We start from the raw sequence: 121,896 nt of genomic DNA on the forward strand, positions 1-121,896 counted from the left end.
TACCTTTTGGAAGATAAAGTTGTCAGCGAGAGGATAAGACTTTACTTGACCTGTTAGTTTTGCCTGAGATTCCCAACAAATGTCTGGATAGTTGAAATCTCCCATGACAACTGTCATATTTTTTGGAGAACTTGGCCATTTGATGCAAAAAGAGTTCATCCATATCTTCAGCTTGCACAGGCGGCCTGTAGTAAATGCCTACAATGGTGTCCTAGCCTTTGCTCTTCACATGGATCAATAGGCTTTGACACCCATGATCCTGTTTTACCAGTTTATTTCCTTGGACCATATTTCTAGTTTCTGCATATTGTTTAAGAACTGTCTGCTTGTGTTGCCAAATATATTCAACGGCTTGACAAAAGTCATTGTTATGAATTAATCAATGCAGCACTGACTGATCTGAGTGAACAGCAATCATGCTGCTTGCTTGCAGGTATTTAGAAATACATCACAAATGCAAAAGACAAATAGTGGAGAATTTTTAATGCACACCAACTGCAAAAAAAAAAAGGATTTTGAGAACTTACTGTAAAATCTCCCTCTTAGCCTTCATTGAGACACAGAGACCATGAATGTTGGCTGCTGGCAACAACAAAGTAACACAAAAGTTGGCTTTACCCACTTATTGTCACCAATTAAATCCAGGTAGTGTAAAAACTTTAGAAGTCAACAATACAAAACTGAGAATCGGAGAACTGAAGAAATTCAAGCTACAACATACTTGCTGTCAGGGTATCCAAGTGGGGAGATGCCTCTTAATAAAGAAAAGCAAATTATACGGCAAGTACAAAAAAAATTTCTTTTCTTGGGCACTTCATTGGAAGACACAGGAACATTGGGACTTCCTAAAGCAGTCCCCTCATGTGGGGGAAGAAACGAACGGCAAACCCTCAGATTGTACCATGAGCAAATTCCGACTTCAGCACCTTTGACAAGACTCATATCCTCAGACGTAAAGTTATGCTACCTGTAGTAATTTTGAATAGAAGCCTATGTAGTACTGATGCCTGGTAGAGTGTCACCCAGAAAGCTCCCAGTGATGAGGTCACAGCAGATCACCGTGCAAATTCCTCACTTTAATCTGCAGTGAAGTCACCGAGTTTGAACTGCGGTGACCTCATCACTGACTTTTTCCCACGTTGCTGAGGTCATCTCAGTTCAGCCTGGCTGCTAATGCAGCCTCACTGACTGGCGGTAACCTCTATGACGTCACAGCTATTCACTGAAGCTGCGCTCACAGCAGCTCATTCACCAGTGGTTTTCATCTTGGCACAGTCCAAGTTGAAAACTATTCATCCCCCAGATATGGATTACGGCGTGGGACAGAACAACCAACAGATGAGGGATATTGTTGTTTTTTTATTTTCTTACAGAAGACGGGGGATTCAGTGGAATTAGGTGTCAGGCGAGTATAACGGTTTGTTATTTTTAAATAGAAATGGAAAACCTTAGTTTTATTTCTAATAAAAGACTACATTCCTGCTGTGTCTTTATTTACCACTAGATTATGGCCCGATGCCATCGCATCGGGAGGATGCGATAGCATCACACCTCTTGCCATATTAACCCTCAACACACACACTCCTCTCACCTTTCACCATCTCCACTTGCATCCACTCACTCTTTCACTCCACATACCACCCTTTCTCTCTCACTCCATCTCTCATACTCACACCGTCATCGTCGCTGCCCCGACATCTTACTCCGCCGCCGCGATCCTGGATCCAGACGTTCTCCCGGCCGCCGACATGTTCTTGCGGTGACGCCATCTTGGATTTCGTGAAATCCCGCGATATTCAAGATGGCGTCGCCGCAAGAACATGTCGCTGGCGTGGACATCGGGATCCAAAATGGCGTCATCTCGCGAGATTTCGCCGACGCCATCTTTTTGGATCCCGATGTCGTCCACGCCAGCGACATGTTGTTGCGGCGACACCATCTTTAATATCGCGGGATTTCACGAAATCCAAGATGGCGTCCCGCAAGAACATGTCGGCGGCCTGGAGAACGTCTGGATCCTGGATCGCGGCGGCGGAGGAAGATGTCGGGGCAGCGACGATGACGGTGTGAGTATGAGAAACGGAGTGAGAGAAAGGAACGTATGTGGAATGAAAGAGTGAGTGGACATGAGTGGAGGTGAAAGGTGAGAGGAGTGTGTGTTGAGGCGGTGTGGTGTGTTGAGGGTTAACATGTGCGTGTGTGTGTGGTGACGTCACCGGTTACAACTGGACGGAAGTTGTTACAACCGGAAGCTGGTTAGGACATTTATTATTATAGATATACTAACTATAGGATTAGTATTGGATAGGGGTCTTATAGATGCCCCTCCATTACTAACCCGTGGGCTTGATGTCACCAGACAATACAAAGGTGACAAAAAACACCAAAAATATGGCAAGTGGGAAGACCTGGGCAAAGCACCAGAATTGGTGCATATAATAGATGCACCTTTTCTGGGAGGCGGCGGGCTGCTATTTTTAGGCTGGGAGGGGGTCAATATCCATGGCCCCTTACCAGCCTGAGAATACCAGCCCCCAGCTGTCTGCTTTAGCAAGGTTGGTCGTCAAAAATGGGGGTGACCCCACACCACTTTAAAATTATTTAAATTGTTAAAAAATACAGCGTGGGGACCCCTCTATTCTTGCTGAAGCTGAGGGTTGCATCCCCCAGCTGTGAGTTTTGCCTGGCTGATTATAGAAAATACAGGGGAACACACCCGATATTTCATCTATTTATAGCACAGGCGGCGGGTGAGGAATACTGCCAACAGCAGCTCCTGCTGTCACTGTTATTAGCAGCAGCAGGTGTCAGATGATGGGAATAATAGTCCCAAAAGTCGCCACCTGGTCATTGTTCTCACTTGAATACAACTCTCTATCATTCTCCTCTGCACACGCTGATCGCCTGCAGAGCAGGGGAGAATGAGGAGTCATCTTCAGCACCCAGAAAAGCGCTTACTGTACCGCTGTTTCACTGGCACCCGTCGTGTGGTACTGATGCGGCACATGGGTGGCACACGGTTGCCACACACACTGACATTTCCAGGACTTGACATTAGCGTGAGCGACATGAGAAAATTTCCCACGGCACTCGAGCTAACGTCAGGTAGGTGAAGTGAGTTCATTGGCTTTGAACTTCCAGAACTTTCTCACACTCGCGGTGACGTCAGACAGGTCCTACCAGTTCATCGCGATACACTGTGCAGCGGTAGCAGACGCTGCGCAGTGTCTCTGCTGGATGACAGGCTGTATGTTCGCATCATGCAACCATGAAGCCTGCCATCTAGATGTAGCAGAGCTAGACCCGTCACGGGACAAATGGATTATCATCTTCTCTGCGTAAAGGTGAGAAATATGGTTGTTTTTTACTTTAACTCTTTTGCAGAAGATGATGGCGTTGGTAGAGTGGGCGAGGTCATAAGTATGGCTTAATTCAGAGTTATTAAAGGAGTATGTGTCACTCTTTCAATTAAAGGTCTTTTTTTCTGTTTTTATATATTACTATGGGGTTAGTAGGGGGCATCTTATTGATGCCTCTCCATTACTAACATCGGGGCTTGATGTCACCGGATAATACAAAGGTGACATCAACCCCCCCCCCCCCCCAACTATCACCCCACTTGCCACCACTACATGTGGGAAGAGCAAGGCTAAGTGACAGAATATATCTTATAGATGCGCCTTTTCTGGGACAGCTGAGCTGATATTTTTAGCCTGGGGGGGGCAGTATCCATGGCCCCTTCCTAGGTTATTAATATCAGCCCACAGCTCTTTGCTGGTTATTAATTATAGGGGGGACCAAATGTCTTTTTTTTTTTTAGGGTCCCCCACTGTAATAGCCAGTAAAGGCTAAGTATACAGCTGTAAGCTGACAGGGATTGCCTGGGAAGCACAATGGGTATTACCCTCTTCCCAGGCCATAAACATCGGCCCCAGCCGTTGGCTTTCCCTCAGCTGGTTAAGAAAATTAGGCGGGAGGCCACACCATTTTTTTTTTTACATGTACATTTTAATACATGTACAGTAAGCTACACACTGTACTAATTGTATATATCACTGCCATATACACTCACTGGCCACTTTATTAGGTACACCTGTCCAACTGTGTGTTAAGACTTAATTTCTAATCAGCCAATCACATGGCGGCAACTCAGTGCATTTAGGCATGTAGACATGGTCAAGACAATCTCCTGCAGTTCAAACCGAGCATCAGTATGGGGAAGAAAGGTGATTTGAGTGCCTTTGAACGTGGCATGATTGTTGGTGCCAGAAGGGCTGGTCTGAGAATTTCAGAAACTGCTGATCTACTGGGATTTTCACGCACAACCATCTCTAGGGTTTACAGAGAATGGTCCGAAAAAGAAAAAAAATCCAGTGAGCGGCAGTTCTGTGGCCGGAAATGCCATGTTGATGCCAGAGGTCAGAGGAGAATGGGCAGACTGGTTCGAGCTGATAGAAAGGCAACAGTGACTCAAATTGCCACCCGTTACAACCAAGGTAGGCAGAAGAGCATCTCTGAACGCACAGTGCGTCGAACTTTGAGGCAGATGGGCTACAGCAGCAGAAGACCACACTGGGTACCACTCCTCTCAGCTAAGAACAGGAAACTGAGGCTACAATTTGCACAAGCTCATCGAAATTGGACAGTAGAAGATTGGAAAAACGTTGCCTGGTCTGATGAGTCTCGATTTCTGCTGCGACATTCGGATGGTAGGGTCAGAATTTGGCGTAAACAACATGAAAGCATGGATCCATCCTGCCTTGTATCAACGGTTCAGGCTGGTGGTGGTGGTGTCATGGTGTGGGGAATTTTTTCTGGGCACTCTTTGGGCCCCTTGGTACCAATTGAGCATCGTTGCAACGCCACAGCCTACCTGAGTATTGTTGCTGACCATGTCCATCCCTTTATGACCACAATGTACCCAACATCTGATGGCTACTTTCAGCAGGATAATGCGCCATGTCATAAAGCTCAAATCATCTCAGATTGGTTTCTTGAACATGACAATGAGTTTACTGTACTCAAATGGCCTCCTCAGTCACCAGATCTCAATCCAATAGAGCATCTTTGGGATGTGGTGGAACGGGAGATTCGCATCAGGGATGTGCAGCCGACAAATCTGCGCCAACTGTGTGATTCCATCATGTCAATATGGTCCAAAATCTCTGAGGAATGCTTCCAGCACCTTGTTGAATCTCTGCCACGAAGAATTGAGGCAGTTCTGAAGGCAAAAGGGGGTCCAACCCCTTACTAGCATGGTGTACATAATAAAGTGGCCAGTGAGTGTATATCTATTCTATGTGTATTTACTGTATGTAATCCATCTATTCTATCCTATTGGCTCCTGCTGTGATTTTACAGTACATGGTTGCAGAATTGCTGGTGGGTGTATTATATTATATATAAAACTGACATCAAAATATGTACCTACTCTATGCGTATTTACTGCATATAATCTGTCTATTCTATCCTGCCGGGTCCTGCGCACGGTGAATGAATTGCCGGCTTTTCATCTATCTCGTGGTGAGCATCAGAAAGGCAGGCAGGCATCTTCTCCATGCTTTTCTTTTTTAGTTTTAGCTCTTTCCCATCCAGTTCAGTGTTTTTCCCATGCCCCCAGACCTGTTTGTTGGGTCCAGCAGAAAAATATTCAGCTCTTGCATTGGATCCGGTACGAATACACGGATATTAGAAAGTACGAATCCGAATATTTCACTATTCGCTCATCACTATTAACCACATTCAACTTGTGGAAAGATTTCTCTATGGGATGGACCAAAGGCCAAAAAAAAAAAAAAAAAAGATGGTTGGACTACATCCTTGTTGAGGTGAAAGATCATATTCAAAAGGAAAAAAGTACTGGCCACAAGACCACTTGTTTGTGGAGAAAAAGGAAGGACTGGTAAGTGGTTTGAAACACCCACAAGCTTTGAGACCCATCTGTATGAGACAGCAACAAGGAAGGCCACTTTCCATAGCATCAGCTGCAGGGACACTTCTATATAAGGAAGTGGATCCCACAGGTCACAAGGGGTTGGTAGGGAGAAACCAACTGAGTAATGCCCTGAAATATGGTCTTGACCTGAGATTTTGAGCCAGGGTTTTTTTTTTTTTTGTAAAGCATAGACAAGACAGATACATAGGCCTTTCAGTAAATGGAATGCAACAAAAGAGGACATAGGAGCGATCTGCTTGGATTTACAGCTGATTTAAAAAGCTGAGTACAGTGGTATATATTTGACAAAAAGGACTCGTGTTTTAAACAAAGTCTGTGCTACCTGATCACAGAGATTTGAGGTTTTCAGGATGGTAGCCTCAAGAGCCATGCCTTTAAATTCACCAACTGTGGAAAAAGGACCTAGGTAAAGTAGGTTTGGCCAATTTGGGAGGTGCCAGGGAACGTCTGTGATAAATTAACAACCACTGCACACCAGGACCTTCTGGGCCAATCCAAAGCCACCAGGATGACTAGAGTCCCTTTCTGCCTTGATCTTCTTGAAAAGCCTGGGTAGCATTGGAAAGAAAGGATATATGTAAGGAAGGGTAAAGTTCCAAGAGGCCAGAGCATCGGAAAACATCGCTATATGGTCATAGGTTCTTTACACGACTCAAACCTCGTGATTCATTCTGGACATCATCAAGTTCCCCTTTCATGAAGAGGATGTCTGGGCTGCTCGATTAATGACAAATCTAGAGGAACATGGGTTGAAGGCATCACTCTACTGCAGACAGTTGCACCTGACTGAGGTAATCTGTGGCCTAATTGTCTTTACATTACTGCATAATCTTGGAGTCCCATTGATCAGCAAGACCTATCAGATGGATAAAGCAAATGGCAAATTGTGAATTACCCTTAAATGCCAACAAATTCATATTTTCCCTAATACAAGGAAACATTTCCAATAATTTGCTTGCATTGTCCTGACTAAGTCAAGTTGCAATATCAAAAAATAGAAGTGTCTGTCCTGGCATTGCAAGTAAGCTCCACTGGAAGTAATAGAACTGGATTGCAATGCTCATCATCACAACCTCCTGACAAGTGTGACATTTCTGGGGGAAGAAGCCATGTGTTACTAATAATTGACAAAGGCTAGTTCAGAAGCATAGAGGGCCATAGAGCAGGTATATTAACACAATTTGAAAACAGATCACTTGAATGCTTTATGTTGCTGAAAGTCACAGCCCTTTGCTTATTCTTGTGGCAAAATAAAAAAGATGAATACAAACAAGCAATAAAATATTTTAATAGAAAAAAACCAATATCTACATATACAAATAGCCATTAATCTTCAGCCTCATTCATATCTTCTAGCTTTTCAGTGTAGGGCTCATTCTGAGATGTAGAAATTTGTTCTCCAATTACAGGGCTACTTGAAGGCTCTTGTGACTGGGACCTGATCTCGACCGCTTTATCTACCTCCTCCAACAAATCTGCATCGAAATCCTCAGTAATATCATCTGGATCTGTGCATTGTGACCGAAATATATCTTGAGAAGAAGCCATAGCTAAAAGAAATAGAGAAAAAGGATAAAACAAGTTTCTTATCATGCACATTTACTACAGAATTCCAAAGCAAATAATTTGCGGGTAAAATCTGATTGCTTACGGTGAAGCTTTTGTGAAGACCACTGAAGGGGATGCAGTAAAAAAAAAAAAAAATTTGTCCATGGTGGTATTAACCAATCTTTTAAAAACAAATTCCCAATATTGCAAGTTATAACATTAATATGGGTGATCACTTGCTGGAAAAAGGTCACAAAGTTGGGACTTCCATTAATACCAAAAATGGAGCTTAGAAAGCCCTGATGGAATGCAGTGGTGACCAGAAAAGCCAAGTTTATACAGTTACTGTAACCTTTTAAGATTCCTTCTTCCATGGCCCAGGCCCCTCTCGAGGCTGACAGCAATACAAGACCATACAGTTATCAACCAACAAATTTATCATGAAGTAGTCTACGTGCACCAATCGTACCTTGACTGTCTGCTTGGGCTTGAATTTTCTGCATTCTCTTCTCCATAGCCAAGCGCCTGTTCCTTTCTATCCTCTGAAGAGTCTCTTCACTCAGTTCAACTACACTGGATTGAGAAAGTGATGGTGGAGACGACTGTGGGACGGCAGAAAATACTTCAGAGGCAAAGTCTGGGCCATCCTCCTCCTTCTGTATAACAACTAAAGCAAATGGTAATTAGAGATGTCCTTAGCCAGATACTTAGTCAAAACCAAACTACATATCCTCAAAAAACAAAATAGGATGGAGCTATAATGCAGCACCTACAGCAGTCTACACGGCCATATTATACTGTATGTATGAGGCATAAAAGCTGGGTGACACACTTTTCTTAGCAAATCCCGCCAATAACCACAATTCCCAAAAAGTTTGGACAATGTGTAAAATGTAAAGAAAACAAGAATGCAATGGATTTGGAAACCTCTTATGGCCATACTTTATTCATAGCAGAAATTAAAGGTTAGACATTTCATTTGAAAAAATTAAATCCTTAAGGCTATGTGCACACAGTGCGGATCCTCCAGCGCTGATTTTACTAAATCCGTAGGTCAAATGACCTGCATTTTTCCTGCGGATTTCTTCCTGGTTTTTTTTTGCGTTTTACTGCGGTTTTGTGTGGTTTTCCACTGCGGTTTTGTAGAATGGAGCAGGTGGAAAACTGCAGCAAAACCGCACAAAAGAAGTCACATGCTGCTTTTTTCCAGCACAAAATCAGCGCGGAAAAAACCGCAGCATGTGCACAGCGGGGTTTTTTTTTTTTTTTTTTTTTTACATAGGCTTTAATGGTACTGTACATCACCGGCAAATCCGCTGCGGATCCGCAGCAGAATCCGCACCGTGTGCACAGGGCCTTAGAATTTCATGGCAGCAACACATCTCAAAAGAGTAGGGACGTGGTAAACAAAAGGCTGGAAAAGTGTGGAACTAAAGAAAAACAGCAGGAGGGTCAAACTTCAACAAATTACTTGTATTAAAAAGGTAACTTCAAGTCTTAGAGAGGCAGAAGGGTTTGGGAGTATAAACTTATGACAACCTTTGACACTCAGGAATGAATGTGTCTCATGGATCTATGTCTTTCTACATCAACCAAGGAATGTGCTCCTCAGACCATTTGGAGGCATCAGGACCATGGACCAGACCTCAATCACAGGACAATAAAACTTTCTCACTCCTTATCTATGAACTGTTCCATTATTTACGGCCACCACTGTTTATCCCTCTCCCATAGTGATAATTCGAATTCACGTCACTTGTCTTATCTATTGCATTATGCCTGCGCCCTGTTGTGTATAAATGTGATTCTTCAGATACTGTATTAAGGTACTGTCACACTTAAGGGCCCGATACACATAGCGATATCGCTAGCAATATCGCTGTAACGTCACTGGTTTTGTGACGTAGCAACAATATTGCAAGCAATATCGCTATGTGTGATACTTACCTCCGACCGGCTCCCCCGCTGTTTATCGCTGATCGAGCAAGAACATCCTGGACCATTTCTCGTCGGGTGCTTCCTGCTGGGCATCCTGTGGCGCCGACGAGCGACCCGCGGACGCGGGCGGGAGGACGTCAGGATCGCCTCGTCTGACAGGTAAGTAGCGACCCCCGACCGCTGCTATGTTGCTGGTGAGATCTGCCTGTGTGGCAGCTCACTAGCGACCACTTAGCGATGCACCAGCGATCCATATCGTTGTCGGGATCGCTGGTGCATCGCTAAGTGTAACAGTACCCTTAGCGATGCACCAGCGATCCCGACAAGGATATGACCCGGTCAGGATCGCTACTGCATCGCTAAGTGGTCGCTAGTGAGCTGCCAAACAGGCAGATCTCACCAGCGACATAGCAGCAGTCGCTACTTACCTGTCAGACGCGGCGATGAAGACGTCCTCCCGCCCGCGTCCACGCGTTGCTCGTCGCCACAGCAGGAAGCTGACAACGAGAAACGGCCCAGGCCGTTCTCGCGCGATCAGCGATAACCAGCGGGGGAGCCGGTCGGAGGTAAGTAGCACACATAGCGATATCGCTGCTACGTCACAAAAACCAGTGACATTATAGCGATATTGCTAGCGATATCGCTTAGTGTGACAGGCCCTTTAGTCAATGCCTGATGAAGAGACCTGAGTAGTCTGGAAAGCTTACAAATTGTTCCCATCTTTTCAGTTAGTAATTAAAATGTATCAACCACTGAACTCTCAAATCCTAATATTTAACCCAGTCACATGACACTTTCAAAAGAGCATGTTAAAGCGGAGTCTCTTGGAAAACATGGTCAGAGGTTTCTAGAGTCCAAAAATTGTGGAACAACTTCAGAAATCTGTTCAAAGTTTCAAAGACTGAATTTCCATACATAATAGCAAAAAATTCAGAGATTCTTGAGAAATCCATCTGAACAAGGCAAAGGTCAATACTGAATGTTCGTCATGCAGCACTGCATGATGACCATTAGACTTACAATTACTCATTTTGCCTTTCTACCCAGTTAATTTCTTCTCTTCTCCATGCAGAAACAAGAAGTCTTTGTCCTTGCATTTATCATCCCCCTATTCAACTCATGACCCAGCTGCTCCCCCTCTAGGGACTTTTGCAGTGATGACTCATACAGGGAAAATTAACCTCCTGTTTCTACATAGAGTTACATGTTTCTACATACATCTAATGGAAAACAGAAGCATTAACTGGGTAGAAAGGCAAAATGAGCAATTGTAAGTACACAGTGCTGCTATATAATATGATCACTGCAATGTATTAAGAGGATAAAAATGTTGATGGGAGTGTTTAAGTGGTAGTTACCAAGACTGTAAGCTAATGAGAACAAACCCGTAATTAAGAGCTTAATAAATTAAAGTAACCAGAACTGAAGTGTATGGAGCCATCGCACAGGAAGCCTCACATCTTTCCAGGTCCTGTCGGCAGGAACCATTTTATTCTATGTGGCAGCCTGAAGTCACATTAAACTCCTTTTTAATGCAACATTGGGGCATCTGCCACAAACATTTGAACACTACACCAATCATAAAACTTTGCAAACAGAAATGCACACAAAATAGATGCCATGATGGCTATTTGTACACTGAAGTTGGAAAATACCTTCTTCACTAGCAAAATCTTCATGCACAATAGGGAGATCCATGCGTATTCTTTTTAAGCAAGTCTAGAGGGAGGAAAAAAAATTGGAACAAATGTACTGTAAAGATGAACATTACCAGTTTAGATAATTCTTAACGTAGATTCTGCATTCACAATGTACACGAAGAATGGAAAACGAGAATCCCATGACCTGACCCATGTTGGATTTCCAAAACCTCATTTGCAAATTTAAAAAAGGTTCTTTATGGGCACCTGCATCATAATTGCATATTATATTCACTTATTATAACACTCACTCTGGGTCTTATGTTAGTATTTGTGACTTTACTTGGTTCTCTTTATCCACTCTTAGGACTTGTGTGTAAATCTCATGTAGTTTAGGCAAATTTATATGTAACTGTGAACCCTTCAGAATCTCCCCATACATTTTCAAGCACTGCTGAACAAACCACAGGAAAAAAAATAAATCACGCTGTTGCTGAAATTTCCATAACATATTCGCTGCCTGTTATAATATCAGTGAATTATAGCAAGCAGGGATGTGCAGAAGTTCAGGTTCTGGTTCCCGACCGAAATTTTATTCCAAAGTTCGGTTCAGTTACCAGAACTGAAACCAAACCCCATTGGAAACAATGGGAACCTGAGTTTTTGAGCTGGAAAAATGCTCTCTCTTTCTGCAACTGACTTCTCCCGGAACTCTGAACATTGCAATGGACTTCTGGGAAAAGTTTGTGTTCGGTGTTTAGCACTGGACACCAACCGTCCGGTACAAACTCCGAACTTTTAATTTTTGTTTCGCTAATCTCTAATAGCAAGTCATTATCCAGAGAGGACAAAGGTTGGTCAGGAAAACCTCTAAGAATCTGTGCACATGTTGCAGACTTGACACAAAACCCAAAGATCTCCTAGTCCCAGCAAAGTGAATGAGATTCCTGTAGTCTTATGCACATGTTGCTTATTTTTGTCTTGCAGATTCGAATCTGCAGCGCGTCAATCCTTTCAGTGTTTTTTTTGCTGCAGATTTCAACCAAACTAAAGAATGGGAAAAACGCATTAAAGCAAAACTTATATTTTATGCTGTTTCTTGCCAACACATCAGTATTTACTGACTCAATAGGTGAAATGAAAACAATTTATAAGACACTTTGCCGAACACTTACAAAACATTACTTTTTTTTTTTGTATAAAAAAAATTAAGACCCCTAGGCAGCCCGCCCTTTCCTTGTCGGGCAATACTAACCAATCTGTACAAGCACTATTTTTCAGTCTACCAGCAATTGTTCACCATTTTTGGGGACAGCAATCTTCTATTTTTTTTTTTACATAAGTAATGTTTTATGTAGTGACATTTCTGTGACCCAATTTGCTAATGCTATATATACACTGACGGTATACAAAAATAAGCTCCGTCTTCGCTCACCTGCACTTCCTTCTTATTTCCTAGAGTTTCCAGTCGATTGAGAAAGTCCTCAAACTGCAGCTTAGGAAAAAGTCTGTGCGCCCAATTCTCCATCTGCCTGATGAGCACCTTCAAATCCTCTGCCTGCAAAAAGAGTGAAAAACAAACAGCTTTTGAAGTCCTATTCAACTCACATCTCCCTGTGATATTTGGGAGCTATGTTTACAGTATACTCTATGGCACAAATGCAGTGTACACAAACAAAAAAAACATGCATTGATGACATGAAGATTATGGCCTCGGATCAAAATTCCGGCATAAATTTGAAACGTTGCAAAATTTTTGCACAACGTGGAGTTCCACTAAAATTTTGCAGGAGTGCAACTCCACCAAGTCCCTTCAAAGCTGATGTGAAAAACTTCTGGTCTTCATCAGAGCTTGAATGTCAGGGGGAAAAAAAAAAAAAAAAAATCTATTTTGTAAATTACCATAACAGTATTCTGAATGGGGCTCCCCCCTCGGCTGTTAACCTGTTAAATCCTCCTGTCAATCACTGACAGCGACATTTAAACACTCGCAGGAAAAAAGAATGCCACAAATCCCACTTATTGGTGCCCCTGTCACGTGATCACAGCGCGCTGATGGGTTATCATGACAGCAGGGGGTCTGCAGAAGACCCCATGTCTGTCATTGTAAATCTCCTTCAGCACCGCTATGTGTAGCACAGGCGATCGGATGATCGCAGCTTAAAGTCTTTTAAGAGGTTTCTTATATGCTTTAAAGGGAACTTGTCCCCCGCTGGGCGTTTTTAACTAAAAGAGCCACCTTCAGCAGCACTAAGGCTGCATTCTGTGAAGGCGGCTCTTCCGTTTCTGACCCCCAGTAAGTTACGCCGAAATATTAACTTTCATAAATAGGTCCCCATACCTGTAATACGTCCCATAGGTATGGTGTGTCCCCCTGAAGCAGCCGCCTCCCCGCCGTCAATCATGTCTCTGTAGCGTCTGGGCCCCACCTCCCATAGCCGTCCATCATGCCCCTGTGCTGTTGTCTGTGCCCCGCCTCCCATAGCCGTACATCATGTCCCTGCTCTGCCGGCGCCTGCTCTGTGAAAATAGTTCTCAGGCATGTCAGTTCACGGGCGGCGCGCACTGTGCATCAGGCGATCATGCCTGCGTGTTCTGGAGGCCCCAGATCCTGCCCCGCAGTGTGTGTATGATGTATTCACACTGCAGGGCAGGATCTGGGGCCTCCAGAACACGCAGGCGTGATCGCTTGATGTCAGTTCACGGGCAGCGCACACTGCGCATGCCCGAGAACAGTTTTCACAGAGCAGGCGCCAGCACAGGAGACAAAGAGGCGGGGCACAGATGGCAGAGCAGGGGCATGATAGACAGCTAAGGGAGGCGGGGCCCAGATGCTACAGAGACATGAGTGACGGCCGGGAGGCGGCTGCTTCAGGGGGACACACCATACCCATGGGACGCATTACAGGTATGAGGACCTATTTATAAAATTAAATATTTTGGCATTACTGGGGGTCAGAAACAGAAGAGCCACCTTCACAGAATGCAGCCTTAGTGCTGCTGAAGGTGGCTCTTTTAGTTAAAACCATCCGGGGGGGGGGGGCCAGGTTCCCTTTAAAAAAAGTGTGACAAAAAACAGGTGATCAAAAAAATCTTATCTCCCTAAAATGGTATCAAGAAAAACCATCAGCTCAAGCCCCAAATCATAAGCCTTACCCATCCGCAGAAAAATGACAAAGCTATGGATTCTCAGAAAAGGGCAACATAAGCAAAGTTTTTTTTTTTGTTTTTTTTTTTACAAATTACTGAAATTTTATTCACAACTTAAAGAAAACTAGACAACTTTGGCATCTGCGTACTCGCACTGACCTGAGGAATCATATTGCCAGATCAGTTTTAGCATATAATGAACATGGTAAATAAAAAACATACACAATTGTAGCATTGAACTTTTTTTTTCAAAATTTCACCATAATTGGAATTTTTTTCCCTGTTTTTCAGTACACTATAGGTAAAATCAATGGTGTAATTCAAAAGTACAACTTGTCCCGCAAATACAAGCCCTCATACGGCTATGATGGGAAAATAAAAAAAATAAATACGTTATGGCTTTTGGAAGAAAAGGAGGAAAAAAACGAAAGCACAAAATAGAAAATCGAAAGGTCATGATGGAGTTAAAAAGTGTTTTTTGCTGTAAAGAACATTTTTTGCTTATACAGGAGAATACCACGAGTGTAAAAGACCACAAGGGCCACAGTCACCAAACCACCGCTTACCTCATGTCCCTTGCCTTTGAATTTTGTGCCATCAAACAGATGCCTTAAAGCCGGCAGGCCACGCTGTGAAGTGAGCCTAGAGGGAGATACATAGTGTCCACAATATAATAGAAGGCAAGTAGATTGCAGTATTTCTAAAGTAGCTATATTCCAAAAAGTTCACAGTTACACAGAGAAGAGAAGTCATCGGAGGGCACGTAGCTACCTCCTTCCCAGCGTCAGATGCACTCCCTGACTGAATGAGGTGCAGGGAAGCAGAGTGCCACTTATTGGGAGAGTGGGAAGGTGCCATAGAAGGGTCACCAAGTGCAGCAGGCATCAAGCTGCATGTGAAGAGCCCTAAGCCTGCATCAACAGGACCTGAGCTGCAGTACCCTAGAACAGCCACTAGAAAGCATACAGAGCTGCGGTGTTCCGGCTCCACGCACTGCATTCCCGTCTGGTAACAGCTGGTCGATGCAGGTGCCGCATGGCAAACCACCAAACTGACCTCCATGACCCATCCTAAGAGTACAGCATTATAATAACCCTGGACAACTGAAGCTGTAGCACAGACTGACTTTTCAGGAAGGACTCATCTTTTGGACAAAAAACAATTAGGCCTGTTCACGTTTTGAGCCACAGGTCTGCAGGATATATATATTTGGAGGACTCCCAACGTTTACTTCCCACTGTAAAGACATGCAGTGTGATATGTCGCTTGTACCCCTTCCTCACAGCAGAGCAGTTTACTCGGCTTCTATTAAATTTCTGGGCTGTGAGAAAATAAAGAGAAAAAAGCTCATCACAGAGGTAGAGGTCAGCGGTGTGGTTACCCAGAGCCTGCAGGTACTGGGACACTGCACTCTACACTGACATCCAAAACACAGAGTCATACTGATCAAACAACAGCATGAAACCAACCACAGGCCCCAGTCTCCGTAATGCTGCTGCCCCATCACTGAATGACAAAGGACCTTTTTGGGCGCAGTCTCAAAATTCTGTATTCCAAATCTGCCTCGTGTTTATATTAGGCGATACAACATACCGCTGAGCATCCAGCTTAGGCTGGGGTCTCTTTACTGCCCGCCTGACAGGCTTTGGCGCTTCTTCCGGTTGCGTTTGTTCCATGCTTTTAGTCCAGTCATCTAGAAGAACATATACAAAAAAAACATTAATTTCCATGGTGAAAGCAAACAGAAGATGGAACAGGCCTCCAATCTTAAACAGACAGATTTTAAGCCCCTTAAAGTAACACTCCAGTGGATTTTTTATTTCACAATTTGTTGGATATCAGCGATGTATATTGCATGCATTAAATCACCTAGTAATCGCAGTCTTCTGCCACTTCCAGAGCCGCTCTAGTTCTCTCCTGAATCAGTTGTGACCAGTCGGCGGCTCGCACAGTAATTTCTCAAAGCAAGTCTGAGACTCAGAAGACAGCTCTCATGGACTTGCATTAAGAGGAGTTAACAGTTAAAGGTGTGAGTGGGCAAGAAAGCACCGCCGTCACATGATGCAAGGGCAGGGACTGGAATAGCATTGGACTCCGGATAAGTGACTGGCATTTTAATGCATTTATCAGATACAGAATGCATCAAGTTACATGGCCGAGCGCCGATCCCTGCCATTAACCCCTTTAATGCCACTGTCAATCTCTGACCCAACGGCATGTGCAATTCTGGCCCGGTTGCTATGGCAGCTGTTGGCCTACATGACTACTTTGTTAATACCCCTGCAAAGCCCAGTCACATCTGAGACCGTCATTTATCTATCACAACAGACTTGTTTTACAATACATTTAAATAATCAAAACAGATTCAAAACCCCTCCACTATAACCATGCTATTCTGAAAAAAAAAAAAAAAACCACATGGTACCAAGTTCTTTTTTCTCCTGCAGAATAAATGCAACTTGAGGGGTTTTTGTCATTTCATTGCCTTTGGAATTTCCATGGTTTTCAGTATATTATATGGTAACAGCTATGCTTTTGATCAAAAAATATAGATCTTGCAAAAAAAAAAAAAAAACACAAACATGACCCCAACAGACAATACGTTGCTAGTAGTGATGAGCGAGTATGCTCGTTGCTCAATTGATCTCCAAGTATTTGGAAGTGCTCAGAGGTTTAGTTTCTATCTCTGCAGCTGCATGATTTATGGCTACTTGACAGGCTGAATACATGTGGAGATTCCCTAACAAACAGGTATTCCTCACACGTATTCAGCCTGTCTAGCAGTTGCAAATCATGCAGCTGCAGAGATAGAAACTAAACCTCTGAGCACTTCCAAATACTCGGATATCACCCGAGCAACGAGCATACTCGCTCATCACTAGTTGCTAGTGCTACTGTGAGCAACCTCCATGGCCTAAACATGTTACCATGGGCCTGCAGTGTCTCCACAGTTGACATATGGGACATCTCTAGCTGACAATTACAAAGAGCTGCCAGCAGCGGATCTTGACGATTTAGCGAACTACAGTGTGCCAGAACATTCCTCAGCCAACCATTAAAATCAGACAAAGTGCCTAAGTGTGTATATTTGTGCATGTGGTGCTCCTACTCAATACTGAATAAATCTAAATATTTTGAAAATGTTTTCATTTTTCATCATTTGCAGATAAGTAATATGTCTGTTCATCCTGTGATTTCCATAACTCCATGACTTTTCCTTCTTGATGTTGTAATTTCAAAGCTTCATGTGTCAGGTTAAATCATTTCTAACTGTTCCGACAAACCCAGAGAGATTATGTAGCTGGACTGAATGCAGAAAATAGACTTCCCTGCACTAGTACTCAATTGTTCCTTCTAGAAAATCAGATGGCAACCCATTCCTGGAATATAGCATTCAATGGTGTAAACCTGACACTTGCATTAATGTCCATCACAATACAATGTTTCCAGCAGCTACCTTCATTAGCTAGGTCCTCATTGTCTCCTGCCCCAGGAGAATGCGGTGGGGGTAAGGGAGGGAAACTTTCATCTTCTGTGTGTTCATAATCGGGCAGGTCAAAAAGGTCGTTTTCCAATACATCTGTCATTTTTTTAATCAATTTCTACAAAATAAGAAATATATAAATTAACAGTAGTGACAAACAAGACATGATTAATGAAAACAATATGGGAAACATTTCAGAATACATATAACATAAGTGTCATTCCTGACAATCTATACAACATGTCAGAAGTTGTACAAAGTACACCTCTGAAGTGAGTCCCGGGGAGAGAATATTACAATTAATGCTACAGTAAAGTATTCATAGGACCATATTACATATACGGTACTATACAAAAGTATTAGACAGGTTTGGGAAAAAAACGCTGCAAATTAAGAATGCTTTAAAAAAAATAGAAGTGCACGTATCTGCTATACGGACCAAAATAACCAAGCGTGAAACTGGCCTTTGGCTTCATTCACACATGAGAATTAAAGAGGTTATCCGAGTATAAAATACTGGAGATCATTGAGCGGCTGACACCGACACCCTCAGCTGTTACCTCTGGCGGTCAGGTGAAACCGATGACCAGAGCTGAAGGACGCAGCTCGACTCAATTTGTAGCTCCTATTTACTTGAACATTATTCACAACCTACCCTTAGAAGAGGTCACCGACATTTTAGCCCTATTATCAAGCGTTTTATGGCAGTTCTCTGACCCATAAAGATTTTGGCAGAAGTCATGCAATTGCCAAAATTTGCAGCTTTTGAGCAGTATTGAGAAAAGTCTGGGGCTGGATACAAGGCTGCGGACCCACAAGTGGCATGGCAGATTTATTATAATTTATGACAATTTGCAGCATAAATTACATCATGGTTTTAGCACAGCGTCTGGTGCACCGATGCCCAGATCTGGAATATCTGCTGATAGCTCTTTACAGAAGTTTGTACATTATAGTTTGGCTTTTTTTTAAATTAAAAATAAACTGATTTTCATGCATTTATTTCTAACCCATTTTGAAACCTCTTATACTTACAGGTTTTTTTTTTTTTATTTTTTTTAACAAGCATAGATAAACCAACCCAGAAAAAAAATACATACCGTAAGTGAAAACAATAAATAAGGCTGGTTTCACATTAGCGCTTTTGTGCGCAGCGCATCGGGCGCACCAGTGCGCATGCGCACTGCGCACCTATATTTTACATGATGTGCGCATGGTCTTGCGCATATTTGCGCTTTCGTGCGCATGCGTTTTTTTGTCTTTTGCGCCAGGCGCGTCAGACGCAACATGTTGCATTTTTGGTTCCGCCCTGTCTCGTTAAAACAACGCATGCGCACGGAATGCGCAAAAACACCACATTGGAGCCTATGGGAGCGCAATACTTGCGCATGGTCTTGCGTTTTTATGCGCATGCGTTTTTTACATAAACATGACTGAAATTTGGTCTAGACAGTAAAAAAAAAAAATTGAACCAAGGTGATAAAATGGTGTGGGCACTGGGATTCCACAATACTTTAAGGATTGCTCACTAGTGGACACACAGCACAAGCTGCACCAATGTAAGTATGAAAAACCTAATGTCTGGCTGAAATTTCAATACATTTCTATGTACTTATGTCTCTTTTTTTTTTTAATTGCAGCATGTCTTCATCTGGTGAAGAATATGTCCCCGGGACAGGGCAAGAGGCAGAAGAAGTGAGTACTATGCTTCCGTATGGATTTGAAAAAATAAACACATGTGATTAATTTTTTTGGTTTAATTTTCAGAGCTCATCCTCCATCACGCCACCACCACCGGAGGAACGGCAGGAGCAGCAAGGCCAAGTGCGGGCGGGTAGACGTGATGTAAGTACAGACGGACTGTTTTTTTTTTTTTTTTTACTTATTTTCTAGTCTGGTTTTTTTTTGGGTATTTTTTAGTTTTTTTTTTTTAAATTTTCATGGTTGTTTTTTTCGATGTTTGTTGTTTTTTTTCCATTTATTTCCATTTAAAACAAATAATTTTTTCATGGATTGTTTATCAATATCTAGGGCTCAAAGTGTGTATGTGTGTGTGTGTGTGTGTGTGTGTGTGTGTGTGTGTGTGTGTGTGTATATGTTTGTTTGTTTGGGTATATGGGCACGGGACTATGGGATGGAGGATATATATGATGGGTATATGGGCACGGGATAGAGTATATGTATGATGGTATATGGGCACGGGACTATGGGATGGCGAACATGTATCATGTGTATATGGGCACAGGCATATGAGATGGCGAATATGTATGATGGGTATATGGGCACAGGACTATGGGATGGAGGATATGTATGATGGAATATGGGCACGGGACTATGGGATGGAGGATATATATGATGGGTATATGGGCATGGGATGGAGGATATGTATGATGGTATATGGGCACGGGACTATGGGATGGCGAACATGTATCATGTGTATATGGGCACAGGCATATGAGATGGCGAATATGTATGATGGGTATATGGGCACAGGACTATGGGATGGAGGATATGTATGATGGAATATGGGCACGGGACTATGGGATGGAGGATATATATGATGGGTATATGGGCATGGGATGGAGGATATGTATGATGGTATATGGGCACGGGACTATGGGATGGCGAATATGTATGATGGGTATATGGGCACAGGCATATGGGATGGCGAATATGTATGATGGGTATATGGGCACAGGACTATGGGATGGAGGATATGTATGATGGAATATGGGCACGGGACTATGGGATGGAGGATAATTTTAAATTTATATAACTAACCACAGTTAGTTACTATGCCCGGGCAGCGCCGGGCTCTTCAGCTAGTTATCGATATTTTTTTTTTTTTAAATCTTTCAAAGATTAATGTTTGTCTTTCTTTTCTAGGCTCCACAGCGGGAGGAGGACCTCGCCCTGGACAACGACGAGCTCATCCGTCTAGTCCAGGAGCGAGTCCCGTTGTGGGACACCCGTCACCAACTGCACTCGGACAACGTGGTGATCCGGCGGCTCTGGAACGAGGTGGCCGCATCGCTGATGGATGGCTGGGACAACGCCTCTCCCCGGGTCCGCAAGGATTTTCGTAAGTATTTAAATGCTGTGTGATGCAGCAGTGATCTTGGCCGGGATCACCCAACTGTGTGTGATGCTATTAACTCCATGGAGTTTCTATCATCACACACAGTTGGATGATCACAGCCTCCAGTGCATAGTCTTACTTTTTTTCTTTTTTTTTTTTTTTCCATCACAGTGAACAAAGTCAGAACCCGTTGGCGCTCGATGAAGGACCGCTTCAACAGGGATATCCGTCAGGAGAATAAGGTTCGCAGTGGTGCTGCGGCAAGGACCGGCACGAAGTACCGATACCATCGTGCCTTGGCATTTTTAAGACCGGTCCTTGCCTCCCGAACGTAAGTATTTTCTAGTTGTATTGTGTTTTATTCTGTGCTTTTCTATTCCACAGGAGTTGGCGATTGTTAATTTATGGTAGTAATTTCTTTCTTTTCTTTTCACAGCACCTGGAGCAGCACCCTGCAACCTGGTCCCGAAGCGGTCCTTCATCAAGCTGCCCCGGACCCCTCCCAGCCATCCATCAGCGAGGAAGCACCTTGCAGGTCTGCACCACAGTCATCTGGAGACCAGGAAGCTGGTCGCTCAGGTGTTCCCCTGTCCCAGGTCTCTGCCACTGGTTTTGCGGGCACTTCCCGCCAGCAGCGGCAGAGGACCTTGGACAGGCCTCTCATGCCCGAGTTCGTTGAATTGAGCTCGGTCTTTCAGAGTAGCCTCAAGGCACTCTCCGATAGACTTGAGAGTGGTTTCCTCCTTTTGGACCAACGCTACAAGTCTATCGAGGGTCGCCTTGAGCGCCTGGAAGTCGACCTCGCCAGACCAGCGCATCATTTTTATACCCAAATAGCTCGGGACACGGCGGAACACCTTACCCCTGACCTCCAGTTGACTGTCATGCAGGCCTGCAACAATGCTTTTATGCAGGCTATGCAGCAGAGTAGGATTATGCAGCAGTCAGTGGTGGCATTTCCACCGGTGCCACCACTGACTCGTTTTACAGCATTACCTACTTCTGCTGCATATCACTGCACAGCCACCACACTTCCAAGCCTCGCCGGACACCAATATACCGCCCCAAGTCCGAGTGCAGCTGGACACTTACCCGCCAACACCATGCCAAGCGCTGCTCCTGCCTGGCCCACCACTGCTGCCGCCACCACCACTGGATGGCCCGTCGTCACCACCCCTGCCTTGAGCGCCGCAACCACCACCACCAGCGGGAGGACCACCCCGGTATGGACCGCCACAGCCACCACGCCTGCATGGACCGCCACCACCACCACCACCTCGGAGCAGCATCAGCTGGGGGACCCGCATTCAATATTTACGGCCCCTGCCAGGACATCCACCACCTCCAGCATGCCACAGCTGGAACAAGATCCTGGCAGGCGGTCAACAAGTGCCAGGCGGTCCCCCAGCTCCAGCCAGTCCCCAGCCTCCAGGCGTTCCAGAGGCTCAAGGCAGTCCAGAGGCTCAAGGCGGTCCAGAGGCTCAAGGCGGTCCCCGGGGTCTAGCCAGTCCTCAGGCTCAAGCGAGGACAGCAGGAAGACGACGGGCCACCGTCCTAAAAAAACAAAGAGGAGGACTCTTACCCTCCCTCCTCCCTCACCTCCCACTTCACAACTTTCCTTGCCTCAGCTCCCTTCCCCCACTTCTTTGGTTCCTCCTTCCCCTAGAACCCCTTACTCCACCCAAAGCCGTTCCTCATCCCTCCACACCCCCCAGTTTCCAGCAACTAAAAAATAATTTAAATAAATGTTATATTTTTTTTTCAAAATAATGTTTGGTTATTGTGTCTTTCGCCGCCTGCACACACTGCGCCCTACACTATGGTTTGTTTTTCTTTACTTTCTACCGGATGGTCAGCCATCCAACTCTGAAAGGGATACTATATTTCTTTTTTTTTTTATATATATATATATATATATATATATATATATATATATATATATATATATATATATATATATATAAAACAAAAATGAAATATAGTATCCCTTTCAGAGTTGGATGGCTGACCATCCGGTAGAAAGTAAAGAAAGGGAAACCACCAAAAAAAAAAAAAATATATATATATATAAAAATAAAATACATGGTTTTTTATACCTGTACCCAGTGTACTGTGTCTTAATAAACTCCACTACTCATCTGCCCAGGTTAAATTGAAGAAAGGGAAACCACCATAAAAAAAAAAAAAAAAAAATATATATATATAAATATATATATATATATATATATATATATATATATATATATATATATATATATATATATTTTTTTTTTTTTTTTTTTTATGGTGGTTTCCCTTTCTTCAATTTAACCTGGGCAGATGAGTAGTGGAGTTTATTAAGACACAGTACACTGGGTACAGGTATAAAAAACCATGTATTTTATTTTTAACAAACAACAAAACTATTAAACCATTTGATCCTGCCATGCTACACGACCAACATCGGATAAAAAGTAGTCCGCAAATTGGTCCCTCATTTGGGCAACTTCGACTGAGGACCGAAGAGGGTGCTGAGTAAAATCTGGCAAAGGGTTGGCAGCAGGCTCATCCATGTCAAAGTTCGGCCGCTCCTTTGCCATAACAAAATTGTGGAGAACCACGCATGCCTTCACGACCTCATCAACTGTTTCCATTTTGAGATTGATGGCGGTGCTGAGAATTCGCCATCTGGACACTAGAATGCCAAAGGCGCACTCTACAGTCCTGCGAGCCCTCGTAAGCCTGTAGTTGAAAATTTTCTTGCGGTGGTCCAAGTCACGGCTGGAGTACGGCTTCAGCAGGTTTGGGCACATCTGAAATGCCTCATCCCCAACCACTACAAATGGCAGTGGTGGAGTTTGGGTTTGGGGAAGAGGCCGTGCCAGTGGAAAATTGAAATGGTTGCCGTACAACCTCCAGCCCATATCAGAGTTCTTAAAAGTCTGTGAATCGTTGCCCCGTCCGAATGCCCCTATGTCCACCGCCACAAACCGGCAGTCTGCATCCGCAATGGCCATTAGGACTGTGGAAAAGTACTTCTTGTAGTTGTAGTACTCGGAGCCACTTCTTGCGGGTTTTGTGATGCGGATGTGCTTCCCGTCCACCGCTCCTAGGCAGTTCGGGAAATTGCAGACTGCCCAGAATTTCTCCGATATTTGAAGCCACTTTTCGGCAGTGGGCAATGGCAGAAACTCCGGACACAGAACATCCCACAGAGCCCTGCAGGTGTCGGCAACAATCCCAGATAAAGTTGAGATTCCCAGCCGGTACTGGAAATGCAGGGATGAAAGACTCTCTCCAGTTGCCAGGAACCTGCCAAACATAAAAAGAAAAAATAATTATATTTCTGTCTTGGGTATTACTAAAAACACTGAAAATAAAAAAGTACATGGCCTAACTATTTTGCATGTTTTTTTAATACAACATAGCAAAAAAACATTTTATAAAGGCTTGGGATTAGTACATGCCAGAAGAAAAACCATTATGCAAAAAAGCAATTTCACAAAAATAATGTTAAAAATCAATAGCCAAAAAAAACCTAATTTTTTGGACCAAAAAAAAAAAAAATAAAAAGCCAAAAAAATTATGCAAACATAACAACATACATACCGTAAGGTGACAAGGAGCCTTTCTTCGGGAGGAATGGCACGCCGGAGCTGAGTGTCCCTTCTCCGGATGTTTCCTTCAACCATACCCAGCAAGTCAAGGAAGCTTTCCTGGGACATCCGTGTATAGTCAGCAAATTTCTCCGGGTTTTCCTGTAGCTCGCTGTACAGCGTGTGATATGCTCCACGGCTTGGCCGGAGTTCGATGATTGGATGCCTCCAAAACCTACGCCGCTGCCGTCTCTGCTGTCTCTCCCTCTCCCTTTCTTGCTGGCAACAAAAGACATACGCCTGAGACAGCGCAATGTCAAGATCCAGCTTGAAGCGGAAATTATCCAGACGCAAGTCCATCTTGACACCGGAAACAGCAGCAAAATCTGATGAATTCAGCAGTACAGGGTCTATAAAACATTCCAATGAAACACGCCCACTGGTGACCCATTGGTGGTCAAAGATTTTGCTATTGTGAAATGTCACACCTAAAAACGCATGCGCATAAAAAACGCAACCGCATGCAAAAACGCATGTAAAACGCAAGTAACTGCGTTATTTTGACGCATCAGCGTGCGCATGAAGAAAAAAAAACGCACATTTGTTTTGCGTTTTTCTTTGCGTTTTTTATGCGCTGCGCAAAAAAACGCTAATGTGAAACTAGCCTAACCCATCACTGTTGACTGAAGGTCACTGGGAAAATCGTCAACCTACAGCTGGCTGCAAGAAACAGCCACCGCCACCCCAAGCTTATGTGCAAATGACCACTAAGACGAGGTTGTCTCCGGTAAAGCTGCATTAGGAAAAAGCCACCGGGTCTTTTAACAGAATAGGCTTCGCTGGCGGACCTGCTGTCATTCTTGTAAGGGGCTCTGCCGCCGGCATTTTTTATTATTGTAAACTGTAACTAGAGAGTGAAGAATGAATGTACTACTTTCTTTAATTGCCACTTCATAGTTTCTAAACCCTAAAGTGGTTAAAAAGTGATGGAAGACCAAACATATGCAAAGGAATGTCGTGTTAAAATTAGTGCTGTGCATGATGTTCATTTTTTATTCAGATGCAAACCGGAAACCACCTGAGGCTGTGTGCCTACGATGCGATTTTTAAGCGTTTTTGCCGCGATTTTCGGCACGAAAATGTTTAAAAATCTTGTACAGAACACACCCCATGCATTCCTATGGCATTCCGCACATGCTGTGCTAATGCTGCGCTTTTTTCCACGGCGGAATCGCATCGCGGAAAAAATTGCAGCATGCTCATTCTTTTGTGTGGAATCGCAAAGAATTGCCGCGATTCCGCACCCATAGGAATGCATGAGAATCGCTTACTTCCCGCATGTGGCTATGCCCACCATGCGCGAAGTTAAGCGTCTCACGTGCGGTTGGTACCCACGGTGTGGAGGAGAGGAGACTGTCCTCCAGGCTGTAAAAAATAAAAAAAAATGAAAAATCGGGGTATATTTACCTTCCGACATCCCGCGCTGCCATCCCGAGCCTCAGCGTTCCCAGTAATGCCTTGCGGCAAGGTCCTGTAATGACGTAGTCTCGGGAGATCGCTATAGCAACACGAGACCAACGTCATCACAGGTCTCGCAAGGCATTACTGGGAACGCTGAGGCCCGGGAATGCAGCGCGGGACGCCGGAAGGTAAATATACCCCGATTTTTTATTTATTTGTTACATTCTTTTACTATTGATGCCGCATAGGCAGCCTCAATAGTAAAAACCTGGTCACACTTGTCAAACACTATGTTTGACGAGTGTGACCAACCTGCCAATCACTTTCCAAGTGATGCTTCAAATCGCTTGGAAAGTGCTTGAATATCGCACGCGAAAATCGCGTCAAAATCGCGTGGAAAAAAACGTGCGATTTCTGGGAAGGAGTCCGGTTTTCAGTGTCCGGATTTAAACGCTACGTGGGCACATAGCCTGAAAGCGAGATCATGTGCACATACCCTAAGAGTGGTAAGCAAGGACTACACAAGTAACAAAAATCACCGTTTTTTCTCTTTCCCTTCTTAGTTCTTTCCCCCTCCCTGTCTCCTCCCTTGTATTTTTACTTTTTTTCCCTTGTTATAGAATCCTTTATTTCTCATTCTTTATTAGCAGAGATGAGGAGTCAGGAGTCGTAATAAAACGGACAGACTCCTCATAATAAATTGAGTACAATGCTGTATATGCGGAATATTTTTTCACTATTACTGAAAGTTATGAAATGTCCTATAAATGTCAGTTCTGGCCAGTCTGGGGGGGGGGGGGGAAGGGGGGTTGGAGGAGCTGGCAAGTCCGGGGGAACAGCTTACCAGCTCCACAGCCCTGTTTATTAGGTAGATGGGTTGACATTAGTGATGAGTATACTCGTTGCTCGGGTGTCCTCCGAGTGCTTGGTGTGCTCGGAGATTTAGTTTGTGTCGATGCAGCTGCATGATTTGCGGCTGCTGGACAGCCTGAATACATGTGAGGAATGCCTGTTTGTTAGGGAATTCCCACATGTATTCAGCCTAGCAGCCGCAAATCATTCCAGCTGCGTGTCGACACAAACTAAATCTACGAGCACGCCCAAAATACTCAGGAGGACACCCGAGCATGCTCTGGAAAAACGGAGAGTGGTGGTCATGGGGGATTCCCTGTTGAGAGGAACAGAGGCCGCTATCTGCAGACCGGATAAAACTTCAAGAGGAAATGTGCTGTCTTCCAGGTGCAAAAATTAAAGATGTGTCTGACAGGATATCAGGACTCTTCAGACCTACAGATGACTACCCATTCCTGCTACTACACGTGGGGACAAATGACACCGCAAGAAACGACCTGGAAACCATCTGCAGGGACTTTGAAAATTTAGGTAAGAAAGAGAAAGATCTGGGAGCGCAGGTGGTCTTCTCTTCCATCCTCCCAGTGGATGGCCTTGGAACAAGAAGGTGGAATAAGATTCTGCAGGTGAACAACTGGCTACGTCGATGGTGCCGTCAGCAAGGATTTGGATTTCTGGATCACGGAGTGAATTACCTATACGATGGACTACTTGCTAGAGATGGGGTGCACCTTACAAAGACTGGAAAGTATGTATTTGGAAGTCGCCTTGCTACATTCATAAGGAGAGCTTTAAACTAGAACAATGCGGGAAGGGAAGCAAATGGCCAGAAAAAGCCATACACCTGACAAATGCTATTGAGAACTCTGCCATTAGAAGTGGGAGGAAAGAACAAAGACAAAAAAAATCTAAATAATAAAAATATTGGAGAAAGAGTAACCAATCACAAACTAAAATGTTCAGAGACTGGGAGTTCTGTGGAAACTGTCTGGGTAAGAATACAAGGACAGAACAATGGAAAGGACACCATTGTAGGCATTTACTACAGGCTGCCTGTGCAAGCTGAAGATACGGATGAACTCTTTATGCATCAAATGGCCAAGCTCTCCAAAAAAATATGACAGTTGTCATGGGAGATTTCACCTATCCAGACATTCATTGGGATTCTCTCTCAGGCAAAACTAACAGGTCAAGGAAATTCTTATCCTCTCTTGCTGACAACTTTATCTTCCAAAAGGTAGGGGAGAAAACAAGGGGAACTGCTACCTTGGATCTAATCCTTATAAACAGGGAGGAAATGGTTGAGGAGGTAAAAGTGGCTGGGACCCTAGGAGGTAGCGACCATGCTATTTTAGAATTTTGGATAACTAGAGGAGGAAGACCAGTGAAGACTCAGACGTCAAGGTTAGATTTCAGAAAGGCAGATTTTAAGGGATTCAGAAAGAGAATTGGAGGGATCCAATGGCTGGATATCCTTAAAGACAAAAATGTCCAGGAAGGATGGGAAATCTTGAAAAATGAAATTCTCAAAGCACAGTTGTTAACAATTCCTAAAAGAGGGAAGAATAGGAAGCATTTAAGGAAACCAGGATGGATGAACACGGAACTTAAGCACATGCTAAAAAGGAAGAAAGAAATGTTTATAAAATGGAAAGAGGGGGCATATAAGAAATGTTTATAAAATGGAAAGAGGGGGCATATCTAAAGAAGAATATAATGCTGTCTGCAGAACCTGCAGGGCACAAATCAGATTACTAAAGCTGACAATGAATTGAGGCTTGCAAGAGACATCAAAAGCAATAAAAGGATTTTGGGGATATGTCAAAAGTAAAAGAAAAGTCAAAGATGATATAGGATTTCTACAGGATGAAAATGATGAAATGGTTAGACAGGATGTTGAGAAGGCCGAACTTTTAAATTCCTATTTTGCATCTGTTTTCTCTCAGAAAGGAAATGTAACATCAACTATTCTTCACTGTCCTATTAGGGGTATAGAAGAATCCAGGATAAATATAAACAGAAATATAGTGAGGAAACACTTAGCTAACCTAAATGAATTCAAGTCTCCAGGTCCAGATGAATTACACCCCAGAGTACTGAAGGAGATAGCAGAAGAAATTTTTGAACCGCTCTCCATAATCTTTGAAAATTCGTGGAGAACAGGAGAAGTCCCAAAGACTGGAGAAGAGCAAATGTTGTTCCTATCTTCAAAAAGGGGAAGAAGGTGGACCCAGGCAACTATAGGCCGGTGAGTCTGACTTCTATACCAGGAAAGATCTTTGAACAAATTATTAAACAACATGTATGTCAGTACCTGGATAAGAATGAAGTGATTAAACAGAGTCAGCATGGGTGTGTAACTATTAAGTCATGTCAGACTAACTTAATTTCCTTCTATGACAAAATCACTGATTAGGTGGATCAGGGAAATGCTGTTGATATAGTATATCTTGACTTCAGCAAAGCATTTGACAAAGTATCTCACACAATCCTTATTGAAAAAATGACTAAGTATGGAATGGACAAGGCAACTGTTAGGTGGTTTCATAACTGGCTTAGTGATCGGACCCAAAGAGTGGTCGTAAATGGCTGCACATCCAGTTGGAAGAATGTCTCAAGTGGGGTACCACAGGGCTCTGTCCTGGGCCCTGTAATGTTCAACATCTTTATCAACGATTTAGATGAAGGAATTGAGGGTAAACTGATTAAATTTGCTGATGACACAAAGCTAGGAGGGATGGTTAATACTAGAGGAGAAGATTCAAAAAGATATAAATAATCTGGAGCAGTGGGCAACAACTAACAGAATGGTTTTTAACAGGGAAAAATGCAAAGTACTACATCTGGGCAATAAAAATGAAAAAAGCATACACAGAATGGGAGGAATAGGGCTAAGCAACAGCACATGTGAGAAAGACTTGGGTATACTAATAGATCACAGACTGAATATGAGTCAACAGTGTGATGCAGCAGCAAAAAAGGCAAATGCAATTCTAGGATGTATTAACAAAAGCATTCAGTCTAGATCACGTGAAGTCAGCATTGCCCTCTACTCCTCTTTGGTCAGACCTCATCTGGAATATTGTGTCCAGTTTTGGGCGCCACATTTTAAAAAAAGACATCAACAAACTGGAGCAAGTTCAGAAAAGAGCGACCAGAATGGTGACCGGTCTGCAAACCCTGTCTTATGAGGAAAGGTTGCAAGATTTGGGAATGTTTAGCATGCAAAAGAGAAGACTGAGAGGAGACTTAATAGCTGTCTACAAATATCTCAAGAGCTGTCACATTGCAGAAGGATCATCTTTATTCTCATTTGCACAAGGAAAGACTAGAAGCAATGGGATGAAGCTGAATGGGAGGAGACACAGTTTAGATATCAGAAAAAACTTTTTGACAGTTAGAGTGATCAATGAGTGGAACAGGCTGCCACGAGAAGTGGTGAGTTCTCCTTCAATAGAAGTCTTCAAACAGAGGCTGGACAGACATCTGACTGGGATGATTTAGCGAATCCTGCTTTGAGCAGGGGGTTGGACCAGATGGCCCAGGAGGTCCCTTCCAACTCTACCATTCTATGATAACTAATTGACATGCTTTGTTGTTGCTTTTCTGTTAAAGTTTTTGATTCTTTGTTGCTTACAGATCTTTTTAAAATGTGTCTTACCTCTTTTCTTCCCATTTATATAAAAATCCCTTAATAAATATAATTTAAAACAAAAAAGCAACTAACTCTGGCTGTATTATATTTCCCCTCCCAAAAGTTGTGTTTGCATGCCGCCTTGAGTTTTTTTGTTTTTTTTTCCCCCGAAAAATGCAGTAAACTGGTTCCTTTTTGTAAAGTCTCAGGAGAAAAATAAAAAAAAAAAACACATGTGAACGTCTTGTGTAAAGCTCCTTTGCTTTTATTGATAGCTTATTTTTAAAAAGATTGAACTCTATTACAAATGAAGATTCTGTTTCTGCTGCGGCTTTCCTACATGACATGTCACTTACTAAGGCCATGTGCACACGATGCAGATTTGCAGCGTTTCCGCAGCGGATTTTACCGCGCAGAAACGTTGCATATCCGCATTGTGATGTACAGTACCTTTAAAATGAATGAAAAAAAAAACGCTGTGCAGACGCTGCGGATTTTTCCACGGTACAAAATCCGCAGCATGTTACTTCTTTTGTGCGGTTTTCTATCTCCCCTGTCACCAAATCCGCAGGGGGAAGACCGCAATGGAAAACCGCACAAAAACAGCGTGAAAAATGGAAGAAATCCGCAGGAAAAATGCAGGTCATTTGACCTGCGGTTTTCTTCCATTCTGCACGGAAAAATCCGCAGGGCTCAAAACTCCGTCTGCACTCAGCCTAAAAGTGATATTTGCAGCAGGAAGCCAAGCACGGATTACCCCACTGCAGGGGACTATCGCCACTTATACGCTGAAAATTTGAGACAATATGAAGGTCAGATTCACATTCCTGCAGCAGATTCTGTCAAACGTCCGTGTGAACATTGCCTTAAAATGCATTTTAAACATCCGGTAATAAAGCACGGTCAGTGACTATCGGAGTCCTCTTTCATTATAATATCCGGCAGGATCTGAACATCCCAGACCCAGGATCTCATTACCCATATGTCACCTAAGAAATTCAGCAACGAGCCGATGAAAAGCGTTCTGAGCACCGCAGTACATGATGTTACCAAGAACAGTGTAATAGAAGGAGGGTTACACAGCTCTTAGCCAAAACAGGATTATTCATGGCCACTGTACATAAAGTGCACAGAGTAACATGAGACATGTTTCCCTGTTCTTACCGTGTGCTGTGAATTACATGTGAGCTGACACTGCCCCAACCACCGTCATATGTGGACGTAGTCACTACATTACAGCCTGCCCCACCCCGGCGCTGTGCGGCCTCTTACTGCAGGGTGAGCACGCTGCACAGTTTCCATCCGGATTTCTAGGTGGAAAATCTGTACAGTACTACAACGAGGACAAGCTTTCATGAAGTCATTAACATACTTCAAAAAGAAAATAAAAAACCCGCTATACAAGTAGTTGTGGCCTGTATCCACTGTCCCCGATCCAGACAGTTTCTTGCAGAATTCTGGTGTAAAATTGATTGAAATGTGTCAGTTTCGAAACCTATTGTGCGACTTGTCACCTTTTTAGGCCAGAATTGGCCGGCTACACCAACTTTTTAAAATGTGGACACAGCAGGATGATGATGAATGAAAAGTCATCATAATCTACACCACTAAAGTGTCAGAGGGCAATCGTAACACTCAATTCCAATCATTTCCAACTAACACGATCAGCTGATTTTTCATACGGCCCAATATCGACCTATTAAAAAAAGAAATAACAAAATCCCCTTTTCTTAGGCTGCTTTCACACATCCGGCTTTTTGAATCCGGCACAATGCGGCGAAATTTGGAACAACCGGATCCGGCACCGGATCCGGTTTTGTCCCATAGAGTTGTATTGTCGCCACACCGTGCCGGATGGGTATGCGGCGCATCCAATTTTTGCCGGATACGGCAAAAAGTAGCCGTCTGGCATCTGCAAAAAACGTTCGCTGCAATGTTTCTTGACAGCGCCGGACTGGTTTTTCTCAGAGCGCATTCGCGGAGACCGAGTCTCGCGCTGCTCTTTTAAATGTGGGCGCCACCGTATCCGGCCACACAGGCATCCGATGTCTCTGGCACATCCCGGATCCGCCCCTACGGCTTTTCGCCGCACGGCGCCGGAGACACAAAGCCGGATGTGTGAAAGCAGCCTTACCCCTCTGCTGCTCAAGGTCTGCCGACAATCCGGGGAGACCAAGTCATTCACGACCGATCAGGCAGACAGGTGAAAACATTACGTAGGGATCCACGTGGGATTCAAAAGAGCAGAGTCATTTTAGTGAACGGAGTCGTATGATCCTGGTCACCAAAAAGAGCCGGACTGCCCATCATTACAGGATGGGACTGTTACAGCCACTCACCAGGCTCCGCAATGATGCTAAGGTAGATGGCCAGAAAACTGTTGAATACAGTGATTGGCTGCAGCGGTAAAGTGCAGAAGTCTTAGGCTACATTCCCACATTGAGTTTTTGATGCTGCAGATTTTCTGCACCTGTTAGCTTACTTGCATTTTTACCCTGGCTTTAGTCTCTGTGATTTTTTTTTAACCCAGCACCAAAAACTCAGTCTAACTAAGGGTATGTGCACACGGAGTATTTTGGCGGTGCGGATTTTGTAGTAAAATCCACAGATAAATCTGCGGATTTGCCTGTGGTTTTACACATCATAATGGATGAGGTGTGAAACCGCAGCGGTTCTGCACAAAAGAATTGACATGCTGCGGATTGTAAACCGCAGAAAAATCCCCAGCATGTGCACAGCGTTTTCCAGTTTACCATTGAAAACAATGGTACTGTACAACGCACCTAAGTCTGCTGCGGACCCGCAGGGCCAAAACCGCTGCGGATCTGCAGCAGAATCCGCACCGTGTGCACATACCCTAAGGCTTAGGTCACACCAGTGTGGATTCTCTCATCGGAGAGGATCGGGACGATTATGCTAAACATACTCTGATCAGAGTGTGCTCCGATTCTCTTGGATGAGGAAAAGATGGAAGAAAAAATAAAAAAAAAAAATTCTCTGTAGTGCCAATCACCAAAAATGGGACTGCACGCAGATGTCATCCGAGTGCAGCCCGATGTTTTCCACGCATTTAGATGGGAGAAGGTCTTCCCACCTCAAAATGAAATTGCAGTATTTGGTTATTTTATTTCACAGAATAGAAAAAAAAAGTAATCAGCATCGCCCCATTGAATTGACACTGGTCCGAGTGCTACCCTATAAACAAGATTCAAGTATTACTTGTCCGATACAAGCGCTCGTGTGACCCCGGTCTAATGGTCAGACGGCAGCGAGGAACACATTGACACGCAAAAGGCAAAGGAATCCACAAGGGATCCACTGCCAGAGTATGCGCCTCTCGAGCCAATGTTCCATCCCGGTTATCGGTCCAGCCAATCAGAGGCCATATGTGGCGGTCACATGGAGAAGGATGCCGCTGCCCAACAGCACATGCTGGATAATCATCCAATTACACACGGGAGTCTGCAAGATCCACACAAAAAAAAAAGGGGGGAAAGTGTAAGCAGCAAATCCGCACTGTGTGAACTTACCCTAAAGATCCGGCCACACGTGACACATCCACACACAGTCAGCAGCATCAACAAGAGATGTGCTGCTGAAAACACACAAACTGTATAGGGAGCGGACGGCCATAAGAACCATCCCTCATCCACATACAGCCCATGATGCAAGACACACCAGCCAGCTCCAGCACTATAGACGGTGGGCGACTGCTGCATGCTGGGACCTATAGCTCCACACTGCAGGCTGCTAGTGCTGCAGAGCCTGTAACTCACAGTGGTAGCCCGCCATGGTAAGAGCAGACTGCGATAACGCAGCGTCAGCTATGCGCACCCTCCTGCACATGCACGCAGCCCACACCGGGCGCACGACCCGACTCCTATACCTGTAATGGACGCGCCCGGCTCTCCAGCCTCCCGGTCACCTGCAGCACCATACACTAAGCGCGCCTTCCGGGTATGTGACGTCACGGCAAGGGGGAGGAGCCATCGCTGACTGCCTTGTTTCTAGGAAACAGCTTCGTGACCCGCATCCAAAAAAGAGCGGGAGATGTAACAAAATAAAAAAACTTTATTGTTCACACTTCATAGACATTAGACAAATGACTTATCCTTCAACAAGTCAGGCCCGCAGTGTAAAAATAGCGCACTGTATTAACCCCTTCCCAGCAGAGAATTTTCAGTTTTTGTGCTTTCATGTTTTCCTCCTGTTCACACGGGCTGCTGTTTGGGTTTTTCGTATGATGGACAAAAGAAAGGTTAAAAAAATGTTAACGTGGACTAAATGGTGGAAACAACAAAATGGTTTCACAAGGCGGCGGCGGCCATAGATTTGTTATCCGCGCCGCACACGTTTTCTTTACCTGAGACTGGGATTGTAGTGTTCCCTGGTATGTGTGAGGCGACATTTTCATCTCTTTGTGTTTGATTTTTTTTTTCTTTATGGCATTTACCTTATGGGCTTAATAATCTATTTGTAAAGATTTTAAGGAGGTTTCCTATAAAAAAAAAAATGCTTATTTCTTTGTGGATGGAGTATAGGGGACAATTTAAATGTTAGGGGATTTTTTAATACATATTTTTATTATTTCCCCCCTAGAGGACTTGAACCTGCCATTGTTTTGTCACTTGTCCTATATGTCTTATTAATGCAGTGTATGGTACAAGTCACAGTCTCCTATGAAGCCCGACCGCCATGGAAACCCATCCACAGCTGGGGTCTTGATGGCTGCCGGATCAGACACCTACACTAGTGATGAGTGATGGTGGTAGGATAAGGTGTTATCTGAGCATGCTCATGTGCTGAGTGACTGCGGGGTGTTCGAATTATATGTTCGACTCCCCGCTTCAGCACATACAGGAATTGCCGGTTTGTTAGCAGAATCCAGCGTATGTGGTGCTAATTCTTTCATTTCACTTTACATGGCATGTTTGCTCTTTATATTGTCCTTTTCCATATTGTTCACAAAATGGGGCTTGAGAAAAGCCGCACAAATGGGAAGCGTGCGCTCTAACCTGCCCGGTACAGTGGGAGCATAGGAGAGATAAGAAAGCTGGTGGGTGTGTAATCGCACATTGTTACAGAAGAAGGTGGGGTGTCTACACTTCGACGTTAGCCTATATTCCCACTATGCGCTTTTATCATTTTTTTCATGCTGCGTGTTTCTCCTGAGTCAGAAACGCAGCGTCTGGATGGGATTTCTATAATTCTCATTCCCCTCTGTCCTTAACATGCTTATTACAACATCTTTATCAACGATTTAGATGAAGGAATTGAGGGTAAACTGATTAAATTTGCTGATGACACAAAGCTAGGAGGGATAGCTAATACTAGAGAAGAGAGAGAGAGGATTCAAAAAGATTTAAATAAACTGGAGAAGTGGGCAGCAACTAACAGAATGGTTTTTAACAGGGAGAAATGCAAAGTACTACATCTGGGCAATAAAAATGAAAAAAGCATATATAGAATGGGAGGAATAGGGCTAAGTGACAGCACATGTGAAAAGACTTGGGTATACTAATAGATCACAGACTGAATATGAGTCAACAGTGTGATGCAGCAGCAAAAAAGGCAAATGCAATTCTAGGATGTATTAACAGAAGCATATAGTCTAGATCACGTGAAGTCATTATTTCCCTCTACTCCTCTTTGGTCAGACCTCATCTGGAATATTGTGTCCAGTTTTGGGCACCACATTTTAAAAAAGACATCAACAAACTGGAGCAAGTTCAGAAAAGAGCGACCAGAATGGTGACCGGTCTGCAAACCCTGTCTTATGAGGAAAGGTTGCAGGATTTGGGATTCTTTTGTTTGCAAAAGAGAAGACTGAGAGGAGACTTAATAGCTGTCTACAAATATCTAAAGGGCTGTCACATTGTAGAAGGATCAACTTTATTCTCATTTGCACAAGGAAAGACTAGAAGCAATCGGATGAAACTGAATGGGAGGAGACACAGATTAGATATTAGAAAAAACTTTTTGACAGTTAGAGTGATCAATGAGTGGAACAGGCTGCCACGAGAAGTGGTGAGTTCTCCTTCAATGGAAGTCTTCAAACAGAGGCTGGACAGACATCTGACTGGGGTGATTTAGCGAATCCTGCTTTGAGCAGGGGGTTGGACCAGATGGCCCAGGAGGTCCCTTCCAACTCTACGATTCTATGATTTTCACTGCTTAAGCCGACCTGCAGTGCATTTCGAAATCCACAACATGTCGATTTCTCTCGCGGTACGTGGAGTTTTCTGTGCAGATATTCCCCATAAACTTACATTAGATGCAGAAAATCCACAGGTAGAAAAAAAATACACATATGCTTTTAGTGAGTTGCCATGGCAGAAACTCATCAAAAACGCACGTAATCCACCCCGAAGTGTCAAAGTTCTGTGAAATCAAAACGCCAGAATGTTTAAAAAAAAATAAGCCAGCTTTATTTAAAGTACGACAAACCAATTAGAAACAAAAACCGCAGCGTCAAAAACATGTTAAAAAAATAAATAAAAAACGCAGTGAAAAAAACAAAAGTAACCTAATGTAAATAGGTGCAGAAATTCTGCAACATCAAAAACACACCAAAAGCTCATGGTGGGAACATAGTCTAAGACATTCTCACATTTGGAAGTTGTCCTTTACCGTTCCCCATATTTATGCTACCTTAGGCTATGTGCACACGCTGCGGATTCACCTGCGGGATTTTCCGTGCGGATCCACAGATAAAACCGCAGGTAAAGTGACCTGTGGTTTTCCTGCGGTTTGGCCTGCGGTTTCACATCTCTACTATGTTAAAGGTGTGAAACCGCTGCGGAATCCGCACAAAGAATTGACATGCTGCGGTTTGTAAACAGTGGAAAAAAACGCAGCGTGAGCACAGCGGATTTGAAATGCCATACCCTAACATGGTACTGTACCATGTCTGCAGAACTGCTGCGTTTCCACAGGGCCAAAAACGCTGCGGAAACGCAGCAGAATCCGCAAGGTGTGCACATAGCCTTACTCCCCCATGGGGATTCGCTCTGGTAGGTAATGGCAGGGACGCAGAAAAGAAGCATTAGCAGGTTTTCCGTCCAAGATCAGGTAGTTTATTCACACTGGCAGCAGAAGTAAAACAATCTTACATCAGACAAAGCAAAAGTCCAGCTTGTTTCCACAACATAGGTTTGGGCCCCGCCATGTCAGCCTGATGCCGCTAAACACCCACTGAGGATTTCTAAGGGTATGTGCACACGCTGCAGATTCTGCTGCGGATCCGCAGCAGATCCACAAGCAATGTACAGTACCATGTTAGCCAGTGGGATTTCAAAACCGCAGTGCACATGCTGCGGATTTTTCCGCGCGGATTTGCTGCAATTTTAAATCCGCAGCATGTCAATTCTTTCTGCGGATTCCACAGTGGTTTGACACCTGTTCCATTGTCCAGGTGTCAAACCGCAGGGGAAAACTGCTGGCAAATCCGCAGGTCACTTTACCTGCGGTAAAGTGACCTGCGGTTTTCCTGCGGATTTGCCCGTTGAATCCGCACTGTGTGCACTCACCCTTAGGGTGTGTGCACACTCTGCGGAATGCTCTGCGGATTTGTCCGCAAGGATTTAGTAAAATCCGCAGGTAAATCTGCAAGTCAGAAGACCTGCGTTTTATCTGCGGATTAGCCTGCGGTTTTGCCCTGCGGTTTTTCATCTCCACAATGGAGGAGATGGCAAACCGCAGCAGAATCCGCAGAAAGAATTGACATGTCAATTCTTTCTGCGGTTTTGAAACCACAGCAAATCCATGCAGAAAATTCCGCACCGTCTGCACTGCGGTTTCCATTCTCCATTCATTTTAATGGTTCTGTACAACGCAGCTGATTCTGCTGCGGTTCCGCAGGGCCAGATCCGCAGCGTGTGCACACACCCTTAGGCTGTGTGCACACGATGCAGATTTGCAGCGGTTCCGTAGCGGATTTTACAGCGCAGAAACGTTGCATTTCTGCATTGTGATGTACAGTAGCCTTAAAATCAATGTAAAAAAAAAAACGCTGTGCAGACGCTGCGGATTTTTCCGTGGTACAAAATCCGCAGCATGTTACTTCTTTTGTGCGGTTTTCCATCTCCCCTGTCACCAAATCCGCAGGGGGAAAACCGCGATGGAAAACCGCACAAAAACCGCATGAAAAATGGAAGAAATCCGCAGGAAAAATGCAGGTAATTTGACCTGCGGATTTCTTCCATTCTGCACGGAAAAATCCGCAGGGCTCAAAACTCCGTCTGCACTCAGCCTTAGGCTATGTGCACACGCTGCGGTTTGGTCTGCGGATTTGTATCTGCGGAACCGCAGGTAAAATGACCTGCGATTTTCCCTGCAGTTTATCACCTCTACAATGGAGGAGATGGTAAACCGCAGCAGAATCCGCAGAAAAGAAGGGACATGTCATTTCTTTCTGCGGATTCAAAACCGCAGTTTTTCCACAATTAAAAATCCGCAGCATGTGCACAGCAGATTGTAAATCACATAGATTTACATGCTACTGTACACTGCAGAACCGCAGCGTGTGCACATAGCCTTACTGTCTATTTATGCTGTCCTAAGACCTGCAGTTGTGCTATCCGGGTGTTACCACAAAATCCCGGGATAACAGAGAAGGTCCAGGCCAGGTCTTGACCTCCCTTCCCTGCTGTTCACCAGTGGGAGAGGCACTTGCTGGGAGGAATATACCTCCCATCCTGCACCATAAGGCTAAGTGCACACGTACCGGAACTCTCGCGGAAATTACCACGAGAATTCCGGAACTCCATTCCGCTGGAAAATCGCATATTAAATTCCCGCGAAAAAACTAGCATTTTGCAAGCGTAATTAGCTTGCAAAATGCTAGCATTTTCCAAGCGATCTGTAGCATCGCTTGGAGAACTGATTGACAGTTAATTCGCGATGGCGTCGCGCGAATGACCGCGAGACTTCGCGATCCCGCGAGAACGGACGCCATAGCAGGCATTTTCGCAAAGGCTTACTGGGACCGGGAGCGTGGAGAGAGGCGGGAATGCTGCGCGGGACGCCGGAAGGTAAGAATAACAATATTTTTTATTTTAAATTCTATTTTTTACAGGGATATGGTACCCAAAGCCCGGAGGACAGTCTCCTCTCCTCCGGACCGTGGGTACCATCCGCAATTGTTCTGCTTACTTTCCGCATGGTGTGCACAGCCACATGCAGGAAGTAAGCGGAACAATGCATTCCTATGGGTGCGGGATCGCCGCGATTCCGCAAATTAATGAGCATGCTGCGTTTTTTACCGCGAAGCGATTCCGCCGCGGTAAAAGCCGCAGCATTAGCACAGCATTGCGGAATCCCATAGGAATGAATGGGATGCTTATTTTCGCGTTTTCGCTGCAAAATCGCGTGGTTAAAACCGCCGTGGAAACGCGAAAAAAACGCCACGTGTGAACTCAGCCTAACCCTCACTGCGTCACCCCCCTTATTCCCTATTTTCACCATTCTTACCTATTTCTTCCCTATTATATAATGTAAAATCAATAAAAATATTTGAACAAGGAGAGAACTTCCTGATCCTTTGGGAAAAATACAGATGTCACCATCACCTATCCTCAGAAAAGGGGCTTTGTGAGGGGAGCAGCGTAGCGCTACTCTATTCTTACGGGAGTGCCGAAGACCAGCAAACTACAGCACTCAGCTATCTCAGGTGGTCCCGTAAAAATGAATGAACCGGTGGTGCACATGACTATTGCTCGATTTTTGGGATCAGAGAGGGTCGGAGGGTTACGATGTACAGGGGTTGTACAAAATAATGGAAACACCTAACGTTTTGGCATCATAATCTTCGAACATGTTATAAACATGCAAACCGTGACATATGGTAATGTTTTGTAGTTGATTATTTGTGTTATGTGATATGCGTATGTAAATTAACTGTTTGTTTTGCAGAATTGTAAGAACATTGATGAGAACCTGATACCAATGGCAGACCTCTCGGATTTTCAAAGAGGCCAAATTGTTGGTGCTCGTATGGCAGGCGCTAGTGTAACAGAAAGTGCCCGAATGCTTGGCGTGTCAAGAGGTACTGTCTCCAAAGTAATGACTGCGTTTGAAAGAGAAGGTAAAACGTCCGCAGCAAAGCACAGGTCCGGCCGAAAATCGAAGTTGACTGAGAGAGACCGTCGGAACTCTAAAGCGAATTGTGAGAGGATCGCAAGAGCACGTCTCCGAAAATCACTGCTGAGCTCAATGAACACCTACAGAACCCAGTTTCCACGAAAACTGTTCATCGGGAGCTGCACAAATCTGGATTCCATGGATGAGCTATTAGGAAACCGCTGCTCTCAATGACAAATCTGTCCAAGCGTTTAGGCCCTGTGCACACGGTGCAGATTCGCAGCGGATTTGCCGCTGCAGATCTGCAGCAGAACTGCAGGTGATGTACAGTACCATTAAAGCCTATGTAAAAAAAAAAACACTGTGCACATGCTGTGTTTTTTTCCACGCGGTTTTTGTGCGAAAAAAAGCAGCATGTGACTTCTTCTGTGCGTTTTTTCTGCAGTTTTCCACCTGCTCCATTCTACAAATCCGCAGGTGGAAAACCGCACAAAAACTGCAGTAAAACCACAAAAAACAGGAAGAAATCCGCAGGAAAAATGCATGTCATTTGACCTGCGGATTTAGTAAAATCAGCGCGGAAAATTCCGCGGAAGGATCCGCACTGTGTGCACATAGCCTTAGAGTGGTGTAGAAACCTCCAGAATTGGTCCCTCGAGCAGTGGAAACATGTGATATTCTCAGACGAATCATCATTTACCCTATTTCCGACTTCCGGCCGAGTGTACGTTTGGAGACAGCCGAAAGCATTCCATCCAGACTGCCTTCTCTCAACCATAAAACATGGCGGAGGTTCTGTGATGATCTAGGGTGCTATTGTGTGGAGATCCGCCGGGCCAATGATATCCCTTCATGGAAGAATTAACAGCCGAGATTATTTAGGCATTTTGGGCGACCAAGTGCATCCTATGGTTCAAGGACTGTTCCCGGAGGGGAACGCCATCTTTCAGGATGATAATGCACCAATTCATACAGCTAGAATCGTTCAAGCATGGCACGAGGAACATTGTAATGAAGTTGAGCATCTCGTCTGGCCCCCGCAATCCCCAGACCTCAACATTATTGAGCATTTATGGCCGATTTTAGAGAGTCAAGTTAGACGTCGATTTCCGCCGCCATCGTCGCTCAAAGAACTGGAGGGTGTTTTGACTGAAGAATGGGCTACAATTTCTTTGGAAACAATTCACACCTTGTATGACTCCGAGACTGTAATCGCTGCAAAAGGTGGACCTACACCATATTAAACCAACTTTTGTGGATGTTTCCAGGTGTTTCCATTATTTTATCCAACCCCTGTAGGTTAAGTTGAATGTTTATGATGAATGTTTGTGAATGTTTTCGCTGCACAAAAAAAAAGTAGCCTTTTTGGCTGTGTTCCCACGTTGAGGTTTTGGTGCATTTTTGATGTTGCAGCATTTCTGAACCTATTTGGTAAATGAGGTGACCTACATTTCTTATTGCATGTTAGAGTTGTTTTTTTTTTACATGCGTTATTATCACGGTTTTGGCGATACATTTCTTGTCTCTTATCGGTGTGTGATGTTTTGTTTTTGTTCCTTCTTGGTATTGATACTCATTTGTTGATTACATGTATTTCTGATGCGTTTCAGCTGTAAAACACAAACATGGTTTTCAGGCATACTGGCATCTGGGATACAGGTGAACATGTAATGACGAGTGGTCCCCATTGTGGCTGTGCGGCCTTCCGCCATTGGGTTTGATGTATTTGTATAAAAGCTTAAAACCTATAAAACTCTTATTATACTTCATTAACCATAGAAACATCTGACTAAAAAGCACTGGAGAAGTAAACTGTGAAATTTGTGTCAGGCTCAAAATTTTGGCACAGAACTTTGATTTGGACTAGACATTGTGTAATTCTTCATTTCCCCTGCGGAGGCACTGCAGAGAAACTGAACACTTACTGCCAGGTTTCCCCCAATATGGCATGTGATTGGCTGAGAACAGTGTGTGATCAGCTTATTATCAGGGGACCTTATTGCCCCCGTCCCCTCTTCTTCCCTGACCCAGTCTTGGCCTTGGGGAGGGTCTCTGTGGTTGGACCCCGAGGAATAACATAACTAGGTAATAAAGAATAGTAGTGATGAAGCCCAAATGAAATGGCTGCAAAATTCAACCCTGATCCCAATTCCTGAGAGAGATGACAGCCCTATACACGAGAGATTGGCAGCAGTCATGTGTACAGCACTGCAGTCCTACATGTGCTGCTCCCAGCTGCCCTCTATCATCCCTACATGAGTGCCGCGCCGGCCTGCACCACCAGGGGGCGCGCCCGCTCCCCCTCGCATGACGTGTTTCCGCGGTCCCTCTCTGTCTGTGGGCTCCTCCCATTGGCTGCTGCTGATAGCAGGGGCTGAAGGTAACGCGCAGCGCTCCCCGTGTATGCAGTAGGGAGGAGAGTGACAGCACAGCAGCACAGGCCCCGCCGCTCTATCTGACTGCTGGGAGCCCCTCACACCAAGGCGCAACATGCCCAAGAGGAAGCCCGGACCCATCCAGCTGAACCCCACCCCTGATGGCACCACTGTGAACGGGACCCCGTCAGCAGAGTAAGTGGCCGCGGGCAGGAGCATGGCACTGTCCTCTCTGCTGCTTGCTGCTGCCGGGGAGTCATTGTCCTGTTGCATTTCCTGTCATTTCCAGCCCTGACTTTTCCTCTAGTGGAGGAGACACTTGATGCACAGACTAGTGTCTGCAGGGCCGAGCCCCTCCATGCCAGGTCTCTACAGGTGTCTCCACCTACAGGCTGGGGGCAGGTGGTGCAGGTATTGGGGGGGATTGTATGGTATATATAGGGGCAGACATGTTATTGGGTCTGGGGGGGGGTTCTTTAGGGGTCCTAATTGTTCTGTGTCCACCAGTGTGTGTATATGTACATGTAAAGCGCCATGGAATAGGTGGCGCTATAATATTAGTGTGTGCATACACAGACAGTGGTTAGTGCACGTGTTCAGGCTCCAGATATATAAAGCTCAATTGCTAGTAATATATATGATGGCAGGAAAAAGGCTCCACGTATGGGGCAGTAGATGTGCCAGATCTATGGCAGTGGGGCCCCCGGGATATAAGTATACCACCTGGATGTGATTTCTATGGGGGAAGCTTTAGCTGCCGTTATACCAGTAATGGGGAGCTGGATGTTACCGCTCGGATAGCTGTGGATGTAGCTCGCATGTAAGACAGGTTGGCGCTAACCTGCTCTAGAGTGCCAAAGGAAGGGGCAGAGGGAGCCATGGTGCTGCGAGACCACCTACCAGCCCATCACCAGTACTCGGAGGGATCACATGACCCCCCCCCATCGCACTTTTTAGAAATGTCATACCAATGAGTCTGAGGAGCTGAAAAGAAACGCAGCGTCCTGCAGAGAGCGGCATCCGGATATGTGCCGCTGCTGCTTCAGGGCCGATATAGCGGAATTTAAAGTTCAGTTCACACACGGTATTTAGTACAGATTTTACACTACGAGAATTTTACCTTAATCTCATCCATATGCTTTTGCTGCAGAATCTGCTTTTTATTTTTTTTCCTAGAAGTTGCAGCATGTCTAATTTTGCAGCAGGAGCGAACCTTGAAGCCATGTTCACCCGTTCAGTATGTGCTCCACTCCTGGATTTGGCTTACACTCAGAGGAAAAGTATGAATTTGGCCTTGTAGTGTTGCTTTTACCCATCTAGTCATTAATGTGAGTGGGTGCCCTGAATTCTCTGGTTGCACTGCTTGTTTGGCATTGTATGGCACTACCCCCCCCTACATTGAAGGAAGTCAGAATATACTGGAGGACAAGGTTAATGTCTCCTACACAAAACCTAGCTCTTGAGGCAGTGTTGGCTGGGTGTAGGGGTGCTCCCTTCGGTCTGGGTGTGTCTGGCTGGGGATGTGAGGAGTGAGCGAGCCCTGGGACATGACAGGAATGTGCAGGTCTCCTCCTCCTGCTATGAGGAGCGACAGGTCTGTAAGTGTCCAGACATGCTGAGCTGGGACCCTCCATTATCGCAGCAGTCTATATACACATGACACAGGGGGTCAATTCTCCAAATTGCTTTCCTTGTAGAATTAGCAGGCGGTGGATGTTGCTTGTCATGCTAGCGCAGATCTTTCGGCTGAAATGAATCTGTGAGGGGGTTGAGGGTTGGTATGCTGCCCAGCTACGGCAAGAATCCTTGCAATGTGTCTTTCCAGTAGAACAGTCGTCAGATTACACTGGCTCACCTGGCCGGCTGTGCCTGTCCTAACAATAGGTTGGCACATAGGGGCTTGTGTGTAGCGTAAAAAAAAATAATAAAGTGCTCAGAATCAGAAATAACGCATATACTCGAGAAAGATGCATATGACGTTACAAAACTTCAAAAAGGAAAAAAAAACAATCCTGAAATTAACTTATCATTGGCTATTGTGACATCTGTTACATTGTTAAAACTGAAAAACCTCATGACACTCTTAGTATCCAAAAAAAGGTTGTTTTTTTTTAAATTTTTTATACTGGACTTTGCAGGATGACACTATTCTTATTTCTTTGTTTTTGCAGCATACTGCAGCAGCCAGACTGGGGATGATAAGGATACTCTTTTGGCCTCCGTCTGTCTGATGCAGCCATTGCGACACGTCTCTTGTCAATCTATGTGCTTCCTCTTCCGGTCAGACAAGAAGCATCAGCCTGATTTGGAGAACCATTCCCCATGTAAATGTCCAAACAGAACCAACAGATTGGGGGTGCGCAGAAACCACACTAGCACTTCACACATACTGTGAAAGTTAGCCTGTGGTCAAAGAATTGAAAATGTGATGTGGCCCTCCAGTTTCGATTGGCATTAAATGTAATGTAATGTAAAAGCCTTTACAGCTATCGGACAGATTGCAACACATTATTGCCAAGTTAATCAAAGCTCGTTTAAAATCTTTTACATAAACTGTTGCAAATTATTTGGCTCAAACGATCATTAAACAATTTTTCCCTCCCCATACGGATTGTTGGCAGCAGGTTTCCCTAGGGAAATGTGCTGCATACAATGATAGATTTTTATGGATATAAGAGACAAGGTCAGCCAATGAAAGAGCATTTACCTTGTCTGCACGGGACAATTGTTAGGTCTCACCTGGTGATGTGCAGTTGTTGTGCAGCACACAAGGCGTGAGTTCAGCAGGGTCGTCTGATAGGAACCACAGAGACTGGATGGTTACTGATTCAGTTGTAAGCCACTATGAAGGCAGGCACCCCGTGCAGGGAGGTCAGTGAGACAGAGGTACAGTACAATAGGTTGGTGATCTACTAGAGCTGGGTGTCACTGGTGACTATGGAGAGACAATCAGCAGAGTTGTGAAGCAGCAGATCGAAGTACTGCATTAAACACAGTGGTGGAGTAGCAGAGCCCAGTGATGTAGCATAGTTTAATTAGTCGAAACGCACTATGCAGTGTAGCACAGGTGTTGAGGCAGGGCAGAGTTGGTAAGAAAACACACAATGAGAATGTAGTCGAGCCCAGTAAAGTAAAGGTGAGGATCCAACTACCTTAAAGAGAACCTGCCTGCAGGATTTAGGGCTTTAAACGAAATGCATGGCCTTATTGGAACTGTAATGCTGATTTACCTGAGGTAAAGGGATCCGCTCAGTGGCTGATGAATACTCACCTTATGAAGGTTTCATAAAAAGATGTGTTCTGTGTTTTGGGGCAGGACGTGGGGACACGGTTTTCTTCCGGTTCTCCGACCCCCCCCACCAGCCGCTTCTGCTTTTTGTACAGGTCACTGATAATTCAGTGACCTGTCTCCTTTTTAAAATTTGGTGCTGTGGTCGGCGCGTGCACAGTGTGTTGGCATCCTGCGTTCAGGACTTCAATAAAATGACGCTGGAGATGGCGCATGCACAGATAAGATTTCACTCAATATATTTTTCAGAGCCACAATCTCAATCGGCGCATGCGCAGCCTCCGGAGCCATGTTATTGAAGTCCTGCACACAGGATGCAGACTCGCACTGCACATGCGCCGTCCACACAATGATGGCAGCGACTCAGAATTTTAAAAAGGAGGCAGGTCACTGAATAATCTGCACAAGAAGCAGAGGAGGCTGGTGTGAGGGGAGGGGGACGAAGCCCAAGAATACCCTGCCCCCACATTCTGCCCTAAGCGCATAAGACGTCATTTTATGAAAACTTCATAAGGTGAGTATTCAACAGCCACTGAGCGGATCCCTTCACTTCAGGTATCATATTAATCAGCATCACGGTGCCATTATGGCCATGCCTTTCGTTTATATGGCTAAATTCTGATGACTGGTTCTCTTTAAAGGGGTTGTCCTGTCTCTAAGGGAATCTTCAGCAAGTTTTGGCTACCTTATCTGAGAGCAGCCTGATGTGGGAAAAGAGGAGCTGAATCCATTGATGTGTAACTTAGATTACTGATTGCAGCCATTCTGACACAGTCTTTAGATTTAGCAATCCTGCAGAGTCAAGAAAGCTGCCCCTGCCCACACCAGGCTCTCTACGTACAAAGTCCATAGACGGTGAGGTGCCTGTCACAGTAGGGGGCATATGGGACCAAGCCTGACAGCAAACAGCTAGTCACAGCAATGATGAGTTAGTGGTGCTGAAACTATTATTGAAAGCAAACAAAAGCACTGAGCTTCATAAGAGAGGCATCGCTGAAATCTGTGTTTTAACCCCCTACCTCATGCTGTCTTCAGATTACATAACAAACTTGCCGACAGATTCGCTTTTAGCTACAAGTCTGCCGTCACTATATGTGATGGCAGACTTGAAAATCCTAACATCACTGCATACTGGGAGGAATCTCCGGTGCCAGTAACGGGCCGTCATGTGACCGGAAGTATGCGATTTCCATACATGACCACCCTCCAGCCAAAATATAGTAGACCCCAGGGCCATCACAGTATGATTCATCAACTGTAATCCCCACACAGCCCCCCAGACAATAAAATGGATCCCCAATAGTCCTCCATGCAGCATAGCAGGGTCCTGTATTGCCTTCCGTTCAGTATAATGGGCCCTACATAGTGCCCTATACTGTATAATGCGACCACGTAGTCATCCATACAGTATAAAGGGCCCTGCATTGCCTTCCATACAGTGTAATGGCTCCTCATAGTGCTCCATATAGTATAATGGGCCCCGCATAAAAATAAATACTGACCTCTCCTTGTTTCCCGCTGATCTGGTCTCTGCAGTTCATATTCTGATCACCTGCACTGCTTGGCACAGCAGGTGCGATGTAATGACGTCATCACTCCCGCTGAATTCGGACATCTTTGCTTTCAACCGCGTAGCGGGCCAATTATACTCACCATGCAGGCCAGAGCTTGACATGTGTTCTCTGGAGAGGGAGTAGGAGGGATGAGACCTCAGCACAGTGAGAGGAAAATTGTGCTGCAGCTTCTAGCAAATTTATTTAACTTCATACTGGATTCACCGCTCTGTAAGCCCCTCTTCACATATCAGTGTGTCCAATACATGTGGTCACAGTTTTCACATGTACTAGATACACTTGCACAAGTTAATCTATTTAATTATATGGGACTGTACACATGTCAGTGTTTTCAACCGACATGTGTGTCCACATGTAAACATGTCTGTATTTCTTCTGGCAGCATGGAGCGCAATACATCCCACACATGTGCACACTGACACACGGATGACCTCTGTCTCATCTGTTTGACATGCACCAGAATTAAATTCTCCAGCATCTGGGGAAGAGCTTTAGGCCTTGTGCACATGTTGCGGATTCTGCTGCGTTTCCGCAGCGTTTTTGGCCCTGCGGAAACGCAGCAGTTCGGTACAGTACCATGTTAGCCTATGGCATTTAAAATCCGCTGTGCTCATGCTGCGTTTTATTCCGCGCAGTTTACATACTGCAGCATGTCAGTTGTTTGTGCGGATTTCGCAGCGGTTTCACACCTTTAACATACTAGAGGTGTGAAACCGCAGGGCAAAACGTCAGGCAAAACCGCAGGACACTTTACCTGCGGTTTTACCTGCGGCTCCGTGTGGAAAAACCCACAGGTGAATCCGCAGCGTGTGCACATAGCCTTACAGTTAGCGCTGTTCCCAGGTGCCGAGTGCTGACTACAACTGTTCCCCTCCTCGCCTGGTTTCCCTGCTGACAGTTCTGGTCAGCACCTGCCATATGTGAAGGTGCACATTAAATAAATAAATAAATAAATAAATAAACAAACAAACAAACAGGGGGGAAAAAACGGCTTGGATAGGAGATATTTTACAACCAGCACAGATAAAGCAGACAGCTCCAGGCTTTTATTATCAGGCTGGGAAGGTCCATGGTAATTGGCATGAGCAAAAAAAAAAAAAAGCCAGCAGCCACCCCAGAACTGGCACATCACATTAGATGCGCCAATTCTGGTGATTTATCTGGCTCATCCTGATGCCCTGGTGCGGTGGAGGTTGGGGAAATATATGGGTTTGATGACAGCTGTGATTTGTCAGGAATCACAGCTGCCATCAAGACCAAGGAGATAGTAATGTGGGTGTCTGACTGACACCTCTTCATCACTAACCCCATAGTGAATAGAAGTAAAAACACAGAGTATATTCCTTTTAATTGTGAAAATTACACTGTGGCAATTAGTCTCTTACCCAATTAATAGTAAAAATAAAAGGAATCCACAAGGGTCCACAGTAAATCCATAATAAGGAGGTGCCACGACTATCCCCGACTCTGCTACAGCCAGCGACCGTGATGAGCATTGACATCAATAATATGGCCGCGTACCACGGCTGCCAGAACGCAATGAGAAGTAGCACCACTGCAGCCAGGTTCTCAAGCTACTCCCACTGTGTTCAGGCAGCCTTGGTGAGTGGTCACGTTATTGATGTTACTGCTCATCACTGCCTCTGGATGTAGAAGAGTCGGGGATCGTTGTGAGACCTTTATTACGGATTTACGATGGACACTTGTGGACTACTTTTTATTTTTATTAAATGGGTAAATGAGGGTAATTGTCGGGGTGTACTTTTTACAATTAAATGATTTTTTTTCTGTGTGGTGTTTATTTCTTTTCACTGCGGGGTTAGTAATGGGGATGTCTGACACCTCTACATTACTAACCTCTGGACTTGATGTCAGTAGACATCAACCCCAGAATCATAACCTCAATTGCTAATTCACGAGGGCAATTGGTAATAGCTGACACAAATTAGCACATTTAATGGCGGCGTCATTTCTGGGTCGGCTGAGGACTGCTGTTATTAGTCGGGAAGGGGCCAATATTCATGGCCCCTTCCCAGCCTAATATCAGCCCACAGCTGTCTCTTTAGCCTTTGCTGGTTATTAAAAATAGAGGTTACCACACCATTTTTTTCCTCCCTTTTCAGTAACCAGTAAAGGATATGCAGACAGCTGTGAACTGTTAATAGGCTAGGAACCTCCATGGATACTGCCCCCTTCCAGAATAACACCATCTCACAGCTGTCTGCTTCCTCTCAGCTGGTTATTAAAATAAGTGGGACCCCACAACTTTTTTTTTTTTTTTTAATAGCTAAATACAAGTACACAAAGCTACAAATGCAGTTTATCTATCCAAATCTAACACCTTAATATCTGTCACTTGTATTCCTGTACGTGACACACGGATGGTACACACGGACATGGGTTTTTCAAGTACTGGAATTATCAGGACTTGTGAAGGGGATCTAATACTCTATAATTTCCTCCATACTGTGTGCTACAATTAAAGAGCAGGAATATAGCTGTGTGTGCTTTGTATAGGAGACAACACATAAGCTTGGTCAGAGAGAACTGGAAATTAGATAAAGCCTACATAGGGTAAACTGTTGAAAATGGCAAAACACAAGTGATATAATGGCCAAAAGTAGTAGTATTCTTCATGTGCACAAGAGCTTATTCTGAAAAATTAGCTGTAGCGACATATACACTTAAAGATTTTGCAGCAGTCACAATTTAGTCAACCAGTTACTCATTCCCTACATCTTTTAGGCCTCATGAAAAATGTCAACAGGAAAAAAATGGCCTTGATTATTGATCCATACTGGCAGGGCCAGCTACAGATTTTTGTGGGCCCTGGGCGAAAGAGTCTCAGTGGGCACCACAATTCATAATGCACAGATACGGCAGAGAAATATAGGTAGGTCTAGTACAATGCTAAAGATTTCACTTAACTACTTACATTACCTAAGTGATATCAATAGCTCAGAAACCAGACAGTGTAGTCCTCCATGCAGTATTATGGGCACCACCTAGTGCTCCATACAGAATGAGCCCCATATAATGCTCCATACAGAATAATGAGCCCCATATAATTCTCCATACAGAATGAGCCCCATATATTTCTCCAAACAGTATATGATGGGCCTCATATGATGCTCCAGTGTATGATGCTCCATGTGCTGCTCCGCTATGTGGTGGGCCCCATATAATGCTTCAGACATTTAAAAAATCAAAATGTGAAATACTCACCCCTCCTTGCTGGCTGCTGCTCTGCTCCAGACTCCTCAGCGTCAGTCTTCTGGCTCTCTGCACTGACTGTTCAAGCAGACAGCGCACAGATGTGATGTCAGTGCCCTCTGACCTGAAATCAATTTACACACAACATGCAAAAAGGGCCAGACAAAATTGTTGGCATCCTTAACTTAGTATTTGGTTCCATCCCGTTGGATGACTGCCAACAATTGCTTCCTATAACCATCAACAAGCTTCTTACAACTCTCTTCTGGAATTTTGGACCACTCTTCTTTTTAAAACTGCTCCAGGTCTCTCATATTTCATCTTCTCCCAAAAGCAATTTTAAGATCTCTCCACAGGTGTTCAATGGGATTTAGATTCGGACTCATTGCTGGCCACTTCAGAACTCTCCAGCGCTTTGTCTCCATCCATTTCTGGGTTCTTCTTGAAGTATGTTTGGGGTCACTGTCCTGTTGGAAGACTCAAGAGCCAGGACACAAACCCACTGACACTGGGCACAACATTGCAAGACAAAATTATTTGGCAATCCTCAGATCTCAGTTTTTCAGATCTCAGTGATGCTTTTACAAAATCAATGCTCTCAGTGCCAGACGCAGCAGAGCAACCCCAAAATATCTTTGAACCCCCACCATATTTGACTGTGGGTACTGTGTTCTGTTCTTTGTAGGCTTTATTCCTTTTTTGGTAAACAGATTGATGTGCTTTAGTAAAAAAAAAAGCTCTATCTTGGTCTCCTCTATCCACAAGACATTTTAACAGAAGGATCTAGCTTTATGTCTGTGTCAGCAATGTGGTCCTCCTGGATCTCCTTCATAGTGTTTCATTTTATTCGTGTCGACTGATATGATGCACCCTGATCCTATAGGACAGCTGATTTTCTTTGGAAAATGAGGCTTCTTATCCACCATTCAGACTATCCTGTGTTGCAACCTTTCATCAATTTTTCTCTAGTGTCTACATCCAGGGAGAATGGCTACAGTGCCATGGGTTGTAAACTTCTTGATTATGATTTGCACCATGGACAAAAAGCATGAAAATCTCTGGTAGACTTGTAACCTTGAGACTGTTAATGTTTTTCAACAATTTTGATTCTCAAGATCCTCAGGCAGTTCCCATCTTCTCTTTCTGTTCTCCGTGCTTATTGTGGGACACACAATGCAATGATTGAGTCAGCTTCTCTCATTTTTATCTGGTTTCAGGTGTGATATTCCTATTGCCCACAACTGTTATTTGCAACAGGTGAATTTGGCAGCGCATCATTTTGGAAAGATGTCAACAATTTTCAGCCGATTTTTGGGGTTTTATCTGTAATTATGTCCAATTTTTGCCCTTTTCTTTTTTTGTGTGTGTAATTTCAAGTTTTTGGAAAGAAATGCTTCATTATCTGGAACAATTTCAAGGATGCCAACATTTTCTGCCATGATTATAATAAAATACATACCGTATATTTCTCCTACGCCTCATTGGGAGACACACAGTCGGTGTTATGCTGCTGGCCACTAGGAGAACACTAAGTAAACCAGAAAAAAGTTAGCTCTTCCCCTGCAGTATACACCCTCTCGCTGGATGAGATATCCCCGTTTTTATTTTTTAATTTTTCTGTAAATTTTTAATGGAGTGAAGGGGGCGAAGGTTTCTTTCTACGGCCCGCTCTCCCCCGAACCAACAGGGAAGCACGCGGAGCATACCTCCCCGTACACTTTCCTGCGACGTTTGGGGCTGATTCCTCTAGCAATTGGCGATGATCCTTACGACCGGAGTCCGGTAATCCACGGATATGAGGGCAGGCGCACGGAATGGAGAAGACTGGACAGCGCTTACGTAGGCCCTGAATCAGGCCCATAGCTCTCCATCCCCCTATCATAGGGAGGATCAATTGAGCATGGCCCCTTTAAGAACTCCTCCAGCTCTGCTACATCAGCCCAGGAGGATGAGAGCTTGCATGGATGGCCGGACAGCGCTGAGCACTGGAGTGAAGGTATGGGGTCGGGTCCTGGCCCCCGGGAGAAGAGCTGAAATAGCGTCAGCGGCGGTGCACTGGCCCCCCATCGCGCGCCCCCCCCCCCCTGAAAAATGTAGTCCCCGGCTTTCCGGCCTGCTGGGCCGCAATTTCAATAGCACCGCCCACTAGCACTGGCGCCTACCGCAGGTAGTCTCAAAAATTTAGCCCCTGGCTTTTCCGGCTTACTAGGCCGCAATTTGAATAGCACCGCCCGCGATATTATCGCCGCTCCCTCGCCTTGGCGCCTCTCATCCCTGACGAGACGGGGGGGGCTATGTCTTTTTACCTCAGCCTGCTCTGGACACGAGCTGTGAGGCGAGCATTCTGCCGGATGACACCACAGGGCCACCGCTAGTCCTCCCTGGGGACACAGCATAGGGCTGGGTAAGCTGCATCTGCCCTCAGATTAAAGCTTAACCCCTTCCCGGCACGTTCCCTGCAGCTGCAGCAGACTGCTGTTAACCCTTTCAGGAGCGCTATGTCTCAATCTAAGGAGGCTAAACAGGCTGCTAAAAAGCACACTGCGTTTTTTACCATGTGTACCACTTGCAAGTCTGCCTTACCCAGTGCACAGACTAATCCGTTATGTACGGACTGCGACCCGGCCTGCGCTCAATCGCCGCTGCTGACGGGCCTCCTGCGTTTAGTACCCCTCAGTGGGCTGCGTCCCTGTCACAGTTGGAGTCTCTGACCCAGGCTATAGTCTCCCTCCGGGAGGACTCATTAAGCCAGAAGGCGCCCTTACCCCCCTAAGGAAGGCTCTGGCGTCGGCCGGGAACCGTCCACCAGCAGGGGCCGTACTCGTTCAAGGGATGGTCAGGTCTCTAGAAAACGGACCCATGACGCTTCCCCTAGTCCCGTTCGCGCCTCTGCATCTGTGACTCCTGTCTCTCGCTCTCCCTCTCCTGGAGTTCTCAGCAAGCACGACTCTGAATTCAAATCTGACACGTCAGCCCCTCAGAATCCCCCAACTGATCAAGAGTCGCTTGATTCTCTTATAGAATCAGTCAACAGGATTCTGAAGTTGGAAGAGGATAATGTTTCCGCTCCAGCACATCCTATCTCACTTAAGAAAGCCAAGCATGTGCGCAGGTTATTTCCATTAATCCGGACTTTAAGGAAATTGTCCAGAAACATAGGGATCGTCCGCATAAGCGGTTCATAGGGCAAAAGTCTACTCAGGCTAAATACCCTTTTGATCCAGACCTAATGAATTGGTTACAGTCCCCTCCGGTGGACCTGCCTGTATCGCGTCTTGCTTCAAAAAGCGCTTCTGTCCGTTTCTGAGGGTTCCTCAATCAGAAACCCCTCCGATCGTCAGATTGACTACCTGGCCCGTTCAGTTTTTGAAGCTTCAGGCGCAGCGCTTTTTCCATCTTTTGCGGTAATTTGGGTCACTAAGGCAATGGCCGCTTGGGCAGAAGTCTTGATTACTTCCTTCCAGGGCACCAATCTTCCTCCGGAGGCAACCACGGTCGCCAGGCAGATAATTCACGCAGCGGACTTTGTAGTGGATGCCTCTTTTGATATCGCCAATTGCGCTGCTCAAACTGCCGCTAATGCGATCTCCATTAGGAGAACCCTATGGCTCCGCGACTGGCGGGCGGATGCCACATCTAAAAGATCTTTGACTTCTCTCCCCTTTCAAACGGGTTGTCTTTTTTGAGAGAAACTGGATCAGCTCATTTCTGATGCTACGGGGGAAAAAAGTAAATTCCTCACTCAACAAAAGGCTGCTCGGCCGTTTCGCAACCAACAGCCGACGCGCTTTTGATCTTTTCGCAACAACTACGATTGGTCCGACTCTACCTTCTCTTCCGGATCAGGTCCGTCTCTGCGCAGAGACAGAGGCTCCCAGGTCTCATACAGACCTAACCGCTCTTGGAAACTCAGACCTAGGGCTTCTGGATCCAGGGGAGCCAGATGTCATAGATCCACCCAATGAATTGTTGCGGTATCCGGTGGACCCCGACAGAGTAGAGGGTCGCCTACTTTCCTTCAGCCATACCTGGCTCGCGGTCGTCCACGAGAAGTGGGTCAGGGAGCTAGTTTTCCTCTCCCCCTCCAACTCGCTTTTTCCTTTCCTCTCCCTCCAAGGGAAAGACCAGAGCCTTCCTTCGGGCTGTTCAGGCTCTCTTAAGGGACGGAGTCATCATTCCGGTCCCTCATCACGAAAGGTTCAGAGGATTTTATTCAAACCTTTTTGTGGTTCCAAAGAAGGCCCGGACGATGCGACCCATTCTGGATCTCAAACTGTTAAATCAGTTTGTCACGGTCCGATCAGTTGTTGCTTCCATGGAAAAAGGAGAATTCCTAGCATCCATCAACATCAAGGACGCTTACCTTCACATTCCGATCTGCCTGTCTCACCAGCAGTTCCTGCGTTTTGCAATTCACGAGGAACACTTCCAGTTCGTTGCCTTGCCCTTTGGACTCGCAACTGCCCCCAGGGTCTTTACCAAGGTCATGGTGGCTGTCATGGCCATTCTCCACTCTCGGGGAGTAGTGGTGTTACTGTATCTGGACGACCTGCTCATCAAGGGTCCATCCATTCCAGCCTGCGAGGAATCCGTGGAGATAACAGATAACAGAACACTTTCACGCCTGGGGTGGAAGATAAACTTCGCAAAGTCTTCCCCGAAACTGGCTCAGCAGATTTCCTTTTTAGGAATGATCTTGGACACTTCTCGCGGGTTGGTCATTCTCCCTCCAGAAAGGACGCAAGCCTTACAACAGGCAGTGCAGACTCTTTCCCGTCCAGCTTCTCACTCCATTCGTTTCAGCATGAGAGTTCTTGGAAAAATGGTTGCTGCGATGGAAGCAGTTCCATTTCCATTTGCACAGTTCCATCTCCGTCCCTTACAACATGCGTTGCTGTTGGCTTGGGACAAGAACCTGTTCTCCCTGGACCATCGGATCCTTCTGTCCCTGCGGGTCAGGCAAGCCCTCAGGTGGTGAACTCTGAGGTCCTCCCTGAATCAAGAGGTCTTTTTTCCCGGTAAGATGGTTGGTAGTAACCACCGACGCAAGTCTTCTCGGCTGTGGTGCGGTCTTTCGTCACCACACGGCACATGGTCGTTGGTCGACCCGAGAGTCACGTCTCCCCATCAACAGTTTGGAGATACGAGCGATCAGATTTGCTCTACGGAGTTTCCACCATCTCCTCGCAGGTCACCCCATCAGGATCCAATCCGACAATGCCACGGCTGTAGCGTATATCAACCGCCAGGGAGGTACCCGGAGCAGGATGGCTATGCACGAAGTGAGTCACGTCCTCCATTGGGCCGAGACAAACCATTCGCCCATCACAGCAATTCACATCCCGGGCGTAGAAAATTGGGCGGCAGATTTTCTCGGTCACCAAGGCATTGCCTCGGGAGAGTGATCTCTTCATCCGGAAGTCTTTCACCAGATTTGTCTTCGTTGGGGCACTCCGGATGTGGACCTCATGGCCTCCAGAATAAACAAGGTGTCTCGGTTCATCGCGCCATCGGACCGGACGCCCTAGTTCTGCCATGGCACCGGTTCCGGCTCCTGTACATCTTTCCTTCTCTTCCCTTGCTTCCGAGGGTCATCAAGAAGATCAGAGCGGAGGGTGTATCAGTGATCCTAGTCGTGCCAGATTGGCCGCACCGAGCATGGTATGCAGAACTAATACAAATAGTCGCCGACGTCCCCTGGCGATTTCCAGATCGCACGGATCTGCTTTCTCGGGGCCCGATTTACCACCATAACTCCGGGGCCCTGTCTTTGAAGGCATGGCCATTGAATCCTGGATTTTAGCACAGGTTGGGTTCTCTCTCGACGTGATTTCCACCATGATTAGTGCTAGGAAGCCTGTATCCAGGCGTATCCATCACCGCACCTGGAAAATCTTCTTTTCATGGTGCAAGGATCATGGTCGTTCCCCTCTGGTGTTTTCCATTACGGCCATATTGGAGTTCCTTCAATCCGGATTAAAATCAGGCCTCGCTCTTAGATCGCTCAAGGGCCAAATTTCGGCCTTGTCAGTGCTATTCCAATGCAAAATTGCCACCAAACCTCAGGTCAAGACGTTTATTCAAGGAGTTTCCCATGTGACGCCTCCTTATAGAAGCCCATTGGAATCATGGGACCTTAATCTGGTTCTCAGGGCCTTACAGGAGGCTCCTTTCGAACCGCTGCAGGACGTGTCATTGACCGTCCTCTCTTGGAAAGTGGTCTTTCTAGTGGCAATTACGTCAGACGAGTTTCGTAATTGGCAGCCCTGTCCTGCCGTTCTCCGTTCCAGAATTTTCATCAAGACAAGGTAGTTCTCAGGACGTCCCCGTCCTTCCTGCCCAAGGTTGTCTCCTCTTTCCATCTCAATGAGGAAATAGTTTTGCCTGCCTTTTGTCCGGCGCCAGTCCATCGCATTGAGAAGGCCCTCCACACCCTGGATGTGGTTGGGGCGCTGAGACAGTACATCTTGCGGACGACTCCCTTCCACAAGTCAGATCCCCTGTTCATACTTCCAGAGGGGCATAGGAAGGGCCTAGCCGCTTCAAAAGCAACGCTAGCCAGGTGGATTCGCTCAGCGATTCAGGAATCCTACCGTGTCAGGAATGTGCCTGTCCCAGCGGGGATTAAGGCGCACTCTACCCGGTAAGTGGGCGCCTCTTGGGCCATTCTGCACCAGGCCTCAGCAGAACAGGTCTGCAAGGCTGCGACTTGGTCCAGTCTGCATACCTTTTCAAAACATTACCAAATTCATTCCCAGGCCTCTGCAGATGCAGCTCTCGGCAGATGCATCCAGCAATCGGCAGTACCTCAGTGGTGACTCATTGGTACATGGGGTATTAGCAGATGTATGCTCCCCACCCAGGGACTGCTTTAGGACGTCCCACTGTCTGTGTCCCCCCAATGAGGCGTATGAGAAATAGGGATTTTTGTGTACTCACCCTAAAATCCTTTTCTCCGAGCCAATCATTGGGGGACACAGCTGTTTAGCCTACTGGCTCATTTGTAGCATTCTTAGGTTTTGACATAGTTATGGTTATTGTTGACTGTTTAAGCTCCTACTGCTTTTTTCACTGAACTGGAGATATCTCATCCAGCGAGAGGGTGTATACTGCAGGGGTAGAGCTAACTTTTTTTTTGGTTTACTTAGTGTCGTCCTAGTGGCAAGCAGCATAACACCCACTGTCTGTGTCCCCCAATGAATGGCTCGGAGAAAAGGATTTTACGGTGAGTACACAAAAATCCCTATTTTAATTAATGTAATTTTTTTTTTTTTTTAATGTTCCAGGTATGATGAGATGCTCCAATCTTACCCATGCCGTCATACTTGTCAATGAAAGAATTAGGGGCATACTGGCATAATTTGGCATTTTGTGTAAATGGGGGGGGGGGGGTCATAAAACTACTGATGAAGTGCATTTTTTGTGAAATCTGATATATTTGTATTTTACCACATTTTAAAGCAATCTGGCTAATAAGTGAAGTTCTGCAAATTCCATAACTTTTGTAATCCATATCCTAGGAATATGCAGTATGTGACCACTTGCATCAATGTGTTGGGTATGATAAAATGAACCCTTACTCATATCTAATCAGTGAGGATCCCACCGGTAGGACCCATGCCAATTACACGTTGAAGTTTTATCCTAGGCATATCCCCTCAGCCTTTAACTCTGATACTGGACAGATCCTTTTAAAGTGTATTCTTTAAAATGTTTTGTGGTATTTTATAACATTTTTAAAGGGAATCTGTTACCCCTTTGTTTGGCCTTTCAGCTGCCGGCATAGACATCAGGGGCTTATCTACAGCATTCTGTAATGCTGTAGATAAGCCTCCGATGTAACCTGAAAGAGAAGAAAAACACGTTATATTATACTCACTGGGGTTGGGCGGTCCGGTCCGATGGGTGTTGCCGTCCCGTCCAGCGCCTCCCTTCTTCATGCGATGACGTTCTCTTCTCCCATCCTGTAATGGCTGCAGTGTGAATACATCATAACACACACATTGCGGGGCAGGATCTGGGGCCTCCACAACACCCAGGCGTGATCGCCTGATGTCAGTTCACGGGCAGCGCGCACTACGCATGCCTGAGAACTGTTTTCACAGAGCAGGCGCCGGCATAGTAGACAGAAGGAGGCGGGGAACAGAAGCAGAGCAGGGGCATGATGGACGGCTATGGGAGGCGGGGCACAGACAGCAGCACAGGGGCATGATGGACGGCTATGGGAGGCGGGGCACAGATGCTACAGAGACATTGACGGCGGGGAGGCTGCTGCTTCAGGGGGCAGACTCCATATCTATGGGACAGAATGCAGGTATGAGGACCTATTTATAAAAGTTAATATTTCGGCTTTACTGGGGGTCAGAAACGGAAGAGCCACCTTCACAGAATGCAGCCTTTGTGCTGCTGAAGGTTGCTCTTTTAGTTAAAAACACCCAAGGGGGTTACAGGTTCCTTTTAAGAAGGGGTTGTCCTAGTAGTGGACAAGCCCTTTAAGAAATCAGAGGCATTCAGTGTCATACTATGGGTTGATGACATCCTCTGGTTCCATATGACAGTAAATTTTAATTCTGTAAAGAGGTTTGCGATCATTCAGCAAATGTGGTGAAAAAAAAAATTAAAGAATAAAAAGCCAATTACTCCTCTCCCTGACTTTCCAACGCTTCCCCATTTTGGTCAGTTTCCTTGGCTGCTGTGATGTTGTACTGACTATAACATGCTACTGCTTCATCCATATAATAACCAGCTGGGAGTACTGAGACATGGCAGTGGAGTACTTGGTATTAAGATTTTGTTTTTCTGTTTCTTCCATACCTGGCACCTGCGTCTTCACCTTACCCACCTCTTTGTGAATCCCTCTGGATGCTGAGTTTCTGCTATCTAATTATAAGACAATTATTTTCATTACGAATATACCTCTGAGCACCTTTCCAGCCGATTATACAGTAAAGTTATCTGCAAAAATTACCGTACTTAGATTTTATTTCCGCAAGTTCAATGTTCTCATTTGTAACCATTTATTGCTCAAGCACATAAGAACTACAAACTGAAGCAACGTTGTATATAGTCTACAGCTCCTGTGCAGACCTGTGTGTCTCTTTAAGGACGTTTTTTGAAGACCCTCATTTGCCTCCCCTCTCTTACACACGGAGCCATGCGAACCCTTTTATGTTGCATATGTGATGTGTAATGTTCTATATCTGCTGTGTCGGTGTATATTGCCATTGCACTGTATTGTACATGTAAGTGCTCGGGAGAGCAAGAGGTCAACTGGAGGAGGTTCGGTTAACAGCCCCAAAAGGAGCCGGAAGTTCCTTCTCCTCAGTCAATGCCTGGGCAGGCTTTCCCAGGGCAGGTTCTCAGCAGTCTCTGGAGCTGAAAACTCTCCTGGAGGGGAGAGTGTGTTGCCCCGGGCAGTGGAAGTGGGCACCAGGACTGCGTAAGTGCCCCGCCGAGGACTATAAGCACCCAGATACCGGCTTTTGAATTGCTGCTTTTGCTGCCGCTGATGCTGCGGTGGACTTTGTTAGGGAAAGTGCAGGAAGTTATATCTTGTTCATTGCATCTTCACTAAAATGTTTTCCCTGTTGGATTAAAACCATGCCAGAGTGTTTCCCTGGACCCTCTTCACCAGTGATCACAGTGACTGTGACGGAAAGGTAATTTCCTGGGACCGTATCTGTCCTATGTGCAAGGGGCTGGGGTGTTTGTGGACTTACTTTAAATGGACTCAGTCATGGCTACCACCCCGTGCCACCTTGTTACATCTCCATAGTACCAAACCGTACACTGAAATCCTGTAGTCATGGTTTATTCCATTCATCATCTGCTAAAGTTCAGTAAGTGAGCAAGTAGTACAATACTGTTGTAAAGGAGTATGCTCAGGATTATGTACCGACGAGCTCAGAGCCTCGCTTCTCTCCAGATCCTGCTCTGATTTACAAAAGCCATCCATAAAAGTTGAGGGGCAGGGATTAGCATTGGGAGCTTTAATTAAAGGGATTCTGTTGTCTGATTCTGCCTTCATACAAATAGAAGGCAATATGATGGCAAGATCAGACTACACAGTGTAGTAATCGGTTACCGTAGGGACACAAAGAAATGCATGAGATGGGGCAAAAAAAATATTCATTCTGAATATTTGATTGTGAATGTAGAACTTTCTTTTCAGTTCCACATTCACTTATAAATCTTGCAATCTAATAAGAGTCTGATGCTTTCTTTTTTATGGAACATTTTTTTAACCCATATTAAAAAGATTTACAGGACCCTGGTCCAGCAGAAACACTGTAGTCCTTCTCCATTAGACCAGAGTGCTGCAAACCTTCTACTACCGATGGCATCCTTGGCGCTTCTTATGATTTATAGGCCTCCATGGCTCAAAGCGTGTATGGTGCTGTAATGTAATAATGTGCAGGGCGCTGGGGATGCTGCGGTAGTGGGAGTCTTTGTGCTTTGTACATGGCCACTGGACCAGGATCTTACAAATCTATTGGTTCCATCCTAAATGGCGGAGTGTTGTACGACATCTGGTTTCATTGTTGAGAACCTGTAATATAGTGTCAGATCTGAATGTTTATAGAGCAAAAGAAAATATTGATACAACTTGTATTTGATTTATTTTTTTCTCACCCTTGCTCTTTTTTTTTTTTTTTTCTTCGGTGTAGTAAGACATGACTTGTTGCATTGTGCAGTGGCCTTGTATGAGGACCGGCTTACACTGCAGTATGTATCTGTATCCACAAGAGCAAGTAGATGGTGGGGGAGGTGTGTTTGATTAGGGGGCTGTATTGTAAGCATGTACTTGTTATTTGTCGCTTAGCAACAGAGGCATTGGAAACGAGCCAAATCTGTATAAATACAACTTTTGCTACATCTTTCCGCCTACGGAATCTATTAACACTCCGATGTCTGTAGACAGGACTTTACGTGAGGAAATCCAGCGAAGCTTCAATTAAGGCAGAACAATGGTTTTATGTCGCCCCCCCCCCCCCCCCCCCAGAGAACTGGAAATACAACACAAAAGTTTCATTAATTTGGCTGCTGATTTCTTCGAGGTGAATGCACCGCAAGAGTTAATACACCTATGTACATGTAACGAATAAAAAGTTGAAACTACCCACGCTGCACCCACGTTACACACACCATCAAATGTCGGGAACGTGAGGAAATGCATGATCTAATATATTACAGGATGATAGGAGGAGATGCACTGAGGGGTTAACGGTCAGGGTTGCTGCAGAGATCTAGACCCAGGTCAGGGAAATACTGTACAAGTGGTAATCCCCAGGACATTCCTTTGGTGGATTGTCAGCAGCACATGGGGACAGAAGTAGCAGCGTGGTATCGGCACACACTAGGGTCAGTGAACTGGCAGCATACATATACAAACTAATTGTAAAAGTGGAACTCTTTTTTTAGTTCCATGTGTGGTCTGCTGATTACAATGGCATAGTATTGGCTGCCAATGCCCGAGGCAAGTTTAGCACCGCTAACTAGGTGGTAATGCCCAATTAGTTGTCCCATAAAAAGTAATGATGATCCCTCTATATGTAAAAGTCCCCTTTGTGCCACCCTGCGCCTGAGTTCTCTTCTTCCTTGTACCCAGAGGTGGTCAGCACAATGCAGCAACATCTTGTGGGCATTAGGCCTGCAGCAGTCTGCTGCCAACAAGGCGGAGAGTGGTAGGGGCAGGGAGCCAGCCAGTGGCTCTATTTGTATCCGCTCATCCAGGGATCCTGGGGACAGAAGCTGGGGGCTTATGCCCTGCCCTGGATCTTTGGCACTTGCAACTCCAATGCTACTTTTTATTTTATTTAGAAATGTTGCACCCTTTTAAAATGCTGTGCCCTGCCCCCACCCATGCTATGCCACTGAGTGATTGACTGCTGTTATTGGCTGTGCCACTTAATCTACAGTGATTCCCTCAAGGGGGAACAGGACATCAGAAAATTGCCTATTAAGATAATGCTGCAGGCAATTACGTAATAATCAGTCACAAAGCATCGCAACATGACTGGCGTCCTGAGCCCGGATCATGCCAGTGTCTGCGCTGGATATCAAAGACTACGGCGCCGACGTCACCTGGCTGGAGCCATAAATCAGAGAGAGAAGGCGTTTCTCCAAACCATGACTCTGTGACCCAGCAGTATACCGTCCCGATGATTCGGAGTAACTCAAAGTAACTGTTTTCTATATTTGGAAGCAAGTTTTTACTTATAGCAAAGCCACTACACACATACTGTAGCTAAAAGCATCATAGGTGATAATTACACGTTCCCTGTATGAGCCTAGGATTACTTTAATAGATAATTTTCTGATTTCAGTTTGACTGACTGCGACAGCAGCTTGGCCTATGTAATATAGATTAGTCTGGTTGCTATGAAAATGCGGCCTTATATTCTTATTCATAAAATTGTCAGGCAGTTCATCCCTAGCAACCAGTCTGCCGAGCACTGAGACACAAGCTAAGCCCGGTATGAAGCCTTCGCATTTTTTTTTTTTTTTCCTCTTGTTTACATAAGATTTATGTAAAAATACATTTGTGGAGAATATCCAGATTAATTTATGAGCGAATATTATTAGGTTTATTCATTATCTTTCTGTAAATGATTTGCATTACTTCAGGACATGTTACATACCAGAGTGTAAATGCATGCCAGTGGATAAGCTATACAATGCCTCATTGATCATGTGCTATAAAATATATATATACAGCTCTGGCAAAAATAGAGACCATTGCAAAATTTTCAGTTTGTCTGATTTTTCTCTTTATAGGTATATTTTTGAGTAAAATGTAAACTGCTTTTATTCTATAAACTACTGACAACGTCTTTGAATTTCCAAGCACTAAATTTTGTATTTATTTTCAGAAAATGAGAAATGGTCAAAATAACATAAAAATGCAGTGCTTGCAAACCTCAAATAATGCTAAGAAAACAAGTTCATAATCATTTAGAAACAACAATACTAATGTTTTAACTCGGGAAGATTTCAGAAATCAATATTTTGTGGAATAACCATGATTTTTAATCACAGCTTTCATGTGTCTTGGCATGCTTTCCACCAGTCTATCACACTGCTTTTGGGTGACCTTATGCCACGTCTGGTACAAAGTTTTAAGCAGTTCTTCTTTGATGGCTTGTGACTATTCCTCCTCTTGATTACATTCCAGAGGTTTTCAATGGGTTTCAGGTCTGGAGATTGGGCTGGCCATGACAGGGTTTTGATGTGGTGGTCCTTCACACATTGATTGACCTAGCTGTGTGGCATGGCGCATTGTCCTGCTAGAGAAACCAGTCCTCAGAGTTGGGGAACATTGCCTAAGCAGAAGGAATCAACTGTTTTTCCAGGATAACCTTGTATGCAGCTTGATTCATATGTCCTTCGCAAAGATTAACCTCTCCAATTCCAGCCTTGCTGAAGCATCTCCAGATCATCACCGATCCTCCACCAAATTTCACAGTGCGTGCAAGACACTGTGGCTTGTACACCTCTCCAGGTCTCCCTCTAACCACTAGACCATCAGGAGTTGGGCAAAGCTGAAAATTAGACTCATCAGAGTAGATTACGTTACTCCAGTCCTCTATGGTCCCTTCCGTATGGTCTTTGGCAAACTTCAGCCTGGCTCTCCTTTGCTTCTCATTGATGAAATGCTTTTTTTCTAGCTTTATATGACTTGAGCCCTGCCTCTAAGAGCATGTTACAAACTGTTCTTGCCGTGCACTTCACCCCAGCTACCATTTGCCATTCCTTTTGTAGGTCACTTCATGTCATTCTGCGGTTGCTGAGTGACATTCGAATAAGATGATGGTCATCCCGGTCAGTGAAGAGTTGTTTTCGCCCTCTGCCGGTCTGTAGATTTGTTGTCCCCAATGTCTGCTTCTTGACCTTGTTGTAATGGACTGCCGTCTTAGAAATTTTAAGGATGGAGGCAACATGACGCTCACTGTATCCCTCTGCTAGTAAAGCCAGAATTGAGACCTTCTTTTCAACTCCTTTGGCATGGTTAAAAGTTATGGTTTCATTCCTATTACTTTTGGGATATTACTAGCACTTGTTTTTGCATCCTATTGCAAGAGGATTGTAAACACCACCACAGGGTTTTTTTTTTATACTTTCCTTCGTTAAAGGGAATCTGTCACCCCATTTTTGGCCTATGACATGTGGCCACCGCCATCAGGGGCTTATCTACAGCATTCTGTAACGCTGTAGATAAGCCCCCGATGTAACCTGAAAGATAAGAAAAATGAGTTAGATTATACTCACCGGGGGATCCGGTCCGATGGGTGTTGCGGTCCGGTCCGGCGCCTCCCATCTTCTAGCGATGACGTCCTCCTTCTTACTTCTGCTGCAGCTCCTGCGCAGGCGTACTTTCTCTGCCCTGTTGAGGGCAGAGTAAAGTACTGCAGTGCGCAGGCGCCAGACCTCTGACCTTTCCTTGTGCCTGCGAGACCGTACGTAATATCAGAGGTCATTCGCGCAATGCATCTCTGGGAACGGAAGTTGCCGCAAGCACCAATAAGGGCTGGGACGACTCCGAGGTCCGACAAAGGGTGAGTATATCTCTCTCGATTTTTTTTTTTTTTTTTATTTATTTTTTTTATTATTTTTAAACATCCTATCTTTTACTATTGTTCCTGCATAGCCAGCATCAATAGTAAAAAGTTGGTCACACTTGTCAAGCACTATGCTTGACAAGTGTGACCATCCTGTCAGTCGCTTTTCCAAGGGGTGCTCCAAATTTCTTGGAAAAGCGTAAGCATTCTGCAAGATAAAAACTATTGCAAAGCGCTTCCGCATGCGTTTTACCCGCGGCAGGGAGTTGCGGAAATGCTGCGGACAATTCCGCAGCAATTCTGCAATGTGGGCACATAGCCTAACAGGTCAGTGAGAGCCAGAATTCTTGCCGGTTGGTAGGTGATCAAATAATTAAATTGCATTTTATTACATGAAATAAGCATGCGAAAGTCATACAATCTGTCTTTTTTTTTTTGTTTGTTTTTATTTTTAGATTGTCTCTCACAGTTGAAGTGTACCTACGATAAAAAATTAGACCTCTTTTCTTTGTTAGTGGGAAAAGTTAGAAAATCGTCAGTGTATCAATTTATCAAATACTTATTTTCCTGTGTGTGTACGTGTGTGTTTTCTAAAAAAAATTGATTGTTTTTATATTTCCACCACTGGTCCACTGTATTTGGAAGTGCAATCAGTCTGTCAACCTGACACTTTTGGTATCAGTCTGGTAAATGAAGGCCAGACAGATTCATGCATTTGGTGTAGATATAGCACAAACGTGGGACTCTGACACAGCATGGAGCCTTTGTCAGGTGATGACTGGATCAGGTCCAGTTATTGTTGTGGAGAAAGTGTTGAATTTGGCACTGCCCGGGCTCATTAGTGTGGTCAGAAGATGACACATGCCTGAGAAGTTGTTTTCTGCCTGCAGTTACCATATCTGATAGTGATCCAATCATTAATTACTGTGGTACTTTTGGTCATGCACGCTGTTCAGTAATGGTTTTCTATCATGCTGCAATTCCCTTCTTTATTATTGGTGTCTGTACAATATGGCTGTTCTGTCTGTAAATCACTGTATACTCAGTCGCTATAGAGCAATAATTGCATATATCAACCAGCCCCAAATTTATGGGACAAAAACTCTCCCCCCTCCCCTAAATTCTTGTCCCTTGAAAATAAGATGCTTGGCAGAGGACAGTATGCAAACACCTAGTGATTGTAATCTGCGAGGAAACCTGGGAACAACTGTTCAGATGTCTCATTCGCAGGGGACATTTACATACTATCAGTAGGATTGTCCCTCCTAAGCAGTCCTATATGAGCATGTAGGTTGTAGGAAGCTGAATAAAATGATACCTTGATATCTGTGATCCAATGTCTTGAGGTACCATCACATTTAGCGATGCACCAGCGATCCCGACAACGGTACGACCCGGTCAGGATCGCTGGTGCATCGCTAAATGGTCGCTAGTGAGCTGCCACACAGGCAGATTTCACCAGCGACATAGCAGCGGTCGTTACTTACCTGTCAGACGCGGCGATGAAGACGTCCGCCCGCGTGACACTCGTCGGCGCCAGCAGTAAGCGGTCGACGAGAAACGGCCCAGGACATTCTCGCGCGATCAGCGATAACCAGTGGGGGAGCCGGTTGGAGGTAAGTATCACACATGGCGATATCGCTAGCAATATATCTGCTGCGTCACAAAATCGGTGACGCTTTAGCGATATCGCTAGCGATCTCGCTTAGTGTGACGGGGCCTTTATTCCAGGCTATGAGGAGGGCGCTGCCTGGAGATAACTCTGCCTTCAGAGATTACTTTACATGAAGGGGAGTTACCAGTGTGAGACAAGTAACTAACACAGAACATAAGAAAATAAACTTGTCTTCTTGCAAACCTATGCTTTGCTGTATTGCTGCAATATTACAACCGTGTCTGCCTGTGAGATGGAAGCTGAAGCTGAGAAGAACCTGCAGATGTGTCGGGCATAATCACACACAGCTCTGCAGTGAGATCAGGAGAGCAGGGAGCGGCCATTACACATCGCACTGGTAACATAAGCGGCAGGTGACGTCACCTCCCACTCCATCACCCGCATCCCCGTCATTACCTCGCGGTTCCCTACTAGTGTATATGAAATGAACTGTCGGAAATAGAAAAACCTTTGGCATATGATCATGTGGGGTGGATTCTGATGTGAATTTACAGTCCTGGTGTAAAATGTATAGGGTATTACCGTAAATTATCAGTAAGGTCGATGATATTTTACCAAATTTCTTCCTATGGAAAATAATGTGGGCGAAGATTGACTTGAACGTTTTAAATCTGCAATATGTCAAGTTAGGCCTGTTTCACACTTACGTTTTTCCAGTGCGTTGGCAGCCGCTAAAATGGCGGATAACGGATCCGTGGGCGATGAAACACCAATGGGAGCCACCGGACCGTTGGTGCGCCAGGATCCGCCGATTTCGGAATTTTAAAGGAACCGCGTCTGAAAAGAAAAAATGACTACTGGCGATGTAGCGGTGAGTGGAGGCGAGATCTCGGGCGATGAGGCGAGGAGTGGAAGAGAGAGAGATTTTTTTATCCAGCAGCCAGATTGGATTTAGGGTTAAACATGTAGCAAAAGAGGAAAATACGGATCCGGACAACAAAAAAAGTTGCATTGTCCGGTGATCTCAGCGGACTCCAAAATTTGGGCGGATTCGCAGAAATACGGATGCAACAGACTATCCTCATTCAAAATCCGCCAATAATGAAAGTCAATGGGGAAAAAAACGAATCCGCCAAGATAAATGGCGGATCCGTTTTTTTTTTGTTTTGTTTTGTTTTTTTTTTTTTTGCAAATCGGCGGATTTTGACTGGTGACAAACGGATGTGGAAACAGGCCTTATGTTGGAGCTTTCTTGTGGACATTTCTTATTTCAGTGGGGGAGTTGCGCTCTACAAGAAAACCCACTTGTGTATTTAGTTATGAATTAAAGAAGCACAACTGTCTACAAATATTTATCCTCTTTATATTGCAGTCATCATATTATATATCACTGTGTACTCACAATTGCTCATTTTGGCCTTCTTCGTAGTTAATTCTTCTCTTTTTTTTTTTTTCCCCCCATTATTTCTGACATCACGTGATTAATAACCGACTAGCTGAATCCTTCTGAGCTCTATGTAGAAACGAGGTCAATTTGCCCTGCTTGAGTCATCAGTCACTGCAAAACTCCATGGTAGGGTGAGGAGGGAGCAGCTGGGTTAGGAGATAAAGAGGGGAATGATAAATGCAGGGAAAGGAACTTCCTATTCTTACATAGAGCTTAGAAGGATTCAGCTAGTTTGTTTTTAATCACGCGATGTCATAGGCCTAATGGAAAAGAGACAAATTAGCTGGGTAGAAGGGGAAAATGAGCAATTGTAAGTACACAGTGCTGTATAATAGGAGGATATAAAGTTTCATGGAAGGAGGAATGCTTCTTTAACAGTGGAGCTTCAGAAATATCCTCTCACACTCTTCTGATCATTACCACGAACCTGGGTACATTGAGACTTCCTCCTTCGAATGTTCACCATGTATTGTACTTCCCGGTTTAGAGAAATGGATATATAGGCTCCCATATACATTAGATGATTATTCTTCAGTGACCTAATGATCCTCACAGCCTACACCAGCCAATGTTGGATTTTTTTCAGGATATGATTCTATTTGTTACACATTATGGTCGAAATATTCTATTTTGTTTTAAATTTAATCCAATGTATCTATTGGCTCTGTGTCCAGACTTCAGATAATAAACAGGCGGCGCAATAAATTATCTATAGGGTGCGTGATCTGGAATAGGAGCATTTTGGATGCAGCACTTGCGCTGAGTTTAAAACTCTGCATTGTACATTGCAATGACAGTGGATTGGATTTATTGAAATCCTATGTCCACTGTGATTTTACTTGACATTGCATAACTTCCCTGTGGTGTGGGTTTGAGCCGCAGCGTGTCAATTTCTGTTGCGGATACTAGCAATTTTCACGAAAGATATGTATTGTATGTGGTAAATCCCCACTGTTCAGTGAACACATGCGGATTTACCTGCGTGATTAAAACATAGCGCTTTGGACGCAGCGAACATACTCTGCATCTAAAGCTCCACTACTTCCTGATTATGGGAATGTAGCCGTAATGTTTTGTATTTCAATCTGTGCATGCTAAGATTCAATATATGCGAAGCACAAATCTAACCCTCATGACCATCTTTTCCATTAGTGAGGTTTCCAGGCTTTAAGCCCAAGTCATAGTACAAGTGGCAAGCGGCATAGACTTGTTTTGGTAACCCCCTGCATATTCTGGGTAGAAAAACTCAAAAGGTATGAACTGTGATATAAAGTGGTGTGCATGCAGCGTGTAAGCGCACGTTCACACTGGCCATTAAACAGAAGAAAACAAAGACAGAAACATAATGATTAAATACCCTGCAGTATAGTGCATCAAAATAATATACAGTATTTACCGAACATGTTTTTCGATTAAAAAAAAAATGTGAAAGCCATTGTACCACTTCACGGTGACCGTAGTTGGAACAGTCCTAACTGGAATATTAAAAAAAATTACCATTCTTCAAGTGACATGCATGTAGATAAGGGCTGAGGGGGACTGAGCCCAACTAGCGGAACCGCAAGGGAGATCACATCAATAATGCCCAGCTCGAGGGAAAGGCAGGCTCCACCTTTTAGGGTATGTGCACATGTTGCGGATTCTTTTGTGGATCCGCAGCAGATTCTCCTGCGTTGTACAGTACCATTCTATCCTATGTAAAATAAAAAACGCTGTGCACATGCTGCGGAAAAAGATATGCTGTGGGTTCATTTCTGCAGCATTTCAATTCTTTGTGCGGATTCCGCCGCTTTTTACACCTCCTCCATTATAGGAATCTGCAGGTGTAAAAACGCAGGCAAAATCCGCTGGAAACCTGCACTAAATCCGCAGGCAAAACACGGGTCTTTTTACTTGCGGATTTAGCAAAATCTGCAGCAGAATCCGCAACATGTGCACAGACCCTTATATGCACATGATGCAAACAGACAGGAAAAAAACAAAAGGTATGAATTGGAATATAACCTGGGGTGCATGCAGCAAGTAAGCGCACGTTCTTACTAGCCACTACACAGAAAAAAAGCCAAAGACCGGAACATAATGATTAAATACCCTGCAGTAAATAGCATAGTGCATGAAAATAGAACAGCTTAAGAAGGATGTGAAACGTCAGTGATGAAAAGATACTGACATTAAAAGGGTGGTCCGAAATCCAAATACATTTTCATCCTCGATCTGTGTTTAATGCCACCGCTTTTGACTGTAAATGAGAAGTGCACCATTGCTGCTATGAGCAACGCGTCGGGTTCTTCTGTTAGGCTACTTTCACACTAGCGTCGTGCACTGCACGTCGCAATGCGTCGTTTTGGAGAAAAAAACGCATCCTGCAAAGTTGCCCGCAGGATGCGTTTTTTCTCCATAGACTAACATTAGCGACGCATTGCGACGTTTGGGCCCCCTCCTCCCCGGACATTACAATGGGGCAGCGGATGCGATGAAAAACTGCATCCGCTGCCCCCGTTGTGCGGCGCTTCCACACTATGCGTCGGGGTGCTGCAACGTCGCATAGCGACGTGCAGTGCACGACGCTAGTGTGAAAGTAGCCTATGTGTTGATGGATTAGGTATGGATCTGATATAATGGGGTATATGGGCTCAGAACAACATTTCTCTTTTTTTTAAGATCTGCTCTGGAAACTGAGATATTATTGTACATGTTTAAAAATGCAGGTGGAAGGCGATTCGTGACGTCTGTCGGGTGATGGATGCTGACATCTTGTGCTCAGTAATAAATGACAGCTCTCGGCATCTGCATTTATTTTCTTGTTTATGTGTTTGACATGGCTACATTTTTCTCTAAATATCTGCTACATCCCCATCTCGGGTTCTACCTTTTTGAGTTCCGAAAATAACATTTTTGTTCAATAGATGTAACACTGGTAGACAACACTTTGATCCCGATTTATCAAACAATTTTTGCTACATTTCTAATGTAAAACTATTTCACATGTTACAAATGTCGACAATTTTGGCGTTGCTACGCTAGTTCCATCCAGTTCTGCCAACTTATTGAAAAGTGGGCATAGCTTCTCGGGCAGGTGGCATGGCTGAGTGCAGCCATCAAGTTTATTATGATCACATGAATTATGAAGTGCACTCTATTCCCTCACGGGTTATCAATACTATTGTACTAAACTAACACCAGCCTTGAATTGGGGCCATAGTCACTGTGACAAACAGCGCTTTACCTTTTGTCGTGCTACAGTATGTTCTAGCTGTTTGTCACATGGGTCTCAATTTTAGTAATCTTTATCCGTGCCTAATGTCAATGTTCACATTTTAAGATCATCCTTTTTTTTTTTTTTTTTTTTTTTTTTTTTTTTTTAAGGTCCCAAATACTCTGCTAATGTAGAGTAATGGAGGGTAATTATCAGAGTAATGGAGGGTTAACATGGAACGATCCAGGCAGTTAAGGAGTTGCCTGCTGACGATAGTCTTGTATATTGCCGGTTGTCTACTGATCTGTTTACACAGGCTAATGACTGTTCTATGCACACAGAACAATTAGCGCTGTGATCGTTCGGTGTGCATAGGATGTTATGCTACCGAATACTGTGATTGCACCCGATGGACGAGCAAACTGTTGGTCTATTTAGACTGGTTGATGGTCAGGAGCTTCCTTCAAGCGCTCATTCCTCATCCTTAGAGTATTGGCTCATCTAAACAGACCATACGGCTGCATTCACACTTCTGTTTTTGTTATGTTGACCGAATGACAGGTCCTCTCACTGTTTTATTACTGAGTTTAGTCTGTATTCTGTGAACTTCTCAGCCCCCTCTAGTGGAGGCTGCTGGCAGCAAGAATGTTATTGAGGATCAGGAAAGCATATTTTATAACTATGCTACATTGTGTTCTTCCTTTATTATTCCCATTAAAAATGAATAAATAAGTGGGAGTTGGCAGTACTAGATTATGTAAGGACATAGCTTTTGACAAAGGGAATTGAAACATCCCATTGTCATTCAACTCGTATAGTTCTAAGAGTAATTACAGAGGAATAGCACAATAATAAAAATCATAAGATTATTCAGAATAACAATTTCATAGTTGTCAAGAGAGCGAATTCTTTAAACCTATGCAAGACAGACAGAGCTTTGGATCAGAAAAGTCGAGCTCCCACTGCTATAAATGTATATAATGTATTACAGCACAGACTGGTGATCCTGCAACAATGAATATGTAGTGCTGGGCATTAAAGGGGTTGTCTGGTCACAGCAGACTGTTGACTGGATAGGTAACTGATATTAAATGGTGGTGGTCTGACACCTAACACCCCTACTGATAAGCTGCTGTTTGATCAGGCGGCTACTTGATGTAAACACTGTTCCCCTGTTTCATTAATGGGGTTGTCCACTACTAGAACAAATCCTTCTTAAACTAAATGTTCGGCCCCCCGATAAAGTAATACAGCCTATACTCCCCTCCTTTTGCGGCTCTGTTCCAGTGGTCTTGGGGCTATGATGCGGTGGAATGATGCATGATACCCGGAGCCCAGTCAGTGCTGGAGTTGCGGTCTCCGGGACAAACTGAACATGAAGAGGAATTCCTGGATGATCTGCAGCTCTGGCTTCCTCTTCATGTTCAGTTTGTACAAAGGCAGTGACGCCAGCACTGATTGGGTGCCGACATCACGTGTTACAACACCACGTCACAGCACCGGGGAGAGCTAGTGCCGACACCACGGGAATGACGCTGGCACGGGAGGCGAGTATAGGCTTTATTATTTTATCAGGGCCAGATATTTAGTTTAAGAAGTGGTTGTCCTAGTAGTGGACAGCCCCTTTAAGTCTGGCCTTCCATACACCAGTCTTAATGAGAGGTGTGCAAGAATAATATGTAAGGAATTCTTTTAACATGCGCCATACTACTTAATGAATTTGATGCATCTTTTTAATGCGTCTTACTCCAGTTTTCTGCCATAAACACTTGGATGCATCGCCCCTTTTGAACTGCGTTGCAAAATACAGCTCCATTCATTGTGTAGCAGCCGCTGCCAGGTATTGCAGAACGGATCCAGCAGCTACACATTGAATGGAACTAACTTTGCAATTCTGTTCAGAGTGTTTTACATCCGGCAGCCACTTGAGCAAATAACAGCTGATCCGTGGGGGTGTCGGTTGGCAGATGCCCATCAGTCTAACCACTTTAGCCATGGATGTGGTCCCCAGTTTGGACAACCACTCCTGTTATCACAAGGACCCGATTAGCAGCTGTTTGAAGCAGGTCTTAACCACTGCAGCGCTTCACACCTTGAGGTGGTCATCTGGATATCTGCCTGCCAGATGTCAGCTTTTCATATTAAAAATAAAAAGGACAGCCCTCGATGGAAGTATAAACTGAAGTGAAGACCTTTCTCTAGCGTAATAAACTTTTGTACTGTTCTCATTGGGTTCATACGTAATTTTTTTTTTTTTTTTTTTTTCTTTTGTATTGTCAGGACAAACCTTGAGGCCCTTCAGAAGAAGTTGGAGGAGCTAGAACTGGATGAGCAGCAGAGGAAGCGGCTGGAAGCTTTCCTCACTCAGAAACAAAAAGTTGGAGAACTTAAAGATGATGACTTTGAAAAAGTTTCCGAGCTTGGAGCTGGAAATGGTGGTGTGGTCTTTAAAGTTTCACACAAGCCGTCCAGCCTTATCATGGCTAGGAAGGTGAGCCACTGACATTTTCTTAATGGTTTAGTCAATGTAATAAAAATTTTAAAGGGTTCTTCCGGGGTTGAATTCATGAGTCTGATGCCGAGTACTGTTGTTTTACCTCCCATTCAGTTGCCAGAGCAGTTTTCAGCTGACCAGGGGGGCTGTATGTTGGACCCCCGCTGATCTCCTATTGATGATATGTTTTATGGATAGGACAGGGTTATTTTTATACCTGAACAACCCCTTTTAATATGGTTGTGTACAAGAGCCTAAATATTATTTGGCGATTACAAGGCAACAATAATGGGGCTACATGGCATTATACTGTTACAGAAGGATTTGGCATTATGGCCCTTACCACCAGTACCACACCATGACTGCTAAAGCAGCAGCTCCACGGAGCTTTTCTTACCCCCTTTCTTAAATCAATTTATTTCTTCCTGCAGCTGATTCACCTGGAGATTAAACCAGCAATTAGAAACCAGATTATCCGAGAGCTCCAAGTTCTGCACGAGTGTAACTCCCCATACATTGTGGGCTTCTACGGGGCATTCTACAGTGATGGAGAAATCAGTATCTGCATGGAGCATATGGTAAGTATAGGTACATGGGTGGAGTGTGGGACCCTGAACATTAAGCAAGGGTGATTGTTAAATTGTTGAATAAAAAAAATTCCATATTCATTCTTTAATTAGAATAATGAGCAGAAATGTCTAAATGGTATAGTACTGTATTTTTTGGACTATAAGAGGCACTTTTTTTCCTCAAAAAAATGTGGCGGAAAATAGGGGGGTGCGTCTTTTAGTCCAGATGTCCCTAATCTGGCTGTGATAAGGAGGTAGGGGAGCGGCAGCGGTGAAACATCGGTTCTCAGGAGGCAGGAGCCGGCTGCTGCAGCTAACTCCTGTGCCTGCTACTAAAGACAAATGAATATTCACTCCATTCCACGCCCATGGGCGTGGGAAGGAGTGAATATTCATTTTTCTTTAATAGAGAGCACAGTGTTAGCTGCAGCAGTCTGCTTCTTGCAGCTGCCTGACTTTCGAGTGTGCCGGATACTTAAGGTAGTGCATATTCACTGCGTTCCACTCCCATAGGTGTGGAATGCAATCAACGTTTCTTCCTTTTAGTAGCGGCACACGTGAAAGCCCAGCAGCTGCATCTGATACTGCTCTCCAAAGAGCAATGCATACTCTCTGCGCTCCACACACAGTCCTGGCGTGGAGAACAGTGAGTATTCCTGCAGCTCTTCTCAGCCGCTTGAAAGCAGCGCATGACGTCGCTGCCATGCACTGGTTACAAGCATAAAGCAGCTGCTGGCACCGGAGCAGGACGCTGCGAGGGCGCGCAGGTAAGGTAAGAATGTTGTGGTTTTTTTTTTCGTGTGGTTTTTTTTTTTTTTTTTTTTTTTTGTCTGCTGGGGGCCAATCATACCAGGATAAGGATTGGGGGCCCTGGCATACCAGGATGGGGGATATTAAGTATAGAATTGACCACATTTTTCCTCCTCTAAAACCTAGGTGCGTCTTGGGTCCGGTGTGTCTTTTAGTCCAAAAAATACGGTATCTTGGTGAATAAGGTTGATGGTGGGTGTTGGTCAATCTAATTCATCTTGTGTTGTTAATGTAAAGGAGGGGAAAAAGCAGTCATTTAGTGTAGTCCCTAAGCGTCTGCAGTGTGGGGGGGGGGGGGGGGGGGGAGATCCTTCCCATTCGGTATCAACCAAATAAGTTGCCCACATCAAAGCCAATAATTTAGAAGGTGAAAGTTAATGAAAGAGTCCAAACCCCACTAAATCAGTTGATGGAGATCTTGACTTTAAACTCCTGGGATTGCAGTGCTAATGGACCATGAGGTTTGAAAAGGGTTGTCACGCAATGTACATTTACCACTTGTTTAGAAGTGATAATTACCTGATCACTGGGGGTACTGTTGGTTAGAACGGTGTTGGGCACCTTAAGGGCTAAAGCGTCACCGATTTTGTGACGCAGCAGCGATATTGCTACATGTGATACTGACCTCTGACTGGCTATCGCTGATCGCGCGAGATCGGTGTAACAGAACCCCCCCAGCACCCCGAATAGGAGACACATGTATGATAGGTGCAATGTGAGATGCATACCCCTAATACAGCAACCGACCGGCTGCAACCCCTGGGCAGAGGTAAACGAGATATCCCACTTCTAATCTCATCCCACCTTTGTAAATCCCACTGTAAATGATCGGGGGTCGCCGGCCACCTGCGGCTATTGTAATGTACGTATGGCGTCTTAATTGGAGCCTGTTATCTACTGGCCCGACACATTGATTGTCCTGTCCTCTGTATGTATGTGTGTGTGTGTGTGTGTGTGTGTGTGTGTGTATATATATATATATATATATACACACACACACACACACACACACACACACACACACACACACACACACACACACACACACACACACACACACACACACACACACACACACACACACACACACACACATATATATATATATATATATGTGTGTGTGTGTATATATATATATATATATATATATATATATATATTCATTCTGAGACAGGTGAGTAATATGTTGTCACACTGGAAATACGTGGAGAAGCAGTGATCTTTTATATGTTCCCATGTTACAAAGCCTTTCGAGCCAGCGTCCTTCATCCAGAAGTGAGGAAAAGCAGAATAGACCTTCTGAAACACGGAGTGGTAATGTAAGAGGTATTAACAGCACAGAAGACCCCGTTACACTGGTGGCAGCAGCGGGATATGATACCCCGTCTATAGGAATAAAGGACTGAATGGAAAACAACTACCAGAAGTTAAAGAGGAATACATTAAAAGACCTGGTGGAAGCTTGAGGGTTAATCGCCAGCAACAAAACAAAGGCAGATTTGATAGCCATCATGGAACACGACAGTGCGCGCCTTCCAATGTGAACGTGGAAGAGACTGAATTCCAGAGGGAGATAAAGAGCAGACTGGTGTTCTATGGCCCAAACACTGCAGTAGAGATCATACGAGAGGTGATGGCTGATGTACGTACTGATCTGAAGGGAAAGATGGCAGAGCGGACCAGGATAGAGCTAGCCAAGATGGAGATGGCAGAGCGGAGAGAGGAGAGTCAGCGAGCAGGGGGAGCTCTGGCCTCTGCCCTGGTACCGTCAGCAGTAAGCCACAAAAAAATCCAGTGTAATGCCTTCCGACAGTTGGGGGAGGCAGAGGAAGACCTTGATGGCTTTCTGCAGGACTTTGAGCAGCAGTGTGCCCTTCATCAAGTGAAGCCGGAGGATTGGGTTCAGGTTCTGGCAAGCAAGCTGACAGGCCGGGCAGCGGATGCCTATCGCACGGTAGCTGATGAGAACTGCATGGACTATGAGCGGGTCAAAGAAGTGATCTTGGCCTGGTATGCGCTGACACCAGAGGCATACTGCCAAAAGTTCCGCGGACTTATAAAACAGGTAAAAGATACCCACGCTGAATGGGCCTGTAAACTACGGCGGTCACTGCTACAGTGGGTACAAGGGAGCCAAGCAACCACTAAGTAGGACGTCCTCCAGCTCTTCTTGTTAGAGCGATTCTTTACTGGACTAAACCCCGAGACACAAGAATGGCTTCGGGACAGACGGCCAATGACTCTTGAGGAGGCTGCTCGTCTGGCCGATGAACATCATGTCAGGAGGTCTCAGTTGCCAGGATCAAAGACTGTCACTAGAGGCCCTCCCATGGGTCTGGAGGCCTCTAAACCACAGAAGATTGTTGGGGGACCAGCTAAAACCCTGGCCTACCAGAGTCCCCCTGGGGCGCGATGCTACACCTGCCATCAGGTGGGGCACCTGCAAAGACAATATCCCAACCGGACTCGGCGTACCCAGCGGCCAAAGGTGGGAACGGCTACAGTCACCGGGCCGCTGTACACTACTACCAAGGCGAAGCTGACCCGGCATTGGGGGCTAGGACTAATCCGGGGATGCAAGAGATGGAGGAAATGCTGCATGATGTAGACCCCGTGCAGGCAGCCGGGGCAGATAATCGACAACAGCATCGACAGGCGATGTGGGTTAATGAGGAAACGTATGCAGGGACTAAGAGATTCCGGAGCAACTTTAACCCTTGTGAAGCCTCATCTCGTCCGGGACCAAGAGTAGACGGACCGGACAGTGGCCGTCCGTGTAGCCGGGGGAGTCATACACGACTGCCCACTGCCAGGATTCACCTGAACTGGGGAGTCGGGGATGGCCTTGTTGAGGTTGGCCTGATGGAGGATTTGCCTGCGGATGTCTTGCTGGGAAATGACTTGGGGCCCATGTTGTCTGCATTCTCGGTCGCCCCTCTGGCTGAGACCTATCCTGTGACCACCCGGAGACTAGCTCGAGCTGCGGAGGCGGAATCACACTCAGAGGAGGCCCAGGTAAGACACCCCAGCCCTACACGTATTCACATAGCCAGACACACTTCTTGGGCCACCCCAGCTGAGTTTAAAAGGGAGGTACTTGAGGATCCCTTATTACAGGGGTATTGTGGGAAGGCACAGGAGGGGAGAGGAGTACTGGAAGGGGAACAGTTTGTATGGCATCAAGGACTCCTCTACCGGGTTACAGAGCAGCGCCACACAGGGACGAGCCCCACTATAAAACTACAGCTGGTAGTGCCCAAGAAGTATAGGCAGGAGCAACTGGGAATCTCTCATGACATACCTTTGGCCGGGCATCTCGAGGTCAGTCGCACCAGGCATCGTCTGACACAAAACTTCTTTTGGCCAGGGGTAACCTATGATTTTCATCAGTACTGCCAGACCTGTGACAGTTGCCAGCGCATTGGCAAAAGGGGAGATGGCTGCAAGGCCATATTACACCCCCTCCCCATTGTGGAGGATCCATTTAGCCGAGTAGCGGTCGATCTGATAGGGCCGTTAGCCAAACCCAGTCCGTCAGGGAAAAAGTATATATTGACAGTGGTAGATTATGCCACGCTGTATCCCGAGGCGGTTGCATTACCTAACATACTGGCAGAGACGGTGGCGGCTGCCCTGCTCAAGGTTTTCTCACGGGTTGGATTTCCCCTGGAGGTTATCTCGGACCAGGGTACCCAGTTTACAGCAGAGGTGACCAACCAACTGTGGAAGCTGTGCGTCGTAAAGTCCATTTGAAGCGCCCCGTACCACCCGCAAACCAATGGGTTGTGTGAACATTTTAACGGAACATTAAAACAACTCATTGGGACTTTTACCAGGACCTACAGGGACTGGGAGAAATTCTTGCCACACCTCCTGTTTGCCTATCGGGAGGTGCCCCAAGAATCCACGGGGTTCTCCCCGTTGGAACTGTTATACGTGAGTCGGGTAAGGGGACCCCTAGACTTAGTGTGAGAACACTGGGAAGGGGAGGGAACCATAGAAGGGATACCTATTGTGCCCTATGTGCTGGAATTCCGTGACCGCCTGCAGGAGCTGACTCAGGCTGTATGTGGGAACATGCAGGCAGCCCGCCGGCGCGTGTGGTACGATCGGAGGGCCATAGAACACACCTTTGAGATAGGACAGAAGGTCCTGGTGTTAGAACCAACTTCAAAGCTGCATTGCAGGGGCCCTACCAGGTAATGGGGAAAATAGCCGACACCACCTACAATGTCTCAGATTGTGCCGACCCCAGGGTTATACGCGTGTTCCACGTGAATATGCTGAAGCCCTACCAGGAGTGCCCTGAAGAGGTAGTGGCCATCTGTGCACCCGAAGCAGAGGATTTAGCAGGGCTCCCCTTACCTGATGTCTTAGAGAGGTCTCAGTCTAAAACATGGGACCAGGTACACTTGGGAGAAAACCTAGGGCCCTGGGAGAGAGCATGCGGAGGTGTTGTTGAGGTAGCGACAGAGGATGTTTTCAGAGAGACCGGGGTACACCCGCCTGGCACAACACAAGGTTGAGACCCAGGATCAGACCTTCCTGAGACAACCCCCTTTCCGATTCCCTGATTCTGTACGAGAAGGGATGCGACAAGAGATGTTGCGTTTAGGGGTCATTGAAGAGTCAGTCCCTGGGCATCCCCCGTAGTGTTAGTACCCAAGAAGGATGGGACTACCTGGTTTTGTGTAGACTGTATCGCAAGCTAAATGAGAAAACTGTGACGGATGCGTATCCCATGCCGCGTGTGGATGAGTTGTTAGACCGGCTGGCGGGGCAAAGTATTTGACCACCATCGATCTATGCAAAGGCTATTGGCAGATCCCTCTAAGTCCTGACTCTATTTCCTAGTCTGCATTTGTCACCTCGTTCGGCTTATTCCAGTTTCAAGTTATGCCATTCGGGATGAAGAATGCCCCTGCGACCTTCCAGAGGCTGGCTGACCGGATGAGCATCTAAATCACCTAGAGACAGTATTGGACAGGATCCACAAGGCTGGAATCACCTTGAACCCCAACAAGTGTCACCTGGGCAAAGCGGAGGTTTAGTAGTTACCCATTGGGTAGGAAGTGAGAAATAGCGACCAGAACCAGCTAAGATTGAAGCCATAGCCAGATGACCCACCCCACGCACTAAAACCCAGGTCATGGCGTTTTTAGGGACGGCAGGGTATTATAGGAAATTTGTCCCTAATTACAGCAGCATAGCCAAGCCCCCCCCACTGATCTGACCCGTAAGAACCTCCCCCGCCAGGTAGCCTGGACCCCCGAGTGTGAGGAAGCCTTCTGCCAGCTAAAGGACGCCCTCACAAATGCCCCGGTATTGGCCGCACCCAATCCAACTAGACGTTTCCTTGTTCACTCAGACACTTCTGTGTTTGGACTGGGGGCAGTGCTGAGCCAAGTCGGGCCGGACAGTCAAGACCACCCGGTAGCTTACCTGAGTCAGAAACTACTGCCCCGCGAAGTAAGCTATGCGGCCATCGAGACGGAGTGCCTGGCAGTAGTATGGGCACTCAAGTTACAACCATATTTGTATGGACGACAGTTTTTCCTCCTAATGGACCATAATCCCCTAGTGTGGCTTAATCGGGTCTCTGGAGATAACGCCAGATTACTGCGGTGGAGTTTAGCCCTACAACCTCTAGACTTCACCATCCACTACAGACCCGGCAAACAAAATGGTAACGACGATGGAGTAAGTCGACAAGCGGAACTTGTACCAACCCCATAGACTTAGACTCCGTTAAGGATCAGACTGTGTGTGCCGATTGCGTCGCTGAAAAGGGGGAGCCGTGTTAAAGAACCCCCCAGCACCCTGAATAGGAGACGCATGTATGATAGGTGCAATGTGAGATGCATACCCCTAATGCAGCAACCGACCGGCTGCGATCCCTGGGCCTAGGTAAACGAGATACCCAACTTCTGACCTCCCCCCCACTTTTGTAAATCCCACTGTAAATGATCGGGGGTCACCGGCCACCTGCGGCTATTGTAATGTACGTCTGGCGTCTTAATTGGAGCCTGTTATCTACTGGCCCGACACACATTGATTGTCCTGTCCTCTGTATGTATATATATTCACTAGATTATGGCCCGATGCTATCGCATCGGGAGGATGCGATAGCATCACACCTCTTGCCATGTTAACCCTCAACAGACACACTCCTCTCACCTTTCACCATCTCCACTCACTCTTTCACTCCACATACGACCCCTTCTCTCACTCCGTCTCTCATACTCACGCCGTCATCGCCGCTGCTCCACGATCCCCGACATCATCTTCCGCCGGCGCCATCCTGGATCCAGACGTTGTCCACGCCGGCGACATGTTCTTGTGGCGACGCCATCTTGAGTATCGTGAAATCCCGCGATAGTCAAGATGGCGTGGACGACGTCGGGGTCCAAAATGGCGTCGGCGAAATCTCGCGAGTTTTCGCCGACGCCATTTTGGATCCCGACGTCGTCCTCGCCGGCGACATGTTCTTGCGGCGACGCCATCTTGACTATGGCGGGATTTCGCCGATCCAAAATGACGTCGCCGGCGTGGAGGACGTCTGGATCCAGGATGGCGCCGGCGGAAGATGATGTCGGGGATCGTGGATCAGCGGCGATGACGGCGTGAGTATGAGAGACGGAGTGAGAGAAAGGGTCGTATGTGGAGTGAAAGAGTGAGTGGAGATGGTGAAAGGTGAGTGGAGTGTGTGTGTTGAGGAGGATTGGTGTGTTGAGGGTTAACATGGAAAGAGGTGTGCGGTGACGTCACCAGTTACAACTGGACGGAAGTTGTTACAACCGGAAGTTGCTTAGGGCATTTATTATTATAGATATTCTGAGACTGGTGAGTAAAATGTTGTCACATTGGAAATATGTGGAGAAGCAGTGATCTTTTATATGTTCCCATGTTACAAAGCCTTTCGAGCCAGCGTCCTTCATCCAGAAGTGAGGGAAAAGCAGAGTGGACCTCCTGAAACACGGGGTGGTAATGTAAGAGGTATTACAGCACAGAAGACCCCGTTACAATCGGCCTGGTCCATTTCTCGTCGTCGGATTCCTGCTGGCTCCGACGAGCGAGCCATGGACGCAGGCGGAAGATGGTCACCCTCGCCGCGTCTGACAGGTGAGTACGACCGCCGACTGCTGCATCGCTAGTGAGATCTGCCTGTTTGGCAGCTTGCTAGCGACCATTTAGCGATACACCAGCTATCCTGACCGGATCATATCGGGATTGCTGTTGCATCGCTAAATGTAACGGGGCCTTTATTCCTCGTTAATGTAAGCTTACAGTGAGGACGAGTTTGATTGGAGAGGTGCTTGAACGTGGTTGGTGCTGCTTCATTCAAAGTCTAGAGGACTGACGGCTGAGTATAGGGCTCTGCTGTTCTCCGTCAGCTTTTTAAACATTCAGTGGAGCTATAGGACATATGTGGTGGGAAGAAATTGGGGATTATGATCTCCTTTCTTGTGATTATGGGGGTCCATGCGATCAGATGATGTAGAGTACCTGTACAAAAAGGGTATGTTCAGGCGCTAAGGGCTCCAGCTCCAGTGAAGAATCTGGCCTATGAATTGTAACTTTTAGGAAAAGATCTTGGAATATTAATGTGAAGTTAAAGGGAACCTGTCACCAAAAACGCTATAAACTCTAGACTAGAGGTCTCAAACACGCAGCCCGTGTAACTGTAATTGTAACTGTATTAAGTTTGAAAGGAATGCGGCCCGCCAGCTTAAATTTTTTTTTATGTGCAGCCCATTTACTCTGCCGAGTTTGAGACACCTGCTCTAGACTGACAGCCGACTCTCTAATGCTAAGCCAGTGTCAGTCAGTGCTGGGAACGCAGTGACACACCGTTCTCTACTCGGAGCAGTGATTGAACCGTGCAGGTACTAGGCAGGTTAGTAATGCTATTAGCCTGCAGATTAACCCAATATTTGCTGGTCAATAGCATGTTTTCTGGTGACCGGTTCCCTTTAAAGGGGTTGTCTGGCCTTAAGGGCCTGTCACACTAAGCGATATCGCTAGCAATATCGCTATAACGTCACTGGTTTTTGTGACTTAGCAGCGATATTGCTAGCGATATCGCTGTGTCTGATACTTACCTCTGACCGCCCCCCCGCTGGTTATCGCTGATCGCGCGAGAACGTCCTGGACTTTTTCTCGTCGTCAGCTTCCTGCTGGGCTTCCTGTGGCGCCGACGAGCGACGCGTGGACGCGGGCGGGAAGACGTCAGGATCGCCTCGTCTGACAGGTAAGTAGCGACCCCCGACCCCTGCGATGTTGCTGGTGAGATCTGCCTGTGTGGCAGCTCACTAACGACCACTTAGCGATGTACCAGCGATCCTGACCACGTCATATCGCTGGTCGGGATCGCTGGTACATTGCTAAGTGTGACAATACCTTTAGTGTGTAAGTATGCAGTTGCTCTATGTGACTGCAGACTTGTGAATCCTCACAGCATGCGCACTGTGAGAATTCTCTGGTGTCGGCGCCAGGAATGGTCATGTGAGTGTAGTGTATTTGATATCCATACTCCCGGCCACATTCCAACTAGAGTATTTCTGGCCTCCGTCAATACACTTGCATTTAGTGAGGCCGGAATTAGTCTAGTCGGAATGTGGCCGGGAGTATGGATATCACATATTTGTGATCTCATGACCACCGTTGCTGTGAGGAGTCTCTGACGACAGAGTGCAGTGCGGTTGATGTGAGTATTCACAAGTCCAGCACCTCTTCTCTGCCTGATGTGACATAGGGTGTGGGAAGACACTGGAACATCTTTCTATAGGAAACATTCAATGTTCAGCTTGTCTCTTCTAATCAATAGGACTTTCCCATCAATTAGGCTAGACCCCCTGGGAATCTAATAATTGTCTTAAAGTCCTATCTGTATACAGAGGAGCCAAACAGCCCTCTCAACTATTGCAGCATCATGCAGTAGATGGCTCTAGAAGTCTCACTGACTGCAAACACATTTTTTATTCGTTTTGCTTTCAGTTTGTTTCTAAATTTGCCAAGATCTTGGGTATATTCACAGGGAATTTGTAACAAAGAATTTGGAGCAGGTTCTGCTCCAAAATCCAAATTAAAAACTGCTTCAATTCCTCTTAAATAAGCTTGCTTTTCATTGCAATGAGGATACAAGTTGACAATGCACATAGTGCTGTTCCACGGGACAAGAAGCAAAATGTTAATTCCTGAGGCTTTACTGATTGAAGAAAAAAAAAACCTCTCCAAATTTAATTTCTAAAAAAAAAAAAAAAAAAACTCCCCATGAACAAAAACATACCATATTGTTAACCCTTTATTTGTTTGATACAATATATTTAGATGGTGTAGTTTTATATGGTGACTTCATTAGATTATGTGCTTTTTTTTTCCCATAAAGGATGGTGGATCACTGGATCAGGTGTTGAAGAAAGCTGGAAAAATTCCAGAAAAAATTTTGGGAAAAGTCAGCATTGCAGTGAGTATCCAAAAGTTATCTGTGACAATATACTATATGCATCTCGTAGATATTTCACTCAAACGACTTTGGAAGTGTTTGCTCTGCTTTATAGGTAGCTTCAGCATGATATAGACTAGTCACACCACTGTTCTGCTAAAATATATGAAGTAACATATCAGCAGATGCAGTCATGGTCGAAGGTGTTGGAACCCTTGAAATTGTTTCAGAAAATGAAGTAGTTCTCCCAGAAACTGTGACACATATTTTATTATACATGTTTATTTCCTTTGTGTGTATAGTGGAACAACACAAAAAAAAGAGGGGGGGAAAAAAGGCAAGTTGGACATAATTTCACACACAACCCCAAAATGGGCCGGACAAAATTATTGTCACCCTCAACTTAATATTTGGTTGCACACCCTTTGAAATAAATAGTTGCAATCAATCTCTTCCTGTAACCATCAACAAGCTTCTTGCACCTCTAAACTTCCAAGGTAAACAGCGGGTATCCAGGAGCCGCGTCTCCTGGATACCCGATGATTATATTAGAAACCAGCTTGCTCGCCGGTCCTGATTGCTGGAGGGGCTCTCTAACGATGTCCCAGCGATCCCATCCATGTCGGATAGTTGGTGGGATCGCTGGGACATCGTTATGTGTAGGGGCCTTAAGATAACTTGGTGTTCTACCAGTCAAGAAATGTAAAAAAAGCTAGGTAGATGTGCTGTTAATATTTAACTTTTAATAAGTTCAACTAAAATAATGGAGCCCCTTTGGTCCACTAAGAGAGATCCTGGATGAAAACCTCTTCCAGAGTGCTCTGGACCTCAGACTTGGCCGAAGGTTCACCTTCCAACAAGACAATGACCATAAGCACACAGCTAAAATAACAAAGGAGTGGTTTCAGAAAAACTCTGTGACCATTCTTGACTGGCCCAGCCAGAGCCCTGACCTAAACCCAATTGAGCATCTCTGGAGAGACCTGAAAATGGCTGTCCACCAACGTTCACCATCCAACCTGTTGGAACTGGAGAGGATCTGCAAGGAAGAATGGCAGAGGATGCCCAAATCCAGGTGTGAAAAACTTGTTGATTCATTCACAAGAAGACTCATGGCTGTACTACCTCAAAAGGGTGCTTCTACTCAATACTGAGCAAAGTGTCTGAATACTTATGACCATGTGAGATTTCAGTTTTTCTTTTTTAATAAACGTGCAAAAATGTCTGCATTTCTTTCAGCCAAGGTAGGGTGCAGAGTGTACATTAATGAGAAAAAAGTGAACTTTTTTGAATTTACCAAATGGCTGCAATGAAACAAAGAGTGAACAATTTAAGAGGGGTCTGAATTCTTTCCGTATCCACTGTATATATATTTTTGCATAGTGGCATTAGATGAATGTATGCTTCTGGAGGTGCTGTCCATTCATTTTTTTTTTTTTTTTTTTTTTTGTGTATAGCACTATCTTTTTTATCTTTTTTGTCTGTTTCAGCAGTCCTTCTGGGTCTCTTGCCATGGCATTTCATTTCATTCAAATGTCGACCGATAGTTTGTGCTAACACTGATGCACCCTGAGACTACATGACAGCTTGAATTTCTTGGAACTTGAGGCTGCTTATCCACCATCCGGACTATCCTGTGTTGCACTTTTTCATCAATTTTTCTCTAATGTTCACATCCAAGCAGACTGGCTACAGTGCCAAAATTGTAAACTGCTTGATTATGTTGTACAAAGTGGACAAAGGAACATCAAGATCTCTGGAGATGGACTTATAACCTTGAGATTGTTTGTCAACAATTTTGATTCTCAAGTCCTCAGACAGTTCTCTTCTCCTCTTTCTGTTCTCCATGCTACATGTGGCGCACACACACACACAATGCAAAGACTGAGTTAACGTCTCCCCTTTTCATCTGGTTTCGGGTGTGATTTTCATATTGCCCAAACCACTTAATTGAAACAGGTGAATTTAAACGAGCAATCGCATGCTTGAAGCAAAGGTGTTTACCCACAATTTTGGAAAGGTGGCAACAATTTTGTTTGGCCTATTTTGGGGGTTTTGTGTGAAATATTTTGCCTTTTTTTTTCTTTTCTTTTTTTTTTTGTGTGTTCCCGTACACACAATGGAAATAAACGTATATAACAAAACGTGTAATTGCAATAATTTTCTCAGAAATTCTTCATTTTCTGGAACAATTCAGGGTGTCAACACTTTCGGCCATGACTGTCGCTTTTGCAGTTCATCACGTATAGGCATTACTCTAAAAAGAAGTGAATGTTAAACGTACTACTGCATGATCTGAGACTTCTGGACTGGATGAATTAAATCTTTGTTCTCATTATATCGACCACACCAACTAAACTAAGATATTGATGAAAATGTATTGCTATTGTTTGTGTCATTTCTGTTGATGTACAGGTTGCTTGTACAGTTTTGTTATAAAGTATTTTTGAAATCTTTTGTTTTATAAAATTATATTTATTTCGAAATTTTGCTACCATAAAATCATCAAAAAAAAAAAATTGTCTATCCTGTCATATTTGGCAGGAAAAATAGAGGTAAATTAGAGGTATTCCTATCTCCAAGAGCATATCCCAATATGTAGTAGGTGTAATAATAAAAATATTAGTATTATTAATAATGGCAAATGCCTCCAATTACAAATGTAGTGTAGATTTTTTGACTTGCGATTTATTTCATCATGTGCAGGACCTTTGGTATCCATGGTTACGACCACTAGTAACTAGCTTACTGTCACTAAATCAGTGGTCGAAACCATGGATAGCTAAGGTCCTGCAATGTCTGCATATAAGGAAAGAGGCGAATCAGAAAAACTATATGAATTTGCTAACGTTATTTATATTTTTGTATTCGGCTTATAATTATTTTCAATATAGCAATATTAAGTTGTTATAGTGTAAAGGCCGCCGTGCACATTAAACTAGCGTCAGCCGAACCCACCTATATTGCTGGAATCAGCTATCAGTCTAATATGTACAAATAAAAATCCACTGAAGCATACTACCTAAATGTCAGAAAACTGGTCCTATGCCATAATAAAAGAGAGATGGACACTCCCAATAATATTAATCCTACATAAACATGAAGTTTAAGTCCAAAAAATAGTAAAAAATTTTATTAAACAATAAAGCATAAGACAAACACAAAACGTATAAACAAAGTCAAAAATGCAGAAAGGCTCAGGTATGAAGGACATTATACTTGAGCCTTTTTCTGTATTTTTGACTTTGGTTATACGTTTTGTGATTCATTCTTATGCTTTATTTAAAATTATTTTTTACTATTTTTTGGACTTGGACTGTTAAACATCATGTTTTTTTGTAGGACTAAGGCTACTTTCACATTAGCGTTTTTGTGCACAGCGCATCCGTGCGCATGTGTCGTGCATACCTATGTTTAACATGGCGTACGCATGGTCTTGCGTTTGCATGCGTTTTTTCCAGGTGTGCGTATGCCTGCGTTTGCGTACGCATGCGTATGAAGAGTGAACACTGGTTTAAACGACCCCCTACACAACGAAACATTGTTTGGTGGAGTCTGTTTCAAGGATTTTTCAAGGCTTTTCCTCCTGTGAAATGTGACACCTAGAGAACGCATGCACATAAAAAACCCAAACACATGCAAAAACGCATGTGCGTTTTTGCATGCGTTTTTAATTGCGCACGATGCGCTGCGCACAAAGACGCAAATGTGAAAGTAGCCTAATATGTATATGGGTCTCCCAACTATTTCAGCAACAGATTGTCTGAGGAGAGAAGGGTCTGACCTGTTGGATTTCTCAAGGCTAATGCCTTGACTCTCCTCGAGAGAGCAGTCTGGCAGCGGCTCTATGATGGGGAACACGGAAGCGTTCAGCCAAGTGGAGTGTCCTTGTATGTGAGGGAGTTGGGGAAGAGAACAGTCATTAATGTCTATGGGGGTTTTAAGGTGTAAATATTGTAATTTGGAGACAAATAGAGGTGCCCTTCTTATAGGATGCATGTAACATAGCCGTATACATTTTAAGATGATTTTGACACAGGTATTAAGTGCTAGTATTTAGATGGAAATGCTTTTGAGACCAGACTGGGGGACTAGTACTGTGTAATGTGGACATGATATTGTGTTACTAATCTGACACTGATTATATTTTTGAATAGGTGATAAAAGGCCTGACTTACCTGAGAGAGAAGCATAAAATCATGCATCGGGGTAAGGAAAAAAAACACTTACGTACTGGTTACCATTAGTGATGAGTGAACGTGGTCAGATAAGGCGTTATATGAGCATGCTCAGGTGCTAACCGAGTGACTTCGGTGTGCTCTAATATGTCAGAGTCCCCGCGGCTGCATATCTCACAGCTGTTCGACAGCAGCAGCACATGCAGGCATTGTCTAACAAACAGGTAATCTGATGAAGCAAGAGCGAAACGGGCGTTGGAGTGTTGTGTGCAGGGGGCAGGAGGAGACTCTGGTCAGTAACCACATGAAGTGATATTATTCCATTCACTTAATTATACCGCAACATTTGTGTTGGTAGTCAGCAGTGATCCAGCATTAAGTCATTCTTTTTGCACTTAAATATTTTATTTTATTGTTCATTTTTTATTTATATGCAATGAAAGCTATATAGCCCCTTATATATTTTCTGCACTGAGCACTTTTTTATTTTGAAGGTGGTTGCATATCGAAATAAACATTTTCACACCATTTTATGGGATATAATTAATAAATTATATATTTGTGCACAGGACACTTTATATTTTATATATTTTCACATTTTCTGCATATTTGGGTGAATATGTACTTTATTTTTATGATCTATATTGATTTGGATCATATCACTGACTTTCTAACATTTACTGAATGCTATGTGTGTTGTTGTTGGCCATATTGTCTCTTCGTGCCCCCTGCACACCAATTGTGCATTGGTTTTTAATTATATTTTTCTATAAAAAATTGTGAGATACAGATTAAATTCTTGTGACAATGTATTGTCTTTAGTATCTTTTATTTGGACGTGTAATAATATAATAAAAGTCAGCACTCTGAATATCTTTGGTTTTGGTTTTAATCTCTGCACGTGTTGGCTGTCTAGCAGCATATTCTACAGTAAGTTTTACTGCGGTCATTGAGTCATCTGTCAAACTGACCCTCTGACTCAGAGATAATGCACCCCTGATGCAAGGAAGCATCCTATTAGGAAGAGGTCTATGATTTTCTGCATTCAAGAGTAATAACCAAGGAACTCTGGTTCTTTATGTTGGATATATCCGTCATGAGCCCTAGTTAATTGGTGCTCCACAGTAGGTATCTGTGTCATACTGATCCCGTGGGCACTGCCTCTGCACCCACACAAATAACAACAGGAGCCTGATTTATAAAATGGCGGGTATTGGTGAGAAAAGTGGCCCCTGCACGTTAACACCTTAGATGCCATGAGTAATTTTCAGCATCTAACAATGATCCTCATGACTGCCATCTTAATTTTCCTACTAGAATCAGCCAGAGGCAAGATCTAATGGGAAAATTGGCAGTGAGAGAGGAGCATTTCAGTGTATTTTATGAATAATTAACCCCTTTCTGCCATGAGACGTACTATCCCGTCCATGTGCCCTGGGACTTAATTCCCAGGGACGGGATAGTATATCATAGCGATCAGCGGCGCCCACGTGGTGAGCGCCGCTGATCACGGCCGGGTGTCAGCTGATTATTACAGCTGACACCCGGCACAATGTGTCCCGACACGTTAACCCCTTGTACACTGCGATCAAACACGATCGCGGTGTACCAGGGGGTTAAAGGGAAGCATCGGCAGGGAGGGTGCTCCCTCCGTGCTTCCCTGAGCCCCCCACGGCAACGCAATGTGCAGCGCTACTGCGGGGGGCTCTTTCCCTACAGGCCCCCGAATCCAAGATGGCGACGGGGACCTTCGGGGCCTGTAGGTAGCTGACTTCCTCACTGCCTGCAAAACGCAGGCATGAGGAAGTCTGCAGCAGTGCCTGTGACAGATCGCTGATCTGTCACAGTGATCTGTGATGTGACAGATCAGCCATGTCCCACCTGGGACAATGTAATAAAGTTTAACCCCTTACCTACAATTGACGTAATATTCCGTCCATGTGACCATGGACCTAATTACCATGGACGGAATATTACGTCATCGAGATCAGCGGCGCCCACGTGGTGAGCGCCGCTGATCGCGGCCGAGTGTCAGCTAATTATCATAGCTGACACCCGGCACAATGTGTCAGGGGCGGTCACGGACCGCCCCCGACACGTTAACCCCTTGCACACCGCGATCAAACACTATCGCGGTGTACCGGGGGTTAAAGGGAAGCATCGGCAGGGAGGGGGCTCCCTCCGTGCTTCCCTGAGCCCCCCACGGCAGCGCAATGTGCTGCGCTGCTGCCGGGGGCTCCTTTCCTGCAGGTCCCCGGATCCAATATGGCGACGGGGACCTCCGGGGGCCTGCAGGAAGCTGGCTTCCTCAGTGCCTGCAAAGCGCAGGCATGAGGAAGCCTGTGCAGTGCCTGTGACAGATCGCTGATCTGTCACAGTGATCTGAGATGTGACAGATCAGCGATCTGTCACAGGACAGTTATGTCCCCCCTGGGACATTGTAATAAAGTAAAAAAAATTAAAAAAAAGTGTAAAAATAATTTTAAAAAAAATCGCTAAATAAAAAAAAAAAAATATTCCCCAATAAATTCATTTTTTGGAAATAAAAAAACCACAATAAAAGTACACATTTGGTATCGCCGTGTCCGTAACGACCCGCCCTATAAAACTGTCCCAATAGTTAACCCCTTAAGCGAACCCCTTAAAAAATAAATAAAAAAACGAAGCAAAAAATGATTTATTATCATACCACCGAACAAAAAGTGCAATAACGCGCGATCAAAAAGACACATATAAATATCCATGGTACCACTGAAAACGTCATCTTGTCCCGCAAAAAACGAGCAGCCATACAGCATCATCAGCAAAAAAAATAAGTTATAGCTCGCAGAATAAAGTGATGCAAATATAATAATTTTTTATATAAAATTGTTTTCATTGCATAAAACCGACAAAACATAAAAAAACTACCTAAATGAGGTATCGCTGTAACCGTACTGACCCGAAGAATAAAACCGCCTTATAAATTTTACCGCACCCGGAACGGCGTAAACGCACCACCCAAAAGAAATTCATGAAACGCTGGTTTTTGTTCGTTCTGCGTCCCAAAAAACGAAATAAAAAGCGATCAAAAAATGTCACATGTCCGAACATGATACCAATAAAAGCGTCAACTCGTCCCGCAAAAAATAAGACCTCACACGACTCGGTGGGTCAAAATATGGAAAAATTATAGCTCTTAATATGTGGTGATGCAAAAACTATTTTTACAATAAAAAGCGTCTTTTAGCGTGCGACAGCTGCTAAACATAAAAACCGCCATAAATAGTAAATGAAACCCCCCCCGTTATCTCCCCCTTAGTTAGGGAAAAATAATAAAATTAAAAAAATGTATTTATTTATTTCCATTTTCCCATTAGGGTTAGGGCTAGGGTTAGGGTTAGAATTGGGGGTTTCCACTATTTGCGCACATCAGGTGCTCTCCAAACGCAACATGGCGTCTGATCTCAATTCCAGCCAATTCTGCGTTGAAAAAGTCAAATGGTGCTCCTTCCCTTCCAAGCTCTGCCATGCACCCAAACAGTGTTTTACCCCCTCATATGGGGTATCAGCCTACTCAGGACAATTTGCAAAACAACTTTTGGGGTCCTATTTCTCCTGTTGCCCTTAGGAAAATAAAAATTTTGGGGCAAAAATCATTTTTGTGGAAAAATTTTTTTGTTATTTTCACGCCTGGGCGTTATAAACTTCTGTGAAGCACTTGGGGGTTCAAAGTTCTCACCACACATCTAGATAAGTTCCTTGGGGGGGTCTAGTTTCCAAAATGGGGTCATTTGTGGGGGGTTTCCACTGTTTTGGTACATCAGTGGCTTTCCAAACGCGACATGGTGTCCGATCTTAATTCCAGCCAAAAAAGTCAAATGGCGCTCCTTGCCTTCCGAGCTCTGCCATGTGCCCAAATAGTCATTTACACCCACATATGGGGTATCAGCGTACTAAGGACAAATTGCACAATAACTTTTAGGGTCCTGTTACCCTTGGGAAAATAAAAATTGGGGGTGAAAAGATCATTTTGTGGGAAAAAATATGATTTTTTAATTGTACCGCTGTACATTATAAACTTCTGTGAAGCCCTTGTGGGTTCAAAGTTCTCACCACATATCTAGATAAGTTCCTTAGGGGGTCTAGTTTCAAAAATGGGATCACTTGTGGGGGGTTTCCACTGTTTAGGTACATCAGGGGCTCTCCAAACGCGACATGGCGTCCGATCAGAATTCCAGCCAATTTTGCATTGAAAAAGTCAAACGGCGCTCCTTCCCTTCTGAGGTCTGCCATGCGCCGAAACAGTGGTTCCCTCCCACATATCAGGTATCAGCGTGCTCAGGACAAATTGCACAATAATTTTTGCAGTCCAATTTCTCCTGTTACACTTGGTAAAATAAAAAAAAATTGAACCTGAAGTAATTTTTTTTGTGAAAAAAAGTTAAATGTTAATTTTTTTTTAAATATTCAAAAAATTCCTGTGACGCACCTGAAGGGTTAATAAACTCCTTGAATGTGGTTTTAAGCACCTAAAGGGGTGCAGTTTTTAGAATGGTGTCACTTTTGGGTATTTTCTATCATATAGACCCCTCAAAGTGGCTTCAAATGTGATGTGGTCCGTAAAAATAAAATGGTGTTTCAAAAATGAGAGATCGCTGGTCAACTTTTAACCCTTATATCTTACTAACAAATAAAAATTTTGGTTCCAAAATTGTGCTGATGTAAAGTAAACATGTGGCAAATGTTACTTATTAACTTTTTTGTGTGCCATATCTCTGTGATTTAAGGGCATAAAAACTCAAAGTTGGAAAATTGCGGAATTTTCAAAATTTTCGCCAAATTTCCGTTTTTCTCACAAATAAACGCAAGTTATATGAATAAAATTTTACCACTAACATGAAGTACAATATGTCTCGAGAAAACAATGTCAGAATCACCGGGATCCATGGAAGCGTTTCAGAGTTATTACCTCATAAAGGGACAGTGGTCAGAATTGTAAAAATTGGCCCGGTAGTTAACGTGCAAACCACCCTTGGTAGTGAAGGGGTTAAAAAAAAGTGTAAAAATAATTTTAAAAAAATTGCTAAATTAGTAAAAAAAAAAATAAATAAAAAAAATTCCCCAATAAATTCATTTTTTGAAAATAAAAAAAACAAAAGTACACATTTTGGCATCGCCGCATCCGTAACGATCCGCCCTATAAAACTGTCCCATTAGTTAACCCCTTGAGCAAACCCCTTAAAAAAAAAAATAAAAAACGAAGCAAAAAATGATTTATTATACCACCGAACAAAAAGTGCAATAACGCGCAATCAAAAAGACGCATATAAATATCCATGGTACCGCTGAAAACGACAGCTTGTCCCGCAAAAAACGAGCCACCATACAGCGTCATCCGCAAAAAAATAAAGTTATAACTCGCAGAATAAAGCGATGCAAAAATGATGATTTTTTTATATAAAATAGTTTTCATTGCATAAAACCGCCAAAACATAAAAAAAACCTAAATGAGGTATCGCTGTAACCGTACTGACCCGAAGAATAAAACCGCTTTATCAATTTTACTGCACGCGGAACCGAGTAAACGCATCCCCCCAAAAGAAATTCATGAAACGCTGGTTTTTATTCATTCTGCGTCCCAAAAATCAGAATAAAAAGCAATGAAAAAATGTCACGTGCCCGAAAATGGTACCAATAAAAACGCCAACTCGTCCCGCAAAGAATAAGACCTCACATGACTCGGTGGGTCAAAATACGGAAAAATTATAGCTCTCAATATGTGATGATACAAAAACTATTTTTACAATAAAAAGCGTCTTCTCGCGTGTGACAGCTGCCAAACATAAAAACCGCCATAAATAGTAAATCAAACCCCCTGTTATCACCCCCTTAGTTAGGGAAAAATAATAAAATAAAAAAAAGTATTTATTTCCATTTTCCCATTAGGGTTAGGGTTGGAGTTAGAATTGGTGGTTTCCACTGTTTGGGCACATCAGGTGCTCTCCATATGCAACATGGTGTCTGATCTCAATTCCAGCCAATTCTGCATTGAAAAAGTCAAATGGTGCTCCTTCCCTTCCAAGCTCTGCCATGCACCCAAACAGTGTTTTACCCCCACATATGGGGTATCAGCCTACTCAGGACAAATTGCAAAACAACTTTTGGGGTCCAATTTCTCCTGTTACCCTTGGGGAAAATAAAAAAAATTGGTGACTAAAAGATCATGTTTGTGGAAAAAATACGATTTTTTTTTTTTTTTTTTTTTTTTTTTATTTTCACGCCCGGGCGTTATAAACTTCTGTGAAGCCCTTGGGGGTTCAAAGTTCTCACCACACATCTCGATAAGTTCCTTGGGGGGTCTAGTTTCCAAAATGGTGTCATTTGTGGGGGCTTTCCACTGTTTTCGTACATCAGGGGTTTTCCAGTCGCGACATGGTGTCCTATCTCAATTCCAGCCAAAAACGTCAAATGGCGCTGCTTCCCTTCCGAGCTCTGCCATGCGCCCAAATAGTCATTTACACCCACATATGGGGTATCAGCGTACTCAGGACAAATTGCACAATAACTTTTAGGGTCCTGTTACCCTTGGGAAAATAAAAATTTGGGGTGAAAAGATCATTTTTGTGGAAAAAAATGATTTTTTAATTGTACCGCTGTACGTTATAATCTTCTGTGAAGCCCTTGTGGGTTCAAAGTTCTCACCACATATCTAGATAAGTTCCTTGGGGGGTCTAGTTTCCAAAATGGAGTCACTTGTGGGGGGGGTTTCCACTGTTTAGGTACATCAGGGGCTTTCCAAACGCGACATGGCGTCCGATCTGAATTCCAGCGAATTTTGCATTGAAAAAGTCAAACGGCGCTCCTTCCCTTCTGAGGTCTGCCAAGCGCCGAAACAGTGGTTCCCCCCCACATATCAGGTATCAGCGTACTCAGGACGAATTGCACAATAACTTTTACAGTCCAATTTCTTTTGTTACCCTTGGGAAAATAAAAAAAAATTGAACCTGAAGTATTTTTTTTGTGAAAAAAAGTTAAATGTTCATTTTTTTTTTTTAAATATTAAAAAATTCCTGTGACGCACCTAAAGGGTTAATAAACTTCTTGAATGTGGTTTTGAGAACCTTAAGGGGGTGCAGTTTTTAGAATGGTGTCACTTTTGGGTATTTTCTATCATATAGACCCCTCAAAGTGGCTTCAAATGTGACGTGGTCCATAAAAATAAAATGGTGTTGCAAAAATGAGAAATCGCTGGTCAATTTTTAACCCTTATAACTTCCTAACAAAAAAAAAAAAAATTTTGGTTCCGAAATTGTGCTGATGTAAAGTAAACATGTGGGAAATGTTCTTTATTAAGTTTTTTGTGTGCCGTATCTCTGTGATTTAAGGGCATAAAAATTCAAAATTGCGAAGTTTTCGCCAAATTTCCATTTTTTTCACAAATAAATGCAAGTTATATGAATGAAATTTTGCAACTAACATGAAGTACAATATGTCACGAGAAAACAATGTCAGAATCACCAGGATCCATGGAAGCGTTTCAGAGTTATTACCTCATAAAGGGACAGTGGTCAGAATTGTAAAAATTGGCCCAGTCATGAACGTGCAAACCACCCTTGGGGCTTAAGGGGTTAAGCTCATTGAAGTCTTAAGTTCCCAAGAGGCACTAAAACAATTACCGTAGTAAACAAAAGTTGTAAAATATTCCCCTTTTTCACCTTAGTCTTTATTATGTAAAAAAAAAAATCAAATAACAAAAAAACACAATTATTATGACCCTAGTTCTTAAAAAAATTTAACCCATACTGGGAACTCTAAAAAATACCAGAATTACTGCTTTTTGTTCTAGACCTTTCAAAAATAGAATAAAAAGTAATCGCATGTGGTTCAAAATGGTACAAATGAAAACGTCCACTCCTTATGCAATAAAACAAGCTCTTGTACTGCTCTGTTAAAAAAAAAAACAAAAAAAAACGTAACTTATGGTTGTCCAAAAATGTTTGCATGAAAACAATTTTTGAATGGATTTTCTTGCATAAGAGCTTGAAAACTTAAAATTTATATAAACGCAGTATCGGCATAGTCCTACTGACCGATAGTTTTGAAGCTAACTAACTTGTACCACATGGTGAACATCAAAAAAGACGAAGTACAGCGGTGATGTGCCTCCCACAAAGAAATGTAGGCCACAACGGTACCAATAAAAATACAACTCAACAAAAATCAAACCCTCATTTGGTTAAATTGACTGACTGAAATATTAGACAGCTATGGCTTAGTAAGGATGAGGATGGCTGTATTTTATGGCATCCCAGGTGCAGGACTTCCATGGATGGGGGAGTAGAGATGATGAGGGTAGAACAGGTGCCCTTCTTTTGCAAAATATGAAATGGGCTTCACACCTGTGTATTTTGGAGACTGGGGTTTTTCCTGGGAGGGGGGTCCTTTTACATTCACACTGGCGTTGGTATATAACATATGGGATTGGGGAAATAAACTTATGGGTATCTCAGGATGCACTAAATATACTCTAATATGGCGTAATTCCACTTTGGGAGAGGTGTTCTAAACAGTTATAGAACAGCCATTTACATACTCTATTCTCAAAAGCTTTGAAAGTGTAATTTAATTTACCATGTAGCGCTTTTATCAACAAATCGATCTACAAATCTAACATGGTCTTTCAGCTCAATTAGGTTTGATAGACCTCTGCATACAACTTCATCCTCTAATAATGTTCCCCAACTCAAGTGCTCAAGAGCCACCAACAGACTTTCAGGAGAAGTCTGTAACTACCACCCCCGAGTCCTCCTGCTCCATCCCCCGGCCCCTCCGCCTCTTCATGGAAAGAAATAAAAATGTCAAGCGCATGTGCAGTGCTTCCACTGGGATCTGCTGGCCGACACCCAGAAACAGGGAATTTTCCTATTGGGTCCATACTATTGATCACTGAGAGAGACCCCATCATGGGGTTGAGGTTGGGCATGGGATGGGCTTCGGGTTGAGGTTTTTTCAAAAGTTAAAAAAAATTGACGATTCGACTACCAGTGATGAGCTCAAGTGGTCGCTACGCAAGTTTAAATTGGGTATACACCGAGTATCACGGATGCCCGAGTAACATGTTCCTGCACCAATCATGTTGCTGTACGGTCAGACACAGCCAGTACACAGCAGGGCAAATTTATAAGATTATCTTGGCACAGGGACATTTTATTTAACACATCTAGTTGTGGAACTTAATTTTTATTCTAAGATCTTAATTAAAATGTACTTTGATCGTGGGAAAACCCCTTTAAGGGAAGATCAAGGAGTTTGTTGAGATTTTTTTTCTTTTTGTGCCTTTCTATTCTGGAATTGTACTGTCAATTCTGATAATGGAAAATATGTACGGTATTTGGAGTTGTAATACAAATGACTCCATTAAAGACTAGCTCATAGTAATTAAAGGCCAGCTCGTTATCAAGAGCCATCACACTGGGTGGCGAGGATAAGACCCAGCGCAGAAGAGCTGCCAGGATGGTGAAACTTGTGCTTATAATACAGAAGCTCACCTTTGCCTCTTTTATCTTGCCAGAGTCTCTTTTAAAGAGCAATTCTCATGATACATTGTCCTCATGTAATGCATGGCATCACATCTTATAGCTGCACTGTGCCCATTTCACATGGACACTTTTTTTTTTTTCCCCTAAGAGTCCCAGTAAGTGTCACTATTACTTATGGTACGTTGCTTAGGTTCTTAATGGCAGACCTGTCTAGTAATGCAGTCTTACTATTGGAGAAATGTCCGCTGTAGCTATAGTCATTGTCATACTGGTATTCAACCAGTTTACTCTGTATCAGATGTAAATAAGAAATGGCAGGATGTTAAGAACTTAGTTGTTTTGTTTTCATTAGATGTAAGAAAAAGTCCGTTTTACGGCATAATGCATACTGTCGCCATAGTGCGTCACACAGATTAGTATGAGATCTGGCCTGGCTCAGGCGTATAGCTGATGGAATGGCCATAGACCAGGTTGATCACTGTACGTCGCTCCCTTTTGATGCTTCACCAAGGACAGCTGGAGGCTGTCAGTAAGAAGTCTGAATCTCCATGTAGCAGTAGGGTTAATTCACAAGTGCTTTTCTTGCCCCCTTGGGAGAAGCATTTAGAGCATCTGTCTCCTGGAAACTGAGAGGTATTGTTAGAGGAAAGAATACCCTGAATTCTGCGCTTACATGGTGAGGGAGCCGGCGCTGGCAGCCCCCTTACAGCTGTCTGCTCCCGCCACCTATACCAGTCATATTACTGTTCCTCTACTCTCCCTAATTCTCCTTTTACTCTCTTGCAGATGTGAAGCCATCTAATATTCTTGTGAACTCCAGAGGTGAAATTAAGCTGTGCGATTTTGGAGTCAGCGGACAACTCATCGACTCCATGGCGAATTCTTTTGTGGGGACCAGATCCTATATGTCTGTGAGTGTCAATGTCTCATGTCATATAAGGGCTGATTGCTGCCCGTACTGTACAAGTAGCGCTGTTACATATGTGCGTTATGTCATTTTCTGGTGCCGGGTGGCATACTGAAGCCCGTTTGCTCACATTGTGTGTCGCAGCAGATGGAGTCTAATAACCGTCCTCCCACACTGTGCTTGTGTGTAATAACAGCTCTCCCATACACGTGGGGGTGGGGTGGGTGTACTCCATTTGCTTTACGTCTCCCAGAGACTTCTGATGTATTGCAGAATGCAGATTAACACTTTGCGGCAAGTCCTCCAAGGTTTTATGGTGAACACTTGTAGAACATGCTGTATTTTCAGGCACATTCAAAAGGGTAATTTCACTACTATGATATTGATGATTTATCATAATAGGTGATCGATATGAGAGCAGTAGGGGTTCGACATTTGGCAACACCACCGATCAGCTGTTCTTGGCATCATCTGGGTGTAAACCGCTGAATAATGTAGTGGCTGCTCCTGGGTACTGCAGATCAGCTCTTACTCATGGGAAAAGGGGATGATTGGCAGCTCTCTGGAGCAGCCACTGTATATCCCGCTGCTGCCGGAGTGGAGAGCAGCTGATTGGTGGAGGGGCTGAGTGCCAGACCTCCATGATCTGATCTACATGAGGCGTCCTGAAGAAAGGATTATCAGAGCAGTGAAACACTCCTTTAACAACACTGGAAATCTTCAAAAGTGGCATAAAATAAAATAATGCTGCTTGGTATCTCTGCCATAGACATTACGCCATTCTCTGAAGCTGCACGGCCTGGCCTGAATTCCATTTTTGTAATAGGTGGTTATGTGGACACAGGGTACAATTCACACATCTACACTTGGTCCTGCTGTATCTGTATTGTCGGACAACTATCTTACTGTACTCTTTATGGTTTTCAAGAATGTAATGCACAGGACAGCGTTTCCTAACCGCGATTTATAAGAACTTGGTCATGAGCCATCCAGAACACAGGAACCTGCCCTAAAATGTGGACTACTTTGCATGTCCCCTTGACCAGCATAGTCAGAACATATTCTTGGCCACCATATAGAAGCTATAGCCACCATTGCTCCAAGTCTATCAGAGATGAGTAGGAGCTCCCTGAGAGCAGATTGGATTTTTTTTTTCAGAGGAGCCAGTGACGTAGATCAGGATCGACAGTAAGTCCTGCGCCAGTTAAACGCTATTTGCTGCATTTGATATACAGTATATGCAGAATAGAAATTTTAAGTTGAAAAATGTTGATACGCTCGGTACGGCGCTAAAACTGTGAGCTTCTAAGGCTGTGTTCACACACAGTGTTTTTTTAGCGGTTTTTACCCCGGTTTTCACTATAAAACCGCTAAAAATAAGCTGCACAGTCATTTCTATGCATTTTGCACTTTTTGTGCACATTGATGCGTTTTTTACCGCGAAAAAAACGCATCGCGGTAAACGCAGCATGCTCATTAATTTTGCGGATTTTTCCGCGGTTTTGGCTTCTTCCATGCGTTTAGAAACCGCTGCGGAAAAAAAAGCATCAAAACCGCGCAAAAAACGCCGCGGAAAAATAGGTGTGGTTTCTGGGAAGGGAATCAGGTTTTTGAGCAGAAATTTTCTGCAACGTGTGCACTTAGCCTAAATTATAGCAGATCTTTGCTGTTAAGGACATATATTATTTGCAGAAAGGGTGTTTTCATGAATTTGGTATTTTTAATGTGTATACAAATGTTTAAAGGGAACCCATCACATTAAAGGGGTTGTCCAGTCTTAACCTACAAGTCTGCAGCCGCTCTATGTGCACACGGTAGGGATTCTCCGCTGTTGGTGCCAAGAACGGCGGGCGGACATGTGACCGCAAGTGTGTGATATGCATGCTCCTGGACACACTACGACTAGACTGTTTCCAACCTCACCCAATGCACTTACCAGCGCCGGCACCAGAGAATCCTCACTTGTAGGAGACAACCCTTTTATACATATAGTCTGATTTTCCTATACCATGTTATACAGCAGGAGATATATACTTTCATTCTGCCCCAAACAGACAAGTCAGTGTGCAAGAGGGCAGAGGGAGCCATGGTTTGTGTTTAGTTTAAGCTGAGGAGATGCAGACACAACACAATTGGTAAAATCCATGTTTTTATTTTAGAGCAATAAAAAAGTTGCCGAAATATGTGCGCAATTAAAATAGAACTAGCATCATCTTCATCTGTGTTCTCTGAATCTAGCCGGAACGACTACAAGGCACTCACTACTCTGTGCAGTCTGACATCTGGAGCATGGGGCTCTCACTGGTGGAAATGGCGATCGGGCGATATCCAATTCCACCTCCTGATGCCAAAGAGTTGGAGCTGATTTTTGGCTGTTCCGTTGAAGGAGACCCTGCAACTTCGGAAATGTCTCCTCGTCCCAGACCACCAGGACGCCCCATCAGTTGTGAGTATTGCTCTTGGTGGCTCCTGCACTTTATTTTTTGTTATCTTCTCAGAATAGGCCTAAGCAGGGCTGAGGAGTCGGTAAGCCAAACCGCTTACTCTTCAATTTCCATGACACTGACTCCGACTCCATGACTCCGACTCCACAGCCCGGGGCCTAAGACCATGTTCACAGGTTCAGTTCCTGTATCAGTATTTGTAAGCAAAAACCAAGAGTGGAACAATCAAAGGAAAAGAATAATAAATACAGAAGTGGTGATGTGTTTCTATCACCCACTCCTGGTTTTGGCTTTCACATATTGACCGTGTGCACGTGGCCTAAGGGTCCATTTACACTGCGCAATGCACAGCATTAAACGACGCCCTATTGGCAATCTGTTTGCTGGTCAGTGATGATTTCATAGCCTGCTCACACAGGCCAGCCATGCTTACTGAGTTGTCTTTAATAGATCGCTCAGTGCCTATAGGCTCCCATTGTTTTCAGCAAAACAATTCACTGCAAAGAATGATTGTGCAAAACCTAAAGATTATTTCACTCGATGAACAATCTGTTTACACTTCACGATTATCGAGGAACATCAATCATGATAATCTTGCAGTGTAAATGGACTTTAACGTAAAGCAGTAATTGGATTTGCCATCTTCATCCAGATTACTAAATAGATCCAATACAAATACGGGTAAAATTCCTCTTGTGCCGACTAATCCTTACAGCTGCTGTGCATTTTGTTACAATTCCTCCTGTGTATAACATAAGCAATACAAAAAGGCAGTGTTTTTACCATGGGAAGCTATGGTCTACTGCATGTCTACATTCCTGTCTTCCATTGGGGTTCGCTTTCTGAAATCTTGTCAATGTATCCCTTTGGATGCCGTCTCAAAATGCAATGTAAAAAGAGCCCAATACTACACATAACATTGCTGTTCTCCAGAACCTGTATGGCCGTGCACAGACTGTAGATGGCCCACAGCATGGACTGATGGACACTATGGGGCCCATTTCTTAAGCCTGGTGTAGCACATGCCCGCCATGAAGGGCTCGCTGGAGTACAATGCGCCGGATTCATTAGGAAGTGCACACCATTTAATGAATTTGGTGCATCTTCTGAGTGTCGTGCGCCTCGCCAAAAGTTCTACTCCATTCAGGTACTTGAGAAGCATTTATGGTGTACAATACAAAATGGCGGCATTTTTAATGAATTGGAGGAGCGGATAATAAGGGCCTGTGCAGACGTTGAGGATTTGTCGTAGTTTTATTCCTTCCCAGGTTCGTCACAAAACCTGAAGGGTTTCCTGATGTCAGCAAAGTGAGAATCCTGACGTCTCATGCACACGTTACTTATTTGTGACATGCAGATCTGGTGCAGATTTAAATCTTCAGGATGTCAGTTCTTTAAGTGTTTTTACTGCAGGCTTCACTCATATTAACGAGTGGGGAAAAATGGGCACCAGAAAAACACGTTTAGGGTGTGTGCACACGCTGTGGATTCTGCTGCGGTTCCACATCGGATTTGGCCGCTGCGGATCCGCAGCAGTTTTTGCTGCAGTGTACAGTACCAATATATCCTTTGGATATTAAAAACCGCTGTGCAAACGGTGCAGATTTTTCCGTGCGGTTTCTAAACCGCAGAAAGAATTGACATGTCAATTCTTTCTGCGGATTCCGCTGCGGTTTGCCATCTCCTCCATTGTGAAGATGAAAAACTGCAGGGCAAAACCGCAGAGCAATCTGCAGGTAAAACAGCAGGTCTTTTGAGCTGCAGATTTACCTGCGGATTTTACAAAATCCACACGGCCAAATCCGCACCCCAATCCGCAGCGTCTGCACATACCCTTAAAATTGCAGGAAAAAAGGTGCCCATTTTACTCAGTGTTTTTCCTGCCACTAGATGCAGAAATTTCTGCACCAAATACTAAGAGGGAACCTGTCAGCAGGATTGTGCACAGTAACCTACAGACAATGTCAGGTCGGCACCGTTATACTGGTTACAATGATCAATGATACCTGAGTGATGAAATCAGTCTTGTGGTGGTTGTTTAATCTTTATTTTAAGTTTTGCGTTAATGATCTGCTCGTGCTCCTGGTGGGCTGTGGGGGGGGGGTCTTTATGTGGTGCTCTGATTAGATATTCATCTGTATGGCTTCTGACAGGTCGCTGATCCCCCTACTGTACATACTGTAAATCTTATTGTTTGAAAAAAAAAAAAATTACATAATGCCGGCAGCAGCGCCTGCGCTGAAACATGATACAGTCTATAATATCCAGATTTTCATTTGCTTTTGTCATATAAATTTCTTGAGAATAAAAAAAAAACTTAATCACAATGGCGCCTGTACAGTAGCGTCACTCAGAGCGCAATAGATGCTACTGCGCCGTCCCCGTTTTGATGGAGCCAATTTTTTTTTCTAGCAAAATGGTTGCTGCACATTAGCACATATCGTGTTCCGAATGATGCTACTGTGCCGTTTTGATTGTGATTTTTTTTTTTTTTTCTCAAATTTATATGACAATATCAAATAAAAATATGGATATTCTAGATCATCTCATGGTGCAGCGCCTCCACCTGGATGATGAATGTAATTTTTTCAAACAAGAAGATATGCAGTATGTAAAACGGGACAAGTCAGTGAGGGATCAGCGACTTGTCAGCAGCCATACACATCCACGTGAAGACCCCCCCCACAGACCGCCCCGAAGCACGAGAATCTCATTTATTGAAAACTAACTTACCTGGGTTGATGAAGTTACTAAGTTATCATTGTAATCAGTATAACGGCGCCGACCTGACACTGTAGGTTACTGTGCACAATCCTGCTGACATGTTCCCTTTTAAGGTGTGCACATACCCTTATATAGTAGAGTTGGGAAAAAAGCTCTATCTAATCCAATTTATTTTTTCCAGGGTAAGGAAAAATAAGCTTGTCTGGTATTTGTCAGTGATGTGATATTAGGGTAAAAAGAATTTCCATCTATCTCAATATTTGTTGGAAAACCACAATCCAACCGCTGGTCAGTGATCAGCACCAGGTCACTATGACATTTGACACTCCTGTTGTGTAGCACACCTGTACAGCATACATTACACCGTGTGATGATCCTGCATCATGATTTATGGGCTTCTTATCTTGTTGGTTTGGTTGCAGCCTTCGGTCCAGACAGCCGCCCTCCCATGGCCATTTTTGAGTTACTGGATTATATAGTGAACGAGGTAAGTTGATTCTGAAAAGCCTCTATTTGCAGATGGCGCCTATGTGTTCCACTTACCTATATTTGAGTATCTGTAGCATTTAGAAGTTATGTAACCAGTATGAATTAGTCTTGTGTGTTCGTGAATTCACGATCATTTGCTGTAGGGAAGTGAAAAAAAAACAAAACCTGAAAAGATTCTAAGTATCTCTAACCCCACATGGCTCTTGGCTATCGCCGGCAGTCCCATAGACAATGATTGGAGCAGAGGTGCACATGCTTGACCCCCTGCTCCATTCAGGATCATAGCATTGGGACTCCCCAGTGATCAGGAATTTAATATCCAAACTTGGCACGTTTTGCTGATGTATGTTTGTCATTGTTCTACTGCAGATTATATAATGATGCACTTGTTTGTCTTTATTTTATTTCCTCCGCTTACAGCCGCCTCCTAAATTGCCCAGTGGAGTGTTTGGTGCCGAATTCCAAGACTTTGTGAATAAATGGTGGGTTCTTGACATAGTCCTTACGCAGACAAGTGTATACATGATAGAGACGTTATCCATGTACCTTACTATAATATACAAGTGAATATCACCACACGTCTGGAAAGTCTCATACGGATCTCTACAGCACAGTGCTCCAGAGCTCAGACTGCACGGGGCATGCTTTTTCATACTAGAGTGATTTACACCTGCAGGCTCTTAAGATTCCTGCTTAACAAAAAAAATGGGGTAAAATCCATTTTAAGCACAAGTCACACAGGATGACGATCACATTGTTGCATTGTGAGCTTTTTATGTAATTGTCAGCGGGGACATCACGGCAACATTGCGCGAAAAAAAAACAAACCGGATGTATGTTTGGCTGCAGGACATAATTCACACAACTTCAATGTAGGCCACGTGTGACCTGTTTTTGGTTTGTCTGAGAATTACTGTTGTGGTACATTGTTACAATTGTTTCTTAGTATACTTTGACAATTAAAGTGAAGACCCAAAGCCTAAAGTGGTGGTCCTGACAACATTTCTTAGGCCGGTTTCACATTAGCGCTTTTTAAGCGCACGCACGGCCGGGGGTAGCTCCGCCCCCGAGCCGGCTCTCTGCCCGGCGTGCCCGCCCCTTGCTTGTAGCGCCGCCTACTAGCGGACAGCGGCGCCTGCGATCGGCGCACCCTATCTTTAGCATAGGGTGCGCAGGCCGTGCGCTAGTTGCGCTTTGACCTGTGCTGCGCACTTTTGACGGTGCGCCGTGCGCGCCAAAATCAAACTTTTCGGATTTTGGCGCGCATGGCGCACCGTCAAAAGTGCGCAGCGCAGGTCAAAGCGCAACTAGCGCACGGCCTGCGCACGATCTGCGCACCCTATGCTAAAGATAGGGTGCGCCGATCGCAGGCGCCGCTGTCCGCTAGTAGGCGGCGCTACAAGCAAGGGGCGGGCACGCCGGGCAGAGAGCCGGCTCGGGGGCGGAGCTACCCCCGGCCGTGCGTGCGCTTAAAAAGCGCTAATGTGAAACCGGCCTTACTCTGATCCCTTTCTTGCACTCTGTGCATATAGGATTTTTCAAAATGTCATTCACCTTTTGTTAACTAAGCCAATTGATCTTTTAAATGTCTTTTTGTGGTTATGGCAAAATTTCAGTCTGTAATCTTTATTCATTCATAAAATTTTATAGGCCCCTTGATATGTGGTTTGCAGTCTAGTTTCTTACTTTTCTCTTGTTGGAGTGTCCCTCCCAGTAATACAGGCTGGATGATGAGTCTGTGGGTCCAGGGTGCGACCATCTTCTTTTATTTTTCCATGTTTTCCATTGTCCTTTAAAACCTGGTCAGTGGTTCTCCAGAGCACTGCAACAGCAAGATCTGTCACTGTTACCGTCTGGATGGCAAACGGACATCCAGAATTGTCCTAGAATGCTAGATAAATCTGAGCCAGAATCTGGCACGGAGGACAAAATAGAAAAGGCTTTACCTGCCCCATATTTAAAGCGCAAATGCAGTTTCACAAAACGTAGAGACATGTCAGAAGTTTTCATCGATGGGGGATCTGGATGCTGACGCTCCTAGTGGTCCCTAAAATGAATGAAGGAACTGAAGACAGACTTCATAGACTATATTGTAACCATCTTCAGTCTCTGAGGCGAGCTGCTTTCTACTTTTTAGATTGATTGTCGTTTAAGAACTCTAAACCCCATGTATTAGAATAACTTTTCCGATTTTATTTGATTTGTTATTTCCCCATTTTCTTCCAGCTTGGTGAAGAACCCGGCAGAGAGAGCGGACCTCAAACAGCTCATGGTAATGAAATTTGTAAAAACAGGAAGTCAACATTATAATTTTTTTTCTGTTAGTAGCCTACGTCATCTTTTTCTTTTCCAGGACGTCCACCTGACAGCACCATGGAGGACGTCCTCCTCCTCCTTACAGGGACAGGAAAGCACACGAGAGGTTAAAAGGCCATGTCCCACCCCCTTTCCCTCAGTGTTTTTCCTGTCCCTGCACGGAGGGACACGCGAGAGCTTACCGGAGGGGCTCGGGATCGTGCGGCTAGTCCAATCCTTCCCCTGTCAAGAGGTCCCGGGGCCGAAACTCCCCGGTGGGGAGTCCCTCGGCTCCAAAGGCCAGGAGCAGGACGACGCTCCTGGAGGGAGCCGTACCTCCCGGTGGGGGGCTCTCGGCTCCAGGACGGGTCGGCTCCCCGCAGGCGGCTGGCTGAGTGGGCACCGACAGAAGTGGGCGCAATCAGGGCTGCCAGGCCAGGCGGGCCGGGCCCCGCGGCGGGCCGAGTACCCGCAGGACGGCGCCGACGGCTGGTCAGCACTGGAGGCCTCCAGCGGAACGCCATAGCAGGCGGGGAGGCGGCCCCCTGCAGGCGGCGGGACCGGGGAACCGAGCGCGGTCGCGCGCAGAAGCCCGACAGGAAGTGGAGGCGCGGCTTACCAGCGTCACATCCGGTGACGTCAGACGCCGGTTTCAAATCCAGGGCGCGCGCGCTCCTGGACCACAGCGCTCTCCAGAGTAAAGCTGCCAGACACCTATAGCAAGACCCTATGCGGTCCCTGTACCTCCAGGGTCATAGGCGAGGAACAGCCATCTCTCCTTTCCGAAATGAGGTCGCTGATAAGGGAAGAGATTCAGGCCTCTACAGCCCGGCGTCGGTCCCCCAGCCCTGGGCCAAGTCGCAAGCGTCCAAGGTGGGAACCAGACCCAGTATCAGAAGCGAGCCCTAGCGAGGAATCCGATTTCCGGGACTCAGACCAGGAGGAAGAAGGCGAGATCCTGGGGGGATAGACAGGATCAGAGCAGGAAGTACCTATTCAGACTGGAGGATACGGACGAGCTGGTACACACGGTCAGAAATACCATGCAGATGGAAGAAGTCCCTAAGCCACAGTCCAGACAGGACTTAATGTTTGGAGGACTGGTGTCCCGCAAACAGGTGGTCCCTGTAAGCGAACACATCAAAGCAATGATCCTGGAGGAGTGGAAGGAAGCAGAGCGTCGGTTGACACTCTCCCGAGACTTTAAAAATAGACTGTCTTTCGATCCCGAGGAAACTCGGGCGTGGGAAGAAGTCCCTAAAATCGACGTCCCTAAAATCGACGTCCCAGTCGCCAAGGTTACTAAGAAGACGGCTATCCCATCCGAGGACTCATCGGGTCTTCGAGACCCGATGGATAAAAAGGCGGACGTCTTGTTAAAAAGAGCATGGGAGACGTCGGCGGCCCTGATTAGAGCCAACATAGCAGCCACCTCGGTGGCCAGGTCTATGTTCCTGTGGTTGGGGCAGTTGGAGGAACACCTAACCAACAAGACCCCGAGGTCAGAGATACTAGCATCTCTTCCTCTCTTGAAATCAGCCACGGCGTTCCTGTCGGATACGTCGGCAGAATCAGTAAGGTTTGCGGCCAGAAACAGCTCCCTCTCTAATGCGGCCCGGAGAGCAGTTTGGCTTAGATCCTGGTCAGGGGATAACCCTTCTAAAGCAAAGCTATGTGCCATCCCTTTCTCGGGCCTGAGGGTGTTTGGTCCAGCCCTTGATAATATCCTTGAGCTGGTGTCCGATAAGAATAAGGGATTCCCGGAAGGAAAACCCAGGTGGCCCCAGTCCTTTCGGAGAGGCTTCTTCAGAGGACAGTCGGAGTTTAGGGGTCGAGCGAGGTCTAATAGAAGCTCCTACAAAGGCTCCTTCAGCCAAAGTGGGAGGAACAGAGGTCCCCCATTTGCATCAACATCTAGATCGAGGAGACAATGACGCCATAGGCATTGGGGGGAGACTTCGCCACTTTGCAGCAAACTGGTCACGAGTCACCAACAATCAGAGGGTCCTCAGAACCATCAGGGAAGGCTACAGGATAGAGCTCTATTCTCCTCCCCCCGACAGATATATTGCCCCCACCGTCGTCCGGGAGGACTCCGCAATGTGGTCGGATCTTCAGGACATGTTAGACTCAGGGGTCATAATACCAGTTTCACCGTCAGAAAGAGGGAGAGGGCACTACTCTTCCCTGTTTGCAATCACAAAGAAATCCGGCGAGGCCCGCACCATCATAAACCTGAAGCCACTAAATACTTGGGTCAGATACAGGAGGTTCCGGATGGAATCAATCCGATCCGCAATTCCCCTAATAGACAGGGACGCAGTTATGTGCACCCTAGACCTAAAAAAGGCATACTATCAGGTTCCTATCCATCCCTCATCCCAAAGCCTACTAAGGTTCGCGATCAGCTCACCAGCCCGGACCTGCCATTTCCAGTTCCAGGGTCTTCCATTCGGGTTGGCCTCAGCTCCCAGGATCTTTATGAAACTGGTGGTAGAGGTGGTGGCCTACCTGAGAGATCAGGGTATTGTGATTGTTCCGTACCTGAACGACTTCTTACTGGTGGCAAGATCCAAAGAGGCGCTCATCCGAGACAGGATCCGAACAACTACCGTAATGGAGTTCCTGGGCTGGGTGATCAACTGGGAGAAGTCTGACCTCACACCAGACACCAGAAAGGTATTCCTGGGAGTCCTCCTAGACTCAGCCGACAGAATATCCTGGCTACCCGAGCAGACGCAGAAGTCCATTCAGGCCAGAACCAGAGGCCTGTTGAAGCGTCAATGCTCCATAAGGGAAGCAATGGAGGTCCTGGGCCTCATGACGGCCTGCATCCAGTGCGTCCGATGGGCCCAATTCCACTCGCGGTTGTTACAAAGAGAAATTCTCGCGAGGTGGGACAGGAATCAGGCGTCGCTAGACAAACCCCTAAGGCTCTCAGGATGAGTAAAGGAGTCCCTTCGCTGGTGGTTACAGTCCAGGAACCTTCAGGTGGGCGTGCATTGGACAACCTCTCCATACGTGGTAGTCACCACAGACGCAAGTGCGTGGGGATGGGGAGCCCACATAGAAGGGAAGATCTTCCAGGGGAAGTGGCCAGCAAGCATCAAGGCCAGATCCTCCAATTTCAAGGAACTCTTCGCGGTCTGGGAAGCGTTGCGGAGAAACCGGTCGGTACTAAAGAGTCGTCATGTCCGCATATTATCCGACAATACAACGACAGTGGCATTCCTGAAACACCAGGGAGGAACCAGACATCAACCACTACAGGCACTGGCGGAAAATATATTCACGTGGGCAGAACGAACAGTTCGTTCCGTGACCGCGGTACATCTAGAGGGTTCCCAAAACGAAGTGGCAGACTACCTGAGCAGACAACAGATCCACCCGACAGAGTGGGAATTGATCGTAGAAATCTTCGAACAGCTTTGTCAGCGCTGGGGGACCCCCAGTATAGATCTCTTCGCAAGCCGGAAGAACTCGAAGGTTCCCAGATTCTACTCCCTAAATCCGATGGACCATCCAGAAGGCGTAGACGCCGAGTCAGACTTGGGGAGAATCCCTCTCTTATGCGTTCCCACCACTGGCCCTCATACCGGCAGTGCTCAGGAAGATACGCGAGGACCACGCAAGAGTGATATTGATAGTGCCATACTGGCCGAGAAGCTGGTTTCCCCTTCTAAGAGCCATGGCAGTAGAAGATCCAGTCGAACTGCCCCTGTGGGAGAACATCATCCACCAGGGCCCGATCCACCACCCGGACCCAGCAAGACTCCATCTATCGGCTTGGATCCTGAGGGACATCCTGAAGGCAAAAGGATTGTCGGAGCAGGTCATATCCACCCTACAGGCCAGCAGGAAGCCGGTGACGTCGGCAATTTATCGGAAGATATGGAAAAGATTCTGTCTGGAGGGTGGCAGGTCCGAGCTCGTGGCAGGCATCCCTAATCTCCCTAACATACTAGGGTTCCTGCAGGCAGGTTTTAATAAAGGCCTCAAGCCCAGCACTCTAAAAGTCCAGGTTTCAGCCTTGAGCGCCTTCTTCGATTACCAGTTAGCTGCACATCCCTGGGTGATAAGGTTTATAAAAGCCACACAGCGCCTGCGCCCCACGATTAGGCAGCTCACCCCGCCATGGGACCTGGGCCTGGTACTTCGGTTCCTCTGCTCGGACACTTTCGCCCTTAGTGAGAAGATAGCCATCCCTGCTCTCACTCGTAAAACGGCCTTTCTAGTAGCCATTACCACGGCCAAAAGAATAGGGGAGATCCAGGCCCTATCCACTAAGGATCCATACCTCCAGATAAGAGAGGACCGTATAATCCTAAGGTTAGACCCGGCATTTACCCCGAAGGTAGCCTCTACAAGAAATCTGAACCAGGAGGTAGTGTTACCCTCTTTCTGCGATAATCCCTGAAATGAGAAGGAGCGGCGGCTCCACTCGCTAGACGTGAGGCGCGCAGTTATAGAATACCTAGAGGCCACCAATAGTTGGCGTGTCGACCCGAACCTGTTCGTCCTCTTTGGAGGTAGGAATAAAGGGAAGAAGGCCTCTAAGGCGTCCATCGCGCGTTGGATTACCTCAGTAATCTCGGATGCCTACCAGGCTGAAGGCGCCAGCCCGCCAGATTCCTTAAAAGCCCACTCTACGAGGGCGGTATCGGCCTCATGGGCCGAGCGGGCGGGGGCGTCAGTTGATCAAATCTGTCGAGCGGCAACCTGGGCTAGTCTTAATACATTCTGCAAACACTACAAACTAGATGTGTTAGCTGGCCAACAAACCGCATTTGGGAGAAAAGTTCTCCAGGCAGTAATCCCACCCTGAGGAGGTGCTTTGGTACTCTCCATGGTGCTGTCAGGTGGACGTCCTGGAAAATGGGTATTAGACCTACCGGTAATGATGTTTCCAGGAGTCCATCCTGACAGCACGGGTAGTTCCCTCCCGGTTGTGTTATACTGCAATGTATTATGTCATGTCATATGCTGTAATATGATCGTTTCATTAAACCGTTTCTAGTATCATCCACCTTGTGGTACTTGTCAAATCACTGAGGGAAAGGGGGTGGGACATGGCCTTTTAACCTCTCGTGTGCTTTCCTGTCCCTGTAAGGAGGAGGAGGACGTCCTCCATGGTGCTGTCAGGATGGACTCCTGGAAACATCATTACCGGTAGGTCTAATACCTATTTTTTACTTTCAGGTTCACAGCTTCATTAAGACGTCAGAGCAGGAAGAGGTGGACTTTGCCGGGTGGCTGTGCTCTACTATGGGCCTGAAACAGCCCAGCACCCCCACTCATGCTGCCGGTGTGTGAGGGAAATGAGAGAAGAAGCTGGTCCAGGCACAGTGCTACCGCCAACATGTCCCGCTTCTGCCATCCTGCAGGGATCTCTGCAGAACGTGGCAAAAATAAACGTTTTCTATTCACTCTCTGCAACCTCCATTCACCGGAGGCTGTGGGTCAAGCATAGATGTATCCCAGTGTCTCCTGTGGCCTTTACCTGCAGTAGGATCCCTGCTTCTATCCCGTGATGCTTTGTGGTACACTTGATGATTTCAATCCATGGAGAATGATTCCAGTCTTTGTCTAGGAGGGGAACGAACTGTCCATTTAATTTTCCTATCACAGGGTTCAATGGCTAAGTCCTATATGGGACCAATTTCAGCCAAGGTCTAGAATATTCATTTTACTGTCATATTTCTGCAAGTCTTGGGAGTTTTAAATCAGTTTAAACAGATAAAGATACAAATGTCTATTTTGTACCAGTTATCCACATATATTTCTCTAAAATAAAAGTATTTTTCTTTATATTACTGCTTGTGACAGCTGAAATTGGTCCCATGTGAGACTGGTAAGAATATAAGCCCACACTGTCAGCCAGTACCCTGAGCTGTCGGGAGATCTGAGCCATGCGGGTAGCTGTCCGCAATAAAACCAGCGTCCAAAGCCATAACCCAGAGCCTGCCACCTCCTAGGAATTTGCTTTGTTTCTGGAAATCGCTCCTCTCTGCCGGAGCAGGAAAGCAGTTACTGCTCTTAATCTCTCTTGGTACAAACCACTTCTTTTTAATATAGTCACTGATAATATATTACATTTCAGATTCACCACTGTAATCAATGTCAGTGGAGTCCTTTTTGTTGGAGCATTTCAGTCGAGCTATGACGAACCTATAGCATTAAATGATCCCTTTGCATGTAGCTCCGGTAGAGGAGGGGACGTGTATCCAGCAGTCGTTCCGCCGCCTGCACCTCTTCACGTGCCCTGACTTTTCATATTTATTTTCGATGTGATGTGATGGCTCTGAATCCTTCTGCTCTGTCGGGCTTCGAATCCTCATTATTATCCTGCTCCGAGTGTACGTAAGCTGCTTTCTTACACTCCGAGGTGATGACGGGGGGAGGCTGGTGCCAGCGCCTGGGTCATGAGAAGCCTTCAGTCCTTATAACCTGTACCTCTTGAATACTCAGATGTATTATCTTTGACTACAATAAACCGATGACAAAGACTCTTGTCTGAGCAAATCTGTAACAAGGTACTGTTCTGTGAACTATCAATCCGAGATCATCACATTAAAGGGGAATTCTACAGGTTAGGTGATAACGCCTCGATTGGTGACACCGCCCAATGATCAGCAGAACGGAGAATTATTGACCAGTAAACACACCGCTCCTCCATTTACTCTCCGCTATTTCCAGCAGTCCCATGGATAATGAATGTCGTGGTTGTAAATATGCTTCTGCTCCATTCAATTTGGGGAGAGGAGGTGTCCCTCACCCCCCCGTTCTGCTAAGTGTTCAGACCCCAAGCAATCTAGAATTGATCACCCATCCTGTGGCTAAGTGAAATTCTTACCGGAATCCCCCTTTTTGTTTTTTGTTTTTTTTGTTTTTAAATAAATATTTGGGTAAACATGTTAAACACACAAACCTGATTTCAACAAAGATTATTTTCTGACAAAAAATTCCCTTTAAAAGAGAACATCACATATAGTAAAAATAGGACACAAATGTATAAAAACAACTATAGTATCATAGACAAATGTCATAACTGTAATATGGAGGTAGAGTAGTGCAAAAACTGAACCGCATCTAAAAACAGAAGGAAGCAAGTGTGAACAGGTGCAAGCTGCAGACCGCAGAATATACAAATAAAAGCATACAGCAGCCTCCGTGTGTGTGAGAAGATGTATGCAAACACTGACTATGTGAATTAGAATTGATATGAAATTTGGCCTGCTTTACTGCTGTATGTGCAGACATTGCAGCTTGCACCTGTTCACAATTGCTCTGTTCTTTCTGGCGGTGCTAGTCAGTTTTTGGTATTATACTATTAGAGGTGGTGGCTGGTGGGCTCATGAAATGGCCAATTTATGCGCCAAGTAACTTCATTGTATAATTATATAGAGCAGTAATGCAGTCGCAATTTGATAAGTGTTTGCATACATCTTGGCGCTTGCACAGTGCTGCAGAGGTAGGGGATGTCTGCAGAAGGTGGATCTGCTGCACCAACAGCTGCTGGGGATCTTGTTGAAAAAATCCTGCAAAATTGCCACAATTTGCCCATTAATGCAGATATAAAATATGTAATGCAAAGGTTTTTTGTCTTCAGTGTGTGGATAAGGTTTATTATAATCTCATCTACTCTGCTTTTACAGTAATATGCAGTGGATTTTCCATTTGTAAAGTTGGTGCATATCAGTCCTAGTGGATGTCCCAAATGGTGCATAATTACGGTACTCGTTTAAGTTTGGACCTGTGATGACTGTCGTGATTGTCATCCAGCTTGCTATTCCCTTCATAAATGTACAATAGGTAGAAAATGAAAAAAAAATACTCAAATTCACAGCCCAACTGAGACCTTAAAGCCACTCTTACTCCCTCTAGTGGTCACAATAAGAAATGCTATCAATTTCTTTTCTCAATCCCATACAGAACAAATAAAATAATTATGGTTTGAATTATTAGATATTGTCATTCCTAGTTTAGGAGTAATACCTTTTATTGAGAATCCATCGTTGCACACACACGAATCCCCATACACATTTATTGACAGTGCACAGCTTAGGTCTGGTGCTGTATATTCATACCTGTCTATTGGCCTGCACATTTGTTAACATATGTATTTACAACCACAGGAGCCATTGGACCTTTTGCTACAGATTGCGCTTTATGTAACCCACATGAAGACTCAAGAAACGTTGAACATAAATGAACTGTGTGTACCTTGATCGGCTTACCCTACAGATGGCAGCCCCAAGGTGCACGGAGTCCTAGCACCTCACCATGCTTGGCAATATACTCACAGCGATAAGTTTCAGTGCATGTTACGATAGTAGGTTTCTGTGTGTCTACTGGCCGCACTAACCGACCACATCCTTGTAAAGCGACAATTTGACGTGTCCGGAGATGTTACTTCTAAAAGATTGTGTTTCCCTTTACGAACCATAAGATGTGAAACTGACGGGCAAAAAGAGCTAAAACGGAATACATGCGAGATAATATACTGCCATTAACCCTGCAGTTGACAGAAGATGATCTGCAGCCACTGCATGTACAGTCAGTTTATTTCTGGGGTCATCTTCTAATTGTCTGAATCTTCCTCCTCCTCGTCATCTTCCTCATTGTACGCCATTGTGCTAAGTTGCAGCTCCGTCTGGTTTATCGCAGCTTCATCATCCACGTTCATAGAATCCTGCATTTTTTTTTTTTTTTATTAGAAAAGAAAAATGATAATTTGCATGTCATCTACTTGTGCAATATACCAGCGAATAGCGCAAGCAGTCAAAAAACTGGGGGGGGGGGGGGGGGGGGGGGGGGTTACAAGAAGACTAACTGCTAAGTTCTTGTGACTGCACCTTCCTGCTGTGACCAGTTATTGGTGTGCTGTGCAAAAAGTATGTGCCAGACCCCCTGTGTAAAGACAAGGCCTTTATTCAGTGCATTACCCTCTCCCCTCAAAATACCAGTATTTAAAAAATATATATATATTCCTGTGCTGAGGACTAGCAGCTGCGTTTCGCCAAGATACAGGGTTTAAAACTTCTGGTGATGTGTTATCAGCATACACAACAATAGATGGGCGAACCCGAACAGTTAAGTTTGTGGTCCGTACCGAACACCTACTGCTCACGCACGGACCCCGAACACTGACTTCACCAGCAAACTCGTTTTACTGTTCTGGTTCAGCACCCCTCCCCCCTGAACATCGGGTGTTTCTCACAGTGTCATGCAGCGTGGAGAACAATTCCTCTGTTCGGCAGTAAAATCATTACCGCTGATCAGAGAGCCGTGGCTCCCACACTGTCAGATGACAGTGTGAGCCCGCAGATGTGATCGAAGGTAAAAAAAACTTACCTTACATCAGCTGATGGGACTATCACTCCCATCAGCCTATGCCTGCTGCTGCTAATAACAGCAAGAGCAGGCAGCGCCTGTGCTCTAAATAAAAATTTTTTTAAAGAAAAACAGGCAAAACTAACAGCTGTTAGCTGCAACCTTCAGCTGTCAGCAATGCTGTTTATCACGAATAGCGGGGTCCCCGTGCTGTATTTAATTAAATTATTTGTTAAAACTGTGTGGTGTGCCTCCACATTGGACAACCAGCCAAGCTAAAGCAGACAGCTGGTATACTCAGGCTGGTAAGAGGCCTTGGATATTGCCCCTTACACCCCTCCCCCCAGCCTAAAAATAGCTGTCTGAAGCCACCCAGAAAAGGCACATGTATTAGATGCGCCAATTCTGGCGCTTTTACTCTTGCCACTTACCGTGTACAATGGCATGTGGGGTTGATGGCACCTTTGTATTTTCAGGTGACATCAAGCCCACTGCTTAGTAATGGAGAGTTGTCTATAAGACGTGGTAAACACTGGATGTTCAGGTCCCCCATTCAAGTAAATAGGGTTTGGGCTCTGCTACCCGACCCAAACTTTTTTTTTTTTTTTACTGTTCGGCCGAACCCGAACATCTAGGGGTTCGCCCATCTTTATACACCGCCAGTTCATCTGCGGACTGGTGTGCTCATAGAGGAAGCTTAGATGTTTACTCCTAACAACAATATATGTAGAAGATATTTAGGCTAGCATGGCATCACTAAAGCTTTTATCATCTACACCTCAAAAACATTTCTAGAATTTGACTTTTTCTTTATTTTGACTCTGCAATATCTCTTACTCATTCTCGTCTGGACTATTGTAACTGGTATTTTATTTAATATACTAGAATTACATACAAGGAAGAGGGACCATATCTCAGTATCGTAGAACAGCAACATTTATGCCAGTTGAAAAATAAAATTACATTTTGATGACAAGTAACAACAAATTGAAGGTGGAGCGGCCATCACGAGGTCCTGACCCCCAATCCTTCAAAAAAATGTATGAGCAGAACTGGAAAAGCATGTGCAATGATAGAAGCCAAAAAAACAGGCTCGGTTACACCAGTTCTGGTAAAAGGAATTTACCCTGACCAGCTCCTCACCGAGACGGCAGCATATGTCATTACGGGTGATCTGAATGGAACTTCATCATAAGAGGAATGCCTAAAGGAGCGTGAGATCACATGAGCAAGATATATAAATATGTCCTTTTTCTTGTAGGTTAAAACAAAGCCTTTTGTCCATCAGTGATTTGGATCAGTGTTTGGTTAGTGTCAGTTTTTACCATCAGTGATTTTCACTTAAGCAGCATATCTTCAGTTTTCACCAGGCGATGTGCTGCTGCGAACAATGATTTTTATATCTGCTTAAACAATCCAATCAACCAATGAATAGGCAGCATTTTGCTTGTTTAGTATAATGCACCCTATAGTCCTCCACACAGTATAATTCCCCTATAGTTTTCCATATTGTATAATGAAAACCCCATAGTCTTCATATAGTTTAATGCAGCCCCCATAGTCCTTCATATAGCTTAATGCACTCTCCATAGTCCTCCAGTTCCATATATTATAATGCAGCCCCCATAGTCCTCCATACAGTATAATGCACCCCCCACAGTCCTCCAGCTCCATATCTAATATATAAAGCTCAAGTGTGTGTGTGTATGTATGTATGTATGGGATTGGCATCCGCACCGTCGCAGCTACAGCCACAAAATTTGGCACAGTCACACGTCTGGACCTCGAGAGTGTCCTAGGCTATGTTGTGAGGCGAAATTTTAACCCCGCGCGTTCCAATTCACCAAACAATTTTGCCCCTATCTACATAATGGGGAAAAAGTGTGTGTGTATCAAGCCCCGTCCCTCATTATGATGTCATAATGGTTGCCATGGCGACACTGATGTCATCATAGGTTGCAAGCCCCGTCGCTCATGATGTCAATGGTGGACTATGGGATGGCGAATATGTATGACGGGTATATGGGCACGGGACTATGGGATGGCGGACATGTATGATGGGTATATGGGCACGGGACTATGGGATGGAGGATATGTATGATGGGTATATGGGCATGGGACTATGGGATGGCGGACATGTATGATGGGTATATGGGCACGGGACTATGGGATGGAGGATATGTATGATGGGCATGAGACTATGAGATGAAGGATGTGTGATGGGTATATGGGCATGGGACTATGGGATGGAGGATATGTATGATGGGCATGGGACTATGAGATGAAGGATGTGTGATGGGTATGGGACTATGGGATGGCGGACATGTATGATGGGTATATGGGCACGGGACTATGGGATGGAGGATATGTATGATGGGCATGGGACTATGAGATGAAGGATGTGTGATGGGTATATGGGCATGGGACTATGGGATGGAGGATATGTATGATGGGTAAATGGGCACGTGACTATTGGATGGAGGATAATTATAATAATTTGCTATAACTAACCACAGTTAGTTACTATTCCCGGGCAGCGCCGGGCTCTTCAGCTAGTAGTAAATATAACATAATACGATGCTTGGCAGGTGATACTCGTATTGGGCCCTCCTTACTCACAGGCCCCATAGTAGCATGCCACTGGATGGTGGCCCCTGGGCATATGCCCAGTTTCCCTTGCCCTAATGGTGGCCTCACCATTCAAGTGCTGTTCATGATTTTCACGGATCCATTGACATGTATGGGTGATATTTATCTGTGACTTGGATCAAAGACGGGCATGTCTGTGATTTTTTTTTTTTGCAGACTGTCAGTCAAGCACGAACATGTGAACCGCCCTACACACTATAATGTGTATGTGTTCTATCCATAGAAACACTGATAGAACTTGTTCATGATTCAGGGATGTCTAAATTAAGCCCTAGAAATGGAGCTGAGCGTGTCACGTAACCTGAGGTTGTGCGCAGCACGTGTCTATGTACTCACCACCTCCGGCTGGGAACCCTCCGACTGCTGATCCTGCTCCTCTCCGGCATTAATCATGGACTGAAGAGCCAGCTCCTCAACCTAGAGAACAAGATGCTGGTGAATTATATGGTCTCAGTGCCCTGCGTGCTGTTCAGACCCTCTTATTGCCCGACTACGATCCTCAAATGAGCAGTAACTAATGTGGGATGGGACGCCATCATCAGGCAGTAGCTAATACATACATGTATCTATATATATATATATATATATATATATATATACATATAATATATTGGATACATACACACACATTATATCATATATTGGATACATACATATACACATGCGCACACAGTATTGGACACGGCTCCCCGGCGGATGACATTGATCATGTACATAAAGTGCAGCACAGATTCATCATAGCTAACAGCCGAGATCCTTAGATCAGGAACAGAACGGACATTTATAGGATAATTCATAACTTTCCCAAATTCTTATGAAAGCATTTACAGCCCATCCTGCATTGTACCCAAGTTATTATATATTTTATAGCGACTCCACAGCCCTGGTGCTGGGCACATGCCAGGAGTTCTGGCTGCCATATGGCGCTGCCTAGATGCCACCAGCGCAGACTCGCATTGTGTTAAACATATAAATGCCCCTTGCCCTCTGACCTTTAACCTGTTGAGCTGATCGTGCAGGGCCGCCTTAATCTTCAGCAGGGTCTCTTCCTCCTTTTTAAGTTCTTGCAAGCGACTCAGCATCTTGCATCCAGCTCAGCGTCTCGGCCGCCCCATCACCCAAAATCCAGGCAGCTGGACTCACATTACCTGTCACGACACTGTTCCGCATCATCACCCTGCGCGGAATCCCGTGACGTCAGTACGGAGCGACGGTTAACAGGCGGCCATGCTAACTACGGGCAGCTAGTAAGACAGTGAACATGTTGGTGTTTAATCACATTAACTGCGCTGCGCCACCTTGTGGTGCGCCGCGTATTGACACTGAGTGCTGCGCCACCTTGTGGTGCGCCGCGTATTGACACTGAGTGCGGCGCCACCTTGAGGTATTCCGTGTATTCAAACTGAGTGCTGCGCCACCTTGAGGTATGCCGTGTATTCACACTGAGTGCTGCGACACCTTGTGGTAATACCGTGTATTCACACTGAGTGCTGCGCCACCTTGAGGTATGCCGTGTATTCACATTGAGTGCTGTGCCACCTTGTGGTATGCCGTGTATTCACACTGAGTGCTGCGCCACCTTGTGGTATGCCGTGTATTCGCACTGAGTGCTGCGCCACCTTGTGGTATCAGTGTCACACAGGTTCCATTACACTGTGATTCTGTACTGCCGCTTCTCCTGACGTCGATCCTGGTAAAACATCTTCAGTGAAGTAGAATTTGTGCTTCAGTCCAACTACATACATAAAAGCAGTTTTATGCTACTGTACTTGATTGGGAAGGAAAATTAAGTATCAGGTTTTCTTTAATGGTGGCATATAATCACAGGCCCAACAAGCGATCCTACAAAATGGCATAAATTAAACAGGCGGTCCGACGTACAAAGTAATTTTCCTCCTGAATATGTATTTAGTGACATAATCTAAACTATTTTCTAACATACTTGAATTAAATATTCCCTATGGTTCCCATAACTGCAGTCTATTTTCTTTTTTTCTATTACTTTCTCTTTGATGACACATTGTTTGAGAATCCCAGTGCATGCTGGGACATTCACATAATGTGTCATCGGGGGCAGAGGCTGTTGTCATCATAGTTTCAGGGGCTGGACTAGTCCCTGCTCTGTTCCTGCCTGCTGTGCGCTGTGCACAATGACAGTGCACTCAGCTGAGCACTAATGAAAAGGCAGCAGAGAGCACTGTCAGTGCACGTTGTAAAACTACCCAGCATGCAGAGGCCAAGTGATGCAGGCTCAGCTCATGAGCCCCCATCAAACACAAGGGCATGAAATTGGACATACTATTATGTGCAATGTCAGTCAGGGGATAAGGAACTCAACTCGTACACTTTCAGTACAGTGGCCAGACACATTAAT

General features: G+C 44.9%; 3 protein-coding genes and 1 non-coding gene across 6 annotated transcripts; 1 reads left to right on the top strand and 3 right to left on the bottom strand.

Annotated features, from left to right (window-relative positions):
- Positions 1-7,224: 7,224 nt before the first annotated feature.
- Positions 7,225-34,360, bottom strand: TIPIN (TIMELESS interacting protein). 3 transcript variants are annotated; one of them, XM_073568895.1, is made up of 8 exons: positions 34,204-34,360; positions 17,690-17,834; positions 15,826-15,925; positions 14,799-14,874; positions 12,518-12,640; positions 11,098-11,161; positions 7,974-8,171; positions 7,225-7,506 (listed from the first exon to the last, which is right to left on the bottom strand). In XM_073568895.1, the coding sequence occupies exons 1-8, from the start codon at positions 34,252-34,254 to the stop codon at positions 7,283-7,285; spliced, it is 981 nt and encodes a 326-aa protein (XP_073424996.1). In that variant the 5' UTR covers positions 34,255-34,360; the 3' UTR covers positions 7,225-7,282. The 3 variants fall into 3 exon arrangements, with proteins under 3 accessions (XP_073424996.1, XP_073424997.1, XP_073424995.1); XM_073568896.1 differs by lacking the exon at positions 34,204-34,360 and adding an exon at positions 34,094-34,185; XM_073568894.1 differs by lacking the exon at positions 34,204-34,360 and adding an exon at positions 33,848-34,045.
- Positions 10,869-10,998, bottom strand: LOC141084452 (small Cajal body-specific RNA 14). The gene has a single exon (XR_012230999.1).
- An 8,313-nt stretch (positions 34,361-42,673) lies between the features above and the next one.
- MAP2K1 (mitogen-activated protein kinase kinase 1) lies at positions 42,674-114,046 on the top strand. Its single transcript, XM_073568897.1, has 11 exons — positions 42,674-42,967; positions 73,945-74,155; positions 74,590-74,736; positions 84,926-85,003; positions 89,140-89,191; positions 99,468-99,592; positions 101,827-102,034; positions 105,179-105,243; positions 105,666-105,727; positions 107,472-107,517; positions 112,740-114,046. The coding sequence occupies exons 1-11, from the start codon at positions 42,888-42,890 to the stop codon at positions 112,851-112,853; spliced, it is 1,188 nt and encodes a 395-aa protein (XP_073424998.1). The 5' UTR covers positions 42,674-42,887; the 3' UTR covers positions 112,854-114,046.
- A 1,307-nt stretch (positions 114,047-115,353) lies between these two features.
- On the bottom strand, positions 115,354-120,714 carry SNAPC5 (small nuclear RNA activating complex polypeptide 5). Its single transcript, XM_073568898.1, has 3 exons — positions 120,515-120,714; positions 119,859-119,939; positions 115,354-116,232 (listed from the first exon to the last, which is right to left on the bottom strand). The coding sequence occupies exons 1-3, from the start codon at positions 120,602-120,604 to the stop codon at positions 116,122-116,124; spliced, it is 282 nt and encodes a 93-aa protein (XP_073424999.1). The 5' UTR covers positions 120,605-120,714; the 3' UTR covers positions 115,354-116,121.
- Between the last annotated feature and the right edge of the window lie 1,182 nt (positions 120,715-121,896).

The sequence above is a fragment of the Dendrobates tinctorius genome, unplaced genomic scaffold (assembly GCF_039654945.1).
Source record: "Dendrobates tinctorius isolate UK_male_01 unplaced genomic scaffold, ASM3965494v1 ptg000022l, whole genome shotgun sequence".
NCBI classification, from domain to species: domain Eukaryota; kingdom Metazoa; phylum Chordata; class Amphibia; order Anura; family Dendrobatidae; genus Dendrobates; species Dendrobates tinctorius.

Coding starts and splice junctions, on each gene's coding strand:
- TIPIN (XM_073568894.1), bottom strand. CDS start 34,036: ATGCAGCAGTCGCCCACCGTCTATAGTGCTGGAGCTGGCTGGTGTGTC. Junction 14,875..15,825: donor CCTAAGCTGGATGCTCAGCG/GTATGTTGTATC, acceptor ATCTCCCTCTAG/GCTCACTTCACAGCGTGGCC. Junction 12,641..14,798: donor TCAAAGGCAAGGGACATGAG/GTAAGCGGTGGT, acceptor CTCTTTTTGCAG/GCAGAGGATTTGAAGGTGCT.
- MAP2K1 (XM_073568897.1), top strand. CDS start 42,888: ATGCCCAAGAGGAAGCCCGGACCCATCCAGCTGAACCCCACCCCTGAT. Junction 42,968..73,944: donor AACGGGACCCCGTCAGCAGA/GTAAGTGGCCGC, acceptor TTGTATTGTCAG/GACAAACCTTGAGGCCCTTC. Junction 107,518..112,739: donor CGGACCTCAAACAGCTCATG/GTAATGAAATTT, acceptor TTTTACTTTCAG/GTTCACAGCTTCATTAAGAC.
- SNAPC5 (XM_073568898.1), bottom strand. CDS start 120,604: ATGCTGAGTCGCTTGCAAGAACTTAAAAAGGAGGAAGAGACCCTGCTG. Junction 119,940..120,514: donor ATCAGCTCAACAGGTTAAAG/GTCAGAGGGCAA, acceptor CTTGTTCTCTAG/GTTGAGGAGCTGGCTCTTCA. Junction 116,233..119,858: donor AGGGTTCCCAGCCGGAGGTG/GTGAGTACATAG, acceptor AAAAAAATGCAG/GATTCTATGAACGTGGATGA.